This window comes from Notamacropus eugenii, chromosome 1 (genome assembly GCF_028372415.1).
Source record: "Notamacropus eugenii isolate mMacEug1 chromosome 1, mMacEug1.pri_v2, whole genome shotgun sequence".
NCBI lineage: Eukaryota > Metazoa > Chordata > Mammalia > Diprotodontia > Macropodidae > Notamacropus > Notamacropus eugenii.
Window position 1 is genome coordinate 736,026,163 of NC_092872.1, and position 144,179 is coordinate 736,170,341.

At 42.9% G+C, this 144,179-nt stretch overlaps 4 protein-coding genes and 2 pseudogenes across 7 annotated transcripts in view; 1 reads left to right on the forward strand and 5 right to left on the reverse strand.

Moving 5' to 3' along the window:
* The window catches only part of HSPA12B (heat shock protein family A (Hsp70) member 12B), a 40,063-nt gene extending 38,871 nt beyond the window's left edge, over positions 1 to 1,192 (reverse strand). For 2 of the 3 annotated variants that reach the window (XM_072637050.1, XM_072637048.1), the window contains exon 1: positions 322 to 650. The gene's annotated coding sequence lies outside the window, so the exon portion shown is untranslated. Of the gene's footprint in view, positions 1 to 321; positions 651 to 1,050 lie in introns of those variants that run through there. The other variant, XM_072637049.1, reaches the window with a different exon arrangement.
* An 18,220-nt stretch (positions 1,193 to 19,412) lies between these two features.
* Positions 19,413 to 19,869, reverse strand: LOC140528663 (large ribosomal subunit protein uL24-like). The gene has a single exon (XM_072646729.1). The coding sequence runs from the start codon at positions 19,839 to 19,841 to the stop codon at positions 19,413 to 19,415; it is 429 nt and encodes a 142-aa protein (XP_072502830.1). The 5' UTR covers positions 19,842 to 19,869.
* Positions 19,870 to 31,495: 11,626 nt separating this feature from the next.
* SIGLEC1 (sialic acid binding Ig like lectin 1) lies at positions 31,496 to 72,659 on the forward strand. 2 transcript variants are annotated; one of them, XM_072637054.1, is made up of 23 exons: positions 31,496 to 31,633; positions 38,562 to 38,630; positions 39,258 to 39,623; positions 40,991 to 41,287; positions 43,856 to 44,122; positions 45,236 to 45,490; positions 46,426 to 46,725; positions 47,167 to 47,424; positions 48,113 to 48,421; positions 49,124 to 49,381; positions 50,442 to 50,744; positions 53,442 to 53,699; positions 54,307 to 54,603; positions 55,190 to 55,450; positions 56,533 to 56,823; positions 57,662 to 57,916; positions 59,229 to 59,531; positions 60,725 to 60,979; positions 65,483 to 65,782; positions 67,584 to 67,689; positions 68,341 to 68,413; positions 69,452 to 69,505; positions 71,476 to 72,659. In XM_072637054.1, the coding sequence occupies exons 2-23, from the start codon at positions 38,582 to 38,584 to the stop codon at positions 71,524 to 71,526; spliced, it is 5,166 nt and encodes a 1,721-aa protein (XP_072493155.1). In that variant the 5' UTR covers positions 31,496 to 31,633; positions 38,562 to 38,581; the 3' UTR covers positions 71,527 to 72,659. The 2 variants fall into 2 exon arrangements, with proteins under 2 accessions (XP_072493155.1, XP_072493154.1); XM_072637053.1 differs by having other exon boundaries at positions 69,452 to 72,659.
* A 20,534-nt stretch (positions 72,660 to 93,193) lies between these two features.
* On the reverse strand, positions 93,194 to 98,370 carry LOC140528668 (hereditary hemochromatosis protein homolog; annotated as a pseudogene).
* Positions 98,371 to 115,942: 17,572 nt separating this feature from the next.
* Positions 115,943 to 121,276, reverse strand: LOC140520410 (zinc-alpha-2-glycoprotein-like; annotated as a pseudogene).
* Positions 121,277 to 135,267: 13,991 nt separating this feature from the next.
* Positions 135,268 to 144,179, reverse strand: part of LOC140520415 (uncharacterized) — a 40,861-nt gene continuing 31,949 nt past the window's right edge. The window contains 7 exon segments of the mRNA XM_072634337.1: positions 135,268 to 135,368; positions 135,371 to 135,397; positions 135,556 to 135,834; positions 136,708 to 136,974; positions 138,013 to 138,218; positions 138,220 to 138,271; positions 141,859 to 141,946. Coding sequence (XP_072490438.1) covers positions 135,268 to 135,368; positions 135,371 to 135,397; positions 135,556 to 135,834; positions 136,708 to 136,974; positions 138,013 to 138,218; positions 138,220 to 138,271; positions 141,859 to 141,946 — 1,020 coding nt within the window.

Consider the following 144,179-nt stretch of genomic DNA (forward strand, 5'->3'; position numbering starts at 1 on the left):
AGCTTCCACAGAGAGGGGAGCAGTGTGGGGAGGGCTAGAAATAGCCTCCACCCCTTGGGCCCTTCAGATGGGGATCCCCAAACTTTCAACGGCGGAGACTTTTTGATTTGGGGAAGACTGGAAGTTTAGAGCTCCGCTTCTCAGCTCGTGTCAGGGGTCCTCAAGTTACTCACCGTGTGAGAGTGCGTGCGCGTGTACTTGTGTGGGGGGTATCCAGACTCAAGCCAACCCCTCAGTGCCCCATATCCCAGCCTGTCCCCAATCCTCCACCCCCAAAGTCAGGTAGGAAAGCTTGCTCTCTTCCTCCAGCCAGGTACTCACCGTCTCGTTTTCTGATCTCCCGGTTACGCACCGGATCACCAAAGCTGCCTGGTTCCAGCTGCGTCCGAATGCAGATGTTCCTCGGCCGAGCCCGGCCCCTGTGCCCAAGCCAGGGAGCGGATCAGTCTTCGTTTCTATCTCCTTATCGCCCAGTCCCCCTCCACGGTGGGTCCACACCTTCCCCCTCTCCAGAGCCTCGGAGCAGCCAGGCAGGCGATCCCCAAAGTCCGGGGGATTTCTGGACTATTTCCTCCCACCCCTGGCCCCCACCCCTCCGGCCCCACACCCTGGCCCGGCCCCCTTCCCCTCCTGCTTGCCCGCCCTGAGCGAGAGTGAGCGCCTAGGTTCAGATTGCAATCCCAGACACAGATGTGGGAGGGGCGGGGTCTTCGGACTCCCAGTGTCTGGGTGGAGGGGTAGGCGGGGGAGAGCGAAGCCCAAATGCTCAGAGCAGCCCCTAGACTCTCCGGAGGAGAGGCATTCCATTGCTTGCCATCTCGTGCCTCCGTCCTGCTGTTCTGCTTTGCGAGCCTGCGGAGGGTCCAGGGAGCACAGGTGGCTTGGGAAAGCTTGGCGCTGCCTTGTGCTGACGGGACCACAGCCCACCTATCCACACCTCCCACCGCACTGAAGCTGCCCTGAGTGCAGGGGAGGCCCTTGGTTTCTTCAGGCACAGCTCGGGACTTGGAGTAAGGAAGACCTGAGCTCAGATCGGACCCCAGAACTTACTCTGTGGTCCTGGTCCAATCTCCTAACCTTTCTGAGCCCCAGTTTTCCCCACTGTCAAGTGAGGGGAATAAGAGCTCCTCCTCTCTCACAGAGTTGGGAGAATCTATGAGATAATTTATGTGTGTCAAGTGCCCCGCAATCTTAAAGCTCAGTACGAAGGGCAGTTAGGAGAAGGGGAAAGAGAAATAATTTGGACTGGACTAGTCCTCCTGGGGTACGATTGGACGTCCAAGGCTCCCACCCCATTGCTTTCCTGGTCAAGCCCCACCTGATTCTGGGGCCTTGCCCAGGAATGATGTTGGAGGCTTGGATGAACCAGCTGTGGATGAGACCATAAGAATGCGAGCACCACCCCCTTGTTCTCTCGCTCTGGCCCACGATCCTGCTTCTGCTGGACACAGAGGGTGGAGGGTTCGAGGAAGGCTTGTTCCCTGAGTCAGACCATTCCCTCATCCCCTGCTAAGGAGAGCCCTCAACTCGGTGGAGAGAGCCTCCTGGGAGATTTCCCCAAATCCCGTTCACCTTAGCGAGAGCACTGGATGCTGTCCAGGCCCCGGGAGGGTACGGAGACAAAAATGGTGCAGTCCCTGACCTCGCTGAGCTTCCTGCATTCTATGGTGAGGGTTCAAAATGGATCCAGATATGAAAATATCAAATTATACAACTCAATCAATTGTCGAACATTAACTTTAACTAAGTACCTACTCCTGGCTAGGCACTGGGAATTCAGAGATTAAACTCTACAGCCCCTGCCCTCAAGGAGTTTATATTCTACAATGCTTAAATGAGAAAGAATTTGCAAAGTGTTCTGCAAACCTGAAAGCAGTTATAAATACTGGCTTTTCTATCACAGTTTTTGGAGGCAGAGGAACTGGGTTCGAATCCCACCTCAGAATAGTATTGCTTGTATCACCTTGAGCAAGTCACTTAATCTCTGTAGGCCTCAGTTTCCCCATCTATGAAAAGAGGGGGTTGGACTGAGTGGTTTCTAAGATGCCTTGACGCTCCAGATCTTCGGTGCTTTGGGAAGTGGTCGTTTAACTTCTCTGCCTCAGGGTCCTCATTTGTAAAATGGGGGGTCAGAGCAGGTATATTTTGAGGTCCCTTGCAGTTGTAGAGCTGAATATAAAATATTTAAAAGTCTATGAATCAACCAGCATTCATTGCTGCCCTATCATGTGCCTGGGACTTTATAAAACAGAGCAATTTGAGAGGAATAGATGTTAATAAATGGGAGAATCAGGAAAAAGTCCTTTTTTAAAACAAGTATATATTTGAAAAAGTATATTTTGAACACGTATATATTTAAAACAAATATATATTTTTAAAAAACAAGAATATCTATATGTATTTTTCTGAGCCTGGGCCCCCTCCAGTCCCTAGGTTGGGAAAAGGAGGATGGCCTGAGGTCTGGCCTCCGCTGCCTCCCTCTGACTCCCTGGTCTTAGTGTCTGAGGTTTGGGGCAGGCAACTCTCCTTTTCATTCTTGGACGCCTTCCGACGCTTTTTGCTCTAGGCTCTGCTCTCCCAGTCTTAAGAGCCCAGAGCAGCCTTTTAGTTGGGTTTGCTGGCAAACCTTACCTTCTTTCGTCTGCTGTGCTGGGCATTTCTCCCTATCAGACTAGGAGCTCCCTGAGAGTGGGGGTCACATCTCCTCCTTCAGTGTCTGGGACCTCTATGAGGACTGCACCTTTCCCTTCACTCAGTTACTCTCCATAGATCTATAATAGGATGATTCTGAGGTGGTGTTGTTTGGGAGGGGGTGGGCCTCAGAAGAGAACTGAAGAGACAAATCCTGTTATCTCTTTGGTTTAATCACCCTGGCCAAATGGAAGGTACCAGATCTGCCACTTACTAGCCACGTGATCCTGGACAAGTCAAGTCTCCTCTACAGCCTCATTTTACTCTTTGTTAAATGAGTACAGTGACAGTACCTGCTTCATATGCTTGCTGTGAATGCCAAATGAGATCTAGAAAGTTATTTGCAAAATTTAAAGTGCTGTAGGAACACAAGCAGCCATTAGGATTATTGAGCAGATCATTTCAATTCAAGAGAAATCAACTGGTCAATTGATATTGAAAAGATGGTAACTGGGAAATAGACCAGGTGGGAGCTCCAGAGCCATATTATTATGTAACCCACTCACACAGTAATAGTACCTAGCATTTAAATAAGGCTTTAAAGTTTTCAAAGTACATTATAGATAGAATCTCATTTTATCCTTACCATAGTGCCAGGAGGTAGGTGCTATTATGGTTCCTCATTTTACAGATGAGAAAACTGAGGCAGATAGAGGTTAAGTGACTTGCCACGGGTCGCACAGCCAATACATGTCCGATGCTAGATTCGAACTCAGGCCCTTCTCACTCCAGTCTAGTTGCTCTATCCCCATTGCTAGCTGCTTATACAGCTGCTCTGCAATGCCTCAGGGTAACCCTTAGAACCCCAGGGGAGGTGCAGCCAAGTACCCTCTGGAGACCAGAGCTTCCAGTGGGAACAGGGTTGGGGTAGTGAGCCCAGAACTTATCTGTGGCACTCTCTCTCAAAGGATTGTTGTGAACTCATAGTCCTGTAAACCTTAAAGTGCTTGGAATGTGAACTCTTCTTTCCTTTGGGACTTCTAATTTTCTAGCTCTGACTAGTCCTCTTAAGTTAGGAAGTCAGATGTCCTTTTAGCCAGACTTCACACTTCGATCCTGCCTGAGTCCTGTGAGTCTTTGATCCTTGGTCCTGGGTTCTGGTCCCAGGGCATCTGAGGAGACTGGACTGTGACATCTTGGCATCATAGATTTAAAGATGTCAAGGTCTTAGAGATTAAGTGCCAGAGACAGGATTGTCATTCAGGTTTTCAGACTCCAAATCTTATGCAGCTTCCTCAGTTGTATGTGATCTCTGCTGACAAGGGAAGATGTAAAGATGGCTGGAGAATCTTTCTGAAATTCAGCCAATCAGTCAACAAGCATGATTAAGAGCCTACTGTATGCTGGCACTGGGTTAAGCACAGGGCATATGAAGAAAGGCAAAAGAGAGTCCCTGCCCTCTAGAAGCTCACACAACATCCAAACAATTATGTGGGTGCAAGATAGAGACAGAGTGGGTGCAAGATAGAGATAGAAGGAAATCTCAAAGGAGAAGACATCAGTGATTGGGGAGTGCCTCTTGTAGAAGGCAGGCTTTGAGCTGAGTCTTCAAAGGAACCAGGATAACGCAGAGGGGGAACTAAGAGGGGCAGAGTATTCCAGACCTAGGGACAACCAGTGCAGAAGCATGGAATCGGGAAATAGATGGTGAACAGAAAGTAAGCCACTGTCACTCTATCATGAAGAGCGCAGAGGGCAATGAGCTGTCTTTGTTTGATGCTGGGACTAATCACCACTGTCCCCCACCCACACCACTCTCCCACAGCCTAGCCAGAAGGACAAAATATAATGTAAAATCCCTCTAGGAAGCCTTTCCAGATTGATAAAGACTAATTTGCTCTTTACCCCAAGCATGAAGCACTATGGTTATTTCTTTATCTTTCCACACATTTCCCATTCCTAATGCTCCCCAAGTGTGTTATCTGCCTAGCCATATATCTTATTTTCTATTTATTGCTCTCTTTCCCTCTTATCCATCTGTCTAGTCTGTCTCTCTACCTATCTATCTACATATCTATTGTAATGGCATTTACATTATGGTTACATCCAGGCCCATTAATAGGCCTCAGGTGCAGGAGGCTTGTTTCGTATGAAGGCAGACACCGGGTCATGAGGCGTCATGCCCTCTGGCTCTGAGAGGTGCATATGTACTCTGAGGTGAGGTTTTGCTTTGGGTCTTAGTTTTTGGAAGAAGGTTCATGTACTGGAGGAGACTGGCTAGATGTTGGTGTTCTCTCACTGGTCATGATGTATTGTCTATGGTCAGACAGTCAGAAGCCCTGTCTGTTGGTCATTCTGTGTGTAATTTCTGCTTGTATTTTCTCTGAAGCTCAGGGTGCTGACTTTCCCCCCTGAACTAAGAGCATGATATATGTGCTTGATTAAAATAAGATTGTTTACTCCTTTTAAGGTTGCTTTCCTTTTAGAAAAGCAGATCTAAAAACCTGTATAGCAGGCCCTCCTGTGTATGTCAGGGTCCTTGCTGTTACACCTATCTATAAATCCAGTGATCTATCTATTCACCCATTCATCTATCCATCTATTTGTTCATCAATTTATCTACCTATCTATCCACCCATTCATTTATCTATCCATCCATCCATCCATCCATCCATCCATCCATCCATCCATCCATCCATCCATCTATCCATCTATCTATCTAAAATCTTTGTTTAACGATTGTAACAAATGCTGATTCCTGCTCCAAAGCTTTTGGAGGCTTCTGCTGCATCCCCTACTGACTGAATCCAAAAGCTTCCACCTGGCATTCAAAGTTCATTAAACTATATAATTAGCATAGTGGCATATTGGAAAGAGGATTCACATTCTGCTTCAGGTGCTTACTACATGCCTGACCTTGGGCAAGTCACTTAACCTTCATGGACCTCAGTTTCCTCATCTGTAAAATGAGAGAGTAAGATGTGAGGACTCTGAGGTCCCACATCCTTTGACTTCTTTGTTAGGATACTTTCCTAGGGTGTCAGAGGTACACATAGACTTGGATGAGAGTGTTTTTATCTCTCTGGGAACAGAAACCAGTAGGATTGGGCCCAGGTACATCTGTGTCTCTCCCAGTTTATGCCTCCTCCCTTTCCTTCTTCTGTTTTCCCCCTTTTCTTTCTCCCCCCTCTCTTCCCTCCCAGTAAATTATAACCACTCTCTCCTTGTCAGGCTTCCCAGACGTGGTGGCCTTTGGTGGTCTGGAAAGCATTACCAACATGCTGATCTCTCCCTGCAAGCTCTCCTCACCTCCCTTCCCTTCCCCCACCCTTAGGAAGGGGGGGCTGCTTTCAGCCCTGGGGCCCCAGACTAGCCCTACTGAGGGATGCTAGAGGGCAGCTAGGGGACCTGACTTAGAGACTTCAGGCCTCTGAAAGGGAAAAAAAGTGGGATATGGAGACACAGACAATGGAGGGGGTATGGGGGAAAGGGAAGGAGTGGGGAAGAGAGAGATGTACATCCCTCCCTTCACATGCCCCACTCCCAACTCCTCAGGTCTGCTCTTAGCTTGCTACCCTCCAGTCTTAGTCTTATGAGAAAAAGGCAACAGTTCTTAGATCTAACAGCCTCAGATCCAGAGATGGAGAATGGGAGTGGCTCATTCACCCAGCCCCCAGGACATGAGTTTCCCTTCCTTCACACTGAGTGAGTCCAGCCTGCCTGCCTGAAGAAGAGTATGGGACCAGCCCCTGGGCGGATTGAGGGAAGAACATAGTTCTTACCACCAAGGATCCCTGATATAGTGGTATAGACAAGCCCTTCCTTCATAGAATTCCTGGATTAAATGGGGAGGTAGAGGGTAGGGGTCAATAGCCACTGCCCCCAGGGTCTACTAGGAAGATACAGGAGAACATTGTAGGCTAGGATTTCTTAAACTATCAGTCAATTTAGTCAGATTTTTGCCCTAAGACATTAACTGCCTCTTGCTTAACTTGCCTAGTTAACAAAAGGAGATGGGATTGTCCTGCCATCAGAAGGCTTTGGGCTGGGGCAGAGGGATGGCCAAGATGACTTCTAGAGACTCTTTCCCCCTCCTGACCCTTGACCATACACCCATGTCTTTCAAGGTTATTTCTGTCTCCTCTGACCTGACCTGTCCCCACCCACTCAGTCTGCTCAGGGGCTCCCACCCCACTGACCTCACCATCTTCTGGCAGGCCATACTCTACTGCTTTCCAATTCTTGGCTTCCTGTTGAACAAGGGAGGGAACAGAAGGGAGAAAGCAAGCCCTCATTTTACTCGTCTCCACAAATATTTGTAAGAACTTGGACCCTGTCTTCATGGCTTCCCTGGGAGCCCCCTCCCTCTCTCCCTCTATCTACCCCATGTCCTTCTGTTCTAAACTGGAATCTAGACTTGGAAGAGTCAACGATCGTCCCATGAGATCACATACAAAGACTTTTCCTTTATTCAAGCTTTATTCGAAACTTGACTCCAACCAGTCTTCCCATCCTCCTACCATTATCCCTGGCACCCACCATAGATCATTAGGCTAGATGATCTCAAAACACAGCCCCAGTTCCTATGATGTCTTTACCATGGGGCTGTTGTCTCCAGGGGGGTCTCATAGATGCCTCGGGGATGAGAAGAGGTCTCTAAATCCCTTCCATTTGTGTATAAACCATCAAGTTGTCACTTGAAAAGTGACAAATCCCAAGGGAGTGGATGAGCTACAGGACACATGAATTTCAACTTAGGTTGTAGGCAGTAGGTCAGTGACAAAGCCTGGGAAACTAGTGAGGAGAAGGAAGTCAGTAGCCTGCACCCCTTGGATCCTGTCCTTCCAAACTCCTGTCTGGAAGAGGGAGGGGACCCACTCCCCCAACCCCCAGCAACATCTACCAGGCAATCATGTTTAGTTATTAGATTCCTGAGGTGCAAGCTTCCTTCCAGGAATTCCTCTGCTCCGCCCTCCCAGCCCACCTCCCCCGCCTCTTTCAGGCCCACATTCTCCCTCCCTACAGATTTCCTCTTTGCTGACAACAGCTCCATCTGGCTGGAGAATTCTTCCTCTTTAAAGGGACTAATAGAGAGTGAGTCCTGTAGTCGGCACATTTAAAGCCCCCTAGGGAGGGTGTGTGTGACTGGTGGACACTGGCCCCCTGTCATTACCAACTAGGTCAGACCACCCCGACCCCAGCTTTTTGACAAACAGAAAGATCCCTGAACTGGACAGAGGTCATACCTGTACAAGATCCCTACCACAATATCTTGACCAGTCCAAAGCTGTAACTAACTTGGGGCAAATGGGACTTTGTTGCCAGGAGCTGACGTGGAGCTTCTCTTTCTTCCCCTTAAAATCCTCCAGAGGCATAACTTCCTGGGCAATTCTCTGGAGCACTCAGGGCTCCCTCTAGATGTACTTTGTTCTCTGAACTACCTCCCTCTAGTCTTGTATAAAAACATGTCTATTAAGCCCTTACTGTGTGCCAAGAACTTTGTTAATCACTAGGGATCAGAAAGCTGTGATCTCTGGAAGGTCTCTAAGACAAAGCAAAACATATAAAAGCTAAAACAGCTCCTGCCGTCAAGGAGTTTATATTCTAATAGAAGAGACAATATGTACTTAGGAGGTATGTACAAAGTAGATGGAAGGCAATCTGAGATGACAATTCACCAAGAGGTGGAGGTGAGGTGGGACTGGTTCAAGGTAACAGTGGAACTGAATTTTGAAAGAACGAGGGAACTGGAAGGATGGAGGTGCTCGTGATAATAATAGGAAATTTAGAAGAGGTGTGGGTTTGGGAAGAAAGATAATGCATTCTTTTTGGACTGTGTTAACTTTGAAATGTCTAGAGGAAATCTAATAGGAAATGTCCAGTGAGGAGTTGCTTGACAACTCGGGAGAGAGAATAGGATTGGCTCCAGAGAGCTGGGAATCCCCTGTGCAGATGACTATTGGAGGTGTTGAGATAGACCAACCAAGTGAATAGATCTTTGGCAGAAGAGGAGAGAACCCCGAGAGATCTTGTGATATACTCACAGTTAGTGGGTGGGAGATGCATGAAGATCCTGCAAAGGAGACTGAGAAGGAATGCTTATTCAGGTAGGAGGGGAAGGAAGCAGCAATCAGAGCAGTGTCATGAAAACCTGGTGTGATAGATAATGCCAAAGGCTTCAGAGAGGTCAGCAGGATGAATACCGAAGCCATTGGATCTGGTAATTTGAAATTGCTGGTAACTTTGGAGAGAACTTCAGGTGAACTGATCAGAAGACCAATTTCAGAGGGCTTAGAAGACAGTGGAGATTAAGTTGAGGCACCAGGGTAGATGGCTTTTTCAAAGACTTTAGCTAAGAGAAGAAGACCAGACATGCCATGGTTTCTGAAAATGCCATATCTGTGTCTCCAATCACCATCCTGGAGACTTTTTAGGCCAAATCCACCATCCTGGCTAACCCATCTTTTGTAACTTATTAGAATGGGAGCTCCTTGTGGGAATGGGCTGTCTGTTTTCCTATTTGTGTTTCCAGTTCTTTGCATAGCGTCTGGCTCCCAGTAAACAATAAATGCCTTTTCATTCATTCCCTAGTTCGTTCTTTCATTTATTGCTGTAGCAAGCTTTTCTCAGCCCACTCACTCCCCATCCCTGCTCCCACTCACCCCTCGGCTCAAATGATATAATATAGTAAGAAACAGATGACTGAGGTAATTAAGTCTTAATGTGTTAAAATATAAAGCATTATCTATAACTAGCTATTCCCTTATAAAGTGTTAAGATGTTTGCCTGATGAAACTGGAAAGACTATTTACTTTTGTCTGACAAAACATTGAATATGTCCCTTGTGGTCTTTAAAAAGTTTGCTAGCCTTGGGACATTCAAACTGGGAGCAAGTTTGTGGGGGCTGTGATCACTGTGTGTTTTACTAGAAGACCGCAGCAGCCGGGGAGGAGGTTTCTTTCTCCTCCTTCTCCTCCCATCTGCCATGGAGATATCCCTACAATTAAGATAACCATCACCACATCCAGTCAGAACAGAAGGAGAGAGTCAGGACAGGAAACAGCCTCAGGGAGTGTGATCCCTGGCAGCAGAGAAGAGAGTGGACTGTGAATCCCCTGGAAGGTGGGGGCTGAGATGCTGAGAAGAAGGAAAAGGTATACTATTCAAGGTAACAGTGGAGCTTAGTTAAATGATCTTCCTAGAAGAGATTCTATGTCCAGGGTGGATACATCATGAGGATATTACATAAATAAAAAAACATTGGAGTCATGTTGTACCAGAGTCTTGAGTAGCTTTGTACATGTACACACATGTGTGCATACATACATCTATCTATATCTATATATTTTGCATAGCCCTCCCTCACTTAAATCCAAATAACTTGCATGTCATGGCATCATCTGCCTGATGTCATGGTCCTCTTCAAGAATGAAAGACAAGCAACAGCTACACTATGCATATGCCTGGGGCAGCTAGATGGTGCAGTAGTCACCTGGGATCAGGAAGACTCATCTTTCCTGTGTTCAGATCCAGCCTCAGACACTTCCTAGCTGTGTGACTCTGGGCAAGGCACCTAACTCTGTTTGCCTTAGTTTCCTCATTTGTAAAATGAGCTAGAGAAGGAAATGGTAAACCATTCCAATATCTTTGCCAAGAAAATCCCAGATGAGGTCATGAAGAGTCTGAACAGGCTGAAAAATGACTAAACAACAATTCGTATGACTCACTGCCATACTTGTAGTTCTAAGTTGTGACCTTCCTATTGATAGTACGTGTATTTGTGGAAGGGTACACTCCTAAGGCAGCATATTCATCATTCCTGCCTGCCTCATTTCTTATGGAATTTGTCCAAGCCCCGTTTAGGTTAGATCTAGTTCCAATTCAGTGATCGCTTGAAGACTTCCAGAAAAGCTGAATGCCCTTCAGCTCAGCAATGTCCTTCATAGACTGTGGTGCCCAGATTGGAACACACCATTCAGGCTAGTTGTAGCCTGATCTGGGTACAATACAGCCATGCTATGACTTTCCCAAATCTCAGTGATATGTTTCTCTTAATGTAATAATAATAGATAAATTTATAAAGTACTTTACAAATATCTCTTTTTATCCTCAAAGCAATCATAAGGGGTGGGTGCTAGTTATTACAATCTCCATTTTACACATGAGGAATCTGAGGCAGAGAGGTGCAAAGTGACGTCCAGGGTCACACAGCTAGTGACTGTGTGAGGTGGGATTTGAATACAATTCTTCCTAACTCCAGATCCAGTGCTGTATCCATTGGGCCATCTGGCTATGTAGCCAAAAGTTGCTCTATTTTTTAGTTATTGAAGCATATTGAGTTTGCAGTCCATTAAGACCCTCAGAGCTTTTTCATATGACTTGCTGTCCTGACAAGCCTAGATCCTGGTCCTGGGGACTGAGCTTACCTTTGTTTAGCTCTGTGATTTTCCATATTATCTTATTGTATTCTCATGATATCTCTAAGAGGAGCATCTTTTGTCCCCATTTCTGCAGATGGAGAGATTGAATCCCTCAGGGAGGTGAAGTCGTTTCCCTAAAGTCACACAGTCAGTAGGAGATAGAGATCACCCTGCTGCTTTATTTCTATCTTAAAGCAATACCTAGAATGTTCTACTGTCATCTTTTTTTTCTCACTCATAAAGCTTTTTAGGAAGAACTCTGACTGGGGAGCAGGAGGGAGCCTTGGGATTTTCCCATCTATATGGTGTGTCAGAGGATTTAGATCTGAAAGTGACCTAGAAAGTCATCTATCCAATCCTTTATTTTACAGATAAAGCAAGTGAAGCCAGAGGGGCACAACTGAAAGAGCTCTAGTTCTGAAGTTAGAGGGTGTGGATTCAAATCTTACCTTTGGTGCTTCCTACTGTGTGTCCATGGGGAAGTCACTTAACTTTCCTGAGTTTTTCCTCAGTTTTCTCATTTGTATGATGGGGGGTGGGTGGGTTAGATGACTTTCAGTTCTAGATCTATGATCCTAGCCTAAGACTCTCAGAGGCCAGATATGACCAAGATCACACTAACAAGAAATAATAGAGGCAGAATTTGATTCCCTGACCTGCTACCCTAGTTCCCATGATCTTTCTACTACACCACTTCATAGCTGCACCCACATACCGGCTGGCCAAGCCCTGGCCCACTGCCTTTGGATGAAGACCCTAAAGTAAGTCTTTCTGTGATCTGTACTAGATGTCTCTGCCCCCGGAATGCATGGAGGTTTCCCCAGATAAGAAGTGTGGTGATGCCTATCAGCTCTCCTTAACATGGGGAGACTCTAGCTCACTCCTCAAATACTGGAGGAGGTGGGGTTTGACCTCAGCTCAGGGCAGGGGAGAGGGAGTCCCAGGGTGGTAAGACTGTGTGGGGATTTTTCCATCATGAGGGTGTTTCAGGGATTTTTGGATCCAATCTAAAACCCAGAGGTTGTCAGAGGAATCAATTCAGCTAATAGGACTTGAACATTGGAAGGGACCTTTGAGATCATCTAAATAGATTGGAAAGGGATTGGGAATCAGAAGGTCTGAGTTCAAAACCTGATTCTGTCTCTTCCTAGCTGTGCGACCTTGTTAAAGCCACATTTCATCTATGTGACTGCATTAATGGATGAACACTTGCTAAGTACTTACTGTATGAAAAGCACTGTGCTAGGGAGGCAAATAGAAGACACAGCCTTCGTTCTCAGGGAGCTGCCATTCTGATGGAGGGGGACAACACCCAGAGAAGGGTTCAGGTGCAAATCAGAGGTCCTCTGGTCCTTAGGATGCGACGAATGGCAACACATGGTCTTGTATCATCCTCAATGTTATTCCCACTGATCAAAATCCCAGCAGATTCTGATGGTGAACCACCAGACCGTGCCAAGGACTTCAGTGGCAAGAATGCCCTTTTCTGAATCTTCTGTAGCTGTGCTAATAGATGTCTCTGTGGCACCCACAGAAGCCAGGCCAGGCATCACCTTCAAGGCCTTTGCTTCCTGGATGTTGGCTTCTGAATGTGGGCTGGAAGAAGGGCCTGGGTATTCTCATGTCTCTTGGCTTCGGGGTTCTGGGATATCTCCACTTCAAATTTATTTTATTTTTACTTCATGGAACAAAATAAACATTTCCATAACACAGTTCAATAAAAAGGATGATGAAATATGAAATTTCAAATCTACCATGGACAACTTGTGATTCCCTCCAAATATATAACAAAGTTATGATGTAAATTTCCGTTTTTTCTCCCCTGCCCCAGAGATGGCTACCATTAGACTCAACTACATATAAGTAAAATTGGTCTATACATGCTTCTATTTATCAGTTCTTTCTCAGGATACGGATGGCATCTTTCTTCATATGTCCTTTATCTCTGAGTTCTGAGTAGAGGTGGGGGAGGTTGATATGACTGGCATCTGCTGCCTGGTACCTGGGTGTCTTGATGCTTCAGCTAAGCTGGTTTGCCTGCTTTATGGGTACAGTTGGGAGGGATGCCTCACCCCCATCTCTACCAGGATGATATGGGGGCTGGGCGGGAAGCCATAATGGTGGTCTGGTTGGTGTTGCTGCTCCTGGGGCTCTTGGTCCTACCTGCCTACAGGATGCCGCTGCGGTTGGTGGTGACAGGGAAGGTAGGACTGGACTAGGTAGGATGGTTAGGGTCTTTTCTAGCTCTAGATCTATGGTGTTAATCTACCACCCTCCTCCAGCACCCTGTGCCATCTTATCCTCCTCAGATGAGTTCGGAGGTCCCTCCCTATGGTTGCCTCTCACCTAGCAGGACTCAAGGCTTCCCTCTCCCCAAATTTCAGCTCCAGCATTAAAAAGAATTCTGGGAGCAGTCAATACTATGTCCTCTCCTCACTTTCTAAAACCAGTCTTCTTCCCTGTGAAAGCCCTGGGCCCCCAAGTCTCCAGAGTTTCTCGAGAAGTCAGGACACAGCTCCCCTCCCTCCTTCTCCCCTTCTCTCACAACCACTTCAATCCCACCTCTTCTCTTATCCCGCTTCCCAGATAGACTGGAAGGATGGCGTGGGATGGCAGCACCCCCTGGAGGCGGCCGGAATCTCTGCACCTTCCATGTGGACAGAGCCTGGAGCCAGAGGCCAGGGTGGGACACTGCACCACAGAATCTCAGGACCTCACAGTTCCTGGAGTCAGATCTGTACCTGAGCAAGAATCCCTTCTCCAGCATTCCTGAGAAGTGACCCTCTGGCCTTTGCCTGAAGTTGTGATATACGGAGGACACTCTCTTTTCCACAAGCATATCCATTCATTAGTTTGACAAGCGTTTATCATATGCCTACTGTGTGCTAGGTGCTAAGGATACATGGGCCATAGAAAAACATCCCTTGATTTCCAGGTATTTGTATTCTGTTGAAAGGAAACTAAAACTACACAGAAAATTCAATGTGTAATAAATGCAAAGGGGATAGAAGACAGTTTTCTTGTATACGGTGGCATCTGAGTTGATCTCTTTCAAGATTGAGGTGAAGGTGAGGGGGAGTGCATTCCAGGCATGAAGGTCATGTCCCCTGGGCCAAGGCCTGGTGTCCAGAGATGGAACAGGGGCCTCAGAAAATAGGCCAGATGGGCTGCCATGTAGTTTGCAAAAAGGAGTAATTCTGCTTTTGGATAACTAATTAGGTGGCTCTATAGAGTGCTGGACTTGAAGTCAGGAAGGCTCATCTTCCTAAGTTCAAATCTGGCCTCAGACACTTAGTAGCTGTGTGACCCTGGGAGAGTCACTTAACTCTGTTTGCCTTAGCTTCCTCATTTGTAAAAAGAGCTGGAGAAGGACTCCAGTATCTCAGCCAAGAAAACCCCAAACGGAGTGGCAAAGAGTCAGATATGACGAAAATGACTGAACAGTAGCAAAGTGAAATTGGCTTCCTTGAGAGGTGATCAGTTCCCACTTTTTGGGGGGTCTTCAACCAGAAGCAGAACCACTTTCCATGTCCACATATGTGTGTGCATATGTATATGTACACTGCTTTGTTTTTCCTGTGTAGGTCATGTGTGTCCATGGGTCTGTCTAGGCGTGACTCACAAGGAAGGGAAAATAAACCTCTCTAGAATCTCCTCCCCTTCCCCCCCCCTTCTCCAAGGGAGACTTTGAATTCTGCTGAGAGAGGAAGTAGGAAGTTGGAGCCAGAGGCTGGCTTCTCGTTCTCCTCGGGGAAAGGGGGTACTGGGTCAGAATTAAATCTATCTGCTCCTTTAAATGTTGATGTGATAACGATACTATGATGGCCATTGTTAAATATTGATAGCCAACTTTTATATAGCGCTTACTCTGTGCCAGGAACTCTGCTGAGTGCTTTACACTTATTATCTCACTGGATCCTTATAAAACTATTAGTGTCCCATTTTACAGATGAGGAAATTGAGGCAAACAGAGTTAAGTGAGTTGCCCAGAGTTACATGACTAGTAAGTGTCTGAGGTTTGATTGGAATTCCAGTCTTCCTTATTCCAGGGCCTGCATTCTCCCCACCGGGCACCTTGTTTAGGGGAAGTAAGTTTTTAGCTTCAAGCTGTGATCATTGCTTCTTAATGAAGAAGGAGCATCCCAAGCTATGTATCCAAAGTTCAAACCCCTTCCTACCAGATACCATTTCCATAATGAGTGTATTGCAAGCAGCGATTTACCCAAACATATAGCAAACAGAGAAAGAATACAAGTGAGAGTATGTCAGGCAATACACAGAATGAATGAATTTGCCCACTGGGAGTGAGGTAATTCAGCCCAACTAAGAGAGAGAGAGAGAGAGAGAGAGAGAGAGAGAGAGAGAGAGAGAGAGAGAGAGAGAGACAGAGAGAGAGACAGAGAGAGAGACAGAGAGACAGAGACAGAGAGAGAGAGGCAGATAGACAGACAGACAGACAGAGACAGAGAGAGAGACAGACACAGAGACACAGAGACAGACACAGAGACAGAGTGATAGAGACAGCCAGATATAGGGAAGATTCCTTTCCAGGTTGGGTCCCTTCTAAGCCTCTAATTCTGTAAGTCTGAAATTCTAAGGTGAAGGGAAACGATCAACCTTATCATCTACGTAATGAATATACTTAGGTCCATTCGCCCTGACAGAAAATGGGCTCAGGAACATGGTAGGATCCAGGGAAAGGAGTTATAGAGACTCCCAGGAAAGATGGGGTCAGCCCAGTAGAGGAATCTTTGATAATTATATCTAGCAATGATTAAGGTCAGCAGAATGCTTCACAAATATTTCATTTGATCCTCCCAACAACCCTGGGATATAGGTATTATTATTATCACCTTTTACAAATGAGAAGTAAATTGACTTGCCTAGGGTCACCTAGCTAGTGTCTGAGGCAGGATTCAAGCTTAGTTCTTTCCAACACTATTTAGTATCCACTGCACTATCTAGATGCCCCTGAAATGAGGACGTTTCTTCCTCATTTAGGGAGTCCATAATCAGAAAGCAGTTTCTGGAAAGGGCTGAGAATTCTACTAGTTCTTGCTCCCATACCTAGGTAGCTAGGTAGCACAGTGGATAGAGCTCTGAGCCTGGAGTCAGGAAAACTCAAGTTTAAATTCAGCCTCACTCACTTCGTAGCTGTGTGAACCTGGACAAGTCATTTAACTTTGATTGCCTCAGTTTCCTCATTGTAAAATGAGTTGGAGAAGGAAATGGCAAACCGCTCCAGTAACTGTGCCAAGAAAACCCCAAAAGGGGTCATGAAATGTTGGATATGACTGACAATGATTAAACAACACCAGCCTGAACAAATGAGAGCCCACGAGTTTTGTCTAACATCCTCATAGACTAGCCAAATCCAGGCCTATTTTTTACTTTTTCTGGAGGGGTATCCTATGGTGAATTCCATTGTTAGCATGGATGCTAGCCAACGAATGAAGGGAAAGATAGAATCAGGGGCTCAAAACCTCAGATCTTTGGTGGCCAAGGATATTTGTAGCTAGACTGTATGCCCCAGATCAAGGGCTCTGTCTGCTCTGGTCTTGCCTAAACTTCTGAGTTTTATTTTATTTTCTCTCTTAGTTTTCTTGAAAAGTTTACCTTTATAGGTATCAAATTTCACTAGACCGGCCTCAGAGAAGAAAGACAAATTGGATGGGGGTGGAGCAGAGGGCCCTGAGAAGCTGGGTAAGGAGGGTGTTTCATTTCCCTGGACAGTGGGGGTGAAGTGAGGGCAGATCAAAGGATGGCAACTTAGAACTGGGGAGGCCGGAACAGAGGGGATGCTGATGTAGCTGAATTGATAAGAGCTTTCCTTCACATGTGGGCAAACCCTTCCTCTCTCTTGCCTAAGTTTCCTCATTTATAAAATACTCAGATTAGCATACATCAAGGTTTCTTAATCTGGGGTCCATTTAAAAAACATTTTGACAACTATATTTCTTATTTTTATTTCATTTTTTTAGTTAATTCATTTATTTTTAACTTTCAACATTCACTTCTGTAAGTTTTACATTGTCTCCCCTTCCTCCCCATGCAATCTGATATAGACTCTACACATATATTCCTATTAAACACATTTTCACATTAGTCATGGACAGTTGTATTTCAATATACTACAGTGGATTTCCTTTGTCATCCTGCATATTTTATTTTATGCATTTAAAAATATTGTTCTGAGAAGGACTTTAAAAGCTTCCACAGACTGCCAAAGAGTCCAAGATACAAAAAAGGGTAAGAATATCTGGGCTGGATGATTTCCAAGGTCTCTGTAAGTGTTGATATTTGATGACAAAATTTATCTTCCATGGAGAGCAAGGATTTCTTTCTTTTAAAAAAATGTCATTCATTACTTTGATTATTTTCTCATTTATTATTAATTTATTTACCCTTTCATTCATGTATCCATCCATCCATCCATCCATCTATCCTTCTATCTATCTATCTATCTATTTATCTATATCTAATATGATAATTGATTCCAAAGGGAGCTTCTTGGTAAAGCATTCAGCATCTTAGCATTGATACTGAGGTTACATTATGTGGAAAGAACACTGGATTTGGAATCAGAGGAACTAACTTGGCTCCTACTTATTTCTCATTTGACCTTGGACAAGTTATTCTCTCTCTTTTGGCCTGACTTTCCTCCTCTGTAAAATGAGGTCGTTGGATTCTACGGCCTTTATGGTCCCTTCTATGTCTCAGTCTTATGTTCCAAAGAGAGTTCCTCCCTCTTCCCAGTCTCCAGACTGACACTGATGGGGATGAATGAGGATGACATTTTTCCAAATTGTTTCCTCCAAGCCATGTTCCTCCTAAGGCTTCCTAGGTGAGGCCAAATTAACTGGATGTTCCGGGTAGCTTGTGTAATAAAAAACAGGGGCATCATTTGGGGTTGGGGATGGGGAGGTGGGGACTAAGGAAGTATATGTGATACTCAGTTGGTGTTTTGGTTGCTTTTGCTGAACTGCTATTTTCTCTCTCTTTGTTATTATTTGTTACAAGGGATGAGTTTCTGGGGAAAGACAAAATACCCACAATCCTGCCATCTCTCACAAATGCTCCCCTTCCATGTTCATAAACTGGGAAATTCCCTCATGTGATCCCAGTCTATTGTCATTCCCCTTCTCCCTCTGCCATGAAATCCCAAAGCCTTTCACGTTCACCATCACCTCCAATCCTTTCACCCCACAGTTTTTCCCAGGCTATCACCCCTGCACTGATCACGCTCTTTTTCCTTCCCCATTTGACAACTTGGTGAACTGGTTCAATTTGACACTATCCTCTTCTCTCTAGTCCTATGCCCCTTCGTCACTGATTTTGCCCTGCTAAGCCTCAGCTTTGGATTTCTCCTACCTTCTGCTGCCTTCACTCCTACTCACTCTGCTAAATGGAGCTGCAGGAAATCATGAGACTGTCTTGATCATGTCCATTACAAATTTATGTTACATAATCTACACTGGGCTCTCAGGGTGATGAGACAATTCTTTTATATCTGCCTGATCAATTTGCTACAATTGTGAATTGTGAACACTACAATTCACGACATTGTGGTGGGTTCCTACCTACCACAGTGACTTTTTCATCCCTTACCAAACCTCCAATGACTTCCTCTCCCAGCTGAGAACTTTGCCTCATATTTCACTGAAAAAACTGAGGCCATTTGACAAGAGCTCTCTCTTTCTCCCTCCTCATCTCCCATCATTCATGTGCCTTCTCCAACTATCTCCTTTACTTCCATCTCATATGAAGAAGTAACCCTTCTCCTTGCCAGAGGAAACCCATCTACATACATGACTTGTCTGGTTCTATCCCGTCTTCTCTAACAGACTGCCCCTTCTATCATCTCTGCTTTCTCGTTAATACCTTTAGTCTCTTCCTGACTACTGACTGCTTCCCTAGTGCCTACAAACATGCCCATGTCTCCTCCATTTTCAAAGAACTCTCACTTGATCTGTCTATCAAAGCTAAGTATAGTTCCATATCTCTTTTTCTTTTTGGGGGCTAACCTTCTTGAAAAGTTCATTTATAATAGATCTCCAGCTTACTTTTTATAGATGAGGAAACTGAGGCAAACAGGATTAAGTGACTTGCCCAGGGTCATAGTATCTGAGGCTGCATTTGAACTCATGAAGATGAGCCTTCCTGACACCAGGTCTGGTGCTCTGTGAGCTATGGCATCTCCTAGATGTCCTTATCACCTCAGGCTTGGACTATTGCAATGGCTGCTTTGAGGTCAGCCTGCCTCAAGTGTCTCTCCACTCCAGTCCTTCCTCCACTCAGCTCTCAAACTGATTTTTTTATGCCTAATTTTTATTTCTAATTACAACTGTACAACAGACCATTTTATTCTTGAGTCTTTTCAGTGGTTTCTTCTTTATATTTGCCCTTCTTTCCTTGGGATTTGGATTTATGCTCAAGAATCTTTTTGTAATCTTTATCCAGTTTTAATCTGGTGATAACTACTTTATTAGGGTGAATTCCCCCACGGACGGTTGTGCCATTAGTTTTTTCATGTTGCACATGCTCAATGTAGATGACATATTTCTTTGGGTAAACCTGGACTACCTTGCCAATTTGCTGACCTTTGCAGTGTCCATGAACCACCTGGACCTCATTATCTTTCTGGTTGGGCATTGAACTGGCATTGTATTTCTGTCTCAGCTCCTTGGAGAGTGGGGACGACATGATCTTGAGCTGGATGTGTAAGGGGATGTTGAAGTGTCTTTTGTGGTTCTTGCTTTGATCCGAGGTCGTGAATGGGTTAAACTTCATTTTGGCAAGGGGACCACCTGAAAAGGGACACGTGCACTACCCCTCAAACTGACCTTCTTAAAGTGCAGGTATGACCACATCACCCTACTACTCAATAATCTCCACTTCAATGTCAAATATAAAATCAACTATTTGGCTTTCAAAAACCTCTTTATCCCATTCTGACATTTCCAGTCTTATCTTTTACTCCCACATACTGTGTGATCCAGTAACATTACATTGACCTCCCTTCTGTCCCTTGAATAAGACTGTCTTCGAATTTCGGGGCATTTCTCTGAATGCCCCCGATACTTGAAATGCTCTCTCTTCTCTTTACCATCTCTTGACTCCCTTCAAGAACCAACTAAAACCCCCCATTCTACAAGAAGCTTTTCCTTCCTCCCCACTAGTGTTGGTCTCTCAGTTGCTCATTTCCAGTTTTTCCAATATACATCTTGTTTGTACGTAGTTGTTATCTACTCTGTTAGAGTTCTTTGAGACAGGGACTGCTTCCTCCCCTATATTCCTTTTATCCTCAATGCCGAATACAATGCCTGGTACATAGTAACTGCTTAATAAATGCTTGATGACCAATTGACTGATGGAGGAGATGCAGGGATATATGCTGAAATGAGGTAATGTAAAAACAAAACATCAATAAAATTATTACAATCACCACCAATAGAATGTCAGGGGAGAAACAACATCTATAGGTTATGATGTAAGAAGTATCCTGCACCAAAAACCATCTCTTTCTGTCATTTCCATAACCTATATAACACCCCTCTCCCAATTTCTGGATTATATGTAGCACCTGTCCTTAGAGGCACAAACTTGAATTAGCAAGGTTTGGAGAACATGTGATAACTCTGTAGTGGACAGGGCTCTGGGGTTGGGGTGTATCTCCCCTAGCCTTCTCTTATTAGTACAAAAGTCTAGCTGAGTCTATCAGAAGAGTAATTATCATCCCAGAATGAACCAGATGTGGACCCTAAGGGAGGGAAAACCAGACTGGGCTTTCAGTAGAGACATAGAGCGTAGAGAAAAGATGAGGTTGAATGACTAGCTAGGGAGAGCATATCCAGGTTGGTGGAGTCATTTTTTTTTTGTCAGTGAACTCTCAGAAATGACTTGGGGAACTAAAAATCTTACTTTGCTGACTTCAGGATTTGGCCTTGACTCTAGGCTATTTTTCTGTCCCTACCCTATGACCCAGTAGAAAGGCTGAGAAGAGGTAGGGTCAGGGCCTCCTTAGTTTCCATTTCTCCTCTCTGTTCTTTGCTGATTCCAAGAAAGATGAGCAATCCCAGCAGTTTGAAAAGAAAAGGAAAAGGGAAGATGAAAGGGAGAGATGGAAAAGAGTTTGTGGTGATAATTATTTTCTAGTAATACCATTTACTTTCTTCCACCACCAAACTGATTTTATTTTTGATTTGAGGTTGATGGCAGTACTGCCTGTCAAAACCTCAGACCTAAATCTTACCTTTGGGAGCCTGTAGAAGTTGTCATTGGGGATGATCTATGTTCTGGAGTTGGGAGAAAAAATGGTTTTGGAGAGTGTCCTGGCCTTGAAGATATGGTTTTTAGTGGTTTAGGGCCCTTGGAAGTCAGGTGGTCTAATTGGGGGAGATGTGACCTCTGCATTTGGGAAGTTCTAGTCTTATGGAATAGATATAACCTTGAGCTTTTCCTAAAGTCTAAAAGTCATGCTGAGGGTGTGGCAGGACTGAGATATGCTGGTGATTAGGGGCAATTAATAGGATATGAGAGAAAGAACCCTTCTGGGAAAAGACAGCATAGTGTGGTCCAATCTGATTTCCAGGGTTCCTTCCATCTCTAAATTCTATGATTCTGTGACATGAGTTCAAGAATCTAACCAGAGTTAACCAAGAAAATAGACCCAAAGGACGGTGATAAAGGAGTGTGAAGCAACATTTTCTGCCCAAGGAATTCAACATGGAAGAGGATGAACATACCATGCAGGGGATCAGCAGGAGTGGTGAAGTGGTAGCCATCTCTTCCTCCTGAGACAACTCTCTTCTCTGGCATCTACCTGCTAGACACACTCCTTTCTCCCTGCACCCAGGGGAGACTTTTCATAGGCCTTTTTTTGGGGGGAAATGGGGAACTACCCAGGCATAAAGAGTACAACCAAACCCTAGACCATCAGCCTCCTGACTTTCCTTGCTGCAGTAGACCTGAACTTATTTATTGGAAGGGCATCCTCACCTCCTGCCAGGGCTCTGATGTCCCAATAGACCCTTTAGCCTCATGAAATGTTTACCACTTGGAGGGCTAACATCAGATAGATACAGACACGGTGCTCAATGTTGGGATGCAGACAGGGCAGGGACTTAGAGAGATAATTGTGGATGGACATGACCATGGCACAATTAATGCAGCCTCCTTGGCTATATTAACTGAACTTTGATCTTTCCAGTGAAGCAGTGCTTCAAGGCCAAACAGTTGTGTGAACTAGTCAATCAAAGCCAGCCAGAGACCTTTTCCTCTTCTCCTTCCAGACAGCTGGGACTCTAATCCTGCTGTAGACAACTTCTCATGAGTCAATTTCCTGCGTGCCACTCCTATTTTGAGGGAGAGACAAGAAGGCCTAACAGAGATTATCTTCTAGGGCATCTCCTTCTTGCTTCAGTGTTTTGTCCCGGAGGTCAAAGAGGGAGGAACTGAAATCTAGCCTGAGAAGATATTTTTAACCTGGGAGGCTGGAACTGAGGGCATTTTGTGGAAGTATCTAACTTCAAAAGTTTTATTCATTCTCCTTTTATCTAATCTATTTAAACCAATGATTCAGCTACTCAACTGGGACCTTGAGTTGTGGTGGTTCCTAAAAGATTGTGTTGGGTTTGACAAGCAAGGGGTGTGATTAGTTAGCCAAGGCAGGGCCATATATGGCATGGTTGATACAGACTTCTATATCAAAGGGTAGCTAGGGCAGTGGGTATGGAGTCAGGAATACCTGAGTTCAAATCTGGCCTTAGACACTGATTAGCTGTGATTCAGGGCAAGTCATTTAACCCTGTTTGCCTCAGTTCCCTCATCTGTAAAGTGAGCAAGAGAAGGAAATGGCAAACCATTCTAGAATCTTTACCAAGAAAACCCCAAATGGGGTCATGAAGAATTGGATGTGACTGGAGTGATAGAACAACAAGAAACTAGATCAAAAGCCCAGGTTACAGTGGAGAGTGATAGAATGCTGGATGATTGATTGACAGTCCTCTGCCTTAGGGTCATGACTGTTGATCCAGATCCAGACAATCACACATATTAGGAACAAATTTAGAACTTGAAGGGACCATAGTGATCATCCTGTCCAACCCTTTCATTTTACTGAAAAGGAAGCTGGAACCTAGAGAGGTGACTTGCATTAGGTCATATAGACTGTAAGCAGCAAAACTAGGCTTTGAATGCAATTCCTCTGTCTCCAAATCTCATGCTCTCCCTACTACACAATACTGCCTTTCTCCTCTCCATTGGCTTGGAACTGGCTGAATGAATAACTAGAATCAAAGTAGGAATTAATGAATTCATGTCAACCTGGTGGAAGGTCACAGTCTGTCAGTCAATAAATGTTAAGTCTCTACTATAGGCATGATGCTAAATATTAAGGAGACAAAGAAAGACAAAAGACAGTCCCTGGCTTCAAGGGACTCACAATCTAATGGAAGAAGATATATGAAAAGAAGATGGGAGTCCAGGGCTGGGGCATGATGAATCTGGGTGAGGAATGAGGAGATGGCTGCCCTGGGCACCCTCAGATACCTGCCCTCCACCTTTTCTAATCAGGAGGGAAGGGGCACCAGAGGCAGGGGGGTACTGAGGAGGTATGAGGTTCAGAGTGATGTCATCTTACAGGATGATGAGTTTCTGGAGATTATGAAGTCCAGGAGAGCAGCCCAGTGGGAAAGGATGAGATGACCACCTTGAGAACCCTTCTTAAGTGGAGGATCTGGGAGAACTTTCCAGATGTCCACCATATCCACTCTTTAATCAGAGGATCAAAGGTCTAGAGCTACGAGGGACTTTAGAGGTCATCTAGTACAATAACCTTCATTCAAAAAAAATATGAGGAAACCGAAGGAAGCCCAGGGAAATGAAATGATTTCTTTGAAGTCACACAGTTAGTAGTTAGGTGGCAGTTAGTTAGCTAGGTGGCAGAGGGGCAATTCAAACTCAAGCTCTCTGATTCTGATTTCTCCCACTACACTATGACCAAATGCCACAGGATCTTGTCCTTGGTCCTGACCTGTCCAGCATTTTTTTTTTTTTTACAGTGACTTGGATGAAGGCACAAGTAGCATCCTTCTTGTGTTAGCAGATGATATAAAGCTGGGAAGGACATAGCTCATAAGCTATGTGACAGATAGGATCCTAAAGGAACTTGATAAGATGATCAGATTTATAAGGGGATTGGCTTGAATTGAATTGAATGAACTAGGAATGATGCAATGATCTTTTCTTTTCCCACTTCAAAATTTGCATCTAGGGGTGGGTAAAGATTCTTGTTGATTCCATCTCTAAGTTTCTTCAGGGATTTGTTTCAGTTTTAGTCCTTGTATCTCCAGTACCTACACTGTGTCTAGTATTTAATAGGAGTTTAATAAATATGCATCAAATTAAAATGAATTAAATTGGTCAGCATAAAAATGCCTGTAGAATTGAACAGCTGAAAATGAACTTAGAGGTGGAAGAACAGATCAAAAACCCCTTAACCAACGACACTGGGATGATGAATCTCATTTTTTTCCAGTGTATTTTAGAGCTATGCTCAAATAGGAGAGTCTGTTGTTAAATTTTTAGTGTGAATATTTATACTTCAGAAATTAGCAAATACTATAAGTGAGGGCTTCATTTATTGTTTTGTGGATTCTGTAGACTTAAGAAAGTGATGGAGAAATGTTAATAATGTAAATTATCTTAAAACTATGTCACAGGTACATCTGTAAAAAAGAGTTGATTGTTAAACATTTAAGCATACCTAGGTGTGCTCTGAAAAGAAACACCACTGATGTCATTTTTACCTGTCACTGTGAATAAAACAGAGTCCCTCTCAACCCAAGGAGAATCAGCATGTTCAGGCTAGGTCTGAGGGAGCTGTAGTCTAGGACAGTCTAGAAAGTGATGCCCCTTGATGTGGAAAAAGAGACACTAATGCATTGTTGGTGGAGTTGTGAACTAGTCTAACTATAGTGGAGAACAATTTGGAACTACAGAACTGCCTATACCCTTTGTATCTGTATCTCAAAGAAATCAAAGAAAATGTAAAAGAACCTGTTTGTTAAAAAAAATCTGTGGCAGCTCTTTTTGTGGTGGCAAAGAATTGGACATTGAGGGGATGTCCATCAACTGGGGAATGGCTGAACAAGTTATAGCAGATGATTGTGATGGGATACTACTGTGCTGTAAGAAATGACAAGCAGGATGCTTTCAGAAAATTCCAGGAAGACCTATATGAACTGATTCAAAGTAAAGTGAGCAGACGCAGGACAGCTTTGTACATAGTAACAGCAAAATTGTAACTGCCATCAACTGTGAAAGACTGAGCTCTTCTCCACAATACAATGATCCAAGACAATTTCAAAGGACACATGATGAAAATTCTATCCACCTATGGAGAAAGAACTGATGAACTCTGAGTACAAACTGAAATATAATTTTTCACTTTTTTCTTTTTCTTTGTGACATGGCTGATATGCAAATATGTTTTGCATGATTTCACATATACAATTCTTATCATGTTGCTTTTTCTCAATGAGTGGGGGAGAGGCTGGAGAGAACAAGATAATTTGGAGCTGAAAATTTAAAAAAGAATGTTAAAATAAATAAATGATTAATTAAGTAAAAACAGAAAAGAAATTTAAACCCTCTATCTGGAACTAGGTAGATCTCTTTTGTACACATTTTTAGTTACTTTATTCTGGCCTGTCCTAGCCTAATTGCTGTGGGCTGCCTGGGTCATCTTATCTATCTCCAGGTCTTTGGTGGCCAGCCGGATAAACGAATGAGAGAAGAGACCTCCAGAGTGAAACAGAAGTGTAGGCTTTATTCCGGATCTTAGCTACATGTCAGCATACAGGGCGAGTTCTTCCCGAGGAAAAAGGAACCACACCCCCTCTCAATATGCAGGGCTAGTGCTCCCCGCAGGAGCCCCGCGAGGGAGCTCCCTTCTCCCTCCTGAGGAGCAAGGAAAAAGGGACCCTCAGGCTTTCCTGTTCCCATTTAAGCTCTCCCAGCCACATAGTTCACTTGTGGACACCGTGCATGCTCGCAGCCCCTTAGCCAATTAACAACTGATGTGCTCAGACAACGGACCAATCTCAAGGGTGGGATGCTCTCCCCAGCAAGTTTCCACTGAGAAGAGGTGGAAAAATGAGATAGCTCGTGTCTTACTCCTCAATTCCCAGCTGTTCCCTGGGGGGCCTTGTGAGAGTTTGGCGGTTTAGAAGCCCTCACCTTTACCTGACCCAAGGCCGTTCATGTGAGAACTGAGCTTACACCCCAACACTGGTCTAGTATTTATGAAAAATGGAAAATGGCACCCAGAACTGGTGGCATTAGTATGAAGACAGATAGTAGGGTTTTGGGCACTATAGCTCCCTAAATTCAGGAAACTGAGATGGCTTAGGGGCCAGGAAGGGTCAAGAGACTGGATAATTTCACTCCTTGAAAAAGCCCTTGGGCCCAAGGTAGATGATTGGAACTTGCTCTGAGAGGAAGAACTGGTGATCCAGGAAACTGATATCTCTAGCCCAGAACTGGAACTGGATCCTTGAGGGTATCTTCCAACTAGTTTCTTTTGAGTAACCTTAAATCTCTGTCTGTTTTCATGGTTGGAGAGACAAACATCTCTCTTGGGGGAGAAGGGGACATAGAACATCTCACACTGCTCCTTGTCCCAAGCCTCAGAGTGACAATGTGATGTAGGAGAAGACATTTAGAACTTGGAGTCAGGGAGGACCTGGGTTCAAATCCTATCTCGGATACTTAGTTCTATGGCCATGTGCAAGTCACATAACCATTCTAAGACCCAATTTCCTCAGTAGTAAAATAAGGGCAATAATAGAACCTCCTGCACAGGGTTGTTGTGAAGCTCAAATGAGATAATGTATGAAAAGCAATTGGCAAAGGTCAAAGTGCTAGAGAAATATCAGCTAATATTATTATTAGGATAAGTGACTTGCCCAAGGTCATACATAATCAGGCTTTGACCTCAGTTCTTTCCACTCTAATTCTAGTGTTTTCCCCACAGAATCATACTGTCCTCTAATTTCCAGTTCTCCAAGGGACCTCAATGAGGCACTCAGAAAAGTGATCATGGTCCAGAGCCATGATTATGATCATCATCTTCTTCTCCTCCTCTTTCTTCTTTTTCTCTCTCTCTCCCTGCTTTTCTTCTTCCCTTCCTTCCCTCTTCTCTGCCCCCCTCCCTGCCATATCAGAGAAAATGACTTATTGGCTTGACTCAATGATAATTCATTCTTGTATATTGGGGGCCAATCACACCATGGAACATGCTCAGAGCTGCCCTTTCTGGTTGACCTGGGAAACTTCTGTCCATGTTGTGACCCCATGCTGAAAGAATTTTACATTTCAATATGATGTGGTAAACTCTGAGTGTTTCCTTGGTTTCCCCCTGCCATATGAGAGGAGCAAGGAGGCAGATATTTCATCATTTAAGTAAAGACAGCCTCAGATTAAGCTTTCTCTTTTCTATGAAACTTTCTTCTGTCTAGAGTGGAGGGATGGGCAATACACATTCTCTTATAGGAACACTGCTTCCACGTGGATCATGATCTCAATTAGGCAAGCATGGGTTGCAGATCCTGCTGGTTTTTTCTTCTTTGTCTTTCCTTTCATGAATAGGTGACCAAAACTGGTGCTTGAAGTGGCCATGTTCAGGCTTGGAGGTGACCTTGAGAGACAGAAAGGTCAAAGAAAGGAGCAGTTGGTTGCTGCAGATGCACGAAAATTTGCTTGTGGAAGCATCTAAGTTCAATGTTGAGAGGAAGTTTGAGTTGGGATAGAGAGGGGAAGGCTAAGATAAAATGCAAAATGCCTAATCAATCAATAAGCCTGCAAACTGCTTTGGCTTCTGATAAGGTTTAAGAATCAGTCTTTCTTTAGACTGTAACAGTAATTAAAGGTTAAGTTACTCTTGTTCTATTGATATATATGTTTGTGAGACTTTATTTTTAACATTTGTTTATAGGAATAAATTAACTTTATGTTATCCGATTCATATTGGATGCCCTTTTGCTTTCCTTTTTTGGGAAGACCTTAGAGGTAACCTTAAGCAAAATATTTCCAAAGGGAGTGGAGAGTGAGTATAAGAAAAAGAAGTCTAAGCCACTCATTAAAGTAGGCTCCTCCAGGACTAAACAAGGTCGAAACCATGATTGAGTAGAGAACAAAGAGTGGAACAATGCTCTTGACCCCATGGGTACACTGAAGTTCCTCATGGTCAGACTTCAAAAGATGGAAGAACCAAAAAAGGAATTTTTATTATGGAACTGATTCTCACTAAGGAGGAACTAAGTTGGAATGGGGACCTTGGGAGGAAACAACTATTCCTTCTCAGCATTTGTGATAGAGGAGAAATCCAGCCAAAGTCCGGCATGCACCCTAGATTTTGGGAGAACAAATTACAAAGAAAGGATAGACAGAACCTCATGGTACCCTTTTACAGAAGAAGTCAGATAGCTAGGTGGGCAGTTCATAGAGTGTTGGTCCTGCAGTCAGAAAGATCTGAGTTCAAATCTTGCCTCAGTCACTTATTAGATTTGCGACATTGGGCAAGTGACTTAATATCTCTGAGTTTCCTTATCTATAAAATGAGGTTAATAATAGCACCTACTTCACAGGTTTGTTGTGAGGATACAATGAGATGACATGCAAAAGGGCTTTGAAGTCCTTAGAGCACCATACAAATATTGACTTTTATTGTGATGAAGATAAGCTCTCAAGACTCAAAGAGAAATAATTTCTATAAAGAGAGAAAGGGAGGAGATCTCTAAAGAGACTAATTTTGTTGCAAAGGAAATACACTGATAAATATAGATTTTTAAGAAGGAAACTACACGGAAGCAAGCAGGAGTATGCTGGAGCCAGCTAAAGTGACTTGAGAGACGATGAAATTTTCAGTGAAAATATACACTTTGCTGTGTTTGTCCTTCGTTGCCGGAGAAGACCATGCCATCAGAGAAAGGATGACATGACTTGCATTTGACTTTGTTTTGGAAATTAACAAAAGCTACAGATGAGGGCTTGATTGATTGTCTAGACTTAAAGAGGTGATAGAGGAAATATTAATAATGACAGTAAATTTTAAAATGTATGTCCTCTATGCATTTACTGGAGAGCCTGTTGTTAAGCATTTACCAGCACACTCTTAGAAGTGAAGATCGGCAATCAAAGGTGAATATAGAGATAGGACAGCGTCAGGAGTGCTAAAGCTTAGGGAGGGTGGTAGGGAAAGCTGCGGATAATTGTAGCTCAAGAGGACACTGCATTGTTCTCCACTTTGTTAAATCCCTCCTTAGGTCTAGAACAATTCAGAGTAGCCTAGGTGGCTCCAAGTTCTGAGGTTTTCCCTGGACATACCCTTAACTTCTTTAATAAAAAAAGAGAACGGATGAAATTGAAGTTTTAAAAGACTTGAAGACAAGGAATTAGTGCGACAGGATAAAAAGGTATCTGCGTTTTATGTCTTTTTTTCCCCCTCTTCTTCACTGTTACTTTTTTCTCCAAGACAGCAAAAGAGAAGCCATGGTAACCTGAATGCTAATGATGGAGAAGTGTGAGCATCAAGGATTGGAGCTAGGAACAGAATTGCTGAGAAACAGCTGAGGTCTGGCGGCTATCAAAGCTTGTGTGTGCATATATTTATACACAATATGTATGTATGTATATGGTATTTTGTTCTACATTATAAAAAATGATGGGATCACAGCACGCTGTGTTTTAATCTCTGAGCACTGTGGGAAGTAACCTGAGAAAGTGGAATACACTTATGTAGTGGGTGCTCTCAATCAGCTGTAGATAGTAGATTTCATGTTTTAATATGTAATCAGTATTTCATTCATTTCCTGTTCTAAATTGGAATATGGCCAGAAAATGAAAAATGCTTCTTAGTGAAGCTTTCCAAAGCAAAGCTGACATTGCATTGGTTCAGGAGGTACCAAAGTCATTTTGATGCTTCCCTACTGGGGACACTGCAGTGGGAATACTGCAGCCTGTTAAAGAATCCATTAAGACTTGACTTCTCTTTTTACTTTTTGTGAGGCAATCAGGGTTAAGTGACGTGTCCAGGGTCACATAGCTAGTTAAGTGTCAAATGTCTGAGGCCAGATTTGGACTTAGAAGATCTGACTTTGTAAAAAAAAAAAGGTCTTTCTCTTCATATTTTGAGAGAGAGAGAAATCAAATAGAAATAACATTTAAAAATAAATTTAAAAATCTTCCATATAAGAAGAATTTCTAAAATAAGATACAGATTTATTAGTATTATTTTAACCATTTTGTACATGCCTAAATATTTTGGACATCCCGTCCTTTTAATGTATAGCTTCAATAAATTGAGAAAAACCTTTTTCTAAAGTTATGTGCTTCAGGATTGTGTGACTATAAAGACCTATTGTGTCTGATGAGTCTAATCGCTTTTTACTATTTCATTCTATGATTTTGTAGGAAATATAGCCACATGTACTAAAGGCGGGAGGGGAAGTCAACTTTGGCTATTTGCTTAGGGAAAGCAGAAGTTTTTGAGTGAATAATAAAGAATACTGAATTCTCTGTTTATTGTTCACTTTTCTCTTTGGACAGGTTAACTACCAGAATTTTAGTTTTTATTTGTAAAATAATAAAAAATGTTTTGCTTTTAGGGAATGATGGTATTCCACTGAAACTTTCTTCTTTCCCTCCCTGAGTGTCAAGTTAATGCTTTAGAAGTCTCTTTGAACTCTTCTTCACTGATTATGTGGCTTGCCGTAATATTTGGTCGTTCTGGGGACCACAGGCATTTCCATTCTCAATGTGCATACATATATTGTATGTACTTCTACGTATAGTAGTTTCAATTGTTTTGTAAAGGAGATGGGTAGCATTCATTTCTTTATCTTTTCATTTAAAAAAGTCATGATTTTAAAACAGTTCTATTTTTTTAATTTTTAAAAATCTTATTTATTTGTTTTTACTTAAAAAAGTTCTATTTTTAAGTCTCAATCCATCTTGAGACCTTATAAATAATTACTAAGACATATCCAAACAGTTATTAAAACTTATCCCAAACTGTCACTAAGACATACCTAAAGTTTGTGTATCTGGGTATCTGTATGGAAAGACATTTGTGGGTATTTAAATGCACCTGAAAGAAATTCTGTAGTTCCCAGTGACTTCTAGGATAAAACTGAAAATGCTTCATTTAGAACTATCATCTTTACTAGACCTCAAGAGTTTTCATCGTCACAACAGCAGAAGTTTTAAGGCTACTGATACAGTGAAGCTCTTACGAATGCTGTAAATTTATCCTTTTACCTAGTAAAACATTTGAAAGCCAATCACGCTTATCTCAGGCATTATGCAGTTGTACAAACTACTTCCTAATGGGAGGGTGGAGGGTGCTTGAGGTTTTGGGAAAAGAGGAAGAACCCAAATGGCTTTATATTCTCCCTAAGACTGAAGAGGACCAGAGCTCCAGGGAAGTCAAAGCAACCCAGAGCTCCTGACTGGACCCCAGTGTTTCTCTTTCCCCTCCTTTTGGATCTGAGATTGCAGCCATCATCTAGGTCAAGATCAAGGTAATCTCTCCCCTTTGGTGAGGAAAGGTGAGCAGGGGGTGATGAGTGGAGAAACAAAAGGAAGAATTTTTTTTTTTTTTTGCTCTGGACGAGGGCTGAGAAAATTTGGGGGAGGATGGGCTTTCTATCTTTGCTCTGAACCAGTCTGAACCAGGATTTTCCTGAATGGAGGGAGTTCCTTGCTATGGGAAATCCTTTTCACTTGTGTAGCTCATCAGGGAGTGGCCCAAAGGTGAAGTATGACGGTAGAAAGATCTCTAGCTCTGGAATGAGACCTGTGTTCATAGCTCACCTATGATGATGCTTGCCACCTGGGTGACCCTGGACAAGTCAATTCATCTCTCTCAGACTCAGTTTCCTCATCTGCAAAATGGGGAGTTGAACTCCACCTACTTCATGGTGATTTCCAGGTCTGATTCTGTGATCTATAAAGCAGAGTGGCACCTAGTCAGGCCTTTATTTTGGTTCCAAGACATATCCTAATACATAGAGACCACATGGTATAATAGATAGATTGGTAGACAAGGAGTCAGCGAGAGCTGGTTTCAAATCCTGCCTCAGACACTTCCTAGTTCTGTGACTGTGGCCAAGTTACTTAGCCACTCTGGGTCTCAGTTTCTTCATCTGTGAAATGCGGGAGTTTGATCAATGATCCTTAAGGCACTTTTTAGCTCAAAATTGATTAGCCAGCTTTTATATAGCACTCTAGGGTTTGCAAAGTGCTTTACAAATATCTCTTTTTTTAATTCTTGCAACAACCTTGTGAGTTAGGAGTAAGATTGCAACTCCTCCCATTTTGCAGATGGGGAAACTGAGGTGGACAGAGGCTAAATGACTTGCTTGTGGTCTGAGGATAGATTTGAGTCCAGGCTCAGCACTCTCTCCACCATGCCACTTTGTAAGCTTTCCAATCCACCCACATTCCATTTCCTAACCCTGTTCTCAATCCTCATCTCATTGTCTAAACCTGATCCTCATCCAAATCCGAGAGTCTAAATCTGACCATAACTACATACTGATCTCTGACTCTGACTCCATCTGCATACCGATGTCTTGATCTAATTACAATTTGAAAAACAATTCTGAATCCTGACTCTAGCAGATTAGGAGGCAATGGATAGAGCACAGAGTTCTCTATACTATATATACTATATATGCTATAAATCAAAGGTCAAGGACTTTTCCCCTATCTCCTTCCTAAAATTCATTATCTTGGAGAATTCCCTGAGGCCTTGAGAGTTTCAGTGACTCACTGTAGAAGCTAGACCTGACCTCGGGTCTTCCTGATGCCAAGACCAACCCGCCATCCATTGGGCAGTACTGCATCTCACAACTCACGTCTATAAGGTCCGTAGAGTGCTTTACATGATTATTTCACTTGATTATAGAACGTTGTTCATTCATTTCAGTCACGTCTGACTCTTCACTACCCTAAATGGGGTTTTCTTGGCAGAAATACTGGACTAGTTTGCTATTTCCTTCTCTTTTGACAGATGAGAAACTAAAGCAAACAGAGTTAAATAACTTGCCCAGGGTCGCACAACAAGGAAGTATCTAGAGGCTAAATTTGAACTCAGGTCCTCCTGACTCCAGGCCTGATGCTGTAACCATTACCTAGCTGCCCTTCTTACATCCTGAGGTAGATACCATTATCTTGTCCATTTTGAAGATGAGGAAACTGAGGCTTTACCCATGGTGGGAATCAAACCCAGGTGTCTCCTGATTGCAGATCCCTCCTGACTCCAAATACAAGTCTGGTCATAGCCTCAAAACCGATTGCCCAGAACAAACTTCAGAAGGATGTTGATAAACTGAAGAATGTCCAAAGGAGGGGAACCCATTTCTGCTATATGAGGAGTGGTTAAAGGACCTGGGAGAGAAGGGGAGCTCTTTGAAGAGAAGCCAGAGAGGAGAGGGGCTAGCTGTGGCCAAGTTTTTGAAGGGCTAAATCAGGAGTGGGGAACCTCCAGCCTTGAGGCCCTCTAGGTCATCAAGTGTGGCCCTTTGACTGAATCCAAACATCACAGAGCACGTTCCCCACTCCTGAACTGGACATTCCTCTTTTTCTGTTTTGCTTTGTATATGGAAATACTCATTTTGTTTGGTGTTTGTTGAGTTCAGAATGGAAAATACGTACATTAAAAAGAAAAATGTACTGCTTTCTTCCCTGAAATGAGATGGTCTACTCTTTTGAGAGCATATGTGCCTCCTCCCAGCTGAGATCCTCCAGCCTTGATTGTCTTTCTAGGTCCTTTTGGCCAAAGAGGGATTTGGGCACCTGGATCCTTCCACTAATTGTCCCCTTTGTTCCTCTCCCCTCTTCACTTTACATGGGTAGTCTCAGCCTGCGAGGGAACTTGTGATGATGCTCAGGGGATAAAACTAAAACTCAGGACTCCGAAGAAGCCTTGAGAACAGAAATGAAACCAACCACTTCCTTCTGTTGCCCTTGGCTGACATTTGTTTCTCCATCCTCTCCTGCTCTTGTGGCCTTGCTCAAATCACTGTCCCTCTCCTTGGCTTTGCCACCTCATCTGTAGAATTTGTTTCTAGGTCACTCTTTCCTTCCTCTTCCTTAAACTCCCCCTTGGAGCAAAGAAAAGCATTTGATTAGAGGACCATGTCTAACAAAGTGTCTGATATTGTATCCTAATGGCCTCCCACCTCGATGCTGAGAGAGAGGAGCTATGTACCATTGGATCTTCTCTGGGGCCTTTGCTGGTTTTTCCATTATGGGGGAGGAAATATCAATTCTGGCAGCAACCATCAAATAGGGTTGTCATATGGAAAGGGATGAATAAGCTAAGTAATGAACATAAGAATCACACATCATAAATCTAGAATTAGAAGAGACCATAGACATCTTCTAGTTCAATGTCCTCTCATAACCCAAGGTCACCCAGGTCCCTCACACAGGTGGGAGAGTTAGGATTCTAATCCAGAACAGCTGACTCCAAATACAGTTCTTTTTTCTGCTGTGTATCTATCTGGCTCTTATGAACTTCCCTTCCCCTCATTAGGCTCTTAGGGACCCCTTCTGAAAGGGAGAATAGATGGAGGATGGCTCAGAATAGGGTGCAAAGAGGTACAATGTGAGTATAAGGGAGCTTTGTGGCCAGAGAAAAATACTTTCATGTTTGGCTTTAAGTAGAGGAGGAAGATGAGTCCACAGATGCCATAAGATGTGACTTGAAGGCTCATGCACTTGTATGTTTCCCACATCTGGGTGCCAAAGCCTTCAATTCCATTTGAAAGTTAGAAGGGCCTCAGCAGCCCTTCAGTCCAACCTATAGTCAGAAGAAATCCTCACCATATCATGTCTAACAAATGGTCACTCAGGCTCTGCTCCTTGAAGAAGGGGGACTCCTTACCTCTCCAGGACAGCTGCTGCATATGGCAGCCCTTCTGATATTTGAAGGCAGCATCATGGGCCCTCTCCAGGACATGTGTGCATGCATTTCCTTCAGGTGATCCATATATGGCCTGAACTCTGGGTCGTTCACCATCCCAGTCACCTTTCTCTGGACACTTTTCAGCTCATCAATGTCCTTCTTAAATGGCATTTCCCCCAAACTGAACAAACTCCTCCTGGTAAGGTCTAACCAGGGCAGAGCACAGGGCCTGATTTTACCCATGAGTGAGGATGGGGGTAGTTCAGCCTGGGTCCTTGAGCATCTGGATCTCAGAGAATACTGAGAACGTGGAAAAGAACAGACAGGGATGGTGCACTAGGAGATATATTTTAGAAAGGAGAGCCACCATCTTCCTGTAGACTGGCACTGTGTATCCAGGGCACTGTAAGGGTAACACTCTCAAATTAACTTTGTGATTCAAGAAAAGAATGTGCGAAGTAACTGGTACAAATCTGATTGAGTGGGAAGGAGAATGAGTGACTGGGATGACTGATATGAGGAAAGAGAATGCCTCTTAATGCTGACATCTTCTAAATTTTGGTGCCTTGTGGCAAGCCCTCTGTTGCTCAATCCCACCTCTGAATGTAACTCTTTGAACAGAGCAAATCATCAAAGGATCATAGATTTCAAGCCTACCCCCTTCACTTAACAGATGAGGAATCTGGGTCTTAGAGCTCACATGGTTTCTAAGGGTGAGGTGGGATTTGAATCCAAGTTCTCCAGACTTCAGGTCCAGCATAATATCCTTTCATCGTCTCACTAAGTTTAAGACAACCCTTACAAACCCTGCTGTCTGACTCGGTTTCCCTCTGAAGCTAACATTTCCCTAAGAGAACTCTTGAAAGATTGTGAAGTATTTTGCATTTATTACCTCTTTTTTGCCTCACCACAAGCCTGTGAGGACATACTATTATTATCAGCCCCATTTTAAAGATGAAAACTGCTGAGGCTGATTGAGGTTTGGATGACTGTAATTAGTAGCCATTATTCTTGGGGTTAATAAGATCCTTGCCTCTCCTTTGTTTGGGGAACTTCTTCTTGGACTGGGAGAGACCTTGCCCCACTCTCTTCCTCTTTACCTGCTACACTAACAGCCTCTGATGGATGATAAAATATTTTTTTTGTAGTCATAATAAACATAATGAACTAGTTAGATGGGGCAGTGGATATCTTGGAGTCAGGAATATGTGAGTTCAAATCCATCCTCAGACACTTACTAGCTGTGTGACCCTGGGCAAGTCACATAACGTGTTTGCGTCAGTTTCCTCATCTGTAAAATAAGCTGGAGAAGGAAATGGTAAACCACTCTGGTATCTTTGCCTAGAAAACCCCAAATGCAGTCATAAAGAGTTAGATATCAAAAATGGCTGAATGCCAATAAAGAAGACTCAAGTTTCAATATTAGTTCTTAGCTCAATATTAATTCCACACCCAAAGTCGTACCATCTCCTGGGGGCCTCCCCATCGAGTCTTCTTTGCTTTCTTATCCCCACGAACAGTCCTCTTGGGGAACCACAAGAAATGGATAATTTCGGTTTTCTTTTCCCGTGAAACAGGGAAGTGGATATCAGGGCTCTGTCTTTACTTTCACCCTCCCTCCCCATTGGCTGGGTTGTCACTTAGTACCAGATCCTGGGCAAAACAGTGAAGCCTGTCCAATGTGCCTCGTGTCCTCCTGGTTCCTGCTTTCCTCTGCTTTTTTCTACTTCCCTCTACTTCCCTGATGTGATTTTCAGCATCCTCCCGCTCCATCCTAGGATGTTATGTGGTCTGGGCTCTGGTAACCTTTCTGAGCCTTAGGCTTCTCATCTATCAAATGTGGTAGGAATTGAATTAACCATGGTACATGAATTCTCCTTGCTGATTATTTCACGGGAGGAGCTGTCAAGCTCAGATGAGATGACGTAGTCAGTATGGAATAATGGGCAGAGTGCTGGACCTGGAGTCAGAAATCCCACCTCTGACATCTATTCTCCGTGTGATTCTGAGTAAACCCCTCCATGGGCATCCTCCATGAAACGAGAGGCAGGAAACTCTTCATCTATGATATTGTGGTTCCACCTTTTCCCATACCTTGCCTCCCACTGTCAGTTCCAGAGGAAACTCAGCTCTTCTGCTTGGTTGTTACTTTAGTTTCTGAAGGGTCTTCCCATCCAGTCTAGTCAGTCAGTCAATAGACATTGATTAATTGCTTCCTATATGCCCCGTGCTGTACTAATGCCTGAGGATACAAAAAAGAGGTCAAAGACAGTTCTGGAGACAATAAGCAAACAAAGAAGCCATACAAAGAATATACAAAGAAGCCATGGACAGAATAACTGGACACTGACTAATTGAGCGGGGTTGGGAAAGGATTCCTTTAGAAGACAGGATTTGAGTTGGGAAGTCAGGGAAGCAGGGGATGAGGAGCAAGAACATTCCAGGTGCAGTGGACAGCCAAAGAAGATGTATGTGTTAAGTGAGCAGATGCGGAGTGTCCATTGTCTTACTAGAACCTCCCAGACTCCTCTGGGAGGTGGTGAGGGAAGGGGTTATTCTTTCCATTGCATAGACGTGGAGACTGTGGATCGGAGAAGTTATTCAAGGGCGCTAGAGTCCAAGAACACTGTGTGGCCCTCCAGCTACCCTAGCCTCAACCTTCCAGGACTTGTTCCTGGCATAGGTACTATCTTTCCTCTGTCGTATATTCTGTCTCCTCAGGACCCCTTTCTTTCTACCTACCAGGGTGACAGCTCACAAATCTGACAACAAAATTTGTGGTAAGCAATCAATCAGTCATGTTATAGTGGGGATTCCCTTGGTGCATTATTAGGTGACCCCCAAGGACCCTTTCAGTCCACAGATTGTGTGATTTATTAAGCATCTACTTTGTGTCAGGTCGGATAGAGAATGTGGGGATGGGATCAGGAAGATTCATCTTCCTGAATTAAAATTCAGCCTGAGATACTTACTAGCTATGTGACCCTGGGCAAGTCACAACCTATTTGACTCAGTTTCCTCATCTTTAAAATGAGCTGGAGAAGGAATGACAAACCACTCCAATATTTTTGCCAGGAAGACCCAAAGCGGGTCACGAGGAGTTAGACAAGACTGAAAAGAACTAGAACAACATCTTGCACCAGGTACTTTCTACCCAGGAAAGTGAGTGACCAGAAAAGGACCCTTGAGAAAGAAATATGGCACCAAAGAAGGACTTGAGGAAGGGTAAATGGGGATCTGAGGAATCCCAGGGCAAAGTAGTCATTCTGGGAACTCGACTGCTGGGACTTCATTCAGTCCCTGTCTCTGGGGCAGGGTCTACCAGGTCTTAGTAGAATTTCTGTCCACTTGCCACCCCAGACTGCCAATGGATGATGATGGTGCTTGAGGTGGTGACCTACATATTAACAACCCACCTTTCTAAAGTGCTTTCAGGCTTACAAATCACTTTCCTCTACCACATCCTCAAGGCAAGAGGCAGGGATCCCCTTTCTGAATGGCCTTCCCTCACAGTACCCTTTTCTCTGTCCCCCCAGGAACCCTGCTGGACCTGGCCATGTTGCTTTTGAGTTGGCTGCTTCTCCTTGCGTCTGCCTTCCAACAAGGTATGCCAAACTCTGAGAGGGGGCACTGCCCTGTCTTCTGACCTCCTCACTTTTAGAGAAAGCCCAAACCTCCCCATCCAGCAATTCCCACACACACCCATTTTGGTCATAGACTTTGCTAAGTGCTTTCAACTCTATGGTCTCATTTGATCCTCATAGCACAGACACATTCCTTGTCTTCATGGAGCTTATATTCCGATGGAAGTCTAAGAAGCATGTGCCTAGGAAGAGGGTTACCATGAGTTATACATTTATTTTTCCCTGAATTTCCCCGTTGGGGGAAAAGTATCTCCCAGTTTCTTGAATTAGAGAGACTTATATCTCAGACTGATGTAAAGGAGTGAGGAAGGTGTCCTGCATCCCCTGACATCCTCTTAAGACAACCTGTGGTGTCTCTCAGACACTTTCCTTAAGACTTAGCCTGTGGGGTCTGCTGCCTTTGAATTCAAACTTGAAATGCACTTGGGGAAGAAAGGATCAAACTGATTGATTCTCCCTCTTCCCGCTTGTCTTTACCACCAGGACTGGGTTCCTGGGAGGCAATCGCCCTAAGGATATTCAGGAAGTCAGTGACTTCTCCCCCTTCCCCCTTCCCCCTTTTATCTTTTCCCTCCTTTATCCCCTCAGTCCTGGGGTCCTGGAAGGTGATCAGCCCTGAAAATGTTCAGGGTGTCAAAGGCTCCTGTCTGGTCATCCCCTGCACCTTTAGCTTCCCTAGTGATGTGAAAACAGACAAAGGCATCAAAGGCATCTGGTACAGGGACTACTCAAATGCTGACAAAAAGATGGTGGTTAGCCATTCCCAAGAGCTAGAACAGGTGGAGAAGAGGTACCAAGGCCGGGCTGTGTTTCTGGGGGACCTTCAGCAGAAGACCTGCAATCTCCTCTTACGGAAGCTCAGTCCTGAAGACAATGGGGACTATACCTTTCGATTTGAGATCGTTGGGGTGGATAGCTGGTCTGCCAAGAAGAGTACTGCAATCCAGGTTACTGGTGAGACTGGGGAGGGTGGGGCCATCCTCTATCACTTCCTCCTTCCTATTCTCCACCCTCCTCTCCAATCCCCTTATCTTTTTCCCCTCATGGAACCACAAGAATTTCAGATTTAGAAGGAACTTCAGGGATCATCTGATCCAGCCCATTCCTGACCACCCCTTCTCCACCACCCCAGGCAGCCACTGTTTAAAGATCATTACTGATAGGAGGCAGCTCAGTGGATAGAGCACTGGGCCCCCGAGTCAGGAAGATCTGAGTTCAAATCCTGCTTCAGACACTCACTAGTTGTGTGACCCTGGACAAGTCACAACCTCTGTTGGCCTTAATCCACTGGAGAAGGAAATGGCAAACCACTCCAGTATCTTTGCCAAGAAAACCCCATGCACAGTATTGATGTGCTATGATCCAGGGGTTCATGAAGAGTTGGACATGACTGAGATCAAGAACTCATTAGTTATCAGGACATTCCATTACACATTTGGATAACTCAAAGTTTTAGGAAATATTTGCTTTCATTGATTCTCAAACTCCACACATTCTTTTGTACTCGTTCTTTCCCTGTTCCTTCACCTCTACTCCTACTGTCACACTCACAAAATCCTCCTCCTCCTTCTTTTTCTTCTTCTCCTCCTTCTCCTTCTCTTCTTCCTCCTCCTCCTTCTTCTCCTCCTCCTCCTTCACCACTTTTTTCTCCTCTACAACCTCCTCTTCCTCATTCTCTTCCTCTTCCTCCTCATCCTCTTCCGACCATTCCACTTTTAGGTGACTCTCATTGTAAGCTAGCTCTTCCTTGTATCTAGATTAAATCTGCCTTTCTGAAGCACATCCCCACTGCTCCGAGTTCTGTCCTTTGGGGTCCAGCAGAGCACCTCTAGTTCCACATGATTGTCATGTTTCCCTTAAATCTTCTCGAATATATATATTCTCAGTTCCTTCAATGGCTCCTGATACAATGCCCTCTCCAGTCCCTTCACCCTGCTCACCACCCTTCTCTGGACAGGTTGCAGTTTGTCAACATCCTTCCTAAAACAGGACAGCTCATGTCCAATCAAAAATTCCATCCCCATGATTCATCTCTTAGACCCACGCCATTCTTATTCTTATCTTCATTTCCATCCTCCCATCTTCTCCTTCCTTTTGGTAGGTCAGAATTCAGTTCAGATGTGGGAGAGAGATGTGTGAGGTTTCATAAAAAAGTCTAGAGCTATTCAGGAGCCACAGGCATGGGGAAGAGGCTTCTGTATATTTTTCCTCCTAAGACACCTACCCTGTCTTTTGTACCTCCTGAGTGGGGATTATTTTTCAGAGAATGGGAGAGGGGGCCAGGGGTGAGCCCATCCCTACATGTTCCATTTCCACCCTAGAGGAACCCGGGACCCCTACCATTGCCTCCCCTGCTCATCTCCAGGAAGACACCCAAGTCATCTTCAGCTGTTCCACCCCCTACGTGTGTCCTGAAGATGGGACCCCCCTCTCCTGGCATGGTCAGGATCCTGTTCACTCCAGCATTGAACAACTTCAGGTACTGGAGCCCACCAGAATCATCTACCAACAAAGCCTCAGCATTGCCTTATCCTGGCGTGACCATGGCCGGACGCTGACTTGCCAGTTCTCTGCTTCGGGGAAGCAGAGCCAGGGGCAGATCCAGCTTCAGGTGCAGTGTGAGTGATGTCTGATGCGCAACCTGTCAGCCTCCAGGTTCTTTCAGTGTCCTGGGGACTCCGCTTTGGGGTCCGTTAGACCTTATACGTATATTCCTATGTCTCCCTAGATAAATATCTCTGGGATTACCGTCTTCTTACTGGAAAAAGATTCTTTCATCTGTTACACTTATGTAACCTAGCAATCCAAACGCAGCTAGGTCTTTCCAGGTTGATGGTTTATGCCTTCCTAGGGTGGAAAGAGAAAATCTTTCTTGGTGGAAGACAAAGAAGCAATCATACCTAGCTTAAAAAACAGGGTAAAAAAAAGCTTTTTGTATTGCTGCTGAATTTGACTAAAAAAAGCAACATTAGTTAACAAAAAAATGAAATTAACTAAGTGTAATGAACTATTACCTAACAAAAGGGGGTAAATTCTGTGGATAAAGGTGAAGTGAGTCAAGTGGAGATAAGTAATTTAAACTTAATTATAAAAAGAAACCAATAAACTCATAAATCAATGACTTTTTTTTTTAAACAGAAGGGGGAGAAGGCCAGGTTCTCTACTCTCAGGGGGGGCCACAGTCTATTTGTGGATCTCTAGGTTTGCTGTCTCAGTTCCTGCCACGGTTTTTTCCTCCGAGGCATTTTGTCTACAATTTGGGAGCTGCCAGTTCAGGGGTGGGGGCGGTGGATTGTGGTGTGTGGGCCCCTGCCTTGTGTTTGAATAGCTTAGAGAAAGAAAATGGATTGAAAGGGAATTGTGCACAATTTTGTACTCAGTCATCTTTTCACTAGGAGATTAGAAGGGCAGCTTTAAAACACCAGCCTAGCATAACATTTACTAGAATGACTTATTATTACATTTAAATCAGTGACATACAATTTGAAGAAGGATTTAAAGAACCATGAAACACTTAGGTACATTTTGGTACCTTTCTCACTGACCCTTCAGTGTTGCCGATCATTGCCTAACCTAATCATGCTTTCCTGCCCATGTCCTTGGAATCCATTCGAACCCTTTGCTGGCATACTGAGCTATCTGAAGGCTGTCCTCAGAGATGTCCCCTGTTGCCCTGCTTATTCATCGGACTCCTTGTTCGCATCTTTGAAGGTCACTCTGCTTTTCTAGGTGCCCTGCTCTACCCTTGCTGTCGCTTTTTTCTCAAGGCTCAATAGAAATGGAAAAACACACAGTAACAAAACAACATAATCCACCCCTCCCTAAAACCCGCCCTCCTAAAAATCTCACAAAGAGCCTTTTCCAATCAGAGAACAGTTAGAACATGATTTTTATAATGTTTAACTTGATATTTTCTGATTCTTCCATAACCACAGTCACCATCTTTCCCCTTCCAGAGAGTTATCCCGTATGACAAACAATATTTTTAGAGAGAGGAAAAAAAAGTCAACCCAATGGTTCCATACACAGAGTCCAAAAATATGTGTTACGTGTAACATTGTGGATAGTGACATTGCTATAATGCTGCATACTTTTTACTTTCCCTTCTCTTCCCCCATAATATTATCCTTATGATACTAAAAATCATTTAACAGACTAATTTTACTTTATTCTGGATGCAGAATGCTCTATTTTAGAGGGACTTTTGTGACACAATGAATAGCACTGGACTTGGAATCAGAAAGACTCCTCTTCATCATGAGTTCAAACCTAGCCTCAGAACTTACTAACTGTGTGACTCTGGGCAAGTCACTTAACTCCATTTGCCTCAGTTTCCTTGTCTGTAAAATGAGCTGGAAAAGGAAATAGCAGTACCTTACTCCAGTATCTTTCCCAAGAAAACCCCCAAAATGGGGTCATGAAGAGTCAGACGTGACAGAACAACAAAAATAACTCTTTTCATGAATTTGAATTGAAATCCTACATAGTATTTCTAAACAGACCTTGAGTGACTTCTTCACCAGAAGGTGGCAGATTCATCCATGAAGTAGAGACCAAAACAGGAGTGTTTAGAATTAGGCATCTTGAGTTCTGCAGGAGTCCAGAAGAGTGAGAGTTCTGTATGGGCAGGGATCATCTGGGAAAGCTTCTGGAAGGGAGTGGGTTGGCAGCTGGGTCTATTTAAGAGCACTAACAGGGGATAAGATGGATAGAGGAGAGGAGGGAAGGTGCTTCAATGGTGTTGTTGGTCTGGATACTTGTAGGGTTGGGGGGAGGGCTCTAATAAGCAGTTACCTCTCCCTCCCCCAATTTTTCCACACCTGCTGGATTGCTGTAAGCAAGGACTTTGTAGTGCAGATGTGGGGCAGCATGGGTTAACTTTCCCCTCAGGGGGCTTGCTCTGGGAGCCCACCATGGATCAGTTGAGCAAGAGGAGTATGATAGTAGTTTTTAGGACTCAGTAACCCAGAATCTTAGTAATTAAAAGGGAGTACTGAGGGGGCCCAGAGAAAAGCAAAAATCTGAGTTAATCGGGAGAGTTTTCTGAAAGAATTGACTTTGCATGAAGAAGAGGGGCATGGATTAATGAAAAGAAGGAGTGACAATGGAGTGGCTTCAGCTCTCAGTTCCATAGGACCTCACCATCTGATGGATGCTGCTCCTTACTCATTGTCTTTTCTTTCTAGATGCCCCCAGAGGAGTGGAGGTCTCTTTAAGGCCCTCCAAGCAGAATATCCACCTGGGGGATTCCTTCACCCTCACCTGTCACATCAATGGCAGCCACCCTAAGCCCACTACCTTCAGGTGGTTTAAAGATGGCACACTCCATGATGCCAATCAAGAAGTGCTGCAGGTGAGCAAAGCCACACGGGAGGACCAGGGGCGCTACTCCTGTGAGGTGGAGAATGCGGTGGGCACCAGGGCTGCTGCCCCCATCACTGTCCCCATCTTTGGTGAGTTCCTTCAACCAGTGCTTTTGATAGTAGGAAGTGTGGCTCCCTGGGATTCTAGAAAATCTTTCTCTGCTAGGAGAAGGTGCAGAGGATAAGTCACCTTGGGCTGACCTAGGAAGTGGGTGTAGTTAGCCCCCTTCTTCTGGGCAGGAGTAAGCAAACATTCAGGGATCTCAGTCCCTTTCTGGCACCTCAGTCTTGCTAATGAGCTAAGGGCTGGTTCTTAGGCTAGTAGAGAGAACTCCAGCAAGTCTGGAACATCAACTGGTGCTAGTACCTGGTGAGGCGGGAGAGGTTCATGGATGAGGTTTTGATCAAGGGGGTCAGACTATGTGGTGGGGTTACAGTTAGATTTTAATTCAATTTAATAAACTTTGATTCTTTACTTATTGAGTGCAGAGCACTGGGTCACAGGGTGAAATGTAGTGAGCTTAGGACTGACTAAGAAGGGCAGAGTGAACTCAGGTTAGACCTGGGTTCATATTCTGATTTTGCCACTTACTAGGGAGACTTCTTGAAGACAAGGACAGTTTCTTTTGCCTCTTAGGATTCCCAACACTTGGGAGGGTAGTTGGCATAGTAAATAAATAGTAATAAGTAGTTATTGGGCCTACTGGGTGGTACCATAGTGCACAGAGTGCTGGGCCCGGAGTCAGGAAGACTCATCTTTATAAGTTCTAATCTGGCCTCAGACACTCACTAGCTTTGTGACTCTTGGTAAATCCCTTAACAAAGACAAAGAAATGATTGAAAAAATGACTGAACAACCACAAAATTATTATTGAATTCCATTGAAATTGAAGCTCTTGGAGAATGTGCCCTGGCATGAACTTGATTGGGTTGATTCCCACCTAACCCTAGAGACTTGGGGCAATTGAATATCCTTGGAGGTCAGGCCAAGAGGTTCAGCCCTGGTGGAGCATAGAACAGGGTCTGTCAGAGGTGCTAATTAAGGGTAGGGAAGCAGCAGCTGGGGCTGAGAGACACAGGGCATGCCCTCGCAGAACCCCTGGGTTTATGGGAGAGACTGGGCCTTGCCCCTGGGGAGTTCTTGACCTCCAAGATCCTTCCTGGCCCCTTCCCTCCCTCATCCTGTACCTGCCTGTCCCTTAGATCCACTGATCCAAGTGCACCCACCTGGCATCGTCCAGGAAGGGCAGGCGGTGGCTCTCACCTGCACCTTGCCTGGGGAGGAGCAGCAGAATGTCTCCTACAGCTGGTTCAAGAATAATGTGTGGATTGAGGAATTGGCTGTCCAGACTCTTACCTACACCCAAGTCAGCAGCACAAATGCCGGCTTCTACTTCTGCCAGGTGCAGAATTCCAAAGGCATCAAGGCCTCCCCACCTGTTAACTTAGTGGTCACCTGTGAGTCACCCTCATCCTTGGCAGGGGTTGGGGCTGGAAGGGTGGGGGGGCCCTTTGGCAGCTGAGGGGTGTGATGTGACCTATTCCATCTTCGTGGCAACAGCCCCAGGAGCAGCAGCTCCATGTTCTGGAGATAGCCCTGGGCTTGGTGTCAAGAAAATCAGGTCCCACCCTGTCTCTTCTGCAGAGTGGCTGTGTGACCTTGGGGAAGTCACTTCTCTCTGGGGATCAGTTCCTCATCTGTTAAATGAGAGGGGTTTGCTCTCTGTAAGCTCTTTCTTCCTCCAGTTGATGACCATAGACCAATAGCTCCACTCAGCCCGATTCCTGGGTCTTTTGCACTTTCCAAACAGTTTCTCCATCTAGGACCACCCTCCTCTTCCCCATTCTATCCCATCATAACACAGTTCCTATGCTCACTTCCAATGGTGAAATTCTGTGACTCTGTGACTCCACAGTGGTAGAGCCTTGAGAAAGACACCTATCTTCTCAGTCTCACTTTCCATCAATGAAAGGGGGTAATAGTACTTCAATTTCCTACCTCACAGAGCTTCTGTGGGAAAACAAAGTGTTCTCTGAATAAATATGAAGATATAGAGGGTATCCCAAAAGTCTTGGTGCAGCTTTAAGCTATTAAATCACCCACATTGTGTGTGTGTGTTCTCTCCAATATGATGTTCTTTTTAAATGGCCATCATAAGCCTTCATAAATGTACAGGCATCCTGGGGACCCGATAGGAGGCAGCAGCCATGGGACTCCAAGAAAGGTTAGGGGTTGGGAAGCCAGTAACTCTCCTTGGAGAAATCCTGTAAAGCTTCCTGGAGGAGATGTGATGGGACACTAGCCACCATTCTTCCCGTCATACTGGTTCTTCTTTTGGGTCCCTGGATCTGGCTAGGTATTCTCTCTCAACTTTCATCTCTGATCTGTGCAGATCCACCAAGGGTCCCCGTGCTCACCTCCTTCCTGGAAACCCAGAGGGGCCAGAGAGCCATCATCCATTGCTCCGTGGACAGCAAGCCCCAGGCCAACCTGAGCCTTCGGCATGCTGGCCAGCTACTGGCCTCCTCAAATTCCCAGGACACACCCAGTCAACGCTTCAGTGTCTCTAGTGGCTACAACTCCCTGCGCTTGACTATTCAAGGACTGGAGGCTGATGATGGTGGGGACTACCAGTGTGAGGCCATCAATGCCCTTGGAAAGGCCACCTCCAACCATGACCTCAAGGCCAACAGTAAGGGTGACATAGAAGCTGAGGCAGTGGTGGGGCAGTCATGGGGAGGGGCTCAGGGATGCTGCTGGGGGCATTCACTCTGGACTGTCTTCCAAGAATCTCAAGGACCTTCCTAGAGGTAGCTCTTCTTGTATATATTGAGTAAACCCTATGAGGTAGAGAATTGGATTAAGCATTAAGGGCTGGTCCTGCTCTCAGGGAGCCTCTGTCTAGACCTGAAAAAATGTGCCCTGAGAAAAAGGAAGGTTCATTTAAATTAAAAAAAAAAAAAAGATGGGGAGAGGAGAAATCCCAGAAGAATTCTTGGAGCAGGCAGTGTAGAGTTAAGGTCAAGGTAGCCTGAAGTGGGTTCTGGGCCTCAGGAGTCTCAGAGGCAGGTGGCTGGGGCTCTGATGAATTAATCTATGTGTTCCCTGACCCTTTCCCCTGCATTCTCCACAGCAGCCTGGGTTGGAATTGATCCCGCTGACGAGGTGGTGGAAGGCAAGGAAGTGACACTGAGCTGTGTGGCTGCCCAGGGTGACCAGCCCTATGCCCTCTATACCTGGTACCGGAATGGAGAGTGGCTGCAGGAAGGACCCTTCAGCTTCCTCACCTTCCCCAAGGTGCTCAGTGTTAACTCAGGCTCCTACCACTGCCGGGCCCAGGATAGCCTGGGCAGCAGTCGAACCTCGCCTCCTGCTGCACTTACTGTTCTCTGTGAGTATATTCCAAGATGTTGGGATGGGGAGGGAATGCTATGGGTTAGGGAATCCTCTTGACCTCCCTGCCTCCATCCATCCAACATCACACCCAGTAATTCCTTACTGAACACCTGCTGGGTGCTTGGGCACAGTGCCAGACAGTGGTGGGGGCCTGGAGAGTGGGTGAGGGGGCAAGGGTTTATCCGTGTCTTTCAGGAGTTTGAAGACTAGTTTAATTCACTTCAATTCAGAAAGCACTGATTCAATGTCTATTATGTGTCAGGAACATGATATTTTGAGGGAAGAAAGGCAAAAACCAATCCCTACCCTCAAGGAACTCAGAATCTAATGGGGTGGACTACATGCAAATAAGTATGTATGGACAAGATATAGAGACAAGATGAATGGGCAATCCCCGAGGGAAGGCACTAGCACTGGGGGACTGGGAAAAGCTTCTTGAAGAAGGGGGCATTTGAATTGAGTATAGAAGGAGACCAGGGAAGTCAGGAGGCAGAGGCATAGAAAAGGTGAGGAGCTGAGAGATGTCATGGGTAGCAAGGTAGCTAGATAATAGAGTGTGTGTGTGTGTGTGTGTGTGTGTGTGTGTGTGTGTGTGTGTGTATGTGTGTGTGGTGTGTGTCTGACAGGACAATAGCCACCACTGCACATCCCTCACTTCTCCTTTGCCTTTTCCCTGCTCATAGACCCCCCACGGCAACCCACACTTACTGCCTTGGTTGACATGGAGGCCGGTAGGCTGGGCCTTCTCTTGTGCAGAGTAGATAGTGACCCACCAGCTGATCTGAGGCTGCTCCAAGGAGACCAGCTTGTGGCCACCTCTCGTTGTGGGTGTGGATGTGGGCAGAGCCATCCTCGAGCTCAGGCAACCTCCAGTCCTAATTCCCTTCGTGTGGAGATCCACAATGTGGTGCTGGAAGATGAAGGCGAGTACACGTGTGAAGCCACCAATAGTCTTGGCAATTCCACAGCCTCCGTGGCTTTTCAAGCCCAGAGTGAGTATTTCAGAAGATGGCCTCAGGGAAGTTGGAGAGATGGGTGTTTGGGTGAATTGATGGAGAGATGGTTTGGGGGACCAAGGACAGGTACTTAGGTATAGTGGAGGGGGAAGGAGGAGGGGGCTTAGCGGGAAGGATGGGTGTGGCTATAGCCATGGGATCAGTCCTTAGTGAATGGGACAGTGAGTCTTGGTGGGTCCAAGTGACATTTGAGTGAGACTGAGCAATGTTACAGCTTTGGATTGAACTATCTGTGGACCTAGCAAAAAAAAAAAAAAAGTGGTCTTAAGAAAGGAGAACCATGTCTAGAATGAGTTTCAGTATGCTCATGGTGTTCCTCCTTAGTTTCCCCATTTGTAAAACGGGCTGCTGAATTAGTTCATTATGGTCCTTCTAGTTCTAATATTACATGGTACAAATTTCCAGCCTTGATACTGATGAGCTATGGCATCTTACCAGGACTCACATCTGAGTTGGGTGATGGGCTTCCTGCATGGAGGGAGAGGAATTGATAAAATCAGTGATATCCCTGATCTCTCTTAGGCACAATCATGCATGGAGGCTGGGGAGGGATGATGTGGCTGTCAGTCCCATCTTTTGTGGTTGGTAGGACCAGACACAGGTGTGGAGGCAGGAGGATGGTCCTCATGACCTTAACTTCAGGCATCCCTGACTCCATGACTTTGATCTCCTCCCTAGGTACCCATTTGGTCATCTTTCCATCAACAACGGTGAAGGAAGGTGAAGAGGCCAATCTGACCTGCGTCGTGATCCGGGAGTCAAACAATAGTCTCATGAATTTCACTTGGTACCGGGACGGGGCCCAGTGGGCCCAGGGATCACAAGAAACTGTGGTCCTTCAGCCTGTGACTAGGACAGATGCTGCCCTTTATTCCTGCCATGTCAGTACCCAAATAGGGGAGAGACGCTCCCCCACAGTGGCTCTGCATGTGCTGTGTGAGTGAAGGGGCACAGGGGCAAACTATGGATGGATTAGAATATGTTTGAAGAAGGTGGATTTGGGTGGGGAAGATGAAGAGGGATAGAGTGTCTGGGAGGATGAGGCTTGGTCTGAGGCAAACTCTAGCATTGGAACTGAGTTTAGCTCTGGCACTGGGGCCAGGCTAGCTTTAGCACTGGATTTGAGGCTAGCTCTGGTGTTGGGGTTGAGGTTAGCTCTAGAATTGGGACTGAGGCTAGCTCTCCCATGGAGTTAATAGCCTATGTTTATATTATGATTTTAATTTTATCTTTGTAGTGCAAATGTTCTTTTTCTCATTTAATAGGTGAGAAAACAGGCTTAGAAAGGTTGAGGACTTGGTCAGTGGTCACACAGTGTAGAATAGTGTGAAGAAAAGCATTGACTTTGAAATAAGAAGATCTGAGTTTGAGTCCTACCTTTGTCTATTGACTAGCCATGTGACCTTGGGAAAGTCACTTAACTTTTCTAGGCATCTGAGAAGTGCCATAGTGCATACAGCATATGACCTAGAGTCAGAAAGACTCATATTCATGAATTCATGACCTCAGACACTTAATAGCTATGTGAGTAAGTGTAAGGGCAAGTCCCTTAACTCGTTTGCCTCAGTTTCCTCATCTGTCAAATGAGCTGGAGAAGGAAGTGGCAAACTACTCCAAACTCTTTGCCAAGAAAATCCCGAATAAGGTCTTGAAGAGTCAGACACATCTGAACAACAAATTTTCTAGATGTCAGTTTCTTTCCTCTCTAAAAGGAAGGTGTTAGACAAGCTGACCTTTAAAGTCCCTTCCAGCTCTGAGGCTTAGGGTGTGAGGGCTAGTAGGACAGTGTTTCAGGATGCATAGGGTTTGGCTGGGAATAGGACAGGCCAGTCTGGAACATAGAGCTGGCTTCGGGGAGGTGCTAGAATGTGGGTTGGAGCTTGGGTTGAGCCGTATGACTGAAGGTGTGTTGTAACTACTATTAGGCTATGATGAGGGTATACCTGGGTGACAGGGTTGGGGAGTCAGCTGAATCCTACCTCTCTTCCCTCTTCAGACCCTCCAGCTTCCCCTCATCTTTCTGCCTTCCTGGACACTACTGGGGGCCGCGTGGCCGTATTCCTCTGCACCATTGACAGCAATCCCCCTGCAACAATGACCCTGTTCCATGGAGAGGAGCTGGTGGCTTCCAGCCTCAGCTCCAGGGTTTTGGAGGGCAGGCAGCTCCAGGTAGAAGCTAGCCCTAACTCCCTGAAGATGGAAATCAAGGATCTGAGACTAGAAGACACTGGGAACTACCGATGCCAGGCCACTAATGCTCATGGCTCAGCCTCCACCACGATCTTTTTTCAAGTTCATGGTTAGTGTGTCTCTGCTGTCTCCCTTGGTCCTTCCTTCTTGGCAACTGAGAGTTGAACTTGTAATCTGGAAAGATTTTCCTCTAGCACACACTAGCTACATGACCAGGGGTAAATCGCTTGACACCTCTGAGCCTCAGTTTCCTTAACTAAAATGGGCTAGCAATACCACTACCTCACAGAGTTTTTGAAAGAATTAAGTAGAATAATGTATGTAAACTGCCCAGTGCTTAGCATAGTACCTGGCACAGAGTAAGTGCTTCATAAATGTTCATTGATTGATTGATATTTTACTAGACCCATGAGAGAGGGCAATGAAAGAAGTACATGGAAAGGGTGGCTTAGGGTGCAGTGTTATTAAATGAGTGAGAGAAAGAGGGTCAGGTTGAAGGGGAGTGTACTCAACATGTAGTTCAACCACCTATGGAAGATATCTACTACAAGGAGATAAGATTGCTTCTGAGGGATATTTGACAAACATCCAAATCATTGATAAAATGGTGAAAGCAATAGGACCAAAGATGATCCCTGAAGCACCCTGTTGTAGACCCTCCTAGGTAGCCTTGGGGCACCCCTCTGTAAGCCTTTCAAATTACTAATGATTTCCAGTCATTCACTGAGTTCACATCAGGACTGTTATTTTTGTTTTGTACGATGCAGTTTGACTGGCTGATGGGGAAGTTTTGAGAATTTACCAAAAGATTTATCGAGGTTTCTCATACCATTCTGGTAAACATGATGACAGAAGATGGGCTTGTAAACATGGTCCAGCTAGGAGAATTTTGAAATTATTTTTTTTAGCATTATACATTCATTAGAATTTTGAAATTCAAGACAGGAACCAAGCCTACTCATTTCCCCAATTTTTAGCCCACAACTGGTCACATAAGCAGGTTTTCAACTTGTCCTTTAAGCAACAGTGCACTGGGCCAAGATAATATCTATCAATGTTAGACTGTGAGTTTATGTGGAAATTATGACTTAAAAGGCAAGCCACATGGCAGTACTGCTATACATCATCTCCTGTTTACAGATGAGGAAACTGAGTCAGAGGCTAAGTGACTTGCCTTGGGTCATAAAGATACTAAGTATCTGAGTCAGTATTTGATATCAGGTCTCTGACTCCGGGTCCTGTTCATCACCAAGATGCCACTTTTTACAACTGGTGTGGCCTTGGAAAAGTCATTTCATTTCTTGGAATCTCTGATTCCTCTAGTGTAATTTGAGGATGCTGGACTCAAAGCTCTTAGAGGTGCACTTCTACTTTAAATTTGAGATCTTAAAATTTGAGAATTCCTCTCTGCAACACTAACCAGTGCCACTAGGTGGTGGTAGACCACCATGCCAGAAGCTATTTAAGGTCACGACAAACAAAAAACGTTTTTCTGGCATGTAACTTGATTAAAATAAATTTGATTTTCAAGTAAAGGCATTATGACTAGAGATAAAACAGTGAAGAAAGTGTCTTTAAAATATGCGTCTGAAGGAGGTGGTCCCTTCTTCTTTCTAGTTTAGTTATAGTGGAATCCCAGACTAGGAGGTGCCAACATAAGTTGTGAAACTGGAGCTCAGGCCCAGTGCCAGAGGCCTCTGCAGAGGTCCAGCCCTGAGGTCACCCAGCTGCAGGCTGGACAGCTCTGCAGCCTTGGGCCAGGCTCTTCATTATCTATAATGAAGAAGAGGGCTCATTCATTCAGCATAACAATTCTCTCTCTCTCTCTCTCTCTCTCTCTCTCTCTCTCTCTCTCTCTCTCTCTCTCTTTCTCTCTCTCTCTCTCTCCCTCCTCTTCAAATAAATCAACAAAAATGTTTATACAAAAATAAATGCATAGTAATTTTTGTGGTTGGGGGAGTGAGGACGCTAACGGCTGAGATGAGGGAACCTCTCACATGGGAGGTAGACCTCAAGTTGAGCTTTGAAAGAAGCTAGGAATTCTGGGAGGCAGAGGACAGAAGGGGCTTCATTCCAAGCACGAGGAGCAGTCTGGACAGAGGCACACAACGAGGACATGGGATGTCATTGTGTGTGGCAGTGTAGCTAGGATGTAGGTTCTTCCAGTTCAAAATCTGTGAAGCTGCCAGTATTCCAAGAATGGGAAGCTCCCTTTCTCCTGAGGCAGATCATTTCACTGTGTGTCTGTGTATGTGTGTATCCGTGCATGTGCGTGTGTGTGTGTGTGTATGTGATGACCTTCCTTATATTCTGCTGTGATCTACCTTCCGAGCTGCATCTCACAAATAGCCCAAGGCACCACCAAGGAGCTGTTCATGATCCAGTGCAGCCTGGAGATATGGCAGCTGCAAAGGGGACTGAGAAAAGCCACTCTGGGGATCATTCCCTCCTGTCTCCTCATTTTACAAATAAGGAAGCTGAGGTCCACAGAAGGGAAGCTACTTGTGTAATGTGTGAGCTGGAACTTCAGCCTGTCTCCTAATTCCTAGTCTCATGTTTTCCCTCTGTCCTGCCAGATTCCTTGAGCTGCTGCCAAATTCTCACCTATATCTGACTTTTAAATTCCATTCTTTCTTAAGGATGTGTGATCTTCAGTAAGTTCCCTGGCCTTTGCTCTGGCTTGCCTTTCCCTCTATGTGAATGGGGGTGCTGTTTCCCCATCTAGCTTGTAGAGGGCAGCTTATGCCTCATGAAGTGAGGATTGTACAGGCCCTGACCCTCTGTTCCTCCTCTTGTTCTTTTCCAGCTGCGTGGGTCCAGGTATCACCATCTCTGGAGGTTCACGAAGGGGAGGCAGTGTCCTTGAGCTGCAAAGTGACAGGGGGGGCCCCTGATGGAACCACCTACCACTGGTACCGGGACAGTCGGCACCTCCCCGAGCCCACGGTGTCCATGCTCCACTTTCCTTCCATCACTGCTGAGCAGGGTGGTGCCTACCATTGCCAGGCCCGGGCCCCGGGGGGTGCTGCCAGCCTTGCCTCCCCCGTTAGCCTTCATGTGTCCTGTAAGTACTGCCCCTGTGGCTGGGGAAATGGAGGGAAAGAGAGAGAAAAAGAAGAGTTGCCAGTGGAGGGTATCTGGGAAAAGGCAAGGGTTGGAGAGGGGGGAGAAAAGAGAAAGAGGAGGAAGAGAAATTGGAAAGGAGAAAGAGGGGGACAAACCAGGTGTTCTTTTAGAGTATTCAGGGCAGTCAGGTAGAGGGAATGGGAGCCCTGGGGGAGAAAGGAGTAGGTCATGTTCCCATGTCACACGGAGGGGATCCTCAGCAATTTATTCCCAGAGTTTCAGAACTCAAACCTGTAGGGATGTGAGATAGTGTCTGTCCCCCAACCCCAGCGCTCCTGTACACTCTTCTAAGAGTAGTTGGGGTACTTATTCCAACTTAAAGTGGGATAGAGAGTCTGCCTCCTCAGGTGCCCAGAGACAAGGTATGTGAGGCAGGTGCCCAGGCTGGGGATTTCCCCTCTGCTCCACAGCTGGCTATGCCCACCGTCAGGAAGCCAGAACCTTGGTCTGAGAGACCAAGGGCTTAGGAAAAGAGTCTGTGGAGTGGGATCCTATTAGCTTATCTTGTACATTTTTCTCCCCCTGCCCCCACTCTCCCCACACAGACCGGCCACGACAGCCTACCCTCACTGCCTTGCTAGAATTAGAAGCTGGGAGGTTGGGGCTCATCCTGTGCCAAGTAGACAGTGATCCCCAGGCCCAGATGAGGCTGCTCAGGGGCAGCCAGCTCCTGGCTTCCTCGGAGAGCAGAATTGGAGTGGACTCTTTCCGAGTTACTCGGGCCTTCAATGTCCTCCGTGTGGAGATCCCAAATGTACTGCTTGAAGATGAAGGAGTGTATACCTGTGAAGCCAGCAATGTCCTTGGGAATGCTACAGCTTCTGTGGCCTTCAGTGCTGAAAGTGAGTGTGTGTGTGTGGGGGGGGGGGGTGGGGGTGGGGAGGTGGTGATGGGAGGAGGCATTTTAGATCCAGGTTGATTTAAAAGTGAAGTGAACAGAACCAAGAGAACACTGAGCCCAGCAACAGAGCTATTGTGTGGTGATCAACTGAGAAAGACTCTGATCCAAACAATGATCTGAGACAATTCCAAAGATGAAAAATGCTGTTTACCTCCAGAGAGAGAACTGATGAACTTTAAGTGTAGATTGAAGCAGACTTTTTCCACTTTATTTATTCATTTTGCAATATAGCAAATATGGAAATACACTTTGCATGACCTCACATGTATAATTGATACATTGCCTTATCAATGGGAGGGAGTGGATTTGGAACTCACAATAAAAAAGAATGTTAAAAACAGCATGTTTGTCCAGTTGGCTCAGAGGTGAGGAATGATTCTGGTTGGCTCTCGATTCCACCATCTCTTTTTTATACCAAAGGGATAACTGTTTATAATAAATAACATGTTTCTGCTCTCAGAAAGAGGAGGATGGGTGTGCCTCATGGCCGCTAGTCTGACCGCTGGTTCACCTTCTCTCCCCAACAGCTGTGGTAGTTCAGGTGTTGCCCTCGCTGACCGTTCGGGAGGGCCGGGCTGTGAACTTGACTTGTGTGGTCTCAGCGGCTGACATTACCCAGCTCAACTACACGTGGTACCGGAATGAGCAGTGGGTGGGTGGAGGCCCTGGCTCCTCCTCCATCTTCCTCCCCAGCGTTTCTGCTTCTGATGCTGCCTCTTACCGCTGTGCTGTGGACACTCCCGAGGGGAGCACGCGCCTCTCCTCCCCCAAGAGCCTCACTGTTCTCTGTGAGTCCCAGGGTGGGCTGGCTCCAGGGGCTTTGAATTACCTTATGGCCTCACTCTGGGGCAGGGCAGGGGACAGTATCTGAGGATAGGGTTTGAATGATTCTTGTCTTCATTTTAAAAATTGGGGAAATGAGTCAATATCTCATGTAGGAGCAGCCACTGCAACTCGTCCCAAAGCCCTTTCTGGGCTGCTTTCTCATTTCATCTTTCCATCTCAGAATCTATGATTCTTTAGTTATCTTGGCCAAACAGGGATAGCAAGATGGATTATTCCCATTTCACAGATGACAAAGGCAAGGCCTTGAGAAGGTGTGGAATTTGGCCAAGGCCCATGTCAAATTAAGGGAAGCTGGGGCTCCAGATGGATTCCCAATCTAGCATGGGAGAGGGGCAGAGCTGTAGCTAGAGATCCTGACACCTGGGTGTGGGGTGCCGAGGACAGGTCAGCCTCAGGGACACTGGGGAGAAGGGGACAGCCTGCTTCCCAGAGACTGGAGGGAGACAAGGCTGACCTAGGAGAGAGGTGCCACATGGCAAGACCCTGGGGGTGGCTCAGGGCAGCAGTGGGAGCCAGTGATAGTGGTGATGAAGTGAAGGGATAGTGGTCACTGTGGAGAGGAAGCACATACCTTTTTCTGTGGTCAGTAGTCTGGGACAAAGTTTGCTTTGCAATGTGCTAGTTATGACCATGAGGAAGGGGAGAAGACACGAAGGGTGGGGAGACTCTTGGATAAGACTATGGGGAGAACGTTCATGGGAGCCTAGTCCTATCTCTGAAACAGACCTCAGAGGTCACAATGTCTCCATTTTACAGAGGGGTAAACCGAGGCTCAGGGAGGTGAGGGATTCAGACCTTAGAAGCTGTTGAGTCCAAATTTCTTCATTTTACAAATAAGGAAACTGAGGCTCAAGAAGCCAAAGTCACATGCTAAATTGAATTCTCTGACTAGTGCTGCTTGATCCCACTATCCCTCATGCTCCCTGTCAGTCTGCATCTTCCCTTCCCTTCAACTCTTCCCATCACCTCCTTCAAGAAGGTCTCCCTGTTTGATGTTTCCCCTGTTCTGATTTCCTTCCCTTAGATCCACCCCGGGCACTGCGTTTTACATCTCTGCTTGAGAGCCAAATAGGACAGCCGGCTGTGTTGTTGTGCACTGTGGACAGCCAACCTCCGGCCATGCTGGCTTTGAGCTGGGCTGGTCAACTCCTGGCCTCCTCTTCCACTGGGCAAGCCCGACTAGGGGCATTCTCTACCCTTAACACCCTTCGTCTTGAGCTGCAGGAGCAGAAGGACCTCGGGAGTGGCCTCTATACCTGTTCTGCCAAGAACTTTCTGGGCCAGGCTAACACCTCCCTGGAGCTGCACCTAGAGGGTGAGCACAGGACAGGGGATGGCAGGACTGCAAAGCGTGATGGGAGGAATGTCCCATCTCTCTTGACCTCTGTCCCTTGTCTCCTGTTCCTGTGTCCCCTGCTGAATCCTTCACTGGATAGGGGGTTGGCTCCTCAAGGGGATGTTTGCAGAGTTGGAAGGGGGTGGGCACAGGGTCTGTTCTCCCAAAACACCTGACTTCACCCTCCTGATCATACAGAGGTCTATTCTCCATATGGATTAAAGGATTTAAATTTAGAGGTGGCATTAGAGATTGAGATCAACCTTCTCATTTATAGATGAGAAAACTGAGGCACAGAGGGAGTGAAATGACCCAGGTAGTGAATGAGTTTGATTTAGAACCCAGGTCCTTTAGATCAAGAGCTCTTTCCACTCTGTCATTAGCCCCCTGACTGGGAATGAAAATCCCCCCATTAGTGTCCCCCAGATCATGCCATATGGGCAGATGCCTATGCTGCTTATGACTAGGGTTTCCCTAGGATGTCTTATGTAGGGATAGCTCATGGACTAACCCAGTAAGCAAGCCTTGGTTAGGTACCTACTTTTACGATCTTAGGCACTGGTCTTATAAAGATAGAACAAAATAATTCCAGGGGAGAAACCATGTACAAAATATAAGTATATACAAAGTATAAACAGGAAATTCAAGGTGATTTTTTTGGAAGGGGAGGAGTAAGGTTTTTAGTGAGGGAGAGGGGGTGGTGGTAAGGAAAATCTCCTCACAGAAAGCTGGGAATCTTGGGCTCCAGGCACAAAGCCTGTCTCTTTCCTGTCCAGCTAGTCCCCCCCACCCTGAACTCTGTCTCCTTGCCCTGTAGTCACCAGAGTGTCCATAACCCCATCCAGCGAGGTGCTCGAGGACACACCTGTCATCCTGACATGTGAGGACCCTGCTGCCAAGCCCCCCACCATCTATACCTGGTATCACAATGGCCGCTGGCTCCAGGAGGGGTCCACTTACATCCTCCAGCTCCTTGGCACCAGCAGGGCCCGAGATGCCGGGGCCTACACCTGCACCGCTCGAGATGCCCGGGGGGTCCGAAGTTCCCAGCCTGCCTCTCTGCAACGCCTGTGTAAGGGGGAGGGAGGGAGCCCAGTTAGAGGCAGCACTTTTGTCCAGGTCTTGTGATTCTCAGCTCAGAGATCTAAAGCAAGAAGAGACAGTAGAGGTCATCTATTCCAATACCCTCATTTTTGAGGAAACAGGCTCAGAGAAAGAAAGTGTAAGACTGGACCCCAGATCCTCTTCCTCCAAAGCTAGGCTTCTTTCTGATGCACCAGGCTCCTTTGATGGTAATGCCTGCACCCACTAGGCATCCATGGGCGGCGTCATGAGCTGCCTAGCTGCTTCAGAATACTACTATTATATTTTACGCTGTATATACTATTAGTGTCAGATCTGGAGTTAGGAACTGGCCCCAGATTCTTATTAGTTGTGTGACCTTGGGCAAGTCACTTAACCTCAGTTTAGCTTAGTTGTCTCTTCTGTAAAATGGGGATAATAATAGCACCTACCTTCCAGGATTGTGACAGGATCAAATGAGATAATTATTATAAAGTACGTAGCCCAGTGCCTGGAATATAGTAAAGGTTATATAAATGTTATCTATTATTTCATTTGAACCCATCAACATTTTTGTGACAGGAGTGCTACAGGTATTGTGATGTACATTTTATAGATGAGGAAATTGACTTAGAAAACCTTCCTAGCTTATTCAGTCAGGATCATTCAGCTAAAAATGATATTAAGTGACCCATGTATCCTTGGAGGTTGGGAGATAGTCTTTATCCTGAGAAATATTTTAGTCCAATGAGGTAGAACCAGGTCTTTCCCTTAGGAAATCCCGGGTCTGATGGTCTGTCTGATGGTGGGACCCAATGCTTTGCCTCAGGGAGTCCTCTGTCTGATGGGGGAAGGACCCAATCCCTTTCCTCAAGGAGTTTCTTGCCTGATGATGGACACACAGTCCTTACTCTTGAGAGTTCTGGGTGTGATGAAGGAGATACCCCAGTTCCTGCTTTGAGGGAATACCCAAATTGATGAGTAAAACAAGATGAATGAATCAAATTTCAGGTGAATTTAATTCAATCTGATTTGATTCAATTCCACAAATATTAATTCAAAGCAAATGATAAGCTGAGGAATTCTTCCAAAGCCAGGAAGAATGTCCATTCTACAACCTGGCAAAATGCCTATATCAGGCTGGCTGACCCCAAAAACATGCTATGCTGGATCTATAAATACCCGGTGGGAGAGAATAGAGGCATTATGGGAGTCCTTAGGACTTTAAAGTAGAGAAGGGAGTAGACTTAGGAGGTTTAGGGGTCAGGCAGGGTCAGCTGTAGTCTGGCTTTCCACCCACAAGCTGATTCCCTTATGCTCAGATGCCCCAAGGGACATATTCCTGACCTCTTTCTTGGATACCCGGGCTGGCAGAGTGACTGTGTTGCAGTGCACTGTGGACAGTGAGCCTCCAGCAGAGCTGACCTTGTCCCGGGATGGCAGGTTAGTGGCTTCTGGCCAGAGTCTCTTTGGGTCTCTGGTGGGGAGAAGCCGTGTCCACACTACCCATAATACCCTTCGGCTGGAGCTGTGGGATGTCAGCATGGAGGAAGAAGGAGACTACCTCTGTTCTGCCCAGAATACTTTCGGCTCCATCACTACCACTGGACAATTGTGGGGAGAAGGTAAGAGGAAGGGCTTGGGTGGAAGTCTAGGGAATGGGGATGGAGGGTTCAGTCAGTCCTTCTTGTTGGTTCTGGGCATCCCGAGTGGACTGGGTCAAGGTATAGGGATAGGTGGAGTCACAATATTCCTGACATCCTCAGTCCCTGAACTATCTGTCTTGCAGCATGTTCCTTGTGGGGAAGTGGAACAAGAGAGAGAGAGAGGAGAGAGAGAGAGAGAGAGAGAGAGAGAGAGAGAGAGAGAGAGAGAGAGAGAGAGAGAGAGAGAGAGAGAGAGAGACAGAGAGACAGAGAGACAGAGAGACAGAGACAGAGACAGAGAGAGACAGAGAGACAGAGAGACAGAGAGACAGAGAGACAGAGAGGAGAGGAGAGGAGAGGAGAGGAGAGGAGAGGAGAGGAGAGGAGAGGAGAGGAGAGGAGGAAGCCCTGGTGTGACGGATGAAGCAGCCCATGGTCTGATGTGGGAGACACAGCCTCTGAGAGGCATTGATCTCAGGTGACAGCCATAGTCTCTGCCCTCAGGGAGCCTCTATTTAGGCCTTGATTTTCTCAAAGTTCTAGTCAGAGAGAAGAGATGCTTAGTTCCTATTCTCTGGGAGATTAGAGAATGAAATAGTCACATAGAGGTGAACAGGGAGGGGCATAACAAAATATTAAACTGCATAAGAATGGACAGAATATTTCTTGTTTTAGAAGGCAAGATGGGATGTACTTTGAGAGACAGAAGATTGATGATTTCACCCTTGGAGGAGACACATAGACATCTTTTTCTGATTCTTAAAGATTAAATTAAACTTCTCAGTACCTCAGTTTTCTCCTCTGTAAAATGGGAATAATCATACCTCTATTAGCTCCCTTGGAGGATATTCCCAAGATTTAAATGAGATAAGCTAGGTAAACCCTACATATTTTAAAACATTGCAAAATGATCATCATTTTTGTCATGGTTGTTATTATTTCTCGTTCTCATCTATTATTATTGAGGGAGTTGAGATAGGAGCGTGCCTAGGGCAGGTCATAATTCTGGAATGGTTTTGTGTTACATACTGTTGGACAGCTGGATCAAATGGTGGTTTTTTGAAGAAATGCTTTGGAGTGTAAGCTCATCTTCCGTTGACTCACGTAAACTGTCTCATTGTTGCACGCATCATGATTGCTGTTACTACTGCTCTCATTGGAATGTTCCTCAGGGCTTCGTGTCACAGCAGAGCCAGGCTTGGAGATTCATGAAGGAGAATCCCTCAACATGACTTGCCTGCTGACCAGCCAGGCCCAAGAGAACACCACCTACACGTGGTCCTGGAATTCCCGATGGTTGCAAGAGGGTCCAGAGCCTATGCTCATGTTTTCCCAGGTGGCCAGCGACCATGCTGGGGTGTACCAATGTCATGCTGAGGGGTCCTTGGGGAGGGCCTCCTCAGCCCCTGTCAGCCTCAAAGTGCTATGTGAGTGTCTGGGCTCCCCTGGATGCCTCTAAGGGGAGATCCCAACCCTAACTCTTTCTCCTGTCAAGGCCTGGCGCAGGTGAACATGAAATATGACACAGCCTTGTTTTGTGCATAAATTCACTGAGCCTTTAAGGGTGGCCTTAGAATCCACTGGCTTTTTAAAAAAATAATAGTTCTATACTTTCCTGTGTCCATCCTTTTCTTAAAGGTATGGGTGGGGGAGGAGAGGCGGCTCTTAGGACCTCCTTCTGTCTTGTGATTTAGGGCTAACATCAGAAATTCTAACACATGGGGCACATGCAGCCAGGAAATTGTCCTTGGATAAGCAACAGGAAAGGTGTCTCTGAATTGATTTTTAAAGACAAATTCAATAAGCCAGTGGAGGTAGAGGTCGCAGAGGCACAGGGTGCAGACACCTTAGGACAGAAGGCCTCATGGTAGGAAGAGATCCTAGGCCACAGACCCTGAGACATGGGGGACTGCTACTGGGGAGGGGGGAAGGGTGGGGTCTAGCCTGGATGGAATTTCCTTGAATAGTCTGGGTAGGTTCCTGCTTTAACTCATTATTTTTGTTAACAAGGTGCTAAACTTAGTTGTTGCTACTGGCTGAAGAAACACAATCACTTCCAGAGTTCTCTAAATTTTAGCACCCGGAAAAAGCCCTCATCACCTCACCTTAGTTATGGCTCCAGTCAGAGCAGGAATTCCTAACTTTTTTGTGTGTCATGGACTCCTTTGGCTCTTAGTAGTCTCTCCAACTCAGAATCTCGATGACAAATTCTGAGTTTGTATTTTAGCTTCACATCCTACCCTAGGTACAAATCCTTCCCCACCTTCACCTTCAGGAGCCATGTCTGACCAGGGCCCTAGTTCTTAAATCAGACTCCTAGAACTTTGGATTTCACTCACTATTCTTTTATCTCTGCCTTTTTTTCTGGCTCAAGGTCTAGCTCTGTTTTTAAACTTGATTTATACCTCAAATTTCGTGTCAGTCAATCATTTTTTGCTAGAGTACTACCTCTTAAGGTATTTCCCTGGTTCTGGATAAATCTCTCTCTCTTTTTCTAATTTCCCTTTCCTGTTGTTGTCTTCTCCCCCTCCTCCTTCAGCTTCCTTTTTCCTACTCCTCTTCCTCTACCTCTCTCCTGCTCCCTCCTCTCTCCCTTTCTTTCTTTTTTCTTTTTCTTCCTCTTTCCCTCTCTCATGTCTCTCTCTGTACCTTTCTCTCCCTCATCTTCCATCTCTCCCTCATCCCTCCCTCATCTCTTTATCCCTTTCTCTGTCTTTATTTCTCTCTCCTTTTCTCTCTTTCTCTTTCTTCCTCTTGCCTTCTCTCTCCCTATGTCTCTGTATTTTTCTCTCTCCCTCCCTTCATCTCCCTCTTCTTCCATTTCTCCCTCATCTTTCTCTCCTTTTCATTATCTCTCTTTGTTTCTCTTCCTCTCTCTGTGTGTGTCTCTGTATTTTTCTCTCCCTCTCCCCCTCCCCTTCCTTCTCTTTCTCTCTGACTGTCCGATCATGGTTCTTTCTCTGATTTTATTTCTAGATTCTTGTCTGGTTCTAGGTCTGAATTTGGCATTTCTCTAGTATTTTCTCTGATAAACTGCCTCTAAGATGGTTTTTTAGCTCTTGCTCTAGCTCTAAATTAGCCTCTTGGTCTCTGACTCTAGAATTCTAATTGTAGAGCTGTCCCTAACTCTAACTCCAAGTCTTTCATTTGAAGTTGGCCTCTAGATGTTTGCTCTGGCTAGCTATTTCTTGGATTCTAGATTTCTTTCTAGCTTTTTGGTTCTAGGTATATCTCTAGATCTTTCTCTCACTCTAGCTCTTTGTATAACTGTAGAATGTTCTCTGAGTCTAGGAATATTTCTAGTTTGTCTCACTACCATTTTTCCAATGCTTGCTCTAAATGAATTCTTTCTGTTTTTAGGTTGCCTTTAGCTCTTTTTCTGGCCCTGTCTTGGGATAGAACTCTTTCTCTGATGCAGAACTGGACTCTAGTATTTCCTCTGGCTCTTGGTCTAACTCTAATTCATTCTCTGATTTTAGGTCTATCTTTAGCTTTTTTCTCTGTCTAATTCTCTGATTATCAATCTATCTCTGCCTCTTTCATTGACTTTGATTCTTTCTTTAGATCTAGTTTATTTGGAGTTCTTATACATTTTTAATATCTTATTTTTCCCCAATTATATGTAAAAACAATTTTTAATATTCTTTTAAAAAATTTGAGTTCCAAATTCCCTTCCTTTCCCTTCGTTGAGAAGATAAGCTTTGATGTAGGCTACACATGTACAGTCATGCACATATTTCCATATTAGTCATGTTGTGAAAGAAAACAGAGACAAAAAACACAGGAAAAATAAGGAAAGTGAAAGAAAACATGCTTCAATCTGCATTCATACTTGGAGTTCTTTTTAGGACTCTGTATCTGACCCTAGGTCAATTTCTAGCCTTTGTTTTGATCATTCTCTGATTCTAGGTCTGTCTCTGACTCTACATGTGTTTCTAGTTTTTTCCATGACTTGAAGATCTGGCTCAAACATTTTCTTTGATTTTAGTTTTATCCCTAGCTCTTTCTTTGATTCTAGCTTTTTTGTTTGTAGCACCTTTTTGGCAAAGCAGCTTATGGAAAGTACAGATATTACCAACTGAAAAGAGGGACTGAAGGGTCATGAGAGGGAAACACTGGGAATTTAGGGACTCTACAGGGAAGCGAGGGGCCTGAGGGGGGAGGACACACACCAGCCATGAGCTGTTAGCAAGTGAAAGTTACTGTTGCCCTGAAAACCCTGAATGTACATATCAATAGTTGGAATCTTTGGCTTCATAAGTCTCTTGGTGAGTGATTCAGTTACCTAAAGTTTGCTGTTTGACTGGAAGTATCTGTTCCCTGGGCTGTGGAATATGGCGAAAATGTCCCCTCCTTACTTCTCCCTTTTCCATGTGCATAGTGCATAGAGTGCCAGGACTGAAGTCATAAACAGTCATCTTTCTTAGTTCAAATCTAGCCTCAGAAACTTATTAGTTATGTGACCCTGGGTAAGTCACTTGACCCTGTTTGCCTCAGTTCCTCATGTGTAAATGAACTGGAGAAGGAAATGGCAAATACCCAGTGTCTTTGCCGAGAAAAACCCAAATGGGGTCATGAAGAATCTGAAACTGACAATTTTTAAAAAAATCTCATTGCTGCTTGCTGAACTGGTATTGCTCACTTTAGGGAGTTTCGTGGTCCCGTCAAACCTCGTTTATTTGCTATCTGTACTTTTATTATGGATGCCAGCTGGTTTTTGTTAAATTTCCCTCCCTCCTTTAAAGACTGGGTCTCCATCTCACCTAGACTAGAAGTATAGTGGCTAATTATGGGCTAAATTCTACTACTGATTGGCATGGGAGTTTTGATTGCTAGTTTGCCTTTCCTTGGGTGGTGGCCTCCACCATCATACTGAAGTCAAATAGTGTGGATGTTTGGTCACCTCAGACCTCTTAGGCACAAGATATCTGCCAGCTTTTCAGGTAGCTAAGGTTGCATGCATGGCCCACCACACCCATCTTTTTATTGGTTGTGAGTGAGTCTTCAATGAACCGGTGTGTGTGTGTGTGTGTGTGTGTGTGTGTGTGTGTGTGTGTTTGTCCTTCATTGCTGAAGAAGACCATGCCATCAGAGAAATAATGACGTGACTTCACTTGACTTTGTTTTGAGTGAGGGAGGGTTGTGCAGGTCACCAGCCTCACTTCTCCTCCAGAGCCATCTGAATCCAGTGACCAGATATTCATCAGGATGACTGGAGATGACCCAGGATGAGGCAATTGGGGTTAAGTGACTTGTCCAAGGTCACATAGCTAGTGAGTGTCAAGTGTCTGAGGTGAGATTTGAGCTCGGGTCCTCCTGACTCCTGCACTGGTGCTCTATCCACTGCACCACCTAGTTGCCCCTCAGTGAACCATGCAAACAAGGGAATGTCAGAAGGGAACCTAGGACTAATTGCCTTAGACTTCACCACAAGCCTGCTGATGGTACAAAGAATTGCTGAACCTAGGTCAGATTCTAGCCTTTTCTCTGGTTAGCTCTTTCTTTGATTTGAGGTCTGCTTTGAGCTCTTTCTTTGAGTCTTACATTTTATGATTCTAGGCACCTCTCTAGCTTTTCTCTGATTCTAGATCTATCTTTGGCTTTATTTCTCATTGTTCTTTCTTTGATTTGAGGTCTGTTTCTAGCTCTGTCTCTCATTCTACGTCTGTCTCTAGCTCTTTCTATGACTCTAGAATGAACTCTAGCACTTTGTCTAGAGTGATTTTAGGTCAGTCCCTGGTTTCCTCCCACTCAGAGTTCTTTTCTAGCTCCTTTTCTGGCTTTCTAGTCTGTTTTTCTCTGATTCCAGACCTGACTTTAGCTGTTTATCTGATACTAGGTCTGTTTTGAACTCTTTCTCATATTGTAGCTTTTTTTTTTTGTTTTAAATGTCTCCAACATTAAGACTCATTTCAGGATCTTTTTTGCAGATGCCCCACGGACACCTGTTGTGACTTCCTTTCTAGAGCCAGAGACTGGTCTTTGGGGTATCCTGCACTGTCACGTGGATAGTGAGCCCCGTTCTGAGCTGACCTTTTATCATGGAACCCATTTAATTGCTTCTACCCGTCCTGGAAGCCATCGTTATCCCCACATTCAAGTATCAACCTCCTACAATACCCTGAGGGTGGATATCCAGGATATGAATTCCAAAGACCAGGGAGAGTATGTGTGCTTGGCATCTAATGCCCTGGGCACTACTTCTTCTTCTGTGTACTTTGGAACACGAGGTGAGCAAAGAATTCCTAGGGAAGTCAAGAAGGAGATCATTTAGTGCCTTCCCCTGCTCTAAGGAGGAATCATACAACCTTGTCTATCTCTGTGAGTCTCTGTGTAACAATCTCTGTAGGAGATGCCACAACTTTCTCTGAATGACACATTCTATAGCTTCCCAACACTTAGAGAGAGAAAGTTCTCTCTAAGGTCTGCTGCGAAATTTTCTTTTTGCTATTTTTTCAATCCATCAATTCTATCTGATTCAGCAAACACTAAGTACCTACTATGTGCATAACACTGCTAGGTGCTAATGATACAAAGTAAAAAAGAAAACAGTCCCTGGCCTCAAGGAGCTTACAGTCTCAGTAGAAAGAAGAACTCACCACCATTCAGACAGGAATACTATGCTCACTTACAGAGATGTGCCAGACCTTCAAGAGGTAGAGGAATGTCCAGAACCAGAACAGAGTCTAGAACAAAGACAAAACAAAAGAAATAACTAGATCCAACAGCCAGAATTGTGGGTAGGGGCAGAACAAGTGTAATATAAGCTCCATGTCGTACAGGACCATGTATCCCACAGTGGCTGACACAGGACTGATTGGTTCTCCTCTGACCTGTCTGGCTGCTCCTCCTCAGTCTCTTTTGCTGGATCATTATACATATCCTGCTGCTGGTTGTGGGTGTACCCCAGTGCTTCATCCTGACCTCCTCCTACACTCTGTCTCAGTGACCTCCCCACAAAGATAGAATTAGCGTAAACCATTTCTATGAAAATAATGATCATTGCTCTCCCAAGCTCCCATCTCACATCTCTAACTACTGCTGGACATCTCCACTTGGATATCTGAAGACATATCGAACTCAATATGTTCAAAATGGAACTTATTATCCTTTGCCCTAAACCCTCCTTTCTTCCTAATTTTCTTTTCTCTTTCAAAGGCATCGCGATTCTCCGTCACCCTGGTACATTCTTGAACTAAGATTTCATTCTCAACTATCCAACTCTCCCTAGTTACACACATCCATGTAATTGCCAACCCTTGTCAATTCTATCTCTGTAACATCACTTTCATTGGACACCTCTGTCTTTATTGAGTCACTACCTTTGTTTACCCTATTCTTCCTCCTCCTCCTCACCATCAACTTTATACTTGAATAACTGTGATAGTCTCCTTCCTAACTAGTCTGGCTGACTTGGCTTCTCTCCTCTCTACCCACATCCTCCACAAAATGTGATGTTCCTAATGCACCCTTCAGACCATGTTAGCTCTCTACTCAAAGAGTTCCAGAATTTAACATTCTAACTTTCTTGCACATTGCTCTTCCTCACAGACTCAAGCTGGTCCTTATACTTACTCACTGGTCCTTATACTCAACCAATGTACCATTGGAAAGACTATTTCCCATGCTGGAAATGTGCTCCCTCCCCATCCTCTTCTCACCTTCAGCCTCCTTCAGAGCTCAGCTCAGATGCCATCTCCTACAAGAAGCCCTTCTGATCTCCCTGATGTTGGTGTTCAGTCCTCACTCCCATTGCTTCGTCTATAGTATGAAATTGACTTTTGTGTCTACCTTTGATTCTCTTTCTCCCATTCTTTGTTCCCTTGAAGACCTTGGAGAGCAGAGGGTATGTTGCTTTTTGTCTTTGTATGTCCAGTACCTGAGTCTGACTTATAGTAGGCACTTAATAAAGACTTGATTTAAATGACAAGAAGAACTAAAGATGGCCTAGGCAGGCAATGGGAATATATGCCCCTGGGGCTGAGAAACCAGTGAGCCTTCTAAGTGGGCCTTTTCACTTGTGTCTTACAGTTCTTGATCACTTGAACCTGTACCAGATGCTCTTCATCATCTTCATAGTCTTGTCTTGCTGCCTTTTACTGCTATTGAGCCTGGGGATCATTCACGTTTGGAACAGGTAAAACTGCCTGGAAGGGTTTCTTCTTCTTCCTCTTCTTCTCTTTCATCTTCTTCCTCTTCTTCTCTTTCATCTTCTTCCTCTTCTTCTCTTTCTTCTTCTTCTTCCTCTTCTCTTTCTTCTTCTTCTTCTTCTCTTCTTCCTTTTCTCTTTCTTCTTCTTCTTCTTCTCTTCTTCTTCCTCTTCTCCTTCTCCTCCTTTTCATTTCTCCTCTCTCTTCTTTTCTTCCTTCTCTTTCTCCTCCTCTTCTTTTTTCTCCCCTTTCTCCTTCTCCTTTTCCTCCCTTCAGATCAAATCTTTTTGGTTTAAAACTCTTCTCTTTCCATTATACCGCACCACCTCCCTTTCTCCTGCTTCCTAAGTTCACAGTGAAGCTACGGGAGGGGAAGGGGGCAAGAGGAAGAGTAGGTTCCTGTTTTTCATCCCTTTCTTCTAACTCTTTCTTACTGCTTTTCCTGAGGAAGCAGCTCTAGGAGAAAACCCTTGTAGGATAGTAAGATCCTCTCTGACCTGTTGGAACCAGAGTCAAAGACTTCCTCACTATATGAGGGTTGGTTGGGTTGGAGATGGGAATTCAGCTAAAGGGAAGTGGAAGAATGATGGAAGAAGAAAGGTACAAAGTAGTCTTCTTATCCACTCTTTCTCCACCAGGAAAAGTCTCTTCTATAAGTTGACTGCAGATGAGAACCTGGTAGAGATGGCTTCTCAGAAAAAGAAAGCTCAGGTATCTTCTTTCTTTTTTTTTCTCTAGTTTGGCAACATGTTCTCTACCCTAGTTTCCCTTTCCTGTCTTGGAGATAAGTACTTGTTAGTTGATTTGATACATACAGTTGGGGGACAGGAGCAGGACAAGAAGAGGAGGGGAAGGGACTAGAGAATAAGCATTTTCTATAACATTTACTATGTACCAGGAACTCTACTAAGCACCTTTAGAAATATTATCTCATTTAATTCTCACAACAGCCCTCAGAGGTAGGTGCTACTATTATCAGTTGAGGAAACTGAGGCAATGAGAGGTTAAGTGACTTGCCCAGGGTCACACAGCTAGAAAGTGTCTGAACCTGAATTTGAACTTAGGTCTTCCTGATTCCAAGTCCAGCACTCTATCCACTGCACCACCAATGTCCTTCATTTCTCCTCCAGGAGGGGGACTTGCCCTTTAGGAAATTATTTCCTCAGTTACTGAGGCCAGAAAAAATTTATCACTTACTTTCTGCTCTTTCAGTGATGAGTTGTTCTACTCTCAACTAGGCTGACCAATAGCCCTGACCCATCACTGCAGTTGTTCTCATTCTATCTTGGTAAAGGCCTGCCAGAACTTGAACTATATTGGTCAGCCATTAAGATCTCACAGTTATAGTGCCTGGGGGCAAATTCAACTGGAGAAGGGCTTCAGTTCTGCTTGGGTGCTATTGAACTGGGGCGATCCACTTTCCAGAGAGCCGGGTTGGGACCCCTATGGCCCTAGGACCTCCTGCCCCCTCAAGTTGTGTGAAGAGAAGCCATGGAATTATAGATTTAGAGCTGAGAGGAAACTTAGAGATCAATGGATTGAACCTCCCCATTTTACAGATGAGGAAAATGAGTCAATAAATGACAGAGTCAGGATTTGATTAGGCGCTAAGACTGTGGCAGAGGATCCATTTCCCTTGTAGAGTTTCCTGACCTAAACATGGATGTGAGCCTTTTCACTCGGTTCAATGTGTGCCAATCTCTTTCCTCTCACAGGAGCCATGCCATTTTTTTTCTTTTTGCCTGACAGGTAGAAGAAGAAGCTGCAGTCAAAGAAGCTCAAGGCTTTGCCAAGGAATCAGAGGTGAATTCCACCAGGTCCACTGAAAATGTCCAGATAAATTCTGGCTTCTGCAGACCAGATCTGGACACATTCCTCTAAACTTCTAACTTCCAGAGAGTCCTGGGCAGTGGCTAGTGAAAACAAGGGAGGGACAGAGTGCGCTCTCCTCTTGCCCACCTCTTGTGGACTGTTGCCTCCAATGGGGATTCTGAGGAAGGATTAATAATAATCCCCCCTCTTCTTCTTCTTTCCTCCCCCCATTCCACTTTCCCCTCCATTACTCCTTCTTCTTCTCTCTCCTCCATAATTGTTCATTTCATCTCTTCTCCTAGAACCCCAGGTAGGTCCATAGAAGCCTTTGAGAACTGGACATGCTTTTAACCTCCTGTCCTTACATCTCTTCTTCAACATGGTAGAATGGAAAGCTATGAGTTGTGTTTTGGGGTTTGTCCTCCAAGATAAATCATTGACATCACTGTCAGGGAAGCAGCCAGGTGTGAAGGAAAGAGAATTGGACTTGCGGTCAGCAAATTTGCCTGTGAGAATTTTGACAAGTCATTTAAACTTTCTGGGCCTCCATTTCTTCATCTGTCATATAACGTCTTTGGACTGGATGGTCTCTGTTATCCCGCGGCTCAAAATACGTGATCCTATGATTGCCACAACTATGATGTTCAGATTTTGTGGAGATGAACTACAATATTTTCCCCTGGACAAATGGTCTTCCTGTAATCTCCATTTCCATTTCTATCTCAGAACTGTGATAAATACTAGAAGGATATTTTAGGGACTCCTTTCTTCTCTGGGGAAGACTTATCCTAACCACCACTTCTCTCAGCTCTGTCTCAGTCCCTCTGTTTACCAGAGGCCATAGTACTTCCTAAATAGTCAGCTAAAACTACTCTATCCCATCAACTCTTCTAATGCCCCAATACTCTCATGTCTATGAAAGGTCTCTGATGCCTATAATGGAGTACAGGGAAATTTTGATGTGGGGAAAGTCATCTTCAACTCCCTCTCTGCCTCAGAATATATATATACATATATATATGTATGTATAAAGTATAGATGTCTGTGTGTGTGTGTGTGTATATATATACATATACATATACATATACATCTCCTCCCTCTTTTCTGTCTCTAAATGGTTTATCTCTCCCCTGAGACTACCTCCAGTTTATCCAGTACATCCTTATTTGTATATGATCATTTGTGTGGTGTCTTCCCTCTTAGACTGAACTCCTTGAGATCAGAGACTATGTGTTTTTTTAAACCCTCCTTTGTATCCCAATACTCAATACAGTGCCTGACACACAGCAAGCAGTTAATAAATGCTAGTTAATTGATTGATCTCAGGCTGGGTTTATCTCTTTCAGGCTGGTTATATTTTCCTGCATTCTCTTCAAACCTTTAATCCGTTATACATTCTTGATGCTTTCCAAGATCACTACTTATCGACAAAGTTTTGTCATTAGACTCCCTAGCACTATCATTGCCCAGCATGACTGTAATTGCCATGTAACTACCATTAGCATCATAAAAATAACCACCACCGTCTTTAGTGTCCATCACCATCACCTTCACTTGTTGTTATTGTGTTTCTCCTTCATTCTCGAAGAAGACCATGACCTCAAAATGATGACATGACTTGCAATTGACTTTGATTTGAGTGAGAAATTGCTGTGCAAGGTCACCAACCTCACTTTCTTCTCCTGAGCCATCTGGGTTCAGTGGCGTGATATTCATCAGAATGACTGGAGATGGCCCAGGATGCAATGTGAGACCCTAGCCTTTTTAGGGTTAAGGTCTTGTCAGATTCTCAGTTTGAGTGACATACACCCAGATTTAGTCCAGTGATTTTAAAATTTTCTTTCTATGATCTGTTTTTCAAGTCAAGTGCTTTTGATATGAGATGTCTAATACTACAACTAGTATATACCTTTGTGCTGTATACCTAAACTTTTCCACTGCTCAACTTCTCTATTACTCAGTGTTTGGGAAACTCGGAAGAAAAGTTTGGGAGAGAAGAGGTATTAGATTGACTACCGAATTGAAGGTCTACAGAGCCATTGGGCTGACCTCATTGTTGTATGCCTGTGAAACATGAACAGTCTATCAGCACCATGCCAGGAAACTGAATCACTTCCATTTGAACTGTCTTAGGAAGATTTTGAAGATCACCTACCAGGATAAGGTATCAGACACTGAAGTCCTTGCTTGAGCTGAACTGCCAAGCATTCAAACTATGCTGCAGAGAGTGCAACTCTGATGGACTGGCCACATTGTTTGAGTGCAAAATATACGCTTGCCAAAAAGACTATTTTATGCAGAACTCATATGGGGAAGGCAATCATATGGTGGTCAGAAGAAGTGATACAAGGACACTCTCAAGGTCTCTCTCAATAGCTTTAGATTTGACTGTGCAACATGGGACACACTGGCACAGGACTGCTCAGCATGGTGTGCCCACATCAGAAAGGGTGCTGTGCTCTATGAGCAAAGTAGACTTGTGACAGCACAAAGAAAATGTAGGATGAACAAATTGGGAGTAACCGCCCCAAATGTTCACACAGACCATCTGTGCCCAAACTATGGTAGAGCATTCCAAGCTTGCATTGGTCTGATCAACCACAGATATATGCACTGAAACTTCACTTTATCATGGTGATGTCATTTTGGTCCTCTTCAAGAATGAAGGACAACAACCAACCCAGTACCAAACCATTTTAATGATTACTGCAGCATAGCATAATTTAGGAACTAGTATTGTTAGGTCCCCTTCTTTCCTATTTTAAACATTATTTCCCTTGAGGTTCTTCACCTTTCATTCGTCTGTTTGTTCCTCTGTATAAATTTCATCATTATTTTTAGCTATGTAATTTAATTCTTTGATAGTCCGGTGTGGCACTGAGTAAGTTAAAGTTAGAGAATATTATCATTTCTTTTCTACTGACTCAATCTACCCACAAGCAAGTTAGCATTTCATAAATTAAGTCCATATTCTGCAAAGAGGGTTTTGCAGCTGTGGTCATACAGTTTCTAGGTGTCTCGGTTGACAGACTGTCAGATGTTTTGTACGTTCTGTATTTATCTTGAATGAAATTTCATTTTTTGTCTCTTCCTTTAGGTTTTATTGGTAATAAAAAGAAATACTGGTAATTACATGCTTATTTTATATTCTGGAAGTGTTGTGAATTTATTGTTCCAATTAGTTTCAGCTGACTCTTTGGGGTTTTCTAAATAAGTCATATCATCTGCAAAAGGGGATGACATTGCTTCCTCTTTGTCTATGCTTATTCCTTCATTTTTTTTGGTCTTACTATTACTAGCTGTAGCTAATATTTCTGGCCTTATGTTAAGCCGTAATGGTAACAATGGACACCAATATTTTACTCCTGATTTTAATAGAAAAGTGCCTAGCTTTTTGTTTTGATTTTAAATAGACATTGTCTATTACAGTAAAGAGAGGTTCATTTTTTGTCAAATGTCTTTTCATTACCTATTGGGACAATCATATCAATTCTCAAAAATTTTCCATATAATTTATATTTTTTCCATTTTGAGAATGATTTTATATTTAAAAAAATTAATGGCTGTTTTCCCAACTGGTCATCATTTAATCTTAATGATGTCATTTAATAGGATATTTGGGCTTTTAGGCAGCAATTTTATCTTAGGAGCTGTGACCAGTAAGCATTAGAAACCAACATCAGAGAAAGTCTAATGATGCTATTTGGGACTTGGCAAGCCCTTTTGTTAGAATGGACATAAAGAATTACTACCAACACTAATTTTCATATTAAAGACCATTAGCACCAAAGGAAGTTTTCCTCTTAAGGTAATCAGAAGAACTAAAGATGACAGACTTGCCCAGCACACAGACAGCTGTTTGAAGCCTACATGAGCATGTAGATATGACCAATCTGTAAACTGCAACATGTGAATAGTAGCAGCACTTTCCTCACAGATTGTGATAACCAGCAGAGACATGAGCCCCCCACTCATTACTATCCCTATCACCAGCACCAGTGATCTCATGATCATGACCATCGCTGTCAACATGATTGAGATCACCAGTGTCATAATGTTCCACACCATTGTCTGTCACTGTCTTATCACCTTCACCATTAATCCCTCATCACAATCATCTTCACCACCACCATCATCTTTACCATCATTTATGTCTTCTTCACCATCACCATGAACACCATTTTCACACTCAGCCTCTCTCCTTCACTATCAGTACCACCGTCATCTTTCCCACCACCTTCATTCCCACTATGTCTGTTACAGCTACTTCAGCTTCTCTCTTTTCTCAGGAATGAATGAACTTTGCTTTGGTTGTTCAGTCATGTCTTATTTTTCATGAACCCATTTGGCAAAGATACTGGAGTGGTTTGCCATTTCCTTCTCCAGCTCATTTTACAGAGAAGAAAACTGAGGCAAACAGGTTAAGTGACTTGCCCAGGGTCACACAGCAGTAAGTGTCTGAGACTGAATTTGAACTCAGGTCCTTCTAACTCTAGGCCTGACATTCTGTTGTGCCCCCTAACCCTGCTTTCCAGTTTGGCTTAGGTCCCCTGAGACCTCTACCCTTCTTGGAGAGGAGAAAACCTGGAGGGAAGGAATGGCTCCCAAGTTCTTTGCAGCCTGGGCCCTCCAGGGCCTTTGTATTACATTGTTTCTGTTCAGCTCTGGTCTGTCAAGCTGGAATGCTTAAAAGTGCTCCATTCTGAACTCCTCGAGATCATGCATTGATGGAAGTTCTTTCCTGGCTTGACTTGTCTCCCTCATTTCAATGTCAGCCCCTTGAGGGCAGGAACAGGCTTGTTTTTGTAGTTGTATCTGCAGCTCTTAGCACAGTGCATGGAACTCTGCAGGCATGTGATAAGTGATTTTCACTCCTCCATCCTCCAGTCATTCAATCCTCATGATCACTTCCATATTCGTGATCGCTGTTATCTCTTTGACCTTCATATAAACTTTACTCAGCGTTTCTCTTTGCCCTCCCCATTGGTGCTGACCTTATTGCCATACAGTGCTAGACACACGCAGACCTCCAGGGCTTCCAGTCTGGGTCAGACATGGAGAGAGGATATGCAGACATCACATTAAAAACAATCAATGTCTCTAACATCCATCCCCTCCCCTTTTTTTTCAGAGTCGAAGATGGATTAAAAAATTATTATTATTTTTTTATTTTTCATTTTTAACACAGTTCATATCACATAAAACAATTCCAACTTTTGGTCAGGTGATATTTCTTTTAAAGCATTTAGAATATAGACCACCACAGAATTTTTTTTTGACATTAACCAACTGAGACACAAATAATAACTGTGTATGCAAACTTTACAAGCCCCTGACCTAATTGTCTCCACACTATTACTAAAAATTAAAGGACCCTAACTTATTGTTGTTGGTCTAGAGTCTTAAGCCTAATAGCTTAATTTTAGACTTAACCTTGGATGTTCCCCTACCAACAATCTATAATTTAAAAGATCTGGTATTAAGGTTACAAACCTATTGACTATAGGAAATTGCTACTAAGAGTAGGGACATTGCAGGGAAACAATATCTCCCCAACTTCACGTCAGTTCCAGGCAGGAGTAGATTGTCAACTTGCATTCAGTGAGGCTTAAAGTTTGCCAGGTGTCAGTGGGGAAATTGAGTCAGGAGAATCCTACCTCAGCTCAGGCTGAACAGCTGCTTTCCCACCCTTCCCAGGAGGTCACCTTTTTCAGTTCATACCAGCATCTCACAGGCTTACTGGCATCATGGATTGGAGGCTCAGACCGTCTTTCTTGCTATCCATACCTGGAGTTAGACTCAGAAGAACAGTCACTTAATAGTCCCATAGCATTTTAAAATAACAAGTTCCAATAACCAGGTTCCAGATATGACTATAATTTCACATTGGCTAAGGAACATCTTTTGAGACAAGTCTTAAGTGGCTTACATGCCTTTCTATACCTGTTCTAGTTCCTGATTAAATAACAATCATAAAATCAAATTTATCATTAAAACCTTAACTTTTCCATCAATGCCAAGTTTTACCTGAGGTTACCTGCCTCTAGGAAATTTAGACTGAAATTCTTTTCCTCAAACTAAAGATGTCTCTGATTTAGTCTCAGTAATTAATTCAGTCAATTGTTTTAATACTAATCGCTTTCACATCACTTTGTAACATATCCAAGTTTTCTCCCCATCTCTCCCTTCCCCCCACTCCATAACACTTTGCATTCTGATTACCCTTTCCTTCAATGTGCCCTCCCTTCTATCATACCCCACCCTTCCCTTATCCCCATCTTCCCTCTTTTCTTGTAGGGCAAGATAGATTTCTACACCCCATTACCTGTGTTTCTTATTTCCAGGTTATATGCAATAATAATTCTCAACATTCGTTTCTACTACTTTGAATTCCAACTTCTCTCCCTCCCTCCCTACCCATCCCTACTGAGAAGGTAAGCAATTCAATACAGACTAAATATGTGTCGTTTTGCAAAAGATGTCCATAATAATCATGTTGTGTAATACGAACTATATTTCCCTCTGTCCTACTCTATCCCCCCTTGCTTTTTTATTCCCTCATTTGACCTTGTCCCTTCCCAAAAGTGTTTATTTCTAGTCACTCCCTTCTCCCATTTGCCATCCTTTCTATCATTCTCCTCACCCCACTTGTTTCCTACTCCCCTACTTTCCTGTAGTTTAAGACAGATTTTCATACCAAATTTAATGAACGTGTTATTCCCTCCTTAAGCCTTATGTGAAAAGAGTAGCTTCACTTTCCCCCTCTCATCTCCTCCCTTTTCTCCTCCATTGGAAAAGATTTTTCTTATCTCTTCTATGAGTTATAGCCTGCCCCATTCTCTTTGTCCCTTTCTCCTCCCAATATTTTCCTCCCTCACCCCTTAATTTTTATTTTATTTTATTTTATTTTTGTGTGGATATCATCTCTTCTGATTCAACACAGCCTGTACTCTCTGTCTATATGTGTGTGTATGTATGTATGTATGTATGTATGTACAATCCCTCCACCTACCCAAATACTGACAAAATTCTCAAGAGTTAGAAATATTTTCTTTTCATGTAGGAATGTAAATAGTTCAGCTTTAGAAAGTCTTTTATGATTTCTCTTTCCTGTTTACCTTTTCATGCTTCTTTTGATTCTTGTATTTGAAAGTCAAATTTTCTCTTCAGTTCTGGTCTTTTCTTCATGAATGCTTGAAAGTCCTCTATATCATTGAATGCCCATTTATTCCCTTGAAGTATTATACTTAGTTTTGCTGGGTAGGTGATTCTTGGTTTTAATCTCAGTTCCTTTGACTTCTGGAATATCCTGTTCCAAGCCCCTTGATATCTTAATGTAGAAGCTGCCAGATCTTGTGTTATCCTGATTGTACTTCCACAATACTTGAATTGTTTTTTTCTAGCTGCTTGCACTATTTTCTCCTTGACCTGGGAACTCTGAAATTTGTCCATAATATTCCTAAGAATTTCTCTTTTCAGATCTCTTTCAGGAGGTGATTGGTAGATTCTTTCAATATTTATTTTGCCTTCTGGTTCTAGAATATCAAGAAAGTTTTCTTTGATAATTTCATGAAAGATAATGTCTAGGCGCTTTTTTTGACCGTGGCTTTCAGGTAGTCCCATAATTTTTAAATTGTCTCTCCTGGATCTATGTTCCAGGTCAGTTGTTTTTCCAGTGAGATATTTCACATTATCTTCTATTTTTTCAAATTTCTGGTTTTGTTTTTTAACTGCTTGGTTTATCTCATAGTCATTCATTTCCCTGAACTCAATTCTCTCTTTCAATGAACTGTTTTGTTCAGTGAACTTTTGAAACTTCTCCTCCATTTGGCTAATTCTGCTTTTTAAAACCTTATTCTTCTCATTGGCTTTTTGGATCTCTTTTTCCAATCGAGTTAGCCTCTTTTTAAAGGTGTTATTTTCCTCAACATTTTTTGATTCTCCTTTAGCAAGCTGCTATCTCCCTTTTCAAGCTCTTCTATTGCCTGAGCTCAGTTTAAGTTCCCTTTGGAGACCCTGGAGGCAGGGGCCTTGACTTCCTGTGACAGTAAGCCTTATTATTCCTCATCCAAAAGGATGGGAGGAGACATCTGTTCACCAAGAAAATAACCTTCTATGATCTCATTGTTTTCCCCTTTTCTGGGCATTTTCCCAGCCAGTTACTTGACTTCTGAATCCTTTGTCAAGAGGATGGTCTTATTGTCACTATTCTCCCCAGTGCTATGTTCAAGGTTGAGAGTTAACTCAGCTACTGGATTTCCTGGGGCTTTGGTTGGGGGTGGGGCCGTCACTCAGGGCTGAGGTTTAGATGAGCTGCTCCCTACCACCAGAGGCTTTAAGCTGAGCTACTTGGACAGTGGGCCCAGGTTGCTTCCTGGCCACCATAGCTGCCTGCAGTCTGCTGCCATAGCCTCTGCTGTCACCTGTGGCTATTCCTGGAGGAACATTGTTCCCTCTTGCCCAGCTGGGAAAGCCCTCCCACACTGACCTTTGAAGCTTTCTTTGGTGCTTGTGGGTTGAGGGATCTGAGACTCTCCCTGCTGGGGATTCTGCCCCAGAGGTCTGTTCAGGTCCTGTTTCTCCCAGTGCCACATGGTCAGAGCTGGGGTCTACTCTGCTCAGCCTACCATGGGATAGACCTTTCCTGTTGGCCTTCCAGGTTACCTTTGGCCAGAAACCTTTTTCACTCTGTTGTTCTGTGGCTTCTGCTGCTCTAGAATTTGTTGAGAGTCATTTTTTACAGGTATTTTGTGGGCTGAGGGGGAAGTGCTAGAGTATATGCATCTTTCTACTTTGCCATCTTGGCTGTGCACCCCAGATTAAAAAATTATAATGATGATGACAATCAACAGATCTGTTGACCATGTTGCTCTAGGGTAGACAAGTCCTTCCCCCTCCCCATCTCTGAGGAGGGAGAAGAAAGTGCAGGATGTCCCAGCCCCACGTGGCTTGAAAAGTGAGATGCCATTAACTCCTCTGCTGTAGACAGGCAGCAGCTGTTCCCAGAGGCAAGAAATTGGGGTGTTCATTGCTCACTTTCATTTGCCATCTGTCCTCAAAGTCAGAACTGTCAGAGATCAGGTCAATGAAGAGGCAGAGGACACAGAGCAAGAGTCTCTCAAAGTTGCTACTTATCAGGACTATGTAGATAGATTGAGGGTAGGCAGAGTAAAATTCCAGGAGTTTTCCTTCCAGACCCTCCAGTGTCTCCCCTGCTTCAGGGTGGTACTCAGCAATGCTTACACCATGGTGTGTTAGTTGGATCGTTCCAATTATTCCCTCAAGCACTACCCTAGTCCAGGCTCTTGAATTCAGTGTTGTAATGGCCTGCTCCCTGATCTTCTTGCTTTAAGGTTCTCATCCTTTCATCCACCCTTTACATGGCTACTAAATGTATGCAACCAAAGCACACAGATCAAACTCAGTTGCTCTTTCCTCCTCAAACAGCTTCGGTGCCTTCCTACTACTTGTAGGACCAAATTGACCTAAATGCAATAAAATTTCATGAATACAACTTCCCAGGAAACATGGCATCTAATAGGCTATGTGATTGTAAAAAGAAGAGACAGAGAAGATGTGAGAGTGACAAAGGCAATGTGTGGTGCTGGACTGATCATAGACTTATCCTTTTCAAGCTAAATATTCGCATTTATCAAAAGTACCAGCCCCAAGGCAAAATGACTACCAGAAGAATTAATGTAAACAAATTAGAGCTCTTCTTTGAGCATGAACAGTTTGTTGCTAACTTGGAGGGAAAGTAGTTGGTAACAGTGGAGCAGACAAGGAGTGGGCAGCTTTCAGAGATTTGGTGTACAGCACTGCATTTGCTCATCTGGGTCAGAACACTTGTAAACGCCAAGATTGGTTTGATGAAAATGATAGGGAAATTCAGAAGCTAGAAAATGAAAAACGGGAACTCCACAAGATATACCAGCAGGATAGTTCATCCACCTCTAAGAAGGCAGCATTTAATTCCATCAAAAGCAAAGTACAAGCAAAGCTTAGAGAGATGCAGGATTCCTGACTCAGTAAGATGAAAATCAGTTTTATGTGGATCCAAATCACTTTTATGATTCCCTGAAAGCAATTTACGGACCAGATGGTGCATCACAATTACTTAGTGCTGATGGAGCCACATTGATTAGTGATAAGGACATGATCCTAGAGAGATGGGTTGAACCTTCCATAGTGCTCTCAACAGATCATCATCAATCAATGCTGAGGCCATTGGCCATTTACCTCAGGTGGAAGTCAATCCCTCCTTACCTGAACTTCCAACTGAAGAAGAGGTTTTGAGGGCCATTAGGCTCCTTTCATGTGTCAAAACACCTGATGCTGATTCTATTCCAGCTGAGATTTACAAGGTAGGGGGACCACTGCTCATACAAAAGCTGACTGAAATTTTCCAGATTATATGGCAAGAGGAGGTTATCCCCCAGAAGTTCCAGGATGCTTCCATTGTCCATCTCTATCAAGGTAAAGGGAATAGATTGTCCTACAACAATCACAGTGGGGTCTCTCTCTTAATCATTTCTTGCAAAGTTCTTGCTAGAGTCCTCCTCACTAGACTGATCCTTCATCTGGAAGATGGTCATGTATCTGAGAGCCAGTACGACTTCAGAAAAGACCAAGGAACAGTCGATGTGGTGTTTGCTGCCTGACAACTCCAGGAGAAATATATGCAAAGATTTTAGATCTGACCAAGGCCTTTGACACAGTTAGTCATGAGGGCTTATGGAAAATTATGTCAAAATTTGGTTGCCCAGAGAAGTTAATCAATATTGTATGTCAGTTTCATGATGGCATGTTTACCTGGGTTCTGGATAGTAGACAATGTTGCCTTCCCAGTCAACAATGGAGTGAAATAGGGCTGTGTGCTTGCTCCCATGCTTTTTAGCATGGTGTTTTCAGCCATGTTGTCAAATGCTTTCAATGAATGCGGCATCAAGGTCAACTACTGTACTGATGGTAAGTTCTTCAATTTGAAAAGGCTACAAGCCAAGACCAAAGTAGAGGAAGTGCTGGTGCATGATTTTCTATTTGCAGATGATTATGTACTCAATGCAGTCTCTGAAGCTGAAATGCAATAGTGTATGGATCAATTCTCTGCTGCCTGTGCTAATTTTGGCCTAATAATTAACACCAAAAAAACACAGGTGTCCATCATCCACCACCACACCATCCATATGTGGAATCATAGGTTTCAACAAATGGAGAAGTTTTGAATGCTATGGATGAGTTTACTTACCTTGGTAGTGTACTTTCCAGGGAGGTTCACATTGACGATGAGGTTGATGCATGCATTTCCAGAGCTAACTCAGTGTTTGGGAGGCTCTGAAGAAAAGTCTGGGAGAGAAGAAGCATTAGACTGACTATCAAACTGAAGGTCTACAGAGCTGTTGTGCTGACCTCATTGTTGTATGCCTGTGAAACATGAACAGTCTACCAGTGCCATGTGAGGAAACTGAATTGTTTCCATTTGAACTGTCTTATGAAGATTCTGAGGATTGCCTGGCAGGATAATTTACCAGCCACTGAAGTCTTTGCTTGAGCTGAACTGCCAAGCATTCACACTATGCTGCAGAGAGCGCAGCTCTGATGGGCTGGCCACATTGTTTGAATGCAAAATGTTCATTTTCCAAAAAGATTATTTTATGGAGAATTCACATGGGGCAAGCAATCATATGGTGGTCAGAAGAAGCAATGCAAGGACACTCTCAAGGTCTTTCTCAATAACTTTGGATTTGACTGTGCAACATGGAACACACTGGCACAGGACTGCTCAGCATGGTGTGCCCACATCAGAAAGGGTGCTGTGCTCTATGAGCAAAGCAGAATTGAGACAGCACAAAGTAAAAGTAGGATACACAAATTTGGAGTATCCACCCCAATTATTCACACAAACTATCTGTGCCCAACCTGTGGTAGAGCAGTCCGAGCTCATTTTGTTCTGATCAGCCACAGACGGACACACTGAAATTTCACTTTATCATGGAGATGCCATTTTGGTTCTCTTTGAGAACAATGGACAACAACCAACCAAGATCAAATACAACCTACTTTTCTTGACATTTGAAATCCTCCACACCCGGCTGCAATTTACCTTTTGAGGCTGTTCATTTAATTTCTCTCTTATGTGCTCCATTACGGATGTCAAGCTCAAATAGAAATGAGACCACTAAATTCTAGGACATATTGACCTAGAAAATCACATAGCAGCATTATCTATGATCTATTGTATTTTTATTTACTTTGTCAAATATTTCTCAGTTACATTTTCTTATTTTTCAGGCTGCACTGGGTATGTTGGCATGTAAGCATCATGTTTGCTCTATTAGCCAAATTGGGTCACTGGCCTCTGCCCCAAACTTTTCCTTCCATCTCACGTGGATAGATCTTTGCACAGATTCTTCTCATGCCAGGAATGCAACTGCTTCCTTACCTTTCCCTCTTAGAATTCATATTATCTTTCAAGACTTAGCTCACATACCACCTCCTCTATGATGTCTTCCTTGGTTGCTTCATTGGTACTGCTTTCACCCTTCTTAAACCCCCTTGCATTTATTTTTTGTGTCCAGGCTGTATTCCAAATAGGTTGTAAGCTCTTCGGGGGTAGGGGCTGTCATTTTTGTTGGGGTAGCCCTGGCACTTAGAACCATGCCTTACATATAGTAGGTGCTCAACGAAACTTTCTTAGTTTGGGTGTAATTGAATTTTTGACATCACCTTTCTTCTTGCTCTGAAAATCTTCCTGATGAGGCAACAAGAGGTTGGTCAAGCCTTCCATTATCACTTGTTGTTCCCCATGGAGGAAGAGGTGGCTGAATGATAAGGACTATTTGGTCTGGGACAGAAGAGGAGGGAATAACTTGCCCGTGTCTACAAACCAGTCCATCAGTTATTAGGGAGAGTTCAAAGGGAGTGGAGCCTTAAATTCAGATGCTATGAGGAGTATAGTGTTTAGCCCTGGGGACCACACTTCAAGAATAGTGTTGACAAGCTGGAGAGTGTCCAGAAGATGATGACCAGGAGGGAAAAGGCCACAATGGGGAGAGATTGAGGGAGCTCCTTTAGGAGGAGTGAGACAAGGGGAAAGATGGAAGGATAGGAGGTTGTGATCATAGGTGGAGATTTAGAAATTCAAGATCTTGAGGGTGGTTAGTGTGAAGGTATAAATACTCCAGCGTATCTTGAGGCAGAATGGTGTTGGGGAATCCTGAGAGTCAGATAAACTGGGAGCTCAATCAAAAGTGTAGAGCAGAAAAATAGCTAAGAGATCATCTGGTCTGACTATTTTTTTTACGCAGAGGAGTGACCTAAGGTTAAGAGAGTTGGACTGACCTGCCCAAGGTCCAGTAGTGAATCAGAATCAAAATTAGAACACAAGTCTCTTGACCCAGTCTAAGGTTCTTTCCACTATACCATGGAGTACTCAGTGTTCAATTAATCCTGTGGTTAGTGATTAAATGTTTCAGAGGGCACTAATCATAGAAACTGAATTTCAGAGGTCACATGCAAGAAGTTTGTATTGCCTTTGTGCTTTAAGGCTGAAGCTGTGTTGCTGTAACCTAAAACATAATCTAGGGGCAGCTGAATGGCTCAGTGGATAGATCGCTGGGCCTGGAGTAAGGAAAACTTGAGTTCAAATCTGGCCTCGAGCACTTACTAGTGGTGTGATCCTGAGTAAGTCACTTAACCCTATTTGCCTCAGTTTCCTCCTTTGTCAAATGAGCTGAAGAAGGAAATGGCAAACCATTCACAGTATCTCTGCCCAGAAAACCCAAATGGACAAAGAGTCAGATAAGACTGAAACAACCTAAAAACATGATCTGTTGGTTCTGGGGGAAGTGATGCATTCATGTTCTGTGAAGATGTTGCCCTTGGCTCCAGGCAAATGGGTCAGCACACTATGGCATCCCCTAGCTACCTTCTGGTAGATGGAAGATGCAAAGAGTGGCTCCAGAGCAAGATGGTGGTGGGTGGGCCAGGGCCAGGAGGCAAGGAGCTCTTATGGGCCCATTTTGGAAGAGAAGCAGTAGGGCAGCATAGTTGAAACAATTCGGGGGACCTGATTAGCATAAACTGGGAGTGTCTGTGAATAATTAGACAGACTGCTGTTGTCTTTTAAAAATATTTTTAATTTTTGATATAAAACTAGTATTTTCATAACAGTAGGATAATAAAAAGATGACTGCACATGAAACTGCAAATCTGTTATGTAGCTATTCCTTTTAAATATATAATAAATTTATCATGGAAATTTTTTCTTTTCTTCCCCCCCCAATGATTACCATTAGATAGAAATCTGTAAAATCATTCTGTACAAACTACTATTTATCAGTTCTTCTTCCAGAGGCAGATAACATCTTCCTTCATACGTCCTTTGTAGTTGATCTGAGTATTTATAATAGTCAAAATGACTTAGTTGCTCAAAGTTGTTCTTAAAACAATGTGACTGGGAGCCAAGAGGGCAGAGTAGAAAGATGCACATACTTTATCTCTTCCCCCACAGCCCATAAAATACCTGTAAAAATGACTCTAGGCAAATTCTAGAGCAGCAAAAACCACAGAATGACAGAGTGAAAGAGATTTCCAGCCAAAGGTAACCTGGAAGGCCAACGGGAAAGATCTATCCCACGGGATGCTGAGCAGAGTGGAGCCAAGCCCTGGCCATGTGGCACCAGGAAGAACAGGACTGGAACAGGACTCTGGGGCAGAATCCCCAGCAGGGAGGGTCTCAGATCCCTCAACCTACAAGCACCAAAGAAAGCTTCAAAGGTCAGTGAGAGGGCTTTCCCAGCTGAGCGACAGGGGAGCAGGGTCCCCTCCAGCATGGCCTCAGGCAGCAGAGGCAGTAGCAGCAGCAGTGGGGTGGCAGCAGTGGTGGCAGTAGCAGTGGATGTGCATTTGTGAAGCACTTGGCCTAAAACCCTTGGGGAAATTGAGCAGCTGATCTGAATCTCAGCCCTGAGCATGGTCCTGGGGTGAGGAGGAGCACTAGGACCGTCCTCTTGACAAAGGATTCAGAAGTCAAGTAACTGGCTGGAAAAATGCCCCAAAAAGGGGAAAAAAAAATAAGACCACAGAAGGCTACTTTCTTGGTGAACAGGTATTTCCTTCCATTCTTTCGGATGAGGAAGAACAAGGCATACTGTCAGAGGAAGTCAAGGATTCTGCATCCAGTACCTCCAAAATGAATATACAATGGGCTCAGACCATAGAAGAGCTTGAAAAGTGAATCAACAGCTTGCTAAAGGAGACCCAAAAAATGCTGAAGAAAATAACACCTTTAAAAATAGGCTAACTCAATTGGAAAAAGAAGTCCAAAAAACCAATGAGGAGAAGAAAGCTTTAAAAAGCAGAGTCAGCCAAATGGAAAAGGAGGTTCAAAAGCTCACTGAAGAAAATAGTTCTTTAAATATTAGAGTGAAGCTGAGGGAAGCTAATGACTATATGATAAACCAAGAAATTACAAAACAAAACAAAAAGAATGAAAAAATAGAAGATAATGTGAAATATGTCATCGGAAAAACAACTGATGTGGAAAATAGATCCAGAAGAGACAATTTAAAAATTATAGGATTACCTGAAAGCCATGATCAAAAAAAGAGCCTAGACATTGTCTTTCATGAAATTATCAAGGAAAACTGCCCAAATGTTCTAGAACCAGAGGGCAAAGTAAATATTGAAAGAATCCACCAATCACCTCCTGAAAGAGACCTGAAAAGAGAAATTCCTAGGAATACTGTGGACAAATTTCAGAGTTCCAGGTCAAGGACAAAATAGTGCAAGCAGCTAGAAAGAAACAATTCAAGTATTGTGGAAATACAATCAGGATAACATGGGATCTGGCAGCTTCTACATTAAGGGATCAAAGGGCTTGGAATGGGATATTCCAGAAGTCAAAGCAACTGAGATTAAAACCAAGAATCACCTACCGAGCAAAACTGAGTATAATACTACAAGGGAAAAAATGATCATTCAATGATATAGAGGACTTTCAAGCATTCATGATGAAAAGACCAGAAGTGAAGAGAAAATTTCAAACACAAGAATCAAGAGAAGCATGAAAAGGTAAATAGGAAAGAGAAATCATAAAAGACTTTCTAAAGCTGAACTGTTTGCATTCCTACATGGAAAGATAATATTTGTAACTCTTGAGACTTTTCTTAGTATTTGGGTAGGTGGAGGGATTATACACACACACACACACACATATGTATGTATATATATATAGACAGACAGCATAGGTTGAGTTGAATCAGAAAGGATGATATATATATATATATATATATACATATATATATATATGTAAAATTAAGGGGTGAGAGAGGAATGTATTGGGAGGAGAAAGAGAGAAATGGAATGGGGCAGGCTATAACTCATAAAAGAGATAAGAAAAATCTTTTCCAATGGAGGAGAAAAGGGAGGAAGTGAGAGGGGAAAACTGAAGCTTACTCTCTTTTCATGACTTAAGGAGGGAATAACATGCTCACTAAATTTGGTATGAAAATCTTTCTTACACTACAGGAAAGTAGGGGGGAAGGGGACAAATGGGGTGAGGGGAATGATAGAAGGGAGGGAAAATGGGAGAAGGGAGTAACTAGAAGCAAACACTTTTGGAAAGGGGCAAGGTCAAATGAGAGAATAGAATAAAGGGGGGACAGGATAGGAGGAAGGGAAATATAGTTAGTCTTTCTTAAACAACCTGACTATTATGGAATAATTGTTGCAAAACAACATATATATACCTGTATTAGATTGCTTGTCTTCTCAGTGAGGATGGGTGGGGAAGGAGGGAGGGAGAGAAGTTGGAATTCAAAGTATTAGAAACGAATGTTGAGAATTGTTATTGCATATAACTGGGAAATAAGAAATACAGGTAATGGGGTATAGAAATCTATCTTGCCCTCCAAGAAAAGAAAGAAGATGGGGATAAGGGAAGGGTTGGGTGTGATAGAAGGGAGGGCACATTGAGGGAAGGGGTAATCAGAATGCAATGTGTTATGGAGAGGGGGGAAGGGAGTGATGGGGAGAAAAATTGGAACTCAAAATTTTGTGGAAATGAATGTTGTAATCTAAAAAAAAAATGAAAAAAAAACCCAATTGGCTACTAGTGTATACAGCATTCTCCTGGTTCTGCTCATTCTGCTCTGCATTATTTCATGCTAAGTCTATCTATATTTTTCTAAGATCATTGAGCTCATCATTTCTTGTAGCACAGCAGTATTCCATCACCATCACATACCACAACTTGTTCAGCTGTTCCCCTATTGACCTCATCATCGTATCCCAGAATTGCTTACATGTTGCATTGTCTAAGCTTTGCCCATCTCTCAAGCTGTTGGGCTCTTGGGTCTTGTTGGGTCACTCCCTAGTATTGCTTGTGTTAAGTTGGGCTATCTTTATTATTTTGGGTTCCCTCAAATCAGGGCCCTGAGCCCTGGGTGTGTTCAAGTTCAGACAGCTCTGCCGTCCTATGTCTAATGGTCTCTGAGATGCAGGAGGATGGATTTTGTGGGTTGAGAATGGCACACATTCTGAAATCAGAGGGAAGGAATTGCTTGATGAAGAGTTCTCGATTTGGAGTCACAGCAGGCTAAGTAAGGCATTGGATCGTCTGCCATGTGCCAGGAACTGTGCTAAGCACTGGGGATGTATGATCCCAAAAGATAGTCTGTGCTCTCCAGGAACTTACATTATCATAAAAGAAGAAAGCACTTAAAGGGGGGAGGGGGAAGGAGGAGGATCCCCGCTTAGAGGTAAGGGTTCCCACATCCTGATTGTGTTGTCTGTGTGACCTTAGGCTAGTCACTCTCTCCTTTCAGGGCCTCCGTTTCCTCATCAGCAAAATGAGATGGCTTCTGTCTATGCTCCTATGGACCTTCACCCCTTCAAGACTTAGACGTATACATAAATGCTGCCATTACATGCACCTTCTCTGGACTCCCTGCCTTCTCAAGGCCTAGCCTTTTCCTTCATACCTAAAATGCTCTCCTCTTCACTTCTGCCTCCTGGATCCACTGGCTTTCTTCCAGACTTAGCTCACATATCATAGGAAGCCTTTTCATCTCCTTCCCCTTCTCCCCCCACCCCCAGTGCTTTCCCTTTGAGATCAATTCTTTTGTATGTGGCTTAAATATACATACGTGTTTACGTGTTACCACCTCCATTTGAATGGCACTGTGTATTTTTGCCTTTTTAAAAAAAATCCCCAGCACTTAGCACAATGACTGGTCAGAGTGTTTTTTTCTTTCAATTGTGTCTGACTCTTTGTTACCTCTTTTGGGGTTTTCTTGGCAGAGCTACTGGAATGGGTTGCCATTTCCTTTTCTAGCTCATTTGACAGATGAGGAAATTGAGGAGAACAGGGTGAAGTGACTTGCCCAGGCTCACACAGCTAGGAAGTGTTTGAAGTCAGATGACTCAGGAAGACTCAGGAAGATGTTTTTTTGACTCCAGACCTGGTGGTCTATCCACTACACCACCCAGCTGCCCACATAGTAAGGACTTTTTATAGGAGTTCTTTACCTGAAACAATGAACTTGTTTTTAAAAAAATATACACACACATATACATACATACATACATATAAATATTTAGACATACATATATACACACACCACACACTCAAACACACATACACACACCACACACATGTACACACATCACACACATGTACACACACATATACACACATACTCATACACACCACACACATACATATACATACATATACACACATATGTACATACACACACACCACACACAAACACACATACACAACACACACAAATACACACACATGCACACACATGTACATATATACACACCACACACAAACACATACACACACAAACATATAACTAGATCTCAACATAATTGATTTCCTTTGTGATCCTATGCATTTTATTCTATGTATTTGAAAACATTATTCAGAGAAAGGTTTCGCCTGGTATCACAGAGATTCTTAACTCATAAATGCTTCTTAGCGGACTGACTTGTCTCAGTTGTGCCACCTAGTGGCTAAAATGGGTACACCACTCATGACTGGTAAAATAGCCCACAGCCCAGGTTAAATCACCTTGGTGTATAACCACCAAACACAAGCTGGGCAGTTGCTCAGGGCCTCCCCTCCCATTCAGGAGGCTAGGTGCAATGTCTTCTCTGCCTCGGCTGGCCCAACTCCTCCTGACCCAAGGACAGCCCGCAGATCCTGGCTGGCCTCCATGAGTGTGCTGAGGATGCAGATCAAGGAGGGTATGGTAGAGAAGGGGGAGGAGGGGAAGGGAAGCCAACGTTGTCAGCCATTTCCTCCCTGACAATACCTGGCAGCGTTGAGGTTGAAGGGTCTCCTGTACTCACAGCAGACTTTTCTCTCAGCATCTGGTGATGGGGGAAGCTCTGCCTATGTGGTTGGTGAGAACAGGAGGGTAATGTAAGTTCGTTGAAGGAAGGGGTTGGGTTATCTCATATTTGTCTTATATCCTGGTGCCTAGTACAGTGCTTGGCACATACTAGGAACTTTAGATACACTTGGTAAGGGTTTTCTCCATCTATAATACTATTGTGTAGTTTGGAGGTGTTTCTTTTACAATATTAATGATAATTGTTTTTCTTATTAGACCTTTTTTATTCCTTGTATAAATCCAGCTTGGTCATAGTGAATAATTTTAACTATATTGCTATAGTCCTTTTCATAGAATTTTATTTAAAAAATTTGCATCAATGTTTATTAGTGACAATGTTGGATAATTTTCTGTCCTGGCTTTATCCTCATGTAGTTTAGGTGTTAGACTATGCCTCTTTTAGTGAATTGCTGTTGACAATAGAAACCAACACCAAATGTCTGATGATGTGGTTGTCTGTACTTAGCTCATCTCTACTCAGTTTGCAGATGCACAAAACAATCCTTGAAGGCATTCCTGACAAATAGGACGTGTCAGAGCTTGGTCTCTCCTGGAGCAGCCTTGGGACCCCAGGATATTTTATTTGCAGAACCTGGTGAGACACTGGAGGTAGATTCTAGCGGAAGAATAATGATTATATTGGTGTTGATAATGGTAATATAATAACAATAGCTCATTCATATATTTGCATGTAGTATATAAACATGGTTAGGCTGACTTGATCAGGTAGTTTAGAGTGTGGTGCTAATTTCATTATCCAGGTTGGGGTCAATGTGTTCTTTCAGCCTTAATGCTAACCAAAAACAAGCCCTGAGTCTCAGTGGCTCCTTTGGAGAAGTCTCAGTTGTTCTCAGGTGTGGGGGAAGTAGCTACCCATCAGACTTGCTCTTGGATCAAAGTCTAAGAAGGTAGGTCTCTACAGAGAATACAGAGAGCTTTCATAAAGAGATCAAAGACACAGAGCTTGGAGGGTGAGACTTGACGTCAGAGAGTCTGAATCGTGACCAACAGAGAGCTGAAACGTAAGATAAGTAAGAAGGAAATGAGAGTGTTTAGCTGCCATCCATGGTTTCAGGTCACCAGATCTACCCAGTGTAAGGATGGGGGCAGAGTATCAGTTGAATCATCTAATCACTTCAGTCCACCTACAGTTACTAACAAGATGCTCTATGCCTGATACCTTTATTAAGAGAAAATGGCATGCAGAAAATCCTCAATCAATTTGGAAGGAGAAAAATGCCATTAGATGAAATGGAATGATTCTACACAGGAAATGGATTGGGATTGGCTGAAGAGACTCATTCATGCCTGGATAAAATAAAAAGCCACCTTAGAATCTGGGATTTAAAGGGCAGGCTAGCCTACTGGTGGAAATAATTCCAGCAAGAACCCTTAGAGGGAATTGCTTGCTAGGGTGATGGTGAAGAAGTGAGCCTCCTTACCCTCTTGGCCAGAGAATGACCTTGTGAACTGAAAGATGAGTAGATTTTTGGACATCCCCTGGGTATCATAGTGTGTCCCTAGAACAGAAATGGCAGATGGTAGCACAAAGTAGATACACAAAGTAAATATGGCTTTAGGACTCTCTAAGAAGCACAGTAGAAAGCCACACCATACTTAAGGAGGACTTCATGGTGACCTCACTTAGGGGAGAAAGGACTTCCAGAAACCAGTAGCTATGAGCTACCCCTTTACCAAGTGTGCTCTCCAAATTTTAGGTCTACTTCCCTTTAGGCTCTGTCTTGTAGGAAAGTATGCACTGTTTTCTTGGGGGATTTTTTTGTTCCAACTCTTCTTACTGTAACAGCTTATTAAATTCTTATTTCTAAAAGCTAATCAGATTTGGGTGGTTAATTGCTATGAATTCGTAATCAATAGAGGAATACACTAGTAGGGGCTTATGAGCTATAGTGCTGGAAGACTACTTAGGGTTGCCTCTAGAACCCAAGAAGAAGGAGTAGTAGCCCTCTGGGGACCTTCCCTGCTTCTAAGAGCCTAATGAGACCTTGTCAATGATCTTTGAAAAATCTTAGAAAATATTATAAGAATGGAAAGATATCTCAATTTTCAAAAAAGGGAATATGGATTCTTCAATCAATAGTCCAGAAACTTTGTTCTTGATTCTTACAGAAAGCTAAAGGATGTTTTTATTTTTTTTTGGGAGGGAAGTAGTGATCACTAAGAACCAGCATAGGATCATCAAAACTAGGTCATGACTGACTAGTTAGGTTTCTTTTATAAACAGGGTAACTAGGCTGGGTAAAACAGGAAAATATAATAGATATAATATATTGGGGTTTTAACAAACAATTCTATAAAGCCTCTCACACTATTCTTGTGGGCAAGATGGACGGACATGGACTGGGTGATAATAAAGTCAGGTGAATTCAGACTTGGTTGAGTATCTGAACTCAAAAAGCAGGGAGTGATGACTAATTGACAGTATGAAAAAAACTAAGGTTTATAAGGGGCAACAATCCTTATGTGAGTCTACATGGTGATATAAAACTTAGGTTGTATGAAAGGGCATAATGTCCCAAAGGAGGAACCAAGTAGTTCCATTGTACTTGTCAGTGAGTCAAAAAGAATTTATTAATAGCTTACTATTTGCTATGCACCATGCCATGTGCTGGGGTTGCAAAGAAAGGCAAAGTTAGTCTGTGGTCCGTAGGAGATCAAATCCCAATGGGGAGAAAGCATGTAAACAACTAGGTACATCCAGGATGGATTGAGAGTAGATATTATATAATCTCAGAGGAGAAGACCCTAGTAGATGGAGGCAGAGATGCTGGAAGAAAGGCCACTAGTAGGAGGTGAGTTGGAGCTGAGTCTTGAGGGAAGCTAAGAGATGTGGGGGTGCAGGGAAAGCATTTGAGCTGTGGAGGATGGCCAGTGCCAAGAAGCAGAGAGGGTAGATGGAGTGTGGTGTGGGAGTGAGAGCCAGGATGCCAGTGTAGCCAGACTGTCAACAATGTGGAGGAAAAAAAAGTATAAGAAGACCGGGAAGGGAGAAGGGGTCCAGGTTGTGAAGAGTTTTCCACTCCAAACAGGATTTTATATTTGGCTTTGGAGGTTATAGAGTTTATTAAATAGGAAGAGGGTGTGCATGGTTACAGGGCAGCTAGGTGGCACAGTGACCACATAGAATGCTGGGCCTGGTGTCAGGAAGACTCATCTTCATGAGTTCAAATCTGGTTGCAGACACTTCCCAGCTGTGTGACTCTGAGCAAATCACTTCACCCTGTTTGCCTCAGTTTCCTCATCTGTCAAATCTGGAGAAGGAAATGGCAAATCACTCTAGTATTTCTGCCAAGATAGCGCCCAAATGTGGTCACAAAGAGTCAGACACAACTGAAATCATTGAACAACAGTGTGAGTAGAGAGGAAAGGGAACATACACAAATAGACATATATGTACATGCAAATACATGCACACACACACATATACAAAGGTGATGTGAAGGTAGGAAAAACAGAATTTAGCCATGAATTGGACATGTGGTATGTGAGTAAGGAGTCCAGTATAATCCCAAGGTTGTGACTCTACATTTCTGGGAGAAACGTAGTGCCCTTGACAATGACAGCAAGTTCCGAGGAGTTTTGGCCATGTTGAGTTTGGGATGCACAGAAGAGAGTTGGTGATGTGGGCCTTCAATTCTGGAGAGAGACTAGTATTGGATACATAGATCTGGAATCACCTGTATAGAGATAACAATGAAATCCATGGGAGCTGAGGAGATCCCAAAGTGAAGTAGCATTTATAAAAAAGAGAAGAGGACCTGGGACTGAGCCTTGGAGGACATCCGTATTAACAAGTGTGGTATGAATCATGATAATGGTGATGAGGATGAAGATAATAGCTAATATTCACATAGTGTTTACAATGTGTCAGGCACTGTATTAAATACTTTACTAGTGTTATGTCATTTGATCCTCACAACAATCCTGGGAGGTAAATACTATTACAAATTTTATGGATGAGGAAACTGAGGCAAAGAGAGGGTTTTTTTTCCTTGTCCAGGGTTGCATAGTTAGTGTCTGAGGGTGGATTTGAATTCAAGTCCTCTTGAATAAAGAACCAGTCACATAGGCCATCAATGCAGAACTGTGATTAGTTCTTAGTGTCCAGGGTATCAGGGTCAGGATGGTGAGTGGACAGATTTTATTAGGTGATCACTGAAGTTGTTTCCAGGTCTGAGGTTCAGTTTGTAAAGAGTTTCCCTCATGACCACCTTTCATGTTGGCAGAAGCCTTATCATCATGGCTACTGGCATCATCATCACGTCATCCCTGCCATCATTGAGAGTATCATCATCACCATCAATCTTGTCACCATCACTATCACCACCATTGCCATGTCGCCATCTTGTTTATCACCATCATAATTTTACTAATTCTTTCCATGACCATTGTCACCACTACCATCACCATCCCACACATTTACACAGCGCTTTGGGGTTTGTAAAGCACTTTCCGTATGTCATTGCTCCACATATTTACCTGTCTTCCTCTTCTTCAATGTGATGAAAACAACAGCACAGCTCAGCAACATGGTGATGATTGCCAGGATGCTCAAGACCATGTACCAAGGTCTTACCTTAGTGGGTTTTACAGGCACTGGTAAAAATGAAGGGCACGGACAAATGGGGGTGGAAATCTTAACTGAAAGCAATGGTCAGTAATATTAGAGGTAATAGAATCATAGATTTAGAACTGGAATCCTTCCCTGTGGGCCCTCCCTGGCTAGGGGCTGGAGAGGCTAACTCCAGGATATGCTCTCTTGGGGACTGACCAGGCCAGTTTGGGTGGGACACTCACCAGAGTACACAGCTGGAGTCTCTAGCTCACTGTGCTCCACCACACAGGTGTACCCTGTCTCCATGTCCTTTGACTGGAGCTTCAGGGTGATTTGGAGGTAGAAGGTGGCATCAATGTTAGGCAAGATGCCACTGGAGCTCTCCTGCCCCCACACCACCAGCTGCGCATCCTTCTCCCAGTGCAGCAGGATAGAGCGGGGGTAGAAGCCTGTGGCTGTGCAGGAGAGGATGATGTTGCCATCTGGGGCATCATGCTGGTTCACGGTCACCTCTGGGGGCACTGTGGGCAGAGGTCAGTACAGAATGGTGGTATTCCTTCCTTCATTTCAATCCTCTTTTCCCACCCTGGCCTCCTTATTATCCTAGTTCCTTCCACATTAACTGAGACCCAGTAAAAGCATGAGTGCCAAACTTTTCATCTCTTTGTACCTTGCTCACTGATTTGCTGACATAACAAAGAAAAGATAGTGGTTAATTTTCCCTTTCTAAGAATGAAATGTCCCTAGGACAGGGACTGTTTTTAATTAGCTTTCACATTTCCATTTTCTTGTTCAGTGCCTTGTACCTAGTAGGTGCTTAATTGTTGCTTGCTGGATTATATTGATGATAATGGTGCAGAACATATCAAAATCAATTGAGAGTAGCCATTAGGCTCCTATTTGTTGTAACCAGTTAACATAAGTTTAACAGACTATTTAAAGTTATAATACTTGAGAAGACCCATGGCTTCATCACTGTGGGTACTTCCTACACCCGTGAACGTCCTAAGACCTACAAAACTCAGTAAACAGGATCTCCTGAGGTTCATTTGAAAATAAACAAACAAACGAAATCAGTCAGCGGCTTTCTTTCTGGTGATGGGCATCTCTGCCTTTAGCTAGACTGCTGGACAGAGACAGAGTTCATCCTCAGAGGCAGCTGAGTGGATAGATTTTTGTGCCTGGAGTCAAGAAGACCCCAGTTCAAATCTGACCTCTGACACTCACTGGCTGTGCAATCCTAGGCAAGTCAACCTCTATTTACCTCAACTTCCTCATCTGTAAAATGAGGATAATAATAGCAGCCCCTTTCTGGGATTGCTGTGAGGATCAAAGGAGACAACATTTGTAAAAAAAACCACAGCCTCACCGTCTGTGGCAGATAGTAGGTGCTCTATAAATGCTCATTTTCTTTTTTTTCCCCCTTCCTTGGATTGATGCTGTAGTTGGTCCTATACTTCCCCCGTATTTTTCACTCTGATTAGTATTCACAGCTCATGATTCCCCCCTCCACCAAAGAAATACAACCTCCCCATTTCTATGGTGCTGATTTTTGCCTTGTGAATTTGAGGTTCCCTGGCATTCTGAGCTAGAGCTCTAGGCTCCTGCTTTAGGGATTCATCTTCTATACAAGTGCCACTGGTCCAGATCTCCTGGGAGGAGAGGGGCCTCACCACTATCCCGGATGTTTGAATACTGTAGGACTTTTCTCATTGGTTGGACACAATAGTCTTCCAGGTAATGTTTCACCTTCTTGGAGCAGTAGATCTTCTCTGAGAGGAGTGTGGCAGGTTCAGCCTCAGGCTTCTTGGCCACCCAGAGGCTTATCCACTCATCCATCTGGCAGAAGTCCTCGCCATCCACAGCGCACCAGATGCGGCTGCTCACATGGATGTCTCTGTCCAGGTGACAGTTATGCCAGATCTGGACCGTGTGGTTCTCTGTGAGAGCAAAGAGTTCCTTTGAGGACAAAGTCAGTGTGAATGTGGAATGAAAATGCCTAGTGGGTGGGGACTTTTCGTCTTCCCATCTCCATTGGCTGGCACATATAGGTGCTTAATATACGTTGATGAGATTGGATTGGGTGAAAGGGAATCTGGAGGATGGTCCCTGTCTTGTGGATCTCCTAAGGAAAGAGATTGCCTTTGTAAAGATTGGAAGGGACCTGCATCAAGTTGAAGGTTTCTGATTTTTGAGGTGATGGGAACATTATCATCTGTCTTCTCCAGCATCTTCCCCTCTATTATTCCTATTCTTTCCCTAATTGTCAATCTCTTTTTATCTACTTCTCTACACACGTCTGGCATCCTCACACTTAAAACAAACATTTTTACTGATCTAATCAATCACTGCTAGCTATTGTCTTATCTCTGCTTCCTTTCATTCATAAACTTGACAAAACCACCCACAATTGGGGTATATACTTTGGCTTGTCTCACTCTTTTCTAAACCTCTGTCCTTTGGCTTTTATCATTCACCTGAAAGGGTTCTCTCCAATCTTACAGGCCAAATCTAGTAGTCTTTCTCAATGCACGTCCTTCTTGACCTCTCTGTGGCTTTGAACATTCTCAGATCACTCTCTCCTCCTGCAAACTGCTTCCTTTCTAGGTGTTGGTGACACTCCTTCCTCTTGCTTTCCTCCTACCTGTCTGAGTCTCTTTTGCCTTATCATCCTCCAAGTCTTACCTACTACCTCTGGCCCTCCTCTCTTCTCCTTCCATATATTTAATATGGTGATTTCACCAACTCCCATAGGTTCCATTATCATCTGTAGGTAAATGAGTTCCAGATCTGTATATCCAGCCCTAGTCTGAATTATGACCTCATTCTCACATCTCTAGCTGCCTATTAGACATCTTGCACTGGATGTCTCATAGACATTTCAAACTCAAAATATCCTAGACAGAACTCATTGTCTTTCTCTCCAAACTCTTCCTTCTTCCTTGCTGCCCTATTCTTGTCCAAGGCCCCACCATTCTCCCATTTGCCCAGACTCACATCTTAGGGATTATCCTCACTTCCTTACCCACACCCATCCTATCCTCTAATCTGTTGTCTGATCTTTAGCCAGAAGGTCTCTCGTATAAATCCCCTTCTCTCCGCTCCCATAGCTGCCCAATGAAAGCCCTCATCCCCTCCTGCCTGGACTACAGCAAAAGCTATCTGATTCATCTCCTTGCCTCAAGTCTCTTCCCACTCCAGGCCTTACTTCATTCAGATGCCAAAATGATATTCCTAAACTTTAGATCTGATCTTACTCAACAAACTGCCGTGGCTCCCTGTTACCTCCAGGATAAAACACAAAATCCTGTTTGACCTTTATAACCTCACTCCTTCCTCCTTTCCTAGGTTTCTTACACATTATTAATCGCATCCATGTATCTTGTTATCGGCAACACTGGCCTACTTGCAAGTTACCCCCTTGCCTTGGATGCTTTCTTTCCTCACCTCTGTCTCTCAGTTTTCTTGGCTTCCTTTGAGATGTAGCTCACATTCCAGCCTTTCCCAGCACCTTCCCATTTCCACCTTCTCCTCCCCTGAAACTTTCCTCTCAGATTACCTACTGTTTTCTCTCCACACATCTTGTAGGTACCTAGTTGTTTGTACATTGTCTGCCCTATTGCAACGTAAGGTGGTCCTTGAAGACAAGAAATTTTGTTTTTTGCCTCTTTGCATCCCCAGCATTTAGCACAGTGCTTGTCACATAGTAGACTCTTACTAAATGCATATTGACTGACTGCCCACCTATCCTATATTTATTCCCGTGTGTTCCTTGTTTAGAGAGGAGAGATCTCATTCAGTAAGTGATTAGATGGACAAACCTCTTGAAACTAGCCATTACACAGCAAATTCCATTCTGGGGCCCATGGGGTTGCTAAATCATTCAGCAGAGGGAAAATCAAAGATCATATGGAGAACTACAGTCTGGGGGGATAGCTAAGGAGATAGGGAATATTCAATCAGAGGCTAATTATTTTTGAATGTGTATTCTTTCTTTTCTCTTTTAAATATAATAGAGGAAAAATGACCTCATTACATGGAATATATAGCCACATGGGATAAAAAGGAAAATCAGGGATCAAGATTCAGTAGCCATATCAGGAGAAGGGAGAATGCTATTTGGGCTTCTGAGCTTAGGGACAACAGATATTGATTTGAGCTGGGGTTCAGGGAGTTTAATCTGAAAAGTAGTGGAAGCCCAGGTACCAAAGGCAAAGAACCCTGGACTTGTTCTAAGAGGTAGAACTGGCAACCTGGGAAACTGAGGTGTTTTTTTTAAAATGAGGATTAAGGCTTAGAACAGAAGCCTTCATAATACTTTCCGTGCATAGGGCATAGCAAGCACTGAGCCCCTGGACACTTGCCTTAATGGTGTGATTTCATGGATTTGGGTCCCTAAAGCCCCAGAGGTAAGAGGGCAGTTTGGAAAAGAGTTATGAGAGTAGTGGGGAGTGGGTAAGACTTACTTTTGCATCATTCTGTACCCAATTCTGGAGAGCCCAAAATAATCAATCTCATCGCTCATCAACTTGTACTGCCAATCTTATATGAAGTCCACCCCCAGGGCATGGGAGACCCAGGCCTCCTTGATCTCAAGCTGCTGGGTTTTCTTGTCATAGAAGGCGATCTCTACATCATCCAAGAAGCTGACCATGGTGAAGCTCAAGAGAGTCTTTGATGTGCCCACTGCAGTAAAAAAGGTCTCATGGCTGTGATGGGCTAAATGATAGAAAGGAAAGAAGAGAGAATGGGAGTCAGATGTCATGGCGCCTGCCATGTCTCCCTCTGTTGGGAGGCTAACTGAGGTTGGGCAGGATGCGTGACTTTCCAAGGGACTTTCCAGAAGGGGGCATGGTACCTATCATTCCTTCCAATTCATACCTCCCACATAACTGCCACACAGCACGACTCAGTAAGTTCCACTTGCCCATCAGTTGAGTCAGAGGGTGTTCCTTTGTGATGAAACCACTCTGTCTACCAGAACCTTGCATTTTGGTACTGAAGAATTTAAAAATGAGTATTAGAGATGACTCTGTGGAGATTAATGGTGTTAGGATCATGGCGGAAGCAACGAAAGGAGCTAGTGTCAATGACTGTTGCCCCAGAGAGTACAACTGTTTTTCTGTCTGTGCCAGGGATGGGTGTAGCCAGGGCTCACACACTGGCTGTGTCAATAAAGCGGTTCAGCTGGTTTATTTAGGCAGGGAAGATGACAGAGCCATAGCCGTTGTAGAAAGGATTGGTCCCTTACCATTCTGCAGACACAGAAGCTTACATAGTTCAAGTACAGAAAAGGATGGAGTCATTGTGTGCAGGAAGGCAGCCTGATTGGGGTGAAGTGCCCAGGGCTGGCATTTTTTCCTGCTGGGATTATTTTTCTTAGGAAATGAGATCTTGGGGACCAAGGGAACTGTATTGTGTGGAATGTGTGGCACAATCACACTAGTTTCCTAACTGGTTTCCCTGCCTCAGTTTTCTCCCTGCTTCATTTTATCTTCTATACAGCTGTATGCAAAGTGACTTATTTACAGAAGGTGCATAAACATGTCATTTCCCTACTCCATAAATTCTAATGGCTCCCTATTACTACCAGGATCATCAGTGGGCCAGAATATTGAACTAAACGATAAATTCTGGAAGCAAATTAAAGTTAGCATGATGAGAAACTTCTCAGTCCATGTTTCTATCTCTCTGTCTCCGTCTTTGTCTCTGTCTGTCTTTGCCTCTCTGTTTCTGTTCGTCTCTGTCTCTCCCTACTTCTTTGCTAAAGCCAGAAAAGTTGAAACATATTAGATAGGTATTTCTGATAATTTCAACTTTCTGTAGGAGGAAGAACAGGTAGTGTGCGCTTCTATTCTGAACCTGAGTCTGAGCAGTAAATAAGAACTGGTTGCTTAGCTAGAAATGATAGGAACCTGGAAAGGAGGAGGTGGTTACCTTTGAGCTGGGAGTAGATTAAAAGGGGAAATATGGGCTTGATTTGACATGTACCCAAGACTTGGGGAGAATTTACAGAAAATCAGCTGAATATAGGGAAAGAAAATTCCATGATTCAATAGTTCATAGGGGAAGTTTTCTCAAGAGGGATGGGACACCCTCAAGAATGAAATTATGACACAAATATCCAGCTTATTTCAGTGAGGAAGGACGGGGAACTTTTCTGTGGTTTCATGATTTGACACGGAGACTTAGGGAAAGAGGCAAGCAGGAGTCACCCTGGGAGCTGAGACAGTCAAGCCACCCAGTAATTAAACAGCAGGGCATTTCAGACAAGAAACTTACATTCTATGGACGTAGTCCTCAAACTTCCCAGTCTCAGAATTCCTTTACACTTCTGCCCGCCCCCAAAATTATTTATTTATTTGTTCTCAGTTTTCAACAATCACTTTCATATGTTTTAAATTTTCTCCCCCATCCCTCGCTAAGATGGCACGCAATCTTATATGGGTTCTACACATACATTCTTATTAAACACATTTTCACATTAGTCAGGTTGCATAGAAGAATTGAAACAAATGAGAGAAACCATGAGAAAAACCAAACCAAACTAAAACATAACAAAAGAGAAAACAATCTGCCTCATTCTGCATTGCAATTCTATGGTTCTTTCTCTGAATGTGGATGGCATTTTGCATCATGAGTCCTTTGGAGAAGTTTTGGGTCCTTCCATTGCTGTCAAGGGCTAAGTCTATCAAGGTCAGTCATTACACGCTGTGGCTGTTAACTGTGTATAATGTTCTCCTGGTTCTGCTCATTTCACTCAGCATCAGTTCATATAAATCTTTTCAGGTTTTTCTTTCCGCTTGTTTGCCATTTATTATAGCACAATAGTATTTGATTACATTCATATACCACAGCTTGTTCAGCTATTCCCCAATTGACGGGCATCCCCTCAATTTCCAGTTCTTGGTTATCACAAAAGAACTGCTATATGCTTTATATTTTCAAAAATTATTACAGACCCTTCAAAGAGTTTTGGTTTACATGGGCTATGTCTATTGATATTTACCATATTAGGCATAAAAATATTTGCCATATTAGAATTGACCATGTAAGATATTAGAAATGAAAACATCTTAATGTTATTATTAAAAGAGTTTTGACCTTAAGAAGCCCCTGAAAGTAGCTCAGGGACTCCCAGGGGTCCCTGGACCATATTTTGAGAATTGTTACACTAACTTACTTGCTTCTCCGCAAAGCCTTTCAGCTTTAGTAAAACCTAATAGCGCTATTGGGGGTCAAATGAAATAACATATGCAAATCATATGTAAATCATCATCATCATCATTATCATCATCATCACCAGCACCAGCACCAGCACCAGCAGCAAGACCACCACCGTCATCATCATCATTCCTAATTTACTTTAAGGCTCAGCTAGTGTCACCTTCTACATGAAGTCTTTCTTAGCCCTCCCAGCTGCTAAGGCATCTCCCTCTCCCCTCAAACTTTCTGGTATCTGTTTTGTGAATGTCTTTCTGTGATATATTATCTCTCCCAATTAGATCATAAGCTTTCTGAGGTCATGTGGGGACAAAAACACAGCTTTTGTTTTTGTATCCTCAGTCTTCAGTACAGTGCCTGTCATATAGTAGATCCTTCATCAATGCTTTTTGATTATTTGATTAAGATCCATTCCAGTTCAGGCTTTTTCATTCTTTAATTCTATGATGACAGAGGAAAATTGATTAGCCATATTGGAATGGGCTCCATGCAGTGTGGTGGAGCAGGAGGAATGCTCCACCTCCAAGTCCCAGGGTCCATCAGTAGAGCTGCTGCTGACAGAGAGGAGCAGAAGTAGTAGGAAGAGAGTATAGGATAGCTGTGAAATGTGGCCCCCTTCTTCCTTGGGGTTTTCTCTCCTAGAGACACTGACATCCCTGGTCTCCAGGTCTGAGCAAGCTCTAGTCAGCATTGCCCCAAGCCTCAACGTGTTTGATGCTTGCTAGACTCTGTACCCTACACAGAAGAGCCTAGGTACAGGAAGAACAAGTCAATGCTGACCCTGCAAACAAGGCAAGTCAGGAGCTGCTGCTGTTTACTAAGACACACTTGCTTTTTACTCTTGTACCAAGGTTCAAGATGCACCCTTGCCAGTCATTTTCATACCTCAGAAACTAATGGGCAAATATTCTTTTCTCTCATTTCCCCAATAACCTCAGATCTAGCCTTCTAATCAGATACCCAACTCACCTGCCTCAGTTTCCCTTATAGCAAATACTCCCATAATGTACAGCCAGGATGACAATGACTTTCTCCTTGGCTTCTGACTCTTCATCCTGCAGCTGCTTGGCTTCCTCAGCAGCATCTCATTTGGGCAGAAGCTCTTGTCCTCAAGCCTCGTATTGTCTAAGGTACCTAAATGAGAAATGTCTCCCTGTGCCTCATCCCCACCCCTGTCAGGGTTGGCTCTGCCAGGTCTTTTTCTCTCATATGTCCTGGACAGCATCTGTCTCCAGGCAGAAACTGACCCTGCCTGGCAGGCATAAAAACAGAAATGAAATTTAATCCATGGTACCACCTGGAAACTCCACAGCATGGTCATCATCAGACTTTGTCAGGAAGACCCACAATGCCACAGACGTGGTTGGCATTCTTCAAATTATCTGAATTAAGCTGGATTTAGACAGTGGGCAATGATTGATGAAGCAGACAGAGTTCTAGCTTTGGTGAGCTCCTGGTCTAATGGAAGAAGCATAGCCTCTCCTCTTAGAGAATCTGGAGGATTCTCTCCTGACTGGAGGGACAATCTGCTCTGGGGAAATAACTTTCTGATGAGATATATGATCTTACCTGTATGAGCCCAGAGTCTGAAACTGTGATTTTGTACTGGTCCCCAACACAATCTCCCTCAATTCACAAGGACTTCAATGCCTTCTAGGGCCCCCCAAAAAGCATTTTGATGCTCCCTCAAGCAGTAGTGGTAGTGCAGTGGATAGAGCACCAGGAGTCAAGAAGAGTCACCTTCATTAGTTCAAATCTGGCCTTAGACATTTACTAGCTGTATGACTCTGGGCAAGTCACTTAATCTAGTTTGCCTCAGTTTCCTTACCTGCAAAATGAACTGGAGAAGAGAATGACAAATCGCCCTGTTATCTTTACCAAGGAAATCCCAAATGAGGTCACAGTGACTTAGAAATGGCTGAAAATGACTGAGCAACTTAAACTTAAACTTAAATTTGACTTAAACTCCCATTTCCCTAGTCTCCTTAAATCCCATGACTTTTATTCTACCTCAGCTACACACAAGGATAATCACACTTTGTGTGTCACCATTGTCCAAAAGCAGTCCACATCCTGAAAACAATGTGGAATTCCGCTGTCTGACTCTGCCTCCCATCATTCCATTTCTACTTGTGCCTCAACTCTCCCAAATACATTTTCCTCCTTCATTGCTCCTGATAATTCCTGTATTCATCAGTGCTTTTCCAGGCCATTACCCCTGTTCTAGCTTCGTTCCCAATTTTAACTCTACATGCTGCCGTTCAACTGCTCTGTCTCTGATACGTATGACTCCATTGCCCTCTTGCCCCCATAGATGGTTATCCTTAAGTAGACTTATGCCATGCATTATACCACCCACCTGGCTCCTCTGCTCTTACTCCCAAGCTGCTGAGCAGGGCTGGGAGAAGTCTCACAACCGTGCTAACTTTCTGATATTGAATTGCCCTTCCAGCCCCAAAGCAATATTTTTATTCCTCCTTAGTTGATTCTGTACCTCACTCACCAAAGAAATTGTTCCAATGCTTCGCTTCTCTCCTCAGTGCCCCTCTCTTCCCTCTCCGCAACTTCCCTTCCTCTTCCCATCTCCATTGAGGAGAGAAATTGAGATGATTTCCCAATCTCTCCTTTCCTCCAGTCTTCTCTTCATCCAGAGCCCTTGATCCCATCTTACCTCACCCCCACATTGTACATTCTACTCTACCATCATTCTTCCACCCCCATCTTTTTGTGTTCAACCATTCCCTATTTCCTGGTTCCTTTCCTACATCCTTCAAACAAAACCATGTCCCCCCCATCCTTAAAAACATTCACTAGACCCTACCATCCCCTTAAGGTATTGTCTAATAATTCTCTTTTTTTAAGGTCTTGGAAAAGCAACCTATACTCATTGTCTCCATTTTCTCTCCTCTCACTTAATCTTCAACGCTTTGCCCTCTGGCTTCCCACAACAGTACTAGGTACTGAGCTGGAATAACTACCACTTCCAAGGCTTTGGGGTTTAAAGTCTTGGGCTGTTTCCCCCAGGTTCTGAAGGGAGATGGTGGCCAAAATGATTTGATTTTCCTGGCCCATGTATCTTCCTGTCTCTCCCACTGCTGCTTCAATTAGACTGGCCTGCCAGCCTTGGGTGTGGCAGGCAATTGGGGATGTCTGGCCCCTTCTCCATTACAGCTACCTTCCCAGATGATGACTGTGAGCAATTGACTGGAAGCAGGAACCTGTGGTGTGGGGGTGGGTGGGTGACAATTCTACTCCCAACACTCTTGTGCTTATTTGCTGGTTGGTGGCAGTTGGTTAGTTATTACCAGTAGTGATAAGGAAGGCGGGCTTCTCTTCCACAATGATTTCTTACTTCAGTGATGGGTGTGGGGCACGAACTAGAAGCAGGTCTGGTGGCCTGGAGTGGGTTGGCATTGCTAATCCCAAGCTCCTTTGGCTCAAGGTCCTGGGCTTTCTCCACCAAGTATGAGAGGAAATGGTGATCGAGTTGGTGGTGATGGGAGTAGTATGACATGCCTGGCATGTTCTGACTCCTGTCCCTGTCTTAGAGGGACTTGCTGCTTGAATGAGGCTGGCATGCTTGCCCTTCGTGTGGCAGTCAATTGGCAGTTTGTAGGGGTGGCTTATCCCCTTTTCACAGTTTGCCTTGGATTCAAACAGATAACATTTTGTCATTTTTGAGATTAGAGCTGAAGAAGGAAATGGCAAAGCACTCCAGGATCTTTGCCAAGGAAACCCCCAAAGGAGTTTGTCCACAAAGAGTTGGACAGGACTGAAAATGACCAAACAATAACAAAACTACAGTACTGCTTTTCTCATCTTTGTATTGACTGTGAAGGCTACTCTGTTCCCTCTAAGGGATTCTTGCGCATAGTGGTACATGTAATGACCACCTAAATTAAATTCACCCATTGTCTTCCAGTTCAGTTCACTGACACCCAAGATGTCAATGCTTAATCTTTCCACCTCCTGTTTGACCACATCCAGCTCACCTTCATAGATCTTGCATTCCGAGTTCCTATGCAATATTGATCTTTACAGCATCCGACTTTCCTTTTGTTACCAGACACATCCCCAGCTGAGCCTCCTTTTGGTTTTGGTCAAGCTGCTTCATTAGTAATGGAGCTGCTTGTAGTTGTCCTCTGCACTTCCCCAGTAGCATGTTGGACATCATGAGAAATGACCTTTTGTCAAGTGGCCACCTGAAGAGTTTGTGAATTCCTAGATTCCTCAATAGAAGCTTACTGGGAGCTGGAGAAATTCACAGCTATCTCTTCTTTGAGAAGACAGTCACTCTTGGGAGGATGAAGCCAAGCCATGCTCCAGCTCGTCAGAAAGACATAGATAGACCTTGAGGCAGCTGTTCTTGGTCCCAATACTATGTTTACAAGTAAGGAATAAGAAGGCAAGATGGAATCTGGCATTCCCTTTAAAGTCTGTTGAGCTGATAGAGAAATAAAATACAAGAAAACAAGAAGTCTCTTCTAGGTTCAGTGGTTAATCCTCTTTGAGAACAGCTTTCTTCCCTAGCTTCTGTCAAATCATTTAGCATGGAGCCAAGAAACATCTGGCTTACTGAGAGTGCCCAATGCCTTGCAATGTGTGTGTATGTGTGTGTGTGTATGTGTTGCTGAATTTATTAACCCTGTTACATTGTATTTGCTCACCTACAAACATGCTTTATTTACCACTCTTTATTGGAGACCATAGAAGGAATAGCTAGCTAGTTAGCTAAAGCATGTATTAAGTCTTCATATGTGGTAGTAATCATGCTATATGCTGGAGATATAAATACAGGGAAACAAGATGGTCTCTACCCATAGGGAGCTTGCATTCTAACAGGAGAAGACAAAACCATAAAGACTGAGCTGGAAACTGAGGAAGGGAGAGGGATGCAGGAGATGATAATTATTCCCACAGGGGCAAAGCTACTGCTGAGGAGGTTCAGCACTCCAGAGAGCGGATTGTACTGAGAGTGAAGAGAACATGAGTGGAACTTCATGGAATGGTGATCCTGGACAGGGACTCATCAATCAGAGGGACCATTCCAAGGGGTCCAAGGCTTCTGTTGAGGAGGTAGAGCAGTCTGGAGAGTAAATGGAGCAAGGAATGAAGTGAACATGACTGGGGCCCCTAAAGAATTGGCAATTCAGGTCAAGGACTTTTCAATCAGGAACAATAATTTTATATTTGTATTCCTATTTTACAGTGCTTCAGCAATTGCTTGTTAACTCATCGATCAAGGGATCTGGCCCCTCATTCAACCATCTTCCTGGAAATCTGAATTATATTATTCTGTCACAATTCCCCATGCCAGTTTGGCCATGATTCTCCCTAGTCTGGTACATTTTGGGGATCAGAAAGAAACAATATTTCATGTTCTTACTAAAACACTGGAGTTGTGTGTGTGTGTATGAGTGTACATGTGTATATTTGAATATACATTGAATATAATATTTGAATCTATCTATCTCATTTCACTGCCCCCCTCCCTGCCTGCCTGCCTGTCTGTTTATCTAATTTATCTATCTATCTATCTATCTATCTATCTATCTATCTATCTATCTATCTATCTATCTATCTATCTATCTATCTATTCCTCCATCCATCTATCTATCTATCTATCTATCTATCTATCTATCTATCTATCTATCTATCTATCTATCTATATGTGTGAGTATGCATGTGCATGTGTGAATGTGCACATATGTGTGCATACCCTCTCTTTTCTGCACTCAACTAAATGTATCTCCTCTTCCATAATCCAAGGAAAATTGGAAAATATTACTGGTACAGATTAATCCCATTGCTTCAAAAATCAGAGACTTCTCCCCCCACATAGAGTTTACCTTCAAAGTTCATAAAGACACAACTCTTCCTTTAGAGACAGGGCAAAGAAAACAAAATGGTGGAGGCAGGAGAGTTCCAGTGGCACTTTGCCCAATGATGATGATACCTATGCCTCCACATCATCTTAAAACTTCTACCAGGGGACACTGGGAAGATTTAGACCTGTGTAGTAGAGCCCAGTGAGCTGAAGATATCAGCTGTGTACCCTGGAGAGTGTCTCACCCAAGCTATCTAGGTCCAAACCCAGGAGGCTGGGTCAGAGAGCAATGCTGACTTTCTCCAACTGCCTCTCCCCCCAGAAATGAGCCCCCAGGGCAGGCTACCCAGTGTACAACACCCCCCCCCCCCATTGATATCTGAGTAAATCACCATCTGCAGTTTACTTGCTCCTCATCTCTTCCTATGGTTCCCGAGAAACCCCCTAAGAAGACTTCTTGGGTCATGGCCCCAGGCATCATGTTAATTATTCTTGTGGTGTTGAGTTGTTCTGTAGCCTTTATCTTGTGGAAGAGGACAGGTATATTTGTGGGGACAGAAGAAGCAAAACAAAAAAATGGAGATCATAATGGGAAAGGAGATTCTGATCCAACAGTCTTCTAGGAAGTTTGTAATCTGATATAGAAAATCCAAGTGTTAGAAAGACCTTCGATGGTCACATGATAAATCCTGTGCTCTCAACACCCTGAAGTGGATGAGTTTGCATGTGTGTGAAATTCTAGAACTTTGTTTGGTCTTTTGGTTGCATTTCAAAAATTGCATCGTATTTTGTATCTGTACTTAATATTTTGTGTATTTTTTGGAGGGGGGGGGGGACTGTACTGCTTCCTCTGATAGAGCATAAACTTCCTGAGAGTAAGAATTGTTTTTGTCTCTTTCTCCAGTGCCCAGCATAGTGCTTTGTATATATTCTTCAACAATTCTTGAAAAATTATGGGAAATGAGAAAAGAGCTGAAAGACAAGCAAAGGTCTTCTTTGGGGAAGGCAATGTCCCCTAGTCAAAAGAGTGCTGGACTGGATTCAAATACTGCCTCTGACAGTGGCTAGCCACATAACCAAGGGATAGTCACTCAACCATGCTAAACTTCAATTTCCCATTCTGTAAAAAGGGAACAAAAATACCTCTAGTACTTACAATACAATGTTGCTGTGAGACTGAAATGAGATTGTCTCTAAAAGGTCTTGCAAACCTTAAAGTGTGATATAAATGCCAGGCTTTATTTTCAAAGAGAGGAAGAAGGTCCATTCTTCCAATTGCCGGGTAGAATTAATTTGATTCATCATTTATTAAGAGCCTCCTGTGTGCCAGCTACTGGATATAAAAAAAAGACAAAAATGAAACAATCCCATTTTGCCAGAGAGCATGATTTTGATTCCTGACAAAATTCTACCAGGGATTCTTAAAGGGATGGTTTGTTACCATTTAGAAACAGAAGCAGGGATTAATACAAGCAGACATAGATTCATCAAGAAGAGGCACATCATTTTGTAACATTTTACTCACCTGGCACAACAAAGGGGTACAATACACATCATAACAATAGCTATATGTTTTACAATAAAGATAATACAAACACACACATTATAGCACAGCACAGTATTTCTGTATTTTTGCAAAATCTTTTTTTCATAATATCCCTTTAGACAAAATGGTGTGCTCATAGATTTAAAGCTGGAAGAGATTTTGAAAGTCATTCATTTTACAAAGGAGGATACTGAGTCTCAGAGAAGATAAGTGACTTGCCTAGTAGGACAGATAGTTTATTGTCAGCAGATGGCTTTGCATTCAGGTTTTCCAGACTCTGGCTCCTGAATTCTATCAAGGAATAAGAACCAACATTCATATAGCATTTATTATGGGTAAGGGGCTGTGCTAAGCACTTGACAAGTATTATCTCATTTGATTTTCACAACAATCCTGGGAGATAAGTGTTATTGTAATCCTTATTTTCAGATGGGAAAACTGAGGCAAATGGAGGTGACGTGACTTGCCCAGGGTCACAGAGCTAGTCAACGTCTGAAACTGGATTTGAACTCAGGTCTTCCTGACTCCAGGTGTAGTACTCTATCCACTGCGCCGCCTAGTTGCATACATGCTATTCAGCCTCTCAGTTGAGAAATAAGGGCTAGATAAGGGCTTCTCCTCGTACTATTCTTACAGGACTGTGGTGTACTTGTATTCATCTACATTTACCTGCCCTTATTTCCATCTTCTGTATATGTTCTTTAAAAATCCTTTTGTTAGTGAGTACCCAATTTATACTAGTCTCTTTAAGTAGTTTCTACTTTCCATTTTAATAAATGCATCCCACCCTCCTTTCATCTTCTATCCCTACTGAATTTTAGGTCATGAAACCTCACGTGCCCGTTCTCTGAACTCTGAAACCTGTGCTTACTAAATTGGCTCCACAGTCCACACAATCCATACATCTTTTTAGCTCTTCTGTCATAAATTCTATGGTGCGTTGATCACTTCTTTCCATTAAGTTTATATCAGCAATCCATTTTTTTCTTATTGGTTAGAACCAGTTTGTGCCTAACCTGTGGTAGAGTGTTCCAAACTTGGATTGGTCTGATCAATCACAGTTGGACACACTGCACCTTCACTCCAACATAGTGATGTCATTTAGGTCCTCTTCAAGAATGAAGGACAACAACCACCCCCCCAGCAGTCCCCTTTGTCACTTATACAATCTTTTAAATACAAAAGTTTCTGTAAGGCAAGGATAGCATCTTGCAGGGACTGCTTTCAGGAGAGAGAAGTCCAACATGAGTCTGAACAGTTTGTGTTTCTCATATGATTCAATTACACAAATATATATTATGCTAGCAAGGCTTACAATGTGTTTCTCAAACTTAGCATTCATTTCTTATTTTTATAGCTTATTCTCTCTTTAAGATAATCTCTCAAAGCTTTCAAGATTGTCTTTTCCAAAGCAGATTTCCTTCCCCTGTACTCATTCTGACCCAACCACTGTTCCTCACCTTTCCCTAAGTGTCACATCTTCTTTGTATAGAATATCTGATACTGTTCAAATATAGTGGTTCCTCCATGACTGCGGAAAAAAATGGATTGTTATAGAAATGTTTGTTTCATTGTATGTTGTGTAACATTTGGGTCACTGTACCACAAAGTTTGAGAGAGAGAGAGAATGGGAAGTGAAAGTGAAATCCTGCCTCTCCTTTCCTTCCCAAATCTGAAGAGCCTGCCATCATGCCCTCATTTAGTGTTTCAGGAAGTGAGTAGTTCTGATCTGATAAATGGCTCTAACAAAGGAATAAAAATTGGGGATTTTGGTCTAGAATGACAAAGAAAGAACTCCCCAGTCCGTGTCTTTCTGGGTGACTAAAACTCCCAGGGCTGCCCACCACACATTTAGACTCTGAACAAAGGGACATCAGGAAATGTATATTTAGGTAAACCACAGATATTTATAAGAAGTAGAACTGTCAGTAAAAAAAATACCATAACTTATCCAATAGTAAACGAATGATCTTAGAAAGGGGGGTTAGTTCACACCCAGCTCCCCCCTAAGGCAAAGGAAGTGGAGTAACCACTGATCTAGCCACATGGATAAATGAGTGTGACAAAACGACAAAAACTATTTTTGCCTTTTAGAATTTGTTGGTCATATTTCTGTGCCCTAATACATGGTCCATTTTTGTAAAAGTTCCATGCAGTACTGAGAAATGTCTAAGTTATTTTGCAGTTCCATTTAGAAGATACCATAAATCTTATTTCTTGTTTTCCCAGCAATTTGTTTGGTTTTTATTTTCCCTTTTATATTTTTGTTAATTCATCCAAAACTGAGAGAGGGGCATTGATATGTTCTGTGTCCCTCATATGGTTTTGAGATTATTTTCACTGGTTTAGAAGAATGAAAAAAAACAGGGAATGGATTCTAAACTTAAGGACATGGGGTGGGACAGTTCAAGAAGGAAGTCACTAATTGGAGAATTGTATTTTGGAAATGGACCACGAGAGCATATGTGTGTGAAATTCCAAAATGTTGGTCCCATTTCTCATCATAGGCCACTAGGTGGTGCAGTGGATGTAGTGTTGAACTTGGAGTCAGAAATACTTGTGTATGAATCCCACCTCAGATAACGCACTAGTTATGTGACCTTGGGCAAGATACTTAACCTCACTCAATCTCAGTTTCCTTTTCTGTAAAAATGGGTATAATAATAGCACTTGTTTCACAGAGTTGTCGAATCAAATGAGATAACATATATAAAGTGACTTCCAAACCTTAAAGCAACTCATGGACAATAAGGTGAAATGAAGGCTAGAGTGCTGAGCCTAGCTGTGTGACCTTGGGCAAGTCACTTACCCCTGTCTGCCTCAGTTTCCTCATTTGTAAACTGAGCTGGAGAAGGAAATGGCAAACCACTCCAGTATCTTTGCCAAGAAAACCCCAAATGGAGTAATGAAGAGTCAGGTACAACTGAAATGATTGAACAGCAAAAGCAATGTATAAATGCTAGCTTTTATCATGGTATCCTTATCTCTCACAGGGGACCAGAATGAGGAGCTGGGGAAGGAAAGATAAGGGTTAACTAACCCAGAGATTTTTTTCCCACAAGAATGACTTCACAAGGTTGACTAGAAGGATTCTTTTCTACTTCTTATCCTCCTCCTAGTCTTTGAAATGGAAAATTTAAGGAACAAAATGTCTTGTCTTCACATGACTCCCTGTGCTTTTGAGGAAAGACATGGTAGAGAGGAGGAATCTCTGCCTGTATCCATATCCCAAACCCAAATGCAAAATCCAACCCTGTCCTTAAGCTGATCTTCTTGTCTCTGGACTAAGGCTGGGATTATGAAGGGATACTCTTTTCTAAAAGGGGAATAGACCCTATAAGCATCAAAGGTAGGAGAAACAACTACAGCCCAGGATTTCCTTTACACTCCAGTTTAATGAGACTGTGAGAAAATAAATGCCCACTCTAGAAGTATTCAAGTCTCTGAAATGGGACCCAAGGACTTGCAGGCATCATGCCTCTCTTTTTCTCTACTGTGCATAGTATCTAATATGCACGCTTGCCAATGCAAAAGGGAAAATGAGGTTACTGATCATAAGAATGCTTGAAGTCAAAAGTTGAACACGCAAATGTTGAGGATTTACTCTATATTTTGATGTTTCTCCACAAACTATTAAAATCCAAATATAGTAATAGCAATCATAGCTAACATTTAGGTAGCACTTCCTATATGCCAGGCAATGTGCTAAGCACTTTATGATTACCTTATTTGCTTTTCACAATAACTTTAGGAAATAGGTGCTATTATTGTCATCTCTATTTTACCGATGAGGAAACTGAGGCAAACCGCAGGTTAAATGCTTTACCCAGGTTCACCCAGCTAGGAAGTGTCTTAGGCTGGAATTGAATTCATGCCTTCCTGACTCCAGACCTGGCACTTTACCCATTTTGCCCCTGCCCCCTCTCTCCAGCTGCCACTTAAGCACATAATTTCTATCATTAATCAATCTCGAGCTGCAACTTCAGTTGATTAAACTAGAGAAACCTATTTTCCCATAAGGTTGTAGTTATCTCTTTTAAAATAATAATAATACTTAATATTTTAAACTTAAATAAACAATAATGTTGCCATCTGTCATTTCGTTAAAGTTACTAGACATGAACAAATATAATGTATCAGCCATTAGAAAGATCACAGACAAATTCACACCTAAGCAACATTGCTACTGTCTTCTCAGTTCTACAAACACACTAAACTCCCTCACTAAACTCCCTTGTTGTTTACTTGCTTCAGTTGTGTCTCCATGACATAACATTCATGACCTCACTGAGCTTTTCTTGGCAAAGATGGAGGACTTGTTTGTCTTTTCCTTCTTCAGCTCATTTTACAGATGAGGAAACTGAGGTAAATAGGGCTAAGTGACATGCCCAGGGTCACACAGCTAGTAAATGTTTGAGGCTGGATTTGAACTCAGACCTTCCTGACTCCAGGCCCAGTCTTCTATTCATTATGCCAGATATGTGATTTTAGGATGTCCATTAAAGATTCTTCTGAAGAATAATGTTAAAAATGTTTCTTTGCAAGATGAGTTAAAACAATTTTCTCAGGAAAGATAAGTCTTCTTCTCTCCAGAAGGATAGTTTAACTGCCAGTGTTTCAAGATTTTATTCCTTCTTAAAGATACATAAGCAGTGTCTATAGTCTCTGTTGAATTCTAGCTCTGTTAGAAGCTGTATTATAATAAACATGACCCCCCAGAATGTGATATTATAGAGTATTTTCTCTCATAATATGCCATAGAATGATAAATTGTTTGAGGCTCACTCTCAGTCACGAAGTCACAGAATTGTTGACTGGCCCATTACAAATTTGGGTTATCTAATCTCCACTGGGGCCTCATTGCTACATGGCAATCCATTTATTTCTCCTTGAATAATTTTCTGTCACATTCTGCAAGGCAGCTGTTCCAGATCTTCTCCTCCATTGGTTTGGTCTCATTGGAAAAAGTTTAAAAAAAGCCAATTTGATCATGGACAAAAAAAACCAAAGCAAAAAACAAAACTTCATCAGCTGGCCAACCTCCTGGTGATGTGTATCCCTTTGTAATTAGCTAGGCTGGCACTCAGAAAATAGACTTGGCCAGTTCTTGTGCCATACTCAAAGCCTCTCCATGATAGCTGCGCCTGTCAGAGTTGGCATGCCAGTGGTGTAGCCTTCAACAACCCAGGGTCACCCACATGCCTTGATTGGGTATCCATCAGAACAGGATTTTACAAAGTGGGGTTAGAGGCCATCAAAAAATGGCAATCTAAGATTTATTTAAGAAAATAAAAGTGCTATTTATTCTACTTTGGTAAGAATGCCGGAGTAAAGACCAAGAGTGTGAGCTTTAGTCTTTGCTTTGCAACTAAAGGCTATGACTTTGGCTCAATTATTTAGCTTCTCTTTTGGGCCAATTATGAAACCTCAGTTTCATAATATATAGAAGAGAGGGTTGAATGAGATTATCATAGGATCTTTTATCTAGAGTAGTAAGGCTCCCTAGTGCTTATCTAGTCCAACTCCTTCCTGTAAAAATATGAGGAAACTTGAGGTATAGAAAAGTTGAATGATTTGTTTGAGGTCGCTCTGTTAGTAAGATTCTCAGTCTGGCCTTCTTTTCAGTCTCTGCCCTTCAATCTATAAAGTTCTAGGAATGTGAAACCTTTTTATTCTTGAGTTATGGGTGTCACCTGAATGGTAAATGGACTTAGAAGTTCTTCCATATTTCAGTGCAGGCTTTGCACGTAGGCTATTGTGTCCCCCAAGTGAACTCAGACCTTGAAGACCTGATAAATCCCACACAAACATTTAACATCTGGTGCCTTGAGAACCTAGCCAGTTCTCCAAGGATAAACATCACATATGTGCTCCATCGCGAGGTCTGGCTACCCTCTCGATGGACAATGGATGGGATAGTTGGCAATTAGCCTCTTTGTTGGCAGTCAGCCTTCTTTGTTTGGAAGGGTTTATTAGGTCTCTGTTCTGAGAAGATCTTTGGAATCTCATCCATGGAGAGGACGCTCTGCCTGGGATCCCTTGCTCCCAATCCAGACCCTGAAAGTTGTATCCCGGGATTCCCCAGCTGAGAAAATTCAGGAGTTGGTGTCTCCCTGGTTGGTGATGTTTTTCTATTTCCTCTTATATCTATATTAATTATATTAGTATTAGGACGTATTAATTATTGCTGCTATTGCTCTAAACTGTCTGTACATTTGCCTTTTCTATAAATCAATAAAACATCCAACTTCTTCTTCTCAAGTGTGTCTTATTGTAGGTGCAAATTCCGAACCATAAATGTCCTTAATCATACATACCCACCCTAGCAGTTTCACTTTCTGGTCCTAATGAGAAGAAACACATACCTCTTTCCTTGGAAAGAATTTTAATCGTTTTATTGGAGGACTATTTTTCTTCTTCTCATGTCAGAGGTCTAAGATCAGACTATGCACCCTGTCATGAGATCACACTTCTCCACTCTCATAGCCCCACGTGTTAGGTGATAGGAGCTCAAGCCATTCTCTTTCAGCTTCTAAAGGCCCAAGATGTCTCTTGCGAAGGGATGAGTTTCATACTTGCTTTGGTGCAACTAAATGATTCATATCTATAGACTTCTGTACCGAAGGATTTTCTTGCTGTAGACCTATGGTACCCAAGACATGAAGGTAAGGATATTTCACCTAGGGAAAATGTTTTTGCTCAAGAAAGTCTAGTCCCCTGAGTTCAGTCTCTTTTCCCCATCTTAGGTCTGATTCAGAGAAATTTGTTGGGGAAAACCACTTAGGGTTAGGGATGAAATTAATGTTTTGTTTAATATTTGGTGTGCAATGAATGATTCCACCTTCCATTATATAGGGGATTCCCTGAAAGGGTGAGTAGCTTAGACTGGGGCCACAAGGATTCCCACTTTTCTATTGCAGAAGAGGTGGAAGAGATAGCAGTCCTTCCAGATGGCCTTGGGGATTTGTTCCTGTGGATAAAGATCTTTAGGTTAGTCTCCTCTCATTTCCAAATTCTGACTCTCCCCACCATCCATGCTAATGAGGGCAATGAGAATGGACTTGTACAATTGCTCACACACACATGCTCATGAGCACATGCGTGCATGAGCACACATACACATACACACACATATACACACACTGCAGCCTCTGTGTTACCTTCCCAAACAGCTCTTGCCTACCCAGCGACTTCCCTTCTTTATCATCCCACCCTGTGATGGCCTTTGGGTGGGGGCTTCTTTACTTTCCTCTGTAATATGTTCCATGTTATTGGATAGCCATCTTCATCATCAACACCCTAATCACATTGTAATCCTCATCCTCACCATCCCTCAGTACTTAAAAACATTAGTGCTTCTATCAGTGTGGTTAACTGCTTTACCAATACTAGCCGTAGCTCCTTCATATTTCACTGAGGATTTTTGAGCCTCAACACGCAGCAATGGGGTGATCTAATATGTTTGTCTACCAGGGTTAACTTAGGCTGCAGTAATGATGACAACCCTGATGGTCTGTGCCAGTGGTCAGATCACCACTGGAGAAGCAGTTGACCATTATGAATGGGCAGAGAAGAAGGAACAGAATGGAGGGACTGCTGATTTTACTAGGGGACTTTTGTTTGAGCTCTGAGATTTGGAGATTCCTTTTGGAGAGGGGTTTCCTCATAGCAGTACTGCAAGTTGATTGGAATGACCACCATCCCTAGCATCAGCATCCCCATTAGCTGCAGGACCATCATCAACATTATCATATTCATCCCCATTTCTGACTCCATTCCCTTCTTGCATCTACACAGTCCTTGGTAAAGTCCTTTCCATCCATTACTCTTGTACTTTCCTGACTCCTTAGGATCTCCCCACATACACACCTGTCTTCCATTTCTTCCATGTATGGAAGGCCACAGCACAGCTCAGGACCAGGATGATAAGTGCCAGTATGCTTAGTGCCATGACCCAAGGTCTCTTCATAGTTGGCTTCCCAGGGATTTCAGGAACAAAAGACAGCAGATAAACAGAGGTGGGAATTTCCCCATGAGGCAATGGGGACTGTGGTGAATTTTCCAGGGGACAGGGGGAAGAAACTCCAAGAATTGGCCTCCTTGGGATGAATTCAACCAATGTGGATGAGGTACTTACCTGGGAACATGGCTGGAGTCCTTAGCCCACTGTGCTGTACCACACAGGTGTAACCTATCCCAGGGTCACTGGGTGGAAGTTCTAGTGTGACTTGGAGGTAGAAGGTGGCATCAGCATTGGGCAGGGTGCCACTGGAGGTCTCCTGTCCCCACACACCCAGTACTCCATCCTTTTCCCAGTGAAGCATGATAGAGCGGGAGTAGAAGCCAGTAGCCCTGCAGAAGAGGGTGACTCTGCCATCAGGAGCATCATGTCAGGACACGGTCACGTCAGGGGGAACTGATGGCACAGAGCAGGAGAGAAGGCAGCATGTCTAAAGCTCAGTGGGAGTCTGCTGTTCACCTCATCTCTCCTCACTTCAGAACACCCATGACTGTCTCTGGGTCCACCAATGTGGTTCATGACTCCCCCCCCCCCAACTTAGAAGACAGTTTGCTTTTGGCAAAGAGTAAAAATAAACAAACCAAATAAAACCATTGGCTAGTGACCAAACTTCTGTTGATGATTATCTTGGCTCTTAGTTAGGCTGAGTGACAGTGATCATCTTTGGGTTAGAGATTGATATTTTCCCTACATGTTAAGATTTGCTAAAATTGATCCCTAGTTTTAGACCTCTGTATCAAATCCACATGATAAAGAGCTTTCAGAGTGGGACTTTGATCACATCATGCGCCTCCCAAAAGAAGTAATAGTGCTTACCATTTCTATGCTATGAATTTTCCCACTGAGACTGGGATAGCTCCTGGGACTATAGATATTCAGTCTTCTGGTCAATGTGATGTGGACTTCATGTGAGGATATGGGGGAGTGAAGCAAGGCCTCACCATTTTTCCTTATGTTTGAATACTGTAGGACTTTTTTCAATGGCTCAACACAATCTTCCTGCATGTAGCGTTCTATCATCTTATAGGGGAAAATTACATCCCAGAAGGGTCTGAAGCGCTCGGCCTCAGGTGTCATTGCTACCCAGTGTCTGAGCTGCTCATCTACTCCACAGAAAGCCTCTCCATCCACAGCATACCAGAAATGGCTGCTCACCTGGATATCTCCATCTAGGTGACAGTCATGCCAGAACTGCACGGTGTGATTATCTGAGTAGGGAGGGGGAAAAAAGGGTTAATTTGAGAGCAAAGCAGGTGTTTATCATTGACACAATCTTCTTGTGGGCAGAGATGGTCTTGTGTTTATTTTTATATTTCAGTCCCCACCAGAGTGCCTTGAACATTGCTTAGGAAACGGTTGCTTAGGAAGTATTTATTGAGTTGGATTGGGAAGTGGTGACCTAAAGTAAGATTCCTGTTTTGTATGCCTCAGAAGGGAAGGGATTGTTTTTTGTGAACTTTGGGGTTTAATTATACCTCACATTGAACTTTTCTGATTTTTGAGGTGATAGGAAAGTTGCCTGTACCATATGTGTTCCAATGGTTCTTGACTGGGCGAGAAGGTGAAATCTTGTTAGATAAGTGGTTGCATGGGCAAAACTCCCAAAGCCAAGCATTCCAATAAGTAAAGGAGAGAAGATTCTTTTCTGGAATCCACAAATGCCCCCAGATAAAGGACTGTGAAGTTAATAGCTAGGAAATACTGATCCCTGGAACTGTTTAGTGACTATAGGATGAATGTATATTGCCTGATTGTTGGCTAAGCTGGCAGAAATGTTGATTTTGATTGGCATTCATTTCTCACCCCAGACACGATGTGTACTGGTGAGAAGTTGTGTCCCTTATTTATGAGTGCAATGCTATTATCTTATTTCTATTTTGCCTGCTGTTTAGTAAATGTTTCTGACTAATAGTGGAACCATTTTAGTTGATTTGTTAAATGAGAGGTTAGGTGGGGAGCCTATAGCAACTAGTGGCAGGAAAGTATTCCTTCCACCAGCATTGCCCCTAGAACTTTGAGAGCAGAAGTTACAGTGGTACTCAAATCCTTTGGCAGCCTCCGACCTGCTAGAGTTTGGTTTCAGATTAGGTGAATGAGTTGAGAGAGAGAGAGAGAGAGAGAGAGAGAGAGAGAGAGAGAGAGAGAGAGAGAGAGGCAGACAGATGAATGGACATATAGAGAGACACAGAGACAGAGAGATTTAGAGACAAAGATACCCAGAGACACAGAGAGACAGAGGCATAGAGACAGCGAGAGAGATCCTGGGGGTGGGGAGAAGATATATGCTCATAATACATAAACCTAAGTAAATGAATTTATGATTTCGAGTGTATAACAATATAGAATATCTGTGAAAAGCAGACACTGAGATATGATGGCTATGGCAGGAGAAAGGGGATGAATGTTTAAGGAAAAATGGTAACAGATTTCTCAATGCAGGAATTTAGGAAAGTATAGACTCTTCATGCTTTAAGTTGGGGTTCAGTGATTAAGTATGTTTGGGGAGTAACAAAAGCCCAAAGACTAATGACAAGTCTTCTACACTTGTTCTAAGACTTAGAGCTGGTGCCTTGAGAAGCTGATGTGGTTGAATGTGTCCTGAGCCTTAGGGCAGATCCCTTCATAGCCCAGAGTTGGGGCAGACTAACCTTCACCCTTGGTGTCACTCTGTATCCAATTCTGGAGGGCCCAGAGAAAGTTTATTTCACTGCACACCAACTTCTGATGCTTCTTTTCAATGTAGTGGGCCCCCAGGGCCTGGGACATCCAGGCTTCTTTGATCACAAGCTGTTGGTCCTTTTTGTCATAGAAACTCCCCTGCACACCATCCATAGAGCTGACCATGGTGAAGTCCAAGAGAGACTTTGTTGTACCTACTGCTGTGAAACACATCTCAAGGGTGTGGTAAGCTAATTGTGAGAAAGGGAAGGAGAGGTTATAGGAATCAGATTTTATGACCCCAAGGTTTCTTCCTATGCTTCCCATTGTTAGGAATGTAACTAGGGTTGGACAGGCTGGGTCCCTTCCCAGAGGACAGTACAGATGGGGCATGGTACGAAACATTCTTTCCTAATAGCACCTACCACATAACTTAGCACACAGCAGTACTCAATAGGGCCTTATTGACTGACTAAGTCAGAGGCTGGGGATGTAAGCACTTTGCCAACCATGACCTTGCCTTTTGGCATTTAAAAATACGTAATGATGTATAAATATGACTGTGAAGATTTGAGGCATTAATATAGCTAAGCTGTGGGAGAGAAAAACGAGTAGATTTTTGGATATTGTTACAGAAAGTGTAACAGTTTTTTTTGTCTGCATCAGGCTGTGGTACAACTAATTTTTTAAAGCAGAGATGGCAGGGCAGCCATGTCTGCGGTTCAGAAGATTGGTCTCATCATAATTCTACAGACAGAGAATGCTACGGTGTGGGGAGAAGAAAGAAGGGAGTCGCAGAGATGGTTTGATGCAGTGAGATATCCTGACTGCGGACATTTGGAGGTCTCCAGGGCTGGTTTCCCATGTGTGTTCTTAGACCTTTTGGGGCTTCTTGGAAAAACAACATGGGGATCAAGAGAACTCTATTTTATAGACGATATTGACTAATGCAATGTCCTCCTAATTGGTCTCCTTGTCTCAAATCTCTCCCCATTCCAATCCATCCTCCTCATACTTTAATGCCTTCTGATTTAGTTGTGGGAAAAGATCTTACTACATAACATTCAAAGCAATTTCCCAAAATCATAGATCTATTCATGTTAACCCCATACTCAATACACTGCAGTGGCTTCTGATTATTTCTAAGACCAAATAAAAATCCCACAGTTTAGTGTTTAAAGTACTTTACAGCCTTGCCACATTTTCCCTTTCCAACCTTACTACACATTATTTCCCCTTCATTGTTATTTTAGTTCAAGCAAACCGTTCTTACCATTACCCCTATGTGGCACTCTCTGACTCTCTCCTGCCCCTTCAGTGGTTGTCCTCCCTGCCTGAAATGCTTTGAAAATCTTAAAGCACTATATGGATGCTATTTTTACTTATAACAATTTATAATTAGTCATCAATATAATAATTTATAGTAACAATAATTACTATTAGCTTTACTTGGTTGGGATTCCTTTAGAACTAACCACAGCACTTCTAGCCATAGCTTTGTTCAGATATTTCTAGATGGTGGTAGCAGGGGAGTTTGGGAGAATCTCTAGATTTTTCCAGACTTGAGTATCTTCCATAGAGCTTATGCATGCATTCTGGTCCATTTACATGAGACATGTACTACGGCTCCTTTACCAGAGGACATGCTCTGGGATGACAGCAAATCCTCATCAATCTGAGTACATTCCCTTTTCCTTCTTTCTCCTGTATCTTATGGCAGCATTTTTTTCTCCCCAGAATGGAGACTGATGTGTGTCAGTTAGTCCACAAACACTTATCAAGTGACTTTTATGTGCCAGGCACTGTGCTAAGGGCTAGAGATACCAAAAAACCCCAAACAAACCCTACAATGCTTTCTCTCAAGGAGCTCACAAGGTGATTGGGGAAATAATTACATAGAAACAAGATAGACATGGGATAAATTGGGGATAGTCTCAGAGAAATAGCACTAAGGGTAAAAAGGATTGGGAAGAACTTCTTGTAGAAGGTGAGACCTCAGCTGAGAATTGTGGCCAGGACCTGTTTTTGCCATTGCATGGGAAACTACTAGAAGACAGAGGACTGTGTCTAATGTGACTAGAGGATCTGGGGGAGTTGGGAGTGTTGTACCTCCTCTTGGACTAGGAATTCCCCGAGTGCAGAAACTTTGTCACCCTCATCTATTCAGAGGAGCTCTATTCAGCTCAGTTTCAATGAGTAGGTAGGGTGTATGTATATAGGATGTAGGATGAATCCTATAAAGTGGTCCTCTCTTTTAAATTTGCAGTGAATATTTCCAATGGGCTGAAACCAATGTCCATGTTTTACATAATTGTAATTTTGAATAGTGTGAATTTGAACTCATGCGACCACATTATTCAAACTAGTAAGGATCTCAATTTCCCATCTCTGTATTCCTGCCCCACCCTCTGACTCACCTGCCTCAGTATCCCTCAGAACAATCATGCCCATAATTAGCATCCAGGATGAGAACGATTCTCTTCTTGTCTTCTGACTCTCCATCTTGATCTAACGTAGGGACTTGGTTTCTTCAACAGTATCCCTTTGGGGTGAAGTTTCTCTTCCACAGACAGGTATACTCTACTGCACCCAAATGAGAAATGAGCCTCCCTAAGCTTTATTCCCACCCCTGCTGGGGACTGCTCTGCAGAGGTCCTGCCTCCTTTCTTTGCCAGCTGGGACATCTGTCTCTAAGCAATGCCTGCTCTTGTCTGGGAGCCATTAGAACGGAAGCAAAATAGAGTTTGTGGTGAGGGCAGGAAACCTCAGAGGTAACAACCATCAGGTGTCGCTGAGAGGGAGAGGTGTCCACAGATGGGACTGGGATAGTGCCAGTAGTTGTCATTCTTTTAAAAAATAATTTTAAAAATTATGTAGCACTTTAAGAAAAAGTATGCTTCAGTCTATATTCAAACAATGCCAGTTCCTTTTCTGGAGGCGGATAGTTTGCTTCATCACTAATTCTTTGGAGTTGTCTTGGATCATTGTATTGCTGAGAATAGCTAAGTCATTCACAGTTCTTCACTGAACAATATTGTTGTTACTGTGGACAATGTTCTCCTGGTTCTTCTCACTTCACTATTGTCAACCTCAGAGTTTGGTCTAACAAAGACAAACGAAATTAGGTTGTTTGTGCATTTATTTCTCTCAAAGCAGATTTGAATGCATGCTGAGCTGTAGTCAAAAGAGCTCATTTTGGGGTTGGGATACACAGTTTTTATACCTTTCTAACAGGGGCTGATGTCACTCAATCGTCATTTCACCTCTTGATGGAGGAAATGCCTCTTTTATAAGACTCCCCCACCCCCCAATTTGGGCTTTTTAGACAAAAGAGTCTGTTTCCACTAGGTTGAGTAGAGCATTGGGTTTCCCTATTTTGTGTTAAATTCCTTTTAGCTTGGGTGGGGGCTTATCAGGATAAGGAGAGTCCTATGTCTCACATTATCAATAAAGTGCTTTTGGAGGGATTTCTGGGTTCATCAAACAAACATTGCAAGGATCTCAGGCATGAGCTTGAGGGATGCTCAGTTTGCCTACGGATTAGCTGATTCTGATTCCCCAGTCAGTTTGACCTCCTCTGGCTAGTAAGGAAGTTCAAGCATATTAAGGTGGTTGGTAAGGTCATTAACCATTCCATTTTCACAGTTTTCATAATTTTTACACTAAACATCAGTTCACGTAAGTCTTTCCAGATATTTCTGAAATTATCCTGTTTGTCATTTCTCATAGGATAATAATATTCCATTACATTCATATATCATAACTTGTTCAGCCATTCACCAATTGGTGGACATCCCTTGGATTTCCAATTCTTAGCCACTACTAAAAGAGTTGCTATAAATATTTTTGTACAAATAGGTTCTTTTTCCTTTTTTGGGATGTCTTTGGGATATAGACCTAGCAGTGGTATTGCTGGTTCAAAGAGTATGCACAATTTTACAGCCCTTTGGGCATAGTTCAAATTGCTCTACAGAATGGTTGAATCAGTCCACAACTTCACTAAGAGAGCATTGGTGTCCCAGTTTTCCCACATCTCCTCCAATATTTATCATTTTCCTTTCTTGTCATATTAGCCAATCTGATAGATGTGAGATGGTATCTCAGAGGTGTTTTAATTTGCATTTCTCTAATCAATAGTGACTTAGAGCATTTTTTTCCTATGACTATAGATAGCTTTGATTTCTTTGTCTGAAAACTGCTTGCTCATATCCTTTGACCATTTATCAATTGGGGAATGACTTGTGTTTTTTATAAATGTGACTCAGTTCTCTATGTATTTTAGAAACAAGACCTTTATCAATGGTGCTTGTTGCAAAATCCTTCCCCCCATTTTCTGCTTTCCTTATAATTTTGATTGCATTGATTTTTGTGCAAAACCTTTTTAATTTTATATAATCAAATTTATCTATTTTATATTTTGCAATGCTCTCTGTATTTTCTTTGGTACTAAATTATGATAAATCTAACAGATAAATTATTTCATGCTCTCTTAATTTGCTTATGGTCACCCTTTAATTGAAAATCATGTACCCATTTTGGCTTTATCTTGGCATACCTTGTGAAATGTTGGTCTATACCTAGTTTCTGCCATGCTATTTTCCAGTTTTAACAATAGTTTTTGTCAAATAATGAGTTTTTGAGGTGTTAGCTTTCTAGTACTCTTGTTCAACAACCCCCATCAATTTGTTTCTCATTAATGATGGCTAGTCCCACTTAATTAGTTTGTACCAAAGGTATTTTATAAAATGGCATAATAACAAAAGGAATTACGAAGCATTGTCCCAAACTGGGAAAACTCTCCTCATGCATACACAAAGTGCTTAAATGGGGTTGATTTAGACTTAAAGTACAAAGGTAGTGAGGTATGTGTGTAGAGAACGCAGGTGGCAAAGTGATAACTCCAGACTCCTGGTTATTAGAAATCCTCTTCCTCTACTACCCCTAAGATGCAGTAGTTTTTAGCTGGGATTTAAGGGTCACTGCCTTTGTCAAATCCATAGATGACACTTCTCTCATAAGCTGAAGTGGTACCCTCCTTGGAACTGTTCCCTATCTTGGGTGTCTATTTTTCTGTATCTGATGTTGGTACTTGGTGTGTCTCTCTCTGCTAGATGCATCATCTTCAATTACATAGTCAATAGGTGTAGTGAGTAAAGAAACCCTTTTCTTTCACTAAACTCCGCTCCTTTCTAGGGACTTGGCTTGAGTTGAAATCTCCTGGGCTTTATCTCCCCTGAATTGGAGAATGGCTGAAGTTCTCCTGCTAATAAAAACTCCTAGAGGAATGGTTAACTTGTTTGATTAGCCAATCACACTTTTCCCCTTCTTGATCCAAAGGCATTCCCCCTTGCTTACATATGCTTATTGACTGATTGATTCTACAACTCAAAGTGACATTTTCATCTAATAAAACTCTGAAGTTATAGAACATCTTATTAATTAAAGTGTGTATGTGTTTGTGGTATGTATGTATGTATGTATGTATGTATGTATGTATGTATGTGTGTGTGTGTGTGTGTGTGTGTATGGACTCTCACACCTTACAATGACATTTAAAACTATGAGTATGATAATATTCCATTACATTCATATGTGAGAATTTGTTAGCCATTCATCAATCAATAAGCTCTGCTTTGTTTCTAGTTGTTATGTTTTCCTGTATGTGAGATTCCTCCTCCTTTCCTTCTCTTTCTTCTTCTTTAGAACAAAAAATATAGGCATTTTGATCATTTTCTTTGAATGATCCAGATTGCTTTTCAAAATGGGTGGACCAATTTACCTTTGCAACAGTCCATTAACACATTTGTCTTTCCACAACTTCATCCAATGAAAAGTTTTTCTCACTTTTGTTAGCTTTGTCAGTTTGTTAGGTGTGAGGAGATACCACAGACCTATAGATGTTTTGCTTTGCATTTCTCTTCTTACGAGTGATTTTGAGTTATCCTTTCATGTAGTTGTTCATAGTTTCCATTTTTTTGGAGAATTATTTGCTCATATTCTTTGATCACTTTTCTATTGGAGGATGAATGGTTTTCAGACATATATTTTGATTACTTGCCTGTATATCTTGATTATCAGAATCTCATCAGAGACATTAGATACAAAGTTTTCCCCCCAACAAACCATTTCATTTCTTATTCTGGTTGTACTAATCATTTCTTTTCATGCAAGATGTTAGGAGGTTTTCCTTGTTCAAAACTGTCAGGATAAAAATGTCTAGTTTGTGACCCAAAGACTAAGAACACTTTAGAGTGTTCTGGGTACTTATTTGCCCCTGTTGACCCCCAATTATTGTGGCAGGTGAAAGATGAAATGACTTAGGAAACAAACGTTTAATCCTCTGGGCATATTAATTTATTAAACAATGCATGCCTATTGCTAAGCAAACTGGGACCAAATCTCCTCCTGGACCCCAAAATAAAAGGGGAGACAGATTTTTATACATTAAAACAATTAATAAGACTAATTAATTAAAAGGAAACAATATAACTTTAGGGTATCTGATTTCTAATTGGATAAAAGATTAAGGACTTTTCAACTTGGGAGAGGGAGAGTGAACAGATACAATTCTCTGAAATTAGAAAAGGAGGTGTTCCATTCCCCCAAGTAACAACCAAAGAAACACAGAAACAACAACTGATCAGTATAAAGCCAATTTTGAAATAAGACATACAGGTTGCTTGAGACATACAATTGTGAGAAAACTCTTTGTATCAATTGTTGGATCTGACTGGGTTTCTAATCAGCATAACCTAGGTCCTTAGTTAAGGATCTCTAAGCAGCAGGTAGAAGTGGTCTAGCTTCCCAGCCAGGTAGGGCTAGGTTCAAATATAACAGTAAGGTTTTCTCACAGTTCCCACAATCGAATATACTTTTCTTACAAGACAGAAATTAGATTAGATCCTTAAATGAATAGAAAAGGAATGGAGCCACCTCCAGAACTGAGTCACAAAATAGAATCAGTGTGGTTCACTCAGTTCCCACAATTAACCATGTGCTGTCCTAATCCTCTCAGTATTCTGGTTTCTTTTCTGAAACTTCTCCTCCTCTATCCCTATTGACAGTTCTCCTTGACTAGAAACCGTTTATGTGACACTTTCAAGCCTTTCTGTCTTTCTGTATATCCAGATTCCTTGATGAGAGAGGACTAGAAGTCATTCCATTCACATTCACCAGCCATAACATACAGTGATTCCTTCATCCCAATGCATCTATTTTCAGTTCTTGTCCAGGTTCTCTATACCTGTTCTTGGTTCTAGGTTACCTTCCAATATCACTAGAGAGGGCAACATGATTTATGTCAGTGTTAGGGGTTGTATGCAGTCAGTGTATTTAGGCAGAGAAGGCAATTCAACCATAGCTATGAAAGAAACGATTCTTTCTTTGTTAAATTCATAATAAATTATTGAATTAGGACCAGGATTTTTTCAGAAACCTGTATGTCATTCAGTCTCTGAAGGACATTGCTGATTGATGAGATTGTCCAAATCCCTGGGGTATATGCCTTTTGGGGTACATGCATTTTGATCCTGAATGGGAGACCACATTCAACTAGAGAATCTAAGGTGAATTCTGGATCATTGTGTTCCATTTAGGTAGGCTAGATAGCCTGAGACTGGGGAGTAATCTACCTTGAGATAGCCATACTTTGTCCAGTCAGTCACGCACCCCAGCCCCTCATTAAAATATTATCATAATATTAATTCTCTCATTACTTGTTAACCAAACAGATTTTATTGCTACCCCCAGGAACACCCACTCTTCCAGGGCACATAAGTGTTGAGTGGGTTCCATGAGGGGTCTTTGGTATTTGTGAATGCCACTGACTCCTTTTATTTTCTGCTAATATGAATGATAAAATAATTATTTACCCCGAAACTATGTTTCTTGAAGTTTTTGTATGTCACAGCTAGTATATGAGACCAGGTTCAGGATCCCTTAAAATTCTTCAGACAGAGAATGCTATAAAGGAACAAATAAAGGGAAGGAATCACATCACACTCTTGTGTGGCACTCAAAAAGGCTTGAGAAACATCATTTAATCATTTTGTTAATAATGCTAGCATTTAATATTGCTAGCACCCTTTTAGGATGGTCATTTGGCATCTCTGTCTTAGACCAAAGACAAACATAGTGGCATGGTTTATGTTTCCTTTTGGAATAGGAGTGTTCAAAAGGATGGCAATGAACTCTGATTGGTTAACAATTAATAAGAGAATGAATATTAAAACGAGGAACTGAACCTGAACTTTGGTTATGTCATCCACTTCTAGGTTTCCCCAACTTGACAATCTATTAAAGAACATATGCCCTACCCAAACCTGAGCAGAACACAGTGGCTGCCCACCTGGGTGGGGTCTAGATAGAGGAGAAGGTTAACTCAACTTTCAGAGACTGAAGTCTTGAAAAAAAGATTAAGAAAAGGGGGAAATCTGAATTGCAGCAAATAATTGGTTCCTAATAATCATTTCTCTCACTTGATATAGTGAGGCAACCTGACTACTGTTGTGAAATCCTCAGGGTTGGGTTTCCTTGGTGTGTTTTTTGCCTTCCTGGGGCAAAGAGACCTTGGGAACCAAGGAAACTCTAGTTGTTGGTGGGGGTGTCCAGTATGAACATTTGTTACATCTGTGATTCTGTCACTTCCTTACTATAGTACATTAAGGTCAAGACTCTGAGAGTACCTTAAGAACTTGTTGGAATTTGCCTTCATATGGATCTGATCAAGGGGACTGCAAAATGATTGCCTGACTTCATGGCTTTGGGTTAAAGCAAAAACCTGGATTTGGGGATTTCTAGAAAATTGGTACTCGGGAAGCTGATATAAATAAGAGCTTTATTATTATGCAACAAAGCAGATACATGCACAATATAGCAGTATTAACAGACAGAGGTTCATCCCCACAGATTCAAGAAACTCACACAATATGAAGGGGAGGAAGATGCAGTAAGGAAGAAACATGCTCCAAGCTAGGGGTAACGTGGTGAAATTACATACCCTATGAATAGGTTTGGTTGAGAACAAGTAATTGGTGCCAGGTGCAGGAGAGAGTATTTCTAATCAAACTCAGATGTATTAGAGAAGTTCCCAGCATCTCTTGTTGGTACCAGGCTGCAGTAGGAGGAGTTTATTCATTGAAGACTGCTGACTAAATTAGCTATCTAAGGAAGAAGCAGAAAAATAACTCAGAACCCTTGTACCAGGTTAAGAGTTTAATCCAATCAAAAGCTGTGAGAATTATTTACCTGATTCAGAGTTAACATAGATCAAAGCAGTGGAAAAGTACAAACGTCTTTTCTTCTTTTTTGTACATATTTGGCTTTTATTAAACATGGTTTTCTTAACCTCTTTGCTTTTATGGGCATTCAGGCCACTTAGCCCAAGTGACTCCATATTGGGGTCCTATCATTATAATATCATACTATAACAATAATATCAAACAATATAAGTTTACAATGATCACACTGATCCATGGAGTTCAGATGGAAAAAGTTGCCCACATGCAGCAACTACAATGTCCTGTATTCAAAAGGAACACATTCACGAAAGAAGGTTCCGGAATAGTTTTACATATAAAGAAGATATATTAATACATGAAAATCCACAAATCTCAAAATATATTTAAATGTTAGCTACTCTTCTCACCATGGGTTTTTGTGTTAATTTAGTTGCAAGCTGTAAATCACACCATAACTACTCCAAGGTTCCCTCTAGCTTTAGATTTATGAGCTTGTGAATATTCTCCTACATGTATTTTACATATATATATGTTTGTGTATGTGTGTATGCACACACAGGCAAGTTACTTAACCTCTGTCTACCTCAGTTTCCTCATCTGTAAAATAGGAGTAATAATAGCACCTGCCTCAGTGTTGTGAGGATAAAATGAGGTAATATTTGAAAGTGTTTTGCAAACCTTAAAATGCTGTATTAATGTTAATTTTTAATATTATTATTAAAATAGAAAGCAATTACAAGGTTGATAAACAATGTGAAACTTGATTCTACCCCAAAAACTTTGATACATTGTTGTGAGACAACATGGAGAATATAACCAAACCAAAAGGGTAATTTCTATATGATGTATCAGATAACTCTTAAATATGGAGAAGAAAAAGTCTCTTAGTGTAGTCTATGACATTAGTGGGAAACAGCATCATACAGTGGGAAGAATGCTGGAATTAGAGTCAGGAAAGTCCTGCCTCCAATGCCCACCAGCTGTGTGGCCACAGAGAAGTCATCTAACCTCTCCAAGACTCTGGCTATTCATACATAAAATGGGGACAATAATTGGCACAGTCTTTGTCCAAGATGTCCACATCCAAGAGTTAGGGGAGAAGATGTCTCCTATCCACACTTCCTACTGTATCCATACTTTACATACTTCTGCATCCATATTGTATAACCATCCTCTGATCTTCACCCCAAGGGTCTTCTTTCTTCTCCAAGTTCACCTTCCCTCCCCACTCACTCCCCTGAGATGGTACCTCTCATCTTTTAGTATGACTAAGCCTATGGTCAGTCTATAATCTGAAATGTTGTGTTCTGGCTTCAGGGCCAAATTTTAGGAAAGAAGCTAGAGAGTATTCAGAAGAGATCAGTCAGAATGAGAAAGGGAAAGGGACTTGGGTTTATGCCTTGTAGGTATCAGCAGAAGGAACTGAGTGCATTTAGCTTGGCAAAGAAAGACTGAAGGATATATTATAGTTTTCTTCAATTATTTGGAGGATTATCAGAAGAAAGAGGGATCTTGGAGACTCTGTGAGCTCTTGACAGATCTCTAAATCCATTCCCAACTCCTAATCTTTGTCTCATTCACTTACTATTATTACCTTTTACCTGCCTCATTCCACAATCCCAAGAAACGCTTAAAAGAGCTTTATATGAAAAGAACTTGAATTAATTTCTGATGGGATAGCAGTATCAACCTTTCTGTTCCTCAGTTTCCTCATTGGTAAAATGAAGAGTTTAGATACAATTATATCTAAAGACCTCTTCAAGATCTAAATCTTTAATGCTATTATGCTAATTTTACCAAGGGAGAAACTGAGGTTCAAGTGACTTGCCCAGGGAGAAAGTACCAAAGCCAGGATTAGGCCAAATGATCTTCAAGGGCCCTTCTAGCTCCAGCTTTGTAGGACTTGCCACCTACAGCATTCTAGGAATCATACACGGTTGCCACTCACAGCATCCTAGGAATCAAACATGGGTCTCAGTTGAGGGGTACATAGGGCCATTGTATATCCCATATTAAATGGAGATGTTTAGACTCAAGCACTTGGATTTGGTGACAGGAAGCCCTAGGTCTGAACCCTATCTCAAACATTGCTAATTGTGAAACCCTAAGCCATCCACTTAACCACTCTGAAATATTGTCTTCCACAGAAGATGGGAATAGTAACAGAACCAGCTCTCAGGTTGTGAGGATCAAATGAGATTTTTGTTAAGAACTTTGCAAACCTTAAAACAATAGAGAAATGTGAATACATCATCATCATCATCAATATTATTGTTAGCTGTTATTACTGATGTTGTGATTATCGTTATTGCTAGGAGGTGGATGTACTCTGACGGTCCCAGCACTATATGGAGGCAAGAGAACATCCACAGCTGGGAGACTCCATAGATGGTTAGGATCATGGCAGAGGTGAGAGTTGGCCTTAGGGTTGCCAACTATGACCCATTCACCTCTGTAGGGGAGAGTTATCCATGAAGGGAGAATGTAGAAAGCCTGCTAGTCTCCCATGTTCTTCTGTTGCAGAGGATTTGCAGGAGAGGAGGGAAAAGGTCCTTCCAGCTAACTGCCTATCCCTATGGGGAAAAAAAGATTACTGGGTTAAAATCCCATGATCTCTCCATGGCCCCTCTTGGACCCTCATGCTAAGGGAGAAATAGAAAGAGGAGTTACACTTAGGTCCTAGAATCTCACTCAAACACATGCCTTTGTGTCCTTGATCCCCTCCCCAAAGATTATCTTTTCTTTTATGATTCGCTTTCTTACCTGCACCACCTTTGCCACCTTGGATGGGACTTCTGTTGCCCTTTCCTAAAATTTGTTCCCTAGTCACATATATTTTAAAACAAATGAAAAGCCTCATAGTTGATTTCAGTCTTTGTGGGATCTTAAGAGTTTGTCTCAGTCTACTTTTGGATAGCTCCTGCCTCTGGGCTGGAGTATATCTGATCTTAATCCCAGGGTGCCTAATTAGACATCTGCCTGATTTGAGGGAGCCTATTTTCTGCTCTCTGTGGACTCCTGGCCTATGCTGAAAACCTCAAGACATTTTCATAAAAGAACCCCTACTCTCCAGATCCATCTATGTGATATTATGAATACTTCTACTTCTTGGTCCAACCCGTGATTTTATCAGTGTAGGAATGCCCCATGGGAATTCTCTCCTTACTAATGCAATTTGACAACTCTTTTGCAACTGATAGCTTTAGCAAGTTGCCTGTAGCATGAAGAGGTTAAATGATTTGCCCAAGGTTATTTTGCCAGTATGTGTCAGAGACCCAGGCCATCCTGACTAAAAGCTTTTACTTACTCCTTGAGTCTTTCATAGAAGGGGAAGTTGAAGAAAATAGAGACGTTCATCCTAGAGAAGAGAAGACTCATGGGAACATGACAACTTTATCATATGCAGGAGAGATTAATTTTTTTTCCTGTTTGTCACCAGATGGCAGAATCAGAAATAATGGATGGAAGTTGCAAAGGAGCAAAATTAGGCTTGATGTCTGGGAAAAACCATCTTCCCAATGATGAGAGCTGTCCAAAAGTAGACTGGGCTGCCTCAGAACAGTGGGTTTCCCTTCTTTGGAGGTCTTTAAGCTAAATATGGATGATCAGTTGTTATGTAAATTATAGTGAGGATTCCTTTTGTATGTGGGTGGTCTTGATGGCTGACGATGTTCCCTCCAGTTCTCAAATTATGTGATTTCATTGCTAAATACTTAAAAAAATCCACAGTTTTGTCAGTGTGCCCCCTTCCTTCACGAAACACAATGAAACTCTTATCTTAGCAGGTAATCTTCAAAAGTTGCTATTATTGAAGAAATGTGTGAAGTAGTGATGAATTTTTCTCATTGTAACATAGCTATAATTCTGTGTCTACACAGCCAATCACTGGGATTTAATCTGATGGCTCTCCAGTTTGGTAGGAGTTGTCAGAGTTTTATCACTACTGACATAACCTTTGAGAAGCTGCGGTAAGCATTACGCTACACTGAGGAACTGGAGAAGGAATTTTGTGTAGCCATAGTAATAGTAGTAGTCGTCGTTGTCGTCTTCGTAGTAGCAGCAGCAGCAGCAGTAACAATTACTCAATTCAATTTAATTCAATTCAACAAGCATTGATGAAGCACTCATGAAACATCAGGCACCAGGATCTGGGATCTCATTAATCTGGGAGTTCCCTCCTATGATGATGGTTAAACTTATCCATGCCAGTTCAATCATGTGATTGTCCATACCCTCCCATAAGTTCACCAACAGTGGGTCTACCCTACATGTTGGGGGCCGTCCTTGATTTTCCTGATATTGGGAGAAGAGCAGTGGGGCACTTGGGCTGTCTAAATGCCATCCTTCACCCTTGGCATGTGACACATCTTTTTCTGTCATATATTTCTCTGATAACAGCATTTCCTCTTCCTCTTTGAAGATCTTCAAAGGAAATATCTTGATTGTTCTCTCTGTGATATTTATTTTCTTTTTTCTGGAGCTAGTTTTGTTCCATGTTTCACAGTTGAATAAGAGTAGCAAAATATTGATACAAAATGGTGGAATTTTGATTCCAAGAGATATCTGGGGTCATTAAAGAAGGTCTGAAATTCACTGAGGCCAATCTAGCTGACTCTTCTGTTTAATTCTTGGCCCAACTTGTTCATTTGCCCTGACTGTCCCAGACAGACATATTTGATGGACAACCTCTTTGAATACCCTGGTAATGAAATGTCGTAATCTAACTACAGGCATTCTTTATCCACTTGATCTTTTCTTTTTGTGTGGATGGGCAAGCCAACTTTCTTTGATTGGTTATGGATCTCTTCCATCATGTCCTGGGCAACCAGCACAATGTCATCCATAAAAAGAAGCATTCAGAGTATCTCACTAACGACAGGGGATCTCTCTTCAACTTGGACTGTATTCTGAATCTCTTCTATTACAACTGCAAGCTTTAATAAGCACACAGGTCCTTGGTTTATACCCTGAATGAATGAATGCATAATTGAAAAAAAGCACTTATTAACCACTTACTGAGTGCCAAGCTCTGTGCAAAGGAGACAAAAATGAACAAGCAAGATATTCCCTGTCACTCTAACAGGGAAAGATAACATATAAAGGAGTTAGAGTTCAAATGTGAGGAAGGTGGATTGGAAAGGGCGGGAAAGTGATATGGTGACCTAGGTCTGAACAAGATAAGGTGAAAACTCTGATCAGAGCCCAGGGTCCAAGAGGCAGGGTCCTCTAGGGGGAGGAGATGGAGGACTAGAGCAGAGAATTAGAAGTATTCAAATGTTTATGATCAGAGGGTCATTGATTAAGATTATATTGCTTGTTAAGTCTTTCAATGAAATCTTGAATAGTTGTAATGTATACATGGGAGACACCATGTTGGAAGAGGGCACTATCTTATGCTACAGAGTACAAAATTTATTCATAGTCAACAAACTATAAGCAGAGGGGGATCTCTTCATCTTTTAATCAATGATGTAAAGGAAAAGAGGTGGTTCACTGTGACCTATCACTTGAGAAAGCCTGATGATTCCCTAATAGTACTCTCAGTCAGGGTGCTCTTGTATAGATAGATGATCCCTGAAAAAATTCTGTTTAAGTTAGATAAACTGGTTGGTAGTTGCTGATGTTCTCTCTTAAAGTTCTCTTTTAAAAGTATTAACAAGGTTCATTTTAAAAATTCCTTTGCTATTTTCCCCTCCTTCAGATACCCTGTGAATCCATATACCAACATGTTGATACTTGGATTGCCTCCAGCAATATCTCCTATGTATTCTTTTGGTTCAATTCAGCTGCATTTAGGGTTAGTATTTTTCTTCTTTGGGCTCACTTTTAACTTCCCTTACAAATCAATTCAGGACTACAGTCTTAGAGCTAGAAATTAAGGGCTCTAACTATGAAAGATAATTATAAAATGTTTGCATCTTCTTCTATTTTTCTTCCATTTCTTGTTCTTCCATTTTGATCCTTAAATACCTTCCATTCATCAACTTGGCTAAGGGTCTACTATGTGTCAGGTGCTAACTTTGATTAGTTGAGTCTCTCCAACTCTTTCTACCTGGTTTTCATCTCTCCCGCTTCTCTATTTTCTGATAGTCTATGTATATTTTTCCCTTATCCATGATAAGATTTGACAATTGGGTTTATTTTCTCAATCAGTGCTGCCTTGGTTTGTCATTTTTTTCTACTTGGCAAGGAAATAAAGTTTTTTTCAAGGTAATTAGGGTTAAGTGACTTGTCCAGGATCTCATAGCTAGTAAGTGTCAAGTGTCAGAGGCCAGGTTTGAACTCAGGTCCTTCTGACTTGAGGATTGGTGCTCTAGCCACTGCACCACCCAGCTACCTGAATTGATTAAGATGCTTTGTGGTATCTTTTATTCTCCTTGGTTTTTCAATTGATTTACATTAAATTTATGCATAAAATGATTATCTATCCATGAATTATTAAGTTAAAGTAAAATAAATTTAAGTATTATAAAATATCATATAATGACATTTTCCATTTTCCCCTTATTAATAGCTTGTTTATGTAAATCAGGGCTGAGTTGTTCAATCATTTGCCCCCCTTTTCTGCTTTTATTCTCTCTTCTGGCTCTTTATTAATTTTAATCTTTGTCCAAACAAGGGAGGCAACGTGGAGCATTGGAAAGAACAGTAGCTCTGAACTCAGAGGACCTGCATTCAAATTTTCCCTTCGATGTGTACTTACTAGGAATCTAAACAAATTACTTGACCTCTAGATCTCAGTTTCCTCATCTGTAAAATTTGAGAATTGGATGAGATGATCCCTGGGCTTCTTTCCAGTTGTAGAGCTATGGTCCTAAATCTGAGCTCTGAGTATACACAGATAGCTAATCAGGAGTTTGCTGGTAAATGTTTAACAACCAGCTCTCCAAAACCCCCTTCACACTTTTAATTTAATATGTATTAGTAAGATTTTTTCTTCCCTTTCTTAAGTTCAGACAATCAACAAAGCAATAAATTAAGTCCTAATTTGTAGACTTTGCAGTTTTCCAAGGTGTAGATGTACACACTGAAAATTTAACAATTGACTCTTGGGAGCTGGTAATAGGGTGGGATAATTCCAGCATCGATAATGAGTCTTTTTCTTCCTGTTGCAATGATAATTATTATAGTTATATTCCTATAATAGTGTTAAGGTTGCTAAGGCCCTTTCCACATAACAATCCTCTGAGGTTGCTAGGATACCAAGACCTCCTATCTCCTCATGAACTCTTCCCCCTGTTCCTTTCCCTCTCTTCACACATACACATCTGTCTTCCTTTTCTTCCATGTGATGAAAGCCCCAGCAGAGCTTAGCATCAAGATGATAACTGCCATGATGCTCAGGATCATGGCCCAGGCCTTTCCATAGATGGCTTCCTAGGGACTTCAGGAATAAAGGACACAGATGAACAGGTGTGAGAATTTCCCCACAAGGCAATGAGAGTGTGGTGAATAGGAACCTTTCCCAGGGGACAGGGGGAAGAAACTCCATGAATTGGCCTCCTTGGGATGAAATTCAACCAATGTGGATAAGGTACTTACCTGGGAACATGACTGGAGTCCTTAGCTCACTGTGCTCTACCACACAAGTGTAACCTGTCTCAGGGTCACTGGGTGAGAGCTCTAGTGTGACTTGGAGGTAGAAGGTGGCATCAGCGTTGAGCAGGGTACCACTGGAGCTCTCCTGTCCCCAGACACCCAGTACTCCATCCCTTTCCCAGTGAAGCATGATGGAGCAGGGGCAGAAGCCAGTGGCCCTGCAGAAGAGGGTAACTCTGCCATCAGGAGCATCATGTCAGGACACGGTCACGTCAGGAGGAATGGATGGCACAGAGCAGGAGAGAAGGTGTCAAGTCCAAAGCTCAGTGGGAGTCTGCTGTTCACCTCGTCTCTCCCCACTTTCATCTCACTGCCAACTGTTCCCCTATTCCGTACACTCCAGTGCTCATCTAAGCATCTAGGTGGTTGGGGAAGAGCCTCAGATAATTTGGTACCAGATTCTGGGCTGTTTCTATCCAGCCTTATCACAGACTTGCCCTGTTAGAACAGCAATAATCATTGCTCCAGATTGCATGTGGCTTTAAAGTTTCTAAAGTGTGTTATAGATGCTATTTCATTTGAGTTAATGGCAGCCCTATAAAGAAGGAATCAGAAGGTTTTTTTCTGGTCTATCAGTAGGGCAAAGTAAGTTGAGAGCCAAGTGCAGGGCCAAAAAACACTTGAGTGCAAGACACAGCTGGTTGAGTGACCTGGGCAAGTCCCTTCACTTCTGAGAGCTCTAGGCAATCCTCTGAGACTAAGTTATAGAGAAGGTGCTCACCTACATTGGAAAAGCATTTTCCACCTTTAGGAACTGCTTATACTAATGAAATCATAGGTCTAGACTCTAACACTCTCCAGTCTAGGTGATGCTCAATATGGAATCTCCCTCTGTTGAGGAAGAGAATTGCCTGGAGATACTGAGAGATGATTTCCCCAGTGGCCCAGATAATGACTGTTATTAGACAGAATGTGATCCATCATTATACCTGTGGTGGGACCAGAGCCCAAGCCTCCTGACTCCTGTGCTTTTTCTGTCTTCAGCTGTCACTTAGAGGGAAAGAAGAGCTGGTCTCAAATCCTCTAGTTGGAAATGGGTTCTCTTCATTCTCCCCTGCTCTTAGTCCCCAAAGCAGAGAAGCTATGGACACTCACCATTTTCCCTCATGCTTGAATACTGTAGAATTTTCTTCATGCCATTGATACAGTCTTCTTGTATGTAGTGTTTTACCAGCCTATTCCAGAGAGCACTGTCCCAGAGGGGCTTACAGTGCTGGGCCTCAGGTTTCATGGCCACCCAATGCCCCAGTTGCTTATCCATTTGGTAGAAGTCTTCCCCATCCAATGCAAACTGGAAATGGCTGCTCACCTGGATATCATTGCCCAGTTCACAATCTACAAACACCTGCAGCATGTGGTTCTCTGTTGGGGTCAGAATGTGGGCTGGGGTTTTCTAGATGCAAGGAGTACAAGGAGGCAGAGTAGAAGATTCTGAGAGGGAGACCAGGACTCATAGGTCCAACAGTCAAAAGGGTGGGATTTTGTTGACTTTGGAGGTGTCTTATAAGGTTGGTATATTCTGACTGATAGGTGATCAAAAAAATGTTACTTGTTTAATTCCTTGTTTTCTATCAAGTAGAGGATAAGGAAATATCTAATTTGTGAAATATAACATAGAAACACATGATTTCATCAGCCATCTTATTGGCCGGAATTGTAGAATGAGGGAATGAGCTCAATCTAATCCAGGTAAGCAAGCCAGGATACTATCTTAGGACCTGGAAAATGACAGTGCCTTATGGCCCTCAAATCAGTAGTGATAGAAAAGAGAAGAGATAACTAGGGATTAGTGTGGATATTTCTTTATTCATGGACAAAGTAGTTTCTGGAAGCTTGATTTGGAGCTCAGTAATCAAGGGATATTCAAAAATTGGGAACAAAAACTGGTTCCAAGAAGAGGAATTAATGCCCGTTGAAACCTAGCCAATAAGATAATGCATGCAGTACAGTAGAAAAGGTGCTGAATTTGGTGTCAGAGCTGGGTTCTTTCCTACAACAGCTCTGCTACATAACAGCTGTATGCCCTTGAGGAAGATATTTTTTATTTCTATCAAGGTTTCTTTCTCCGTAAAATGAGGGAGTTGGGAAAGATGGCCTCTGAGGTCTCTTTCAGCCACAGGACTATGATTCCATGATCTGGGCAATTTGCTTACATTCCTTGAACACAGTTTTCTCCTCTATAAAATGAGGGAGCTGGACTAGATCTTCTCTGTGGTCCCTTCTAACTCCAAGCCTATGAGCCCAAGACCTATCCTGGTTGTCTGGCATACCTGGTCTGGTCCGTGTCTCTAGATTCCTAACTCAATTGTATGGTTTCATGGAGAGGGGCCAAGTGGACTCAGAGGAGGTTGATCAAGGTGGGGGAAGTATAAATATTGGGGGTGAGTGGGACTGACTTACTCTCACTGTTGGTCTCATTCTTTATCAAATTCTTGAAGGCCCAGCTGAAACTTTTCTCAAGGTTTATCAGCATCTTCTGTATTTGTCCAATCGCAGTGGCTCCCAGGGCTTGGGACATCCAGGCTTTCTTCATTACAACTAATTGGTTCTGTTTGTTGTAGTAGCATAGCTGAACATCATCCACAGAACTGATGACTATGAGGTTTGAGAGACCTTGCTGTGCCAGTTGCAGTGAAATGGAAGTCATGGTTGTGGTGGACTGAAAGGAGTGAAAGTAGGAATAATGAGAATTCTGGGATAGGGTCTCAGAACCCCAGTACCTCCTCTCACCTAGCTTTCACTGACACTTTCACCATCAGTGCAATAACTTGGACTGGTATGGGGTGATACCTGCTCCATAGGGTGGTCTGGAAGGGGCAGAGTAGCACATATTCATTTTAGTGAATGCTAAAGCTAGGCACACAACATAACTTAATAGGGACTTTTTGTTGACTCAGGAATTCATTGAGAGACCACACTTTGCAGTTTGTCATTTGGAACTTTTGTCTCAGAGTGGAGGGAAGCTTTGTGAGTAGTAAAGAGGGCTAGAGACTTACCATCTCTGTGCCTTTGCATTAGAACTAGATATTCCACATGCATGGGATGTTCTCTCTTCTTACCTTCATCTTTTAGAATCCCAGACTTCCTTCAAGACTCAGCTCAAATGTCATTTTCTTCATTCAAAGGAAGTCTTTCCCTGCAGCCCCCTACCCATCATGATAAAGTTTTTTTCTCTAAGGTTACTTTTCATCTACTCTGTATGTACTTTGCCAGGATCTGGTGATATACATATTTACTCACCTACTAGACTATGGTTTTGTGAGAGGAAGGATGTATTCTACCCTTTGTATCCCTAGCATTTAGCATGATAGAAGGTAAATTGATATGGTGGAAAGATCACTGAAATCAGAATCAATCGCTTGAGCTGGAATGCTAAATCTTCTACTTACTAGCTGTGTGGCTATGGTCAAGCTACTCGACTTTTCTGGGGTTCAGTTTTCTCATCTATAAAGCAAGGGAATTGGTAACAAAATACCCAGGACAAGAAGAGAAGTTATGGACTGAGAAAATATCTCTAAGAAGGGTTTTACATTCAATGTACAAATGAACTGAGAAGAAAATGCAATACCAATAGTGATTCTCTAATAGATAAATGGTCAAGGGATGTGAGCAAACAATTCTTAAAATAAGAATTGCAAACGTTTAACAACCCAATGAAAGAGAACTCCAAATGACCAATAATAAGAGAAATGCAAATCTAAGCAGCTCTTTAGTTTTAGCTCATGCTCAGGAAATTGTGAAAAATGACAAAAGACAGGAATCATCAATGCTGGAGGGGTTGTGGAAAGACAGGCACATTGTTGCATTGTTGGTGAAGCCGTGAATTGGTTCATTCATTTTGAAAAGCAATTTTAAATTATCCTATGCATATGCTAATTATATCCAGAGGTACTACTGCTGGCCATATGTCCCAAGGAGATTTAAAAAATCAGAAAGAAAAGTCCAATGATATTATTATGCTAAGCTGCTATTTTTTATCATTATTTGAAGTTCTCACTCAAATAAGGAGAAGCCCTCAATGTTGGCCTCAGAAAATGTGGCAAGGCCAGAGTTTCTTGAGTTTCCTAAGAAGTTTTTCCCAATTTTCACTTCTTGGGGTGGGGCTACTCTTGCTAGCTGCCATATCTGTCCCCCAGGAACCAATGGGAACACTTTTAACTCTTTTATGCCCTGACTGCCTCAGTTCCCTCCCCTCTACCTGTGAATGAAGGACAAGCACATTTTCCACAAACTTCTCCAAATAGCTTCCATTTCCTGGGATGTAACAGCAAGGACCCCAGCATACACAGGAGGGTCTGCTCTATAGGTTCTTAGATCTGCTTTTCTAAAAGGAAAGCAACTTTTGAGGGGTCAACAATCTACTTTAATCAAGCACATATATCATTGACTTAGTTCAGGGGAAAAAGTCAGCACCCTGAATTTCAGAGAAAATATAAGCAGAGATATAAAGACAACAGATAGGGCTTCCAACTGTCTGGCTGTAAGCAACACATACATCACAGATCAACAGACAGATCCTGCTGTCTGTCCATCACATACATACATAGTTACCAGAGAGAGAAGCACCAGTATCTGGGTTTTCAAAGCTACAGGGCTCCTTAGCAGCTACCCAAAGTCTCATCTGGCCAAACAAACGCTTCCAATGAGTAAGCCCCAAAGCAAAAAAGAAAACAAAAAACAAAAAACCTCACCTCAGAGTATATACACACTTTTTAGAGCCAGGGGGCATCACAACTCTTGAGAATCAATGCCTCATGAGAAATTAACAAAAGGTATGAACCTTCCTACCAAACAAATCTCCCCTAATCAAATTTCCCTTAATGGGCAGGCCCATTAATGGGTGGGGAAGATCTTTAACTCTCATTAACATAATTAACATTACATGGGGTTACCACCATAGGTGTACATTGCATTTAGTTAAGGTGTGCCCAGGGAATTTTATATTTCTTTTTGGAGGCAAAGTTTTATTGACTACTCAAACATAAGGATGGGTATTGGGATTAGAGCTGTGGTTTCATTGGCATAGGGAACTCTTCTACTACTCCCTTTACTAATTCAATTTATAGTCTCAGAGAGTTGCCTAGGACAGAGAGAGGTAAAAGGACTTGTCATCGGTCAGTCAGTTAATAAACATTTATTAAGCATCTACTATGTGCCAAGGCTATGCAACTAGGAGGTATCAGATGTGAGGCTTGAAGCCAGGTCAGTCTGGCTCTGAGGTCAGTATTGTACCCACTGTGCCCACAGCTTCTCAAACATAAAGGACAATGTTTATATTCATCAAACTAAAGAAATTAGAATTTTACAAAAAATTTTACAAAAAATTACAAATTTTACCCAGAATCATACGGAATCTGGGAGGTGATAGGGACCTTGGTGGTCATCTCATTCACCCCACAAATCAAAGGAAAAACCACAATCACACCTGACAAGTGGTGACCCAGACTTTACTTGAAGACCTCCAGGAAGGATGCCCATCATCTGTCAAAGCAGCTCCTTCCCCTTTGCTATAACAGCCCTTTCCTGTTAGGAAGTTTTCTCTGACACCAAACCTCTTTGCAGCTCCCATGCATTGTTATCATTTCTGCCCTCTGGGTTCACATAGAACAATCCTTCTTTCATATGACAGCTCTTCAGATACATAGTTATTATGCCCCTCTGAATGCTTGTTTTTTCCTTAAGGCCAAACATCTCGATTTCCTTCAGCTCATCCTCATGTGATAAACTCATGTGATAAACTCAAGATGGGGAAATGAGAAAGTGGTATTTCTATGAAAGTCTGTTTAAGAGAGTATATTCTTTACCATTTATTTTTGCCAGGTTATTCATTAAATGAATCAAATTGAATCTTTTGAATACAAATCATTCTGGAAGAGGAACTTGATCAGGGGCTCAGAACTGGGTTTTAGATGCTAAGTGTTATGTAGACCTAGGTTCAGGGATCTGCTTTCAAAAGCAACTATAATTTTCATTTCTTTAGGCAACACTTGAATGACAAAATCTTGTAACTGTATCAGTCTTAGGGGTCCTTGAGGACAAGCACTGTGTCTTCTTTCTGAAGGCAGACTGCATCTCCTCCTCCAGTCCTAGGTAGTACCTCTCTGGGTATATCTCTTGGGAATATCTCTTAGCCTACCTAGATCTCATTTTCCTAATGTATAAAAACAAGAGGGTTGGACCAGGTGGCCTCTGAGGTCACTTCCAGTTCTAAAATTATGAGCCTTCCTGCTGTTTCACCAGACTCACCTGCTTGGGTGTTCTTCACAGCAAAGCCTCCTAGAATGAGCATCCAAGTGAAGAATGACTTCTTCCTCTTCTGGCTTGCCGTCCTATTCTGCACACATGCTATGTGTTATTCTCAACAGCCCATTCAGAAGAGGCAAGCTCTTGACTCCATGTTTTTCCCTTCTGCAGAGCCCAAATGGGAAGAGATGCCTCTATATACACACAGTGGCTCCTATGCCTCATTCTCACTTCCCCTAGGATTGGATCCGTCAAGTTCATTTTATCCTATCACTGTCAGCTGGAGCATCTGTTTCCAGGTAGAATTTGTTTCTAGAATGAACGATATCAGAACAGAAATGATATGAAGTCTGTGAGGAGCACAGGAAATCTTTGAACGTAATTACCATCAGATGTTGTCAGAGCAGGAACTGGCTCAGTGCCGAGCATATGGATGGCACTCATGAATGTTAGCTTCATTTTGGTGTTAGAACAGCACGTGGAGTCTGATGGAGACGACGTCAACCCATGACCTGCTTTTAGGGGAGACAGTCCTTCCCCTCAGGGAGTCGTAGTCTTACAGAGAAGAAGCAGTATCTATTTCAAGAATGGCTCCAGCTTGATGGTGCAGGCCATTGTTATACTTGATAGTTTCTAGAACCTAAAGCAGACTATCTTAATGGGAGGAGAGGTTGAGTACATATGCCCCAAAGGTTCAGTTCCACTCTGCATTCTCATGCTGTAATGTCACCTTACTTGTATGGAAACAGTGCTATGAAATGATAGAAAGGATTCTAGACCTGGAATCAGAAAACCTGGCTTTGAATCCTCCATCATACATTTAGAAACCTCTGGAATTATAGGCAAGTCCTTTAACCTCTCAGAGCCTCAGTTTTCTCATCTGTAGTACAGGCATAATAATATGTGCATTATCCAAGTATTGAGGTCAGATTCGGGAGAGTGGTTTGGGTGTGAAAGAATTCACTAAGACATTCTCTGTAGCCATTGGAAGCTTTTATTAACATGGAAAGCACATGGACCTTTTAGCAAAAAGCTAATGGAGGCCCTGATATTTGGGGGAACTCAGCTTATATAAAGATGTTCAGGATGATGATGTAGTTTTATAGTTTTCGGATGGTTAAAGATAAGTACAGGATAAGTAATATGGGGGGGACACAGGATGAGGGAAACAGGTATTCTTTTGGTAATTTTAGGGTATAAGATAAGGGGAAGTTTTATAGTATTAAGAATTAAGATGTTAGGATGCTCTTAAGTTGTAGGATGAACTACAGAATGAGTTGCTCCCCCCTTTAGGAGAGGCCTCACAAAGTATTGGAAAAGCAATCTTTAATATTAATCCCTTAATTAATTAATTAATCCCTTAATCCCTAGGGTACCATATGTTGTATCCATATCACAAGCACCTAAGTCAAAAGGTGGTAGTAAGTGAAGAGCTTTCCAAACATTAAAGTTCTATATACTCGTAGCAGTGGAAAGAATCTTCAAAGTCATTTCATCCAACCCTGATTCAAATGAATTCGGTTGGAGGTATTTCTGACCAGGTGCCATTCAGAATTCTCTTGAAGAATTCCATTGATAGACAATTGCAGGTAATTTGGGAGTCCCCCTCTCTTAGTCTATTTTTGATTCTTACCACCCTACAGTCCTTTTTCCTTTCATGGTTAAATTCCTTTTTAGGAATGTAGAGAAGGCCATCTACAATTGGTGCCTCCACTTCTTTTCTCCATTCTTAATGCTCTATAGCCTGGCTTCTGAACTCATAATTCTACTGAAATTGCTTCTCCAAAATTATCCATAAGCTCTTAATTGCTAGATCTAATGGGGTTTTCAGTCCTCATTCTTGTCCTCTTTGTAGCCCTTGACACTGTCAATCACCCTACTCTCCATGGTACTTTCTTCCTCCTAGATTTTTGCAACATGACTCTTATGGTTTTTCTTCTATGTGAATGACTGATCCTCCTCAATCTCATTTGGAACTCTGTCCAGGTTTCTCCTGCTAACTCTTGGTGTTCCCTATCCTCTGTCCAGGGCTTTTTTCTGTTCTTCTTCTGCTATTTTGCTTGGTGATTTCATCAGTTTCCATGGATTCAATGATCATCTTTATGCAAAATATTATCCATTCCTCATCTGTCTCCTACCTCCAATGTTGCATATTCGGCAACCCATTAGACATCTCCAATTAGATGTTCTATAGCCATGTCAAACTACACATGCCTTTGATATAATGTGTCAATATATCATTATCTTTTTCCAAAAACTCTACTCTCTTGGTAACTTCTCTATTACTTTTGAGAGTATTGCCATCTTTCCAGTCACCCAGGGTT

Excerpts from the sequence above, each read along its gene's own strand:
- SIGLEC1 (XM_072637053.1), top strand. The coding sequence starts at position 38,582 with ATGTTGCTTTTGAGTTGGCTGCTTCTCCTTGCGTCTGCCTTCCAACAA. Across the intron at positions 49,382-50,441 it reads AGTGGCTCTGCATGTGCTGT|ACCCTCCAGCTTCCCCTCAT; the intron begins GTGAGTGAAGGG and ends TTCCCTCTTCAG. Across the intron at positions 56,824-57,661 it reads CCTGGAGCTGCACCTAGAGG|TCACCAGAGTGTCCATAACC; the intron begins GTGAGCACAGGA and ends CTTGCCCTGTAG.
- LOC140528663 (XM_072646729.1), bottom strand. The coding sequence starts at position 19,841 with ATGAAGTTTAACCCATTCACGACCTCGGATCAAAGCAAGAACCACAAA.